This window comes from Embiotoca jacksoni, unplaced genomic scaffold (genome assembly GCF_022577435.1).
Source record: "Embiotoca jacksoni isolate LCO1_2020_lvr unplaced genomic scaffold, fEmbJac1.0.p SCAF_20, whole genome shotgun sequence".
Classification (NCBI taxonomy): Eukaryota; Metazoa; Chordata; class Actinopteri; family Embiotocidae; genus Embiotoca; species Embiotoca jacksoni.
The window spans coordinates 127,272-265,575 of record NW_027185341.1 but is presented as its reverse complement, the minus strand read 5'-3'; the positions used below and the strand labels follow the sequence as shown (position 1 = coordinate 265,575).

The window sequence follows — 138,304 nt, the reverse complement described above, 5'->3', positions numbered from 1 at the left end:
GCACAGCTTAATTCAAACAAAAGCTGATAAGCCAAAGCACACCGACCGTTGAGGGACACTTAAGTCTCAGATGACACAATTTAGAAAGGCAGAGCTACAGGAATTACACACACCTGAGAATTCAGTATGAAGGGAGGGTCTGCATATTGGTTCAACTTCAATATCTCAAAACTACCTTGACTGCAGATAGAAACTAATAATTTCAAGATCACAATGCATTTGTGGGACCTCATATCAAGCATAAGAACATCATACAGTTTGAGCTGCCGCTCTACTACATACTCAGAAATTGCATAAATAAGAAAGAAAATGAACTAGAACAAAAAAAATTATTTAATACAATTACAAATACATTACAAATACGCGTACGCACATGAATCCCCTTTGTGGATAAAATTATTTGGTGTTTACTAAAATATAATGCACTATTGAGTGGCTTTCAAGCTTTAATGTACTGTTCCATATATCTGATGTTTTTCCGTCCACCAGAGGAAATTAATACACCTGTTGGTGGGGAAGTAGAATAAAAAAATAAATTTAAAAAAAACTATAAAAAACACAGACAAGCAGAGGCCGACAGCTTAACAGACATCAAGACATAAAAGTAAGATAACGTTCTACCAAATAATTCCCTGAAAGACAAGAAGACATAACAAATCTCTTTTGGTACTTCAACAACCTTCAAATTCAATTTGAAAAAAAGAAAATGACGTCTTGTTTTATCTTGACCTCCTCAGACTCAGGATGATAAAGCACAGAGAGATTTAAAAAATGTTTGATATTTGTTTTTTCAGATTCAAACAATAAACAAAGTCAATGGAAAATAATCCCCTTTTTTAACAGGACGGCAACCACAATTTAATTTTGCCAATGTAGTCTAAATTCCCTGTGGCAAGTCAAAAGATAAAAGACAAAGAACTTTTGTCCATTTAGCACAAAGTCAGTCCTCCATTAGGATCCACAAAAGTGTATCATCTATTTAATTTCTTAATTTATATATTTTGCTTTTACATTTTGTCTTGACACCTTATATGTTTTATGTAAAGAACTTTGAATTGCCTTTTTGTTAAAATGTGCTTTAAAAATAAGTTTGCCTTGTGAACTCCACCAATAACTTTCATATAACTTCTGTTTACTTTGTCATTTTTTTTACACTTAAATAAAAAGGCCAAATCCATCTACCCCAAATCCTTGCAAATGCTTTTAGATTTCATTACTGCCTGCAAAACAGTCAGTCACTCCATCCTCTGGGACCACCATGAGCATGTGTTTGGCAGTCAGGGACAGGCCTTTAAAATGGTTTGCCTCTTACCTCACAGACAGATCAGCCTTAGTTAAACTTGATGTGTCCTCCTTCTCTGCAGTCATCTCCTGTGGAGTGCCAGACGGCTTCCAGTGTATGCTTCCTTTGGGGTCTATTATCAGAAGATAATTACTTCTACATACTACCTAGCTGTATATCCCACTGGAACCGTTAAAGTTAATTTCCTTCTTCATTGTACTAATAATATAAAATCTTCAAATGGCAAAAAGCGTTCTCTTGCCAGAAGGACATATTCGGCCCAACAGAAAACTCAAACAATGCCTTCAGTCAGTCAATCTTTAATTCTGGGATAAGATTTGACAAATAAAACGACTCAGTTATTAGCACTTCCTTCTTCCATCTTAGATCACTTGCAGAATTAAAATTCCTTGTAGTTACTTAAAAACTCATAAACTGCAGTTCACGCTTTTATTTCCTCTTGGTTTGACTACTGTTATTCTCCCCAACCTGCTGCTGACCTCCCTTTACTGTTTACCAGTGAAGTGCAGAAATGAACTTAAAGTTCCATTCATTTTTAAAGCCCAGCATGGACTGGCACCAGATTACATTTACTGAACTCCTCACCCTCTATTCAACCTCCAGACCCTTCAGATCTGCTGCCCAATCAACCAATGCTGTCCGTCCCACACACCAACTTAAAAACCAAAAAGTGATTGAACATTTTTAGTCATTGGCCCTATATTGTGGAATAGTTTGCTATGAGGAGTTAGATCTTCCCCCTTCATTGAGGTTCCTCCATCCAGTCTAAAGACCCACATTTCTTTAGCGTCTTTATTGTTATCATTAAGACATTGTGGTCCACACTCTGGCTTTTAATTTGCTGTTTGTGTGATGCATCTAATGTTGCAGTTTCATGCAGATTCTCTGCTCTTATTTATTTACTGTGAAATGTCTCTGTTTGAGCAGTGTTCTAAATATTTGTCTTTCTGGAAACCACCTTGGTCACCATTTGCTGTTTTTAAATGTGATTTATAATCAAATTGCTGGAGACGAGAATGTGCTATCTCTGTGAAACTAAAAGAGTCCAGCCACTTCTCTTCGCCAGTAATGAACTTCATCTTGCCATAATAATCATATCACGAGGAAATAAACCCAAGTTAGATGTATTGGCCTGTCAGTCAGTTGTCTAGCACTTTGGTCCAGCTACTGTTGGAACAATGTGAGTTTCCACAAAAATTCATGATTCATAGGTAATAAAGCCTAACCATTTGGCCGACCCACTTCCGTTTGTCCATCACCAACAGTGAGGTTCACATGGGTTCAGGCTACTGACAGGCAGTGGCAGAGTGGCTGTAGATGAGCAGGGAACTGGGAGCAGGTGAAGTGCATGTGGCAGGCAGGAGCCTGAGCACAAAGACAGAAACACTGCAGACTTCTGGTGGGTGGAGAGAGTCATACAAGGAACAACCTAAAAAAAAAAAAAAAATCGCAAAAAGACTGAAGACCTAAACTGTGACAGGTGCACTGACTTTGACAATGACAATAAATTGGGTTCTTTTCTAATTGTCACCCTAAAAGCAGGCCTGTAATTAACAGGAAATGCACAGTTGTAGTATTGTACCCCCAACAGAGATGATATTCCATGTGGATGTTATAGTTATACTTATGGTCAGTTTGCACAGTTTAAGGTTTACCACCTTAAAGGAAATCAAGGATGTACATTTTAGTCACAACATTTATAGTTGTCAGAGGTAAATCAGGGGACTGAAAACCCCTCACAATAAGCAGAGAACACGTCATATGTGTAGCCTACAATGAGGACTCGTGAAATGTTTTACCATGACTGGAAAAATCTGTGTGGCGATATGACCCACTTTCTTAATGCATGTTTTCTGGCAACAGTCACAGCTAAATTTAAAGTATTGTGTGGGTTTTGAATGTTTTGGGCAACTTAAAAGTACACTTCCATCTTGGCCTCTCAGCCTCAGTGACGGCAACGGTGTGACGCCAACCTGCCTTCTTTAGCCCTGTTATTAAAAAAAAAAACGGGTCCATTAAGTTTCCCCTTTGGTGGAGGTTGTAGGGGCTGTTTACATCCTGGGAGTGATACCTGGAGAAAGTATTCAGAGCTGAAATGGACATTTTTCTAGCAAAATAATATTTCTGTTTACAGTTTAAATTCCACTATAGAAAGACACCACAGTTCAAGATAAGACCATACAACACCGTGAACTACATTTTGTCGGTGCTTCCCTCTTCTTTCTTTTAACTTGAACTTTTCAGCAGTGAGATCGTTACTGTAAACTAAAGGAGTTAAATTCTTTCTGCTTTATATATACAAATCCTGTTTAAAAGAAAATAACTGGTTGAGTATGCCTGTACACAGAAGCCATTGTTAGGTTTAGGTTCCTTAGCAACAAAAGCAACACAGAGCATTGAGTTCCAAAGGATTCAAGTAGGAGGCTGTTTTCAGAGGTAATGTGCTGCTTTACTTTTATCCTTTTTCTAAATCCTGATTAATTTATACAAAATAAACAGCTTTCTGGAGTTTGAGGTAAATACAGTTTGAGTTGTCCGTGTTTGTCTTCTTTTTAGGTTTTTGTTTTCAAATGTTGTTTTTATATGTGCGGGCACAACTTTGCAATAGAAAAAGTTTTGAATACTTAGGTATTGGTATTTCTGTCAGATGACTTCATAAAGAGACTTTACTAAAGAGCTTTTCTTTTATTCCTTCAGATTTAAAGAAAACCTGCAACTGTCACGAAGACATGTTGACAGTAAACAGCCCTGACTCCAGGGCCACGACAGGAGAAAGGAGTCGCAGTCAAATTATTCAGCTGCCATTCACCACTGAATTTAACATGCTGCCAAAAAGTAGTCCCCGCTTTGGTGCCTTGAGCCACCACTCGTTCTTCTCCCGGCACAACCCTCATCCACACAGAGTGAGGCATATCCAAGGTGAGCAGGCAGCCACAGCCATCTGGCAAGCAAAATTCATTTTCTTTATTAAACGGATTGTTTAGTTGACTTGACAGTTAAATCTAACCTTGTTACCGTATTTAATCTCACTTAAAATGAATTAATATGTTTTTTCATCTATGCTGTTCAGACATCCGTAGCTGCAGTAAATAAGGAGCACCCTGAAGAAATATATTCAACAAATCACTCTGGTTCCCATATTTGTTCTATAAATTGTTATAAAAATTTTATGCAAGACATTTGGCATTTTATTGGAGATGTGTTTTCCTTCAAACGCTCAATTATCTTTGCACTATATGACAGAAGAATTGTCCATATAGATACAGTATTACTGCTCTATTATGTGGAGCATTGTTAAAAGAAGATAAATATGTTTTTCTGACACTCATTTCTGTTTCCATTCGATGGCAGCTGTTCTTAAAGCTGTATTAATTTGTGCTGTACTCTCACTACTATTTCATTTGATACATACAGTCATTTCTTCATGCATTCATTAAATCTGACTAAGTGAGTGTCAGGGCTATCACAAAATAAAGCCATTTACAAAGTCCTGATTGTCGAAGCCTTTCTTCCTGAGATGACTTATAACTCACCTGTTACCTACCATGTATGAAATATAAGCCCGTGCTTGGGCAGCTAGAAAAGCAATATTTCAAATGAAAGAGAAGACTGCATTATTGGAAGAAAAGTAGACTTCATCCTTGTGGTTCACGTGAAGTTGTTGTCTTTAGTCTCAGCAGGGAATCCATTGACTTTATTTCTTCAGGATACTGCTTTGATTGGACCGCACTTCTGAGGCCCTTTACCTCACATGTGTGCACGGTGAATAATGTACGTTTCTCTCTCCCACAGGACTCAATGGGGGGCCCATTTGCATGGTGACAGATGATTGGTTTGTCACCTCATCATTATTTCCTCATCCACTTCTCAAGAGCCACGTCCTCAGGAAAGCAGCCAAGCCAGCTTTTGCTTTTCCACCTGCTAAATTTCTTTATGGAGCCAGTGGAGATAAAAGCAAATCAGGTATGTTTGCACAAATATAGAAATGGCACGTAAATTTGCTCATACTTTTCTCAAGCTTTTCCTTTCAAAAGGTTTCATTTAGATGAAATAATTTGTGCTTTTTATTTTACAGCACTATTTTCAGAGGCCTGGAGGGATGAACTTAAAGAGCTCGCTGCAAAAGTCTGTCTGTCTTCTCAAGCACAAAAGGACAAAAAAGAAGTATGTTGTCGTATTATGAAATAAATCCAGGGTTTCTTAATGGCACACACTTCACGCTTGGCCGCTTAAAATTTCACTCAAATAGTTAATTTGCATATCATCAGCGGTAAATTAGAAGTTGAATTTTCATGTATCCTATGGCAGCATTTGGGGGGGAAACTGTACAGTCTCACAGGGCCACGAGCATCGCTGTAGATTCTTTGTCTTTAAAAATTTGTATGGTTATCTTCAGTTTCTATTAAGACACTGTGATATTGGGACAATGCCATCATGTCTTAATGTCTTTCAGAACCAACCAGAGGAAGAATTTGTCCGTCGAAAGACTCAATATTCAGCTGACACTGGGAGAATCATCCCTCCATCATCCAGATCTTACCAGCGCCAATCCTTCTCCCAGCACCGGAAGTATCCTCAACCCTTCCAAGATCAAGAACTCACGGTGAAACGCGCCTCTACTGATACTGAGCTCCTCTATACTTGTCAAAAAAGTCTCATTTGGGGTAGTTTGTTGTTGAAATGTGGCACAGCTAGGTCATATTTTGTTCCATAGGGTAAGGGCTTAATCCAAAGGAGAGTTCTCATCTTTGAAATTCTCCAGAATGCACAGCTTCGGGTCAAAGGTTACACTTCATTAGGGCCCGAGCACCAATGGTGCGAAAGCCCTGTTGTTATTTGGGCCCGGCAACTGATGGTGCGAAAGCCCTATTGTTCTTCAAGGAATTATTTTTCTCGTTCCTTATTTTTCTCCGCAAAGAACTGCATTTTTGGCGGCTTTATCATATTCCAAAACTCATGACAGTTGGTACACGCGCGTCTCCCAGCGAATTTTTTTTTTATTTTAGTGGAGGAAAAAAAACGTCATAGTATGACTTTTTTGTGATTTTCTGGATGAAAAAAAGTCACACTATAGTATGACGTTTTGGACGGCATACTATGGTATGACTTTTTCTTCATATTTTAGACAACATACTGTAATCTTAAGTATTTAAAAAAAATTTGGGCCGAAAGAAAACGTCATACTATGGACTTTTGTGAAAAAAAATTTTTCGTGACTTTTTTGGTTGAAGAAAAAGTCATACTGTATATGATGTTTTGGACGCCATACTATGGTATGACTTTTTCTTCATATTTTAGACAACATACTGTAATCGTAAGTATTTTAAGCACAAAAGAAAGTCACAGTATCACAGGCACAATGGTGCAGTGGTTAGTGCAGGTGCCTCTCAGTGAGAAGGTCTTACTTTTGCTTTCTGCTGGAGACATGCACGTCAGGTCCAAAAAATGTCAAATTGTTAAAAATATAAAAAGAAAGTCATATCATCCAAAATGTGAAAAAAAAAAAAAAAAGTCATACTATAGCATGTCGTCCAAAATATGACAAAAAAGTTATACGTATTCCGAAATATGAAAAAAAAAAAATCATACTATAGAATGTCGTCCAAATTTATGAAAATTCATATTTTGGACAACATGCTATTGTGTAATTGTTTTTCCATATTGGGGGAAATTCACCAATTACCTGAATATAAATTAATGTGATTTGCAGGGTAATGTAACGGTCTGCTGCTCTCTTGTCAGGTTTTGGAGCTGCTGTGTCAGATCCTGCAGACAGACTCTTTCTCCACAGTGCAGCAGTGGCTTCTGCTCGCAGGCCAAAGAGGTAAAACCGGTGGGGGTTGGCAGGGACTGCTGCTTAATACTGCTGTAGAAAGTTTTAATTTTGGTGCCAATTACAAAATATAGTTTTTGTTTTTAGTTGAAGAATGAATTAATAACTTCTCCGGTTAACACAGTTTTTAAAAGGTTTTAAATTTGAGCTTTGCTGTTGTGTCATATTCTACCACGTGAACCATTCATCCACTATGTTGTCATTTACATAAATGCCTTTTTAATTGTATTAGCTAATGGCTTGAATAAATTAAGCAGTGAGAAGTCTATAATTATTACTGTAATAATGCCTCTGCTCGTGTTATGTGATGTGGCTGCCCTGCAGAGAAAGACCTGGTGATGGGGATGATCAGTCGAGCTTTGGAGGGTGTCGACCTCGCAGGCCGGAACCAGCAAAACTTTCAGCAGCTCCAGGCTTTTCGTGCATTTCAATCAGGATACGGTCCATCATTCAACCAACCGTCGAGGAACACACAGAGAACGAGGTTGAGGACAACCTCTAAAACTTTCACAAGCTTTTTTTCTCATCAGAATTTTTTTTTTATCCTAATGTGTCTGATATTGTTTATTTACCTCCATAGCTCAAACCAAGTGAATAAAAAATTCAGCGATGACAAACCAGGTAATTTTTCTTCTCTGTGTCGGTATATTTTAGTCTGCTGCTTGTTATTTTAAAAGAACATCTTTTTCTCATTGTTTTATTGCATGCTGGAGTCTTTTTAATGTACGTGTCCTTTATTAATCTGGACATATCTCTACAGCATCACCAGATACACCGTGGTGTGTGTCCTTGGATTAAGTGACAACTCTGCCTGATATAATCGTATATTTTAATCAAGACACTTGTCATTTGTCTTTTTGATGGCACAGGAGGAGTTCCTGAAAGCCCTTTAAATCCATTGTGCAGCTCCTCATACTCTTTTCTCACTAGTGTATTTGTCTCGCTTGATTTGTCTTTGGAGACTTGGTTCTTTGAATTGTTCTCTTTCTTAAAGGCTATCGGCGCATATATAAGTAGATATTCTTATGGAAAAATGAGGAAAAAGAACTAAATAACGTGTGTGTGTTTTTAATAGTCTTGTATTGACACATAACTTTAGCTTTGCAAATAATATTGTTATTTTTTTGGGTGTACATTTTATAATTATGGCACTGCATTTAAAGGACCTGCGACAAGTGTAAAATTATTGCCTTTATATGCGAGTGTAACTTGTATGTTCTTTGCAGAGAGGATCGGAGATGCCGAGGTCTTTGAAGTCCATGCAGGAGCTCAAGACCATCTTCAAGACTCTCCACTTCAGTACAGCGAGAGTACATAGAGTTCTGTAGCTGGAGTACAGTAATTATGGTTTCTTTATTATGACAATTTGTTCCATCCTTAATTGCTCCTATGAGATCTTCTGTTTATGCAGTACCTTCTAGCATATTTAGCATAATAGCTCTGTAGGTGTTTCTTTGAAAAACAAGCCCGACTCTGTGGGTGATGCTGTAGTTGTCAATCAGCTGTCTGAAAGAACAGAGCTTGAAACAGAATAAGGCGACATTTTATAAACTGTTATTTGATGTCAAATAAAAATTAAAACTGGATTGCAGATTTTTTTTTTTTGTGTAACTAAACATTGATTAATGAGGGTTTAAAAAAAAAAAATATATATATATATATATATATATATATTATTTTTTTTACATATTGAACTGGAAATTTGTTAAACTTGTCTCAAAAGTTTGAGTATTTGATCCCTCTTTCTGATTTTATTTCTCAAATAAAACTAGTGACAAAAGAGTTGACATGAATGCATTTAGCAATGCTTGTGATGCAAAATGGAGCTATTGGCCTCCATTGCTAAGGACACCTAAATGTTCAGCAAACCAGATTAGCTTCTCTTCCCTGAAATGGATTGATGGCACCAAAGCCCAAGGGTATACAGTACGTAACATGATTTAATGTAGAGGGTTGGCCTGAGAAGTGATCTTGAATTACATACATAAAGCATTACCAGTATTAGCCTAATTCTGTATAATGGATGGAGTATTTCCTCTTCTCTTTCTGTCCTTTCTATTGATAACACCACTAACAAGAATGAATTACATTTCACATCAGGTTGGATTTAGCCAAACATGATCAAGACTAGACCGACCTTTTAATGCTGCAAGTGACTCAGATTATCCTGCTGCTGCATGCTTTTTTTTTTTAGCAATGTCAATTACACAAAAATATACTATCATCATCGATCAAAATATGAAAGACACTAACACAAAATAATGGATGTTGTGATGTGACTGACATGAGATATCAGGAGTGCCTCGCGTGTAATCTTTAAAAGGCAACAAAGGATGGAAAAGAAGCTGCAGTCGGTTTCTTCTTTCTATAGACTGCTAAGTATTCAGATACTTATGTAAATGTGGCAATACTGCAATGAAAAAAACTCAGCAATATCAGTAAAAGTGTTGCATTTAAAATTCAACATCATCTGCAGAATCTACCAAAGTGTTAGGTAAGTATCATAAATGTCTTTGTGTCTTTTTATTGCTGTGGAGTACCATCATTTTGCACAACCTATTATGGCAACCAGGGTGATGCAATATTAACCCTGGCTGAAGTCACCTCGTATAGCCCCACTTATGGTTTGTTTTCAGATGCTAGTCAACAGTCTCACATCAAAACCCTGCACAATCTTGGTAACAACACTTAATGAAAATATAATGCTGTAAAACTCAAAAAGTCTAAACAGATTTGACATCCCTGGCATCACAGATGCTAGTCTTACTGAATAAGGCTCCCTTGACATGCTTTGTGTGGTATGTTTCACTTATGAGCAGGTAATGGAAAAATTAGATGCGATAGAAAGACGATGTCAAAGTAAGTCTAGCTGCTTCCTTCACCATCTTGAGTGTTTCGAGTGGTTTGGAGCCCGAAGTGACCATATTTGGACGAGATGGGGAAGAGCGACGGGGTGGATCTGACTCGATCTGATCGGGAACCTGAGCACAGAGACTCGAGGAACTTTATACTCCAGCAAGTCGATTCAAACTTAGTAATGTATTTATTGTTAGGTTTTCTAATAAATATTTTTCTCTTGTAAAGTCTGATCTTCTTGTTGGCAGTGAAATTAAGCAGACTTGGGATCATTGGCAAAGGGGAATCAGCATCAATATTTATTTTCATTAATATATATATACATATATAAATGTAGTTCTGTAAATAAAACGTAGGCAAACTGGAGACTAGCTCACAGCATTCTTTCCCACTCTTTACGTAAATATGTAAATTTACCAACAAGGTAGAGCTTCTGTTGGAAGTGCCTTTTTTTTTGTTGAGAATAAACACAGACGGAAAATTACTATAAATGGAGTAGCTGTTTTTTTTCATATCTTTTACAGTTGTTTACATGTTTGTACCCTTGTTTTTTTTTTATATTATCATCTGTTAATCATACATCTCGAATATGAATCTTTCATTCTGACCTGTTGGGTGAGCAACAAATTCTTTTTGAAGTGTAAAATTACAGTTACACAGATTTTCCAAATTTCCCATAATAAAGTAAATATATACAGCAACTAAAATTACCATATTTGTCGCCAAAGAAGTAAACCTAAAGTCAACTCTCGGTTGCGAATAGTTAAGCCATGACATGTTATGTCATGTGTATGACAAGTGCAATATTAAAGCGTTGTGCTGCATTGTCATAAAATGGATTTGAATTGCAGGTATCTTATGTGCTTTATGCATGTTACTCTTCATGCTCCAGAAAGCATTTTGTGTTTTGTTAAGAAAAGCTGAACGGGCAGAACTGTGACAGAAAATGTATTTTTGTGAACCCTGACCTGAACAGAATGCTTTTTAATGACATTTTGTAAATGAAGTGCCCTGACACAGAGCACACACAGTAAAATGAACGCCCATTTTGATGACCCTGTTTACGCTGAGCATCCCAGAGTGTTCAGAGGTCATGTTTCTATCCACAAAAACATCCTAAAGGCTTTCTCCCAGTGGTGTGACCGCAGTTTGGGGTTAGTTGGCCTGGTCAGCAGGTGAAGTTCAGCATTAACGTCATGAAGCCTTCTCACAAGGACACCTGTTGGCTCACAGCGATAAGAGGCAGCTGTTTCTTGCTACGAGGCAGCATTGAGAAGAGAGGGCGGCACTGGGCTCTCAACCAAATATTTTACTGATATAACAGTGACTCCCCCTCACTCACACACAGAAATACACACACATGATTCAGAGACCTCACTCGTGTAACTCATATGAAGCGAGACAGTTGGAGACCCTCCTAAATGAGGTGGAGTTCAAATGAAAAAAAACAAAAAAACATTTTGCCACATTTCAAAGACACACAAGTCAGAGATCGACGCAAAACCCCTGAAAAGAGAGTTAGTCATTCCACAGACAAACTAGAAACAAGAATGAAAAGGAGTTTAACAGAAAAGTTTATTCAGAGACTGATGAATGAATGAATGAATGAATGAATGAATGAATTGCTAAAACACTGTTGTCCCTTGGGTAAATTCTTCCCAACGATAGGGTTTCCAGCAACTACAATGAAAAGGATGCATGAATGAATGAGTTGATAAACCATTATTACATTACATTACATTTCATTTAGCTGACGCTTTTATCCAAAGCGACTTACAATAAGTGTGGATTATTGTGCGGAGATATCAAGACTTGTGAATGAGAGTGAGAGTGAGTGAATGAATTCAGTCACTCGTGAATACAAGTATGATCAGACGGTGATTCAAATACGGTAAACCCATTTTGTCCTCATGCAGTTGTCATTACTCGCATGTTTTGATGTAGCAACAAACTGCTCCCATTAAAAGGAGTAAGGACTAACTGAGGGCTGGATGAATTAATTAATAATTATTGTGTCAAGTGAACAAATCAAATTGTGTCCAGGCCAAAGATAAAAATCTACAAACACATAGTAACGACATGGACGACATACATGGATTTTTCCAAAATATGCCAGCAGAAGTGGGCAAAACGTGCAGCCTGGATGACATCTATGATCTCACTACACAACCTCTCCGGCATCTGATTACCATTTACGAGTGGAAATGAACTTTGCTTGTGCGGTGAGCAGAGCCCTTCCACCACAGCAGGTTTTCTCGTCACGTTATTTTGAAGACTACATGTGTAATGAAGGGGATTATTATTTTTTTTTTTTAATTTTTTTTAAATATATTGACCTGTAAAACCACATGATTGAAAATTCTATATTTTTATTATGGTATGGTGTATTATAATCACTGCAACCCCACATGTGACTCTGGCTGATTAAATCATAATCAAGCCATGCAAATATATTTTGGAGCATTTGCATCTTCATCTTCACATTATCCACTGCAGGTTTATCAGTGTGACTTCGTCCTTACAAAGTGCCTCTAATCTTTACTGTGCTTCAGGGTCTCATTTCAGGGCTCTGACCAAAATGACCTGAAAACACTCCATATTCCCTCTGGTCTCTGGAGATCCACATCCCCGCATTCATCTTGTAATAGTGGGTCTTGCTAAGTAGTGCAAAGGGCTCATAGTAAGAAGTGTCATCTCATTCAGCTGCTGATTATAACCTGCATATTTTATGGTATTTCTTGTGTTTGTTTGCTGTTCCAAGAGGTTTATTCTCAGGTTCAATGTTAATTTCATAGACAGAAGCTTGACGTAATTAATTAAAGTAATTTGTGCACATATCATCAAATCATGAGCATGATTGTGCACAAATTATTCATTTGAGAGCACCAATTATTAAATTATGCAAACAAACAAAAAAACATTCAGCGTAGTAATACAGCTGGATTTACTTTCTATTAATGGAAATGTAACCGTTGAATTTGAATCGTACGCAGAGTACCTCACCTCCACAAGGTCAGTGGCACACCGTAGGTAGACGTTGGGTTTTTGCAGTCAACTGCTCAAAATGCACATTTGAGGATTCATTGAAAATGAATTAATTACCTGAAAGAGGATTGCTTTGATTTGGGCTGTTGTAATACGTGAGAATCTCTAATATTAGAAAATTCTAATCTCCTCTTATTTTATATTCTAAAATTGTGATTTAATGCACAACACAATCAGCTCTTACTGTTGGATTTCCTTCTCTGCCTTACAGCCAACCCTTTTAGATACTGAAACCCTTGTCAAGCATGGCCTTCAGGTTTATAATACAGAACATTTCCTATCTTCTTCTCTGGCTCTTATCTCACTGGCGTGTCCTTCACAGGTCATATAAAGACCCGAGACACACGGTGCTGCTTTGCTGCCTCTGTCGAAGACAGACAACATGCTGCCTGCCGTCGTGAAGCTCTGCTGTGGAATCTCCTACCCACATCTGAGGAGTATGGCAGGTAAACACCTTCAACAATCTGAGAAGTTTCCATTTTATTACTTTCTCCGCAAATGATGCATTCTGGGTAATTCTCCTGAGGTTTTTGTTTAGTTTAGTTTTGATTTTCGTGCAGGACTTCAGCGCACAGCTGTGGCAGTGATAGGCCAGGAGATGACGCACCTGCAGAGATGGGGACAAGTCCTGCACCACATGACACCGCAACCTAGATTCACTTGTAAAGGTAAAATATAATCCGGTTATTGTCATTTGATGTTTTAGACTGTTCTTAAATAACAGGAGTCTTTTGCAGAGCCAAAAGCAGAAGATTTAAAGGCTGGGCCAGCAAAAGAAAATCAGCTATTCTATGTGCAACAAGGTCAAGAAGCAATGAAAAAGGCTCTAAGTATGTTGGAGGACAGAGAAGGATGGAAAAAAGAGATCACAGAGGTAACGTGATTAAATCCGTGTGTCTTCAGTTGCCACCGCCTGAATTTAAGTGGACCTATCACCATTTTATGACTTGTTTGTGTCTCATATTTAGACCAACGGGGATGTGATCTGTAGCAAAGTAATACCAGGGGCCAGTAAGGTTTTCCGGCTGGAGGCGGTATTAGAGGCCAGCGTGGACACGCTCTACGACCTCCTGTTTGTCAGAGTTGAGGAGATGCACCAGTGGAACCCGAGCATACAGCACATCAAAGTGAGCAGCCGACCTTTCAACAATTTACAGGAGGCTAAAGTTGATAATTGGATGTTTCTTCTACTGAGATACTAAAATGTTTAAAAAAAAATACCAGGTCGGGCAGTCCCACTGACAAATACTAATAAATCAGACCAAGATTAAAAACATACCTGACTGACCCAGATACTCAATTAGCACTTTATGGAGATTTAGTTGCCTCCACATTTATTTTTTTCAGCCAATTCATTGATGTTGTCCAACATGTTTGCATCAAGAAATGTACGCGCATATTGTTAGATGTCTCATTAGAGACATTAAGTCACAACTCACGCGCGCAGATGATGTCGTTGTAACACCTGCAGATATTAGCAGATAGCTCGGAGCAGAGACGAGGTTAGGAGGAGCAGTTGATGATGTAAAATTGTTGGCTTATTTATGTAAAAAAAACTGAAAACTATATACAAAAGTTGGTACAAAAATTCCCATGACACACAAGATGTGCTTACAGGTTTCTGAAAAGCAAATGAAAATAACTTTTCAACCCAGTGACGATTTTACTTTTGACTGTCTCACTACAGTTACCTTATTTTCTAAAGTTGGTTTAACCCTATTTGAGTTAAACTTGTTTTCTCAACCTAGGTTCCTTTACATTTTAGTTTAGATATTCCTATCTATTAAGTTGACTTAAATCTGTCTCTCCTACCGAGGCTCAGATGTGTGGCTCTGGGTCCTTAAGGGTGGCTCACCATCTTGTCTCCAGGGTCTCTGGTGTGCAAACACCAAAAAGCTTCTTGTAACCTAAAAACCTCGCCTGTCATATGACATAAGACATATTTTAGTTTAACATCACCTTGCACTTAAATACAGGTCATTTGTAAGTTAACTTTGAGCGCACCCTGTAATGGCGGCGGCATTCAGCGGCAGTTTAACTAACGAGGCTAACGTTGGCTTGCTAATGCCTGATATATACATACAAATACATTCACTTTACACACAGAAAACTAATAAAATACACAACGCAGGATACTTTCCTTCTCACTAAGCTCAGTTACAGACTCTCTCTTCCTCTCTCTCTCTTTCTCTCCCCCTCCTTCGCTCCCCACCCACCCGCCCTCTCCCTTCCTCCCTTTCTCTCTTTCTTGCTACAACACCAAAAGTTAAAGAGGACTAATATTATGGCTGTTAATCTTTATTCTCTTAATATTTAATGTTGTGTTATTTACTTTTCCAGATTACATTTATTATTTGATTAACCTCTAATTTATTTAAGATTTAGGTAAAGGGTATATAGACCTGGGTTACATCATGTCTTTTGCAAACTAAATTTCACTCATTTGTGTCTCTAATTTTAGATTCTGAAACATTTCGGACCAGAAACAATCATCACTCATGAGGTCTCAGCTGAGAAGGCAGGAAATCTGATCGGCCAAAGGGATTTCTTGAGCGTCAGACACAGTTGCAAACAAAAGTCCCGCGTCTATCTCGGAGGAGCAGCGATTCAGCTCGACTCACTCCCACCTCAGGCAGGCTTCGTAAGGTATGGGATTGTCTTCACGCAGCACTGAACAGGCAGTCTTCTTTAGTCATTAATCATCATGTTAAAAATATACAAAACGTTCTCTGACGTTCATCTCATTCATCCAGGTAATGAGAGAAAAAAAAGGAAAAAAACAACAGTAACAACAACAACAACAAAGAAAAGCGATTGTGTTGACTTGCTCTGACATTTAAATTTGACCTGACAGTCTGTGGCTGATTCAGATATTAGAGGCCTTATCGTCAGCTGTCATATTTCATGTGAGCAAAAAATGGCTGATTCTAAACAGATGTCAGAGAATTTTGAACAGAACAACAGAATGAAACAAAAGCACACTTTTGAAGTTGTTGTATATGAGGTGATACATAAGGTTATTTAATGACCACGAAACACAAAGTAAAGCCAAAAGATCATTGGAAGTAACATTCTGTGGTCATAATCCAAAGTATCAGGCAAATTTATATGTTGACATGATGGTGATTAGATCATAGAGACATTTTAGTTTGGACCGATTGAAGGACCAGCAGCCTGACAATTTAAACTTACAGAGCCAAACACAGGAGGTCGAATGGAAATATACAACACGGCGAAGTATGTAATCCATATTAAACCTCGGCTGAATGTTTGGTTACATGTGTGCAGAGCCGAGGATGGACCGACCTGCATCGTCATACAAGCTCTGGATGAGGACTCGACAAAAAGCCGCTTCACGTGGCTTCTCAACATGGATGTGAAGGTAAATTTATGAGTACACTAGTTTTTATTTTGTGGATGAAAATAGGTGAAAAATCTGCATATCGGTATGTATGCAGATATCATTCCAACATATGTGTTTGTTTAATAAATGCAGATGCAGATTTCCTATTGAAATGAACTGTCTCTGAACTCCATCATCTCTGCCAGGCTTTTATCTAGTGAGCAGTGAGTCTCTTAGATTGGCAATTATCTCCCGTGGCGATACACAAACTCAAACAAAACAATACCATGGAGAATGAATCTGTTTCAGGTCTGCAGGTTTCAGTCTACGGCAGACAGTGTAAATTAATTTCTGTGGGGATGCCTGCAAACATGTGTCTCTCAGGTCAGGACCTTCTTTTGAAATTATGTTGGTAAGCGCAGAGCTCCCTGTATATATTCACAGAGGAGCAACACAACAAAACCTTGCGGATGCAAATTACTGTGATATGGAATACACATTTCTGAGATAAGGCATATAACCACAGAATAAAATATACTAATGCTAAATATGCTGGTTACAAAGATAGGGACCCAGAACTCAGGAAGCCGGGGATGGTGAAGGGGGTGAATATGTGCAGATTCATCATTGAAAAATTGAAATGGAGTTTACTGAGGTATGTGTACAGTGTTTATACAAATAAATACTATTATTGAGTATTTAGGTTAAATGGTCTGCACTTACCTTTTTGCCTTAGTGGCCAGTGGGTTCAATTTATAGTTCAGTGTTATAGTTCAGGACACTCGAGCACATGGACAGGAGGAACTGGGGCTTTAACTGACAACCTCATCACGAGGAGTACTATTTAGGCTATAAAAGCAGTCGTGTAGTTTCTTCTGTAGCTTTAGAACGAGCTCTCTTGATATCTGAAAAAAAATCAGGGAGATTATGTCATAGTGATGTCATCTGGGTTTTCTAATTTTGGGCTTGTGGATTCCAATTTTTTTTATCCAAAATGTTGTATTTGGAAGTCTTTCAGAGGATATCAGGGTCTAATATGTTATTTGCTTTGATTAAAAGTTTTAAGTGCAACAATAAATCAACCTCTTTCACTTAAAGTCCCTGTAGTAGCTTTCTCTGGCAATTTGCTTTTTAACTTTGTCAACTGGATCTTATGGTCTTTTGCACCTGATGAAGTTTTCTCCTTGACATGGAGGTAGCTCAGTTTTCAAACTAAAAACTAAGTAAGTGACAACAAAGCCAAGACAATCAGATGTGGTTCAAAGCTTGTAAAAACTGCTACTAAGTGTGGACCTGTTGGAATATTATTATATGACATGACTACTCTCTTAAATCACGTTTTTTTTTCTTCAGCCAACCTTATTCCCATTTTATTAATTGTGCAGCAATGGCACAGCTACCTGTTAGTTACTGTCTCTTTTCACTACCAAGTCTGACAGTGCCACAATTATTTCAACTGTCTAACACAGATACCTTTGATCATTAGGGGTGGCTGCCAAAGTCCATTGTCAATCAGGCTTTACCCCGAGCGCAGCTGGATTTCACCAGACACCTCCGCAGCCGTCTCAGCTTGAGCTGACGGAGTCTGTGTCACATCCACACCACGGCAGACAGCCTGCGATCGCTCACAGAGGAACACGGGAGGTGGAGGTACGGTGACAGCCCGGCAGCTCTGCAAAACACAATCCTTTGAGAGAAGTGAAAAAACGCTGCGCAGAAGAGGTGCCCGGCTTTAAGGTGCTGAAGAGCAGAGCTGGCAGAGACCAGTGCCAGCCTGGTAGAAGGAAGCTGGCTTACAATAGGAATTAATGTCACACTGCTACTCAAACCTCATTCAAATTTCCTGATGAAGAGTCAGCACTTGTCTCTTGATACATGACTTTTTGCAAATGTATGGACAGAGTTAATAAAGTGCTTGAATGTGCCTATTTTTCATCCATCGGTTTATAAATATATCTTTAAGATCACATCAATAGAGACACTACACAACAGCTGTCTCTACTCAAATACACTAAATGTGCATGACTCAAATCAGACTGAACTCATCTGTGATGATGATGATTTTGATGCAGGGACACTCTGAGCAGCTACTTGGATGTTTCTTCCCACGGTTGCACTTGTCAACCACTAGAAAAAGAACTCAAAGTGAAACATAACCTCAGTAAATGAAGGTTAATAGCGGAAAGTGAAATAACAATAACATATGTCCGTTCTTTCAAATGTGTTTTACTTTGTTCACCATACCACTTAAAAATTCAATAAATATTAACATTTAAAGCTTTCATTCACATACGTATATACAAGAACTATACAATAAACATAATGACGTTATGAACCGCAATGCAGGAATGGTATAACAGTATGACCAACCACAGTCTGTAGACTTACAGCTTCACCTGTATTTTCCAATTGCAACTTACAACTTTTCATCACTTGAAATTTACACTATATACATTATCATCTGAAAAATGTACCAGTTACAAAAAAATATCATAATGTGTGTATTTTTTCTGAAATCTCTGTTCTTAAAGCATCAATGGACTGACTTTCACAAAGACAGACAGAGGGCATGCTACAGTGGGGTTGCAAACGGTCATGATTTTTTTTTTTTTTTTTTTTTTTTTTTTTTATTAGTGAGGATAACCACCTGTATGTTAGATTTGAACATCAAAAAAAGAGCACCGGAGTCAGAGAAGCAGTGAAGCTTCCTGCCAGGAGTGATGACAGTGAAGACTCGAGTGTCCCACTGAAATAATCATACACTTAACAAGGGCTTAGTTATAATCAGTTATTAAGCTGATAAATGATTTAAAACATTAAACATTATTTAAAGTAGCATAAAAAAAACCAGTTTGACTTTTCACTGTTTCAGTTCGATGAGGGGATCAATATTGCTCTGCTTTGTTAAGCATGAAGTCTGGAAGCAGAGGAAACATGTATTTAATCCTTTGTTTGGTCTAAAACCTTTGAGATAGTAGTAAAAAAAAAACACAAAAAAAACAATACCATAGAAACCCATAATGACAGCTGAAAAATGTTTGTTTTGTCTGAGCGTTTAAGGTTAGAGTTTAGAGGAACAGCTGTGACGTAACACAGTCTGCTGAAACAGGAAAAGTATGCATGGAGTCGTGTCAGAAATCAACAGGTGGACAGCCAGAACTCCCTCTGTCGGTTCGACTTTAAATAGTATTTAGGCATATTTGTGTACGGGAGAGACATCTTTAAATTGGAGCTATTGTGAAATGGAAACTGTGGCACACAATGAATTAAATAAAATGAGATATGTTAGGGAGAAACATGGGGACAAGAAATATATATTTTTAGAATAATTTAGAATAATTTCTGCAATTCAATAAACCAATTAATGCTTCAGGCTAAAAATAATAAAGAATTTTGTCTTCGAACAGACTTAATTTAAATTGAATGAGTCAATTTTGCAATTTATTAATTGATTCTAACTGGACACTGCCAAGTTCTATAATTATTTTAGTGGCACACTCAAGAACCAATATATGGCACATGCACCTCCAAAACCATGACCTTTGACCTCTCCTCAGGTTCACAATACAAGTTCAATAGTAGTTCTAATGCACTTGAAATAAAAACAGGCTTACATAACTGTACACAGATAAAAACATGAATGTAGCAATGCAGTCATCACATTTTAAACACGTCTTGTAGTCGTTTTAGTTTACAGCACCTTCGTTTTGACATCATTTTTTTTTTTTTTCTTCCGTTTCATATTTGAAGCACAGAGGGCAGAGCGACGCTGCACACACGTCACTCTGGAGTTTTGATGAGGTAACCATCACTGGTCTGGAAAAAGTTCACTGGCATTGAAAAAAAAATCTTAAAGAGAAACTATCTGCAGCAAGACTTTGAGTGAATCAAACACTGCAAAGGTTTGAGACCGTCTCACTGAGCAGCTTGTTCACGACACCGCTCACTGTTCATTTCTGAGCCGACAGGGTTCTGTGACTCGAGTCCCTCTCAGATCCTAAATTGTCCCTTCTTGACCTGGCAGCAACTGGGCCTAAAGTGCTGTTTGGGCTGTGCTCTTTAGAGGCACCTCCACTAGAGTCCGCTGTGGGCCGTGGCGGCCCTGGAGGTAGAAGAGGCCCCGCATCTGAATCTTTCTTCCCAGCGCTGAGGAGAGAGTTGCTGGTGGGATGTTGGGGCAGAGCAGCATCTATCGATGGTGTAGCTTGAGCAGCGGCAGCTGTGGTTGGCACCGGGGGAGAGGGGAGAAGCCGTCGACTGATGGCTTTAGTGGTTTGTGGCGGGGTTTGGGTTGTGGCGACGAGAGGAGCCTTGAGTGAGGCTGGATGAGCAAAAGTGGAGGTCTTCGATTTGGCTAAGGCCACTGGGGTGTTGTGGAAGTCAGGATCATGTATGATGAGGCTTTCCTTCTTGTTGCAAGATTCACAACAAAGCTTATAATATCCAGGAATGGAGCAGTAACGAGCAAGAACCTCCATTTGGCAGAAAATCGATTTATCCCCAAGACATGGCTCATCTAGTAATAACAGGAGAGATGACATCACCGAGAGCCAGACTGAAACAAAAAAACATGTCATATCACAGAGATTGATTTTGAAAAAAAAAATTACACATCAACTTACTTGAAGAGATTTTCTGGACAGGGTTTTCAGGAACCCTTTGGTACACAGCTTCGTCTTTTGTCGTTGAATTTTCCATTGTTTGATCAGTAAGAGAAGACTCAGGCTGTCCTGGAGTTTAAAGCAGAAAAGACAGGAAAATAATTGATCTGAAAAATAAAACAGGAACCAAGAACAGCTCCTGACATGTTCTTCAAACTAATTTTTTCCACTTTTTGCCTCTGCAGGGAAACGTAAATTACTCTTTGAATAGAAAGCAATATTAGAAAAGCTGCAGGAGGGAACCAGTGCAGAGATGTTTTGACACAGGAGCTAAGATATGTTTAATATTTTCCGGAGGGTACTTTGTTCACGTATTTTGGACCGAGACCAGTTTGAACAACTGGTGTGATTAATCAGGCAAATAATGTAGTTAATCACATAAAGTTTATGAAATTGGCAAGGCAACATAATTTTGTCAACAGTTTGGGTCTTTTTCATAATTTTTTTTACAAAGATGACGCAAATAAGTCGATTGTTTGACTGTGAACCTGCAGACATGTTAAATCTGAAATTCCAGCAGTTATAACTGGATAAATTCTGCTCGTTTTTAAGGGGGCAGTTTTAGTATAACCATTTTTCCAGTTTGATTTGACTGCTGATTCTCGTGTGTCAGAAAAACAACAAACACTGCGTGAAATATCCTTTGTAAAATCTACTGCTGGATGGATAAAACAAAATCTCTAGGATGCAGCAGAAGTTAACCCCCCCCACAAGTCAGTCTTTCTGCATCTGTGATGAGAAGTAAAACAAATGTTTCATGCTGAGGCAATTTCCCTACAAAAGCCGGCAGGAAAACAGTCTGGTAAATCAAGACTGTTCCCTCATGACAGGCATGTGGATCTCACCTGGACACGGACTTAGTTTACAAATAAGGACCGTTTCCGGCTTCTCGCCCTCGCACTCTCCGATGGTGTTGTCGCTCGCCTTGCAGACGACCTGCCTTTGCTGAATCCCTTCGCCGCAGCTCACTGAGCACTGCCACACACCCAACACAGACACACATACAAACACACACAGTGAGAATCAAGCTATATTGATATGACTTGGCACATACTGCACCCAAAAGCTCACATTTTCTTTGCTACAACATAACCTGTTATTGTTTCATGTTGAGTTTGCATCAGCATTCACCGACTCTATGTTTCCTCATGTTGTTTCTTGCTGAAAGAAGGCAGTGATCACCAGATTGTACAACTTTCTGAGCTACAAAAACAAATAAGCTGCTGATTCTTAAAAATAAGGAGAAGTAAAATTACAAAGTGGATATGCTGCGTATCCAATTTAATCCAACTGATTTTTGTAATGTCATTTTTTTGTTTTGTTTCTAGAATTCAACATGCATACATATTACATACACAGTAAATCAGCGTAAAATGTGGGTACATTTTATTGTCTTAATTAGTAAATTAGTCCTGACTGACTATAAGACCTGACTTGAGTTGCACAAAATCCCAGTCTAAACCAGTGATTCACTAAATCTGCTTACACTAATAAAATTCAAACCTGCAAAAATAGAACATTTTAGCCGGTTGGAAACAAGCTGCGGACACAACATTAACATGTCATCAGCTTTGAAGTTGATAGCAAACAGGTGCTTATTTAAACATCCAACACTGCATAGAAACATCATCATTCATGAGTCCAAACTAGTAAAGTCCTTTTAAAGTTTTAATCAGTAGCTAGGAAATATCTAAGAATCTGAGAATCTAAGAATAGCAGTAATGAAGTGTTTATAGCAGAATTATAAGCTGTGTTTGGTTATATATTAATTTATGACAAATATAATAATAACAGGTTATGTCACTGTTAAACTGAATTTAAATGTAATTAAAATTGAAAGCGTCAGGCTGGATATGTAGACTAAAACCTCTTGTATTGCTTATATATCAGTTTTATATTATATAAGTTATACATGGGCCAGTATTTAGTAACAATTCATCTCAACATGATAACTTTCAAGTCAAGTCAAGTCAAAGGTTTTAATGTCAATCCACCATATGTACAAGACTACAGAGGGATCGAAATATTGCTTCTCACAGACCCATGGTGTGCAAAATAAAAAGATAAAACAAAACTTCTGGTGCAATTTGTGTAATTCAGTGATATGTAAAACTCCACTTCTACAATGCTAATATATAACATATAACAGGAGATTACGCAGGGATTTCGTCTCACCTGAGACCATGCCCCTGTCCTCCACTGGGCGGGGCACACGGTGTGGTTACAGGCTCTCCTCATCTCTGGACGACTGTCGGTGCAGTGTTTGCTGTGGACGAGCCTGTTGGTGCCGTTGTGGAGCGCCTGCATGCACTGCACCACCCTGGTCTGGTAGCCGAGCTTCCCGCAGGTCTTACTGCAGGGGCTCCACTCTTCCACCACCCATCTGTCAGCACAGCAGTATCTCCCTTAATGTTTGCCATTTCACATGGTAATTCACTGCTAGTTGCTAGTAGCTCTTATATTCTATTAAATTGGCATAAGTCAAGTCATTGTGGACAAATGGAGCAGAAGCCATTATAACTACTACTAATGCAGAGTAGTTCTAATGGCTGCAGGATATAGCTTTGCCATTATTGGCTGTATACTGTATCTGGATATCCATTTGAATATCAGTTGTTAAAGGTGACTTACGTGGGCTGGCTGCACTCTTGGATGTTGCAGCGTTTGCGGATGGGTTTAGGCTTTTTGCTGGTTTCACAGAAGTTACGATGCACCAAACGACTGTCACTCTTCCTCCTGCATCCATATTTTGTGTACTGTATGCCTGAGGGATTACAAACGTGTGCATAATGAATCCACCTGCAAGGTCAAAGGTCATATACAGTATATCTAGTCTACAGTGGGGTAGAAAAGGCTGACACCACACTGAAATATCTATCATATTTTCATGTAAAACTGGAAATATTCAGAAAGTTGGTGGACTTAGTATAATATTTCTATAATATAAGATCAGATATACAAAATGAAAAATAAATATTGACCATTCTACATTATTTCTAGGTGATCATGTTAACTATTATATATATTATTATCATATATATAAATATATATATATATAATTATTATTATTATATCATTGTTTATTGGTTCTATGGCTTCCTCCCACAATCCAAAGACACGTGTTTTAGGTGGACAGATGCTTCTTAATTGGCTGTAGTTGTGAATGGTTGTCTATTTTTACTGGACTTTGAAACGGGACGGGCTCATCATACTTTTCCATATCTTTGCCAGAGTCAATCATCAGTGTAATTTCATGTGATAATTGTCATTACTGATTAGTCTTTATTACTATTCCCCTTTATTGATCTGTTGACCTATTGTTTATTGTATAATGTGGAAGTATTTCAAGTTCCCAGAGAAAGTTGGGCTTTTAAGGTGTGTTTAGTCTGAAAACAGCTAAAATTCAAAAAATATTGGATTTATAATGAAAAAGAGACAAAAGAAACAAATCTTCATATTGGAAAAACTGGCCATAGAAAATGTTTGTCATTTTGATATAACTTATTCACAATGCCACTACAGATCAATAAGAAGTAGGTGACAAAACACCACAAACATCAGAGTAGATTAATCTTAGTTTTGTTTCTGAAAATCCACAAAGTTACAACTTGCAGCTATAATTGCGAATTTTAAAAAGAAATACACACACACTCACTGACCTCCTCCACAAGGTTTGGAGCACTGAGACCAGCTCTTCAGTGCCCACTCATATGTATCCAGCTCAGCAAGAAGCACATTGTTGTTGGTTATAAGCGGTAACAGGTCCTCATGTATAATATACTTATATGTTAAACTAATTTTTACATCTTCTTCTTGAGGAATGACCTGCAACAAAGTGAAGAGAGAGATAAATAGGGCAAATTAGAGCTCAGAAAAAGTTAAAGATGATGATGATCCAGTTGCCGTACCACTTACCAGAACTATGATGCCTTCATGTAGAGGGCCACTTGTTTTAAGTGTCTCCTTCTCACTATCGATGGAATACTCCCACTGTAAACCATTTTCGATGAAGGTCTTTGATTCAGCTTCTTCACTTTTTGCATTAAGGAGGAAGTTTCCAGTGACTTGATTCTTCACAGCTACAATGAGAAAAAGGCAATTTTACACATTTCATGTGGATTCAAGGTTTATTCATTAACAATATCAAGAAAGGAAAAGAGAGCATCTTGCTAAATGCCATGGCCATTCTGATCTGTCCAATTTAGTCCCACAGAGAGCCATTGTAAGCTTGAAAGTCTGAGTCTGCAGCTCCTTGTTATACCTTAGGATATTTTTCAAAGCTCCGGTCTCATTACTTTTCACCCTACTGCTTAACAAAGAGCATGCAGCCTAGATTTAAAGGCTTCATCAATGCATCGTGCTCCACCTTGTTTGCTGTATTAGGCTCAAACTGAAAGTTATTACCATAAGTCACCAGAATAAGCTCCTATAATGTGAGTCATTGCAGGGGCGATTCTACATGTATTGCACTGTACCAATATTTTCCAGTGGTGGAATTAAATAGATGTGAGCCTCCGTGGAAAATAAGGTGTAATTATTTTTGCCTCTCCAGAGGATCCAGACTAAATAAGGTTCTTGCATTGATAGTGTTTGTTAAATTAAGCAAAGGCAAAAAACGAATCCTTCTAATTAATTTCTACTTTGATGAAAATTGTCATTAATAGAAATTGGGGCACAAAATGTGTGGTAATTATTGCATCCTGGCACTGTTTAAGTTTTTAAAGGGATAATCAACTGAAAATTGACGTTTTGAGTATAAATGTGCTATTTAAGCTTGACCGGTATATTTTAAACTACGCCTGCAGTATAATTCACTTCCTCAAAAACAGATTTATACATTCAGTAAAGTAAAATTGCTAAATATGCTAATTTATTACAAGACTACAGCTTGTGACAAAACAGAAGCTATTTTTAGCCGTAAGCTGTTGTTTAAAATATGCTAAACATATGGATCAGTGGCGCAGAAATCCATTGTGGTGCAGGAGTGTGCAGCAAAGTTGCTGTAGATATTCTTCTTTTTGCCTTGTCATTACAGCTGCTACAAATACACTGCTGTCCTTTATGAAGAAGCAAGATTTTAGATTTTAGTGAAGTCCCACTTTAATCTGTTAGCTCTGAAGTTGTTTTTTTTTACCGATGTCAAAGACAGTTAGAGAGTTATCTAATCTTGTATAAACTTGTTTGATTTTGTTTCAGATTAGTGGTAATTTGATCAAATTGTATTAATGTAGGCAATGAAACAACATGTGCTGCACATTTGAAGCAACCAATTGATTAATTCATTGGGCTGCATGTTCAAGAGTCACTTGTACATCTGTATAACGTTGGTTTGCACAACAGAAATCTTTCATAATGTCCTTTAGGGCAAAACAACTCACTGATTCATTTTAACTGTGGGTGTTTTGGGTAAAATTACCTTTCAGACTGTGGAGACTTTTTTCTCTGGTCTGAAGCAATCCATGAAATTATGTAGCTACTTTCACAGGGTGAATCATCCAGCAACTACAGTCTAGATACCTGTATTTTGGCCAGTAATTCTCCTCACAAACCATTTATCTTTTTTCCAACACTCACCTATTATATGAGGAGATGTCTCGTTCTCTTCAATGACTATGTGGCGGGCTCCTATTGGGATGTCGAACATTTTCAGCATGCCTAACAAGACAAAGAGACACATCATGGTTCACCTGGCAGCCTTAAAAAGCGGACATATAATGAGCTGCCAAATATTTTCTGAATCATGTTACTGAGACAGAAAGTTTGCTCCATTTTTTCACAATCAAATGTGGTCAAACACAGGAACCGGGATGAAGATATATCACTGGTTAATGGATGAGCAGTTTTGAGCTGAAATGTCGACATCAATTACAGCACTGGTCTCTCCGTTTAGTTGTTGCTTACCATTCTTTTTGGGGGTCTTGGTGAGTGTCAGCTTCACGGTGCGGCAGTGAGAATTGTCTCCCTCGCACACTCCACATTTGTCCTCTTGTTTGTAAGAGCCAACCTCCTTGTCGCAGCCTACATGCTGTGAGGGATAAGAGCAGATACAGTCAATCAAAACCATCACACTGCTGCATCTGACTTTTATACAGACTTAAATTACTGTGCGGGGCAAATGGTGCCATGGGGGAAACGCAGCACACATCTGGTTTGGATGGTGTCTGGTTAAAGATGAAGCCTGTTGGAAACACCTGGACATAATAGGAGCGTAGCCACAACACTGAGCACCTGTCCTAAAACTTTCAACATTCTGTCCAAGGTGAATAATGACACTAAATAAAAATTTCTGCGTGTGTGTCAGATGAAAGTGCAGAGTTGTGCATTATTTCATTCATAATTTTTACAGTTCAGTCATCAAATATCTGCTTAACTCCTAAGGACACTATTTTCGTCATCAAATTACTCTCTACTAAAGGTTAAAGCAGTGCAGGGAAAATCGCATTTGCAAAGCTCGGCTCAGCTAAAGTAAAAAATTCCTCTGGACTATTTGCTATATGAGGATGCGGATCTCTGGTACAAAACTGGCATCGAAATAAGTGTGGTAATAAAATAATGGCAATTTTAAATCTGATTTATTGTAGTATTGTAGTGTTTACACAGTATAAAATTCTATTTTGAAATGTTTATTTTTAGAGTGACATGTTTATGTTAACATTAGTGCTGAATTTTAAATGATATTTTGGCACGTTTTTGTTGTGTAATTGGCATTTACAAAATGTCAGTATTCTCTGAGATAACGAATGATTATACATGATTAGGGAATTAGAAAAATAAATGATATTTAAAGTCCCCTTCTAAGCAGACATGTGCTTAGTTTGTTGTTACTGCTCTTGGATGTTTGGCCTTCTTAGTGCGGAATAATCTGAATGCAAAGTCTGACACTAAAAGACAATTTTCACATTTCATTTTCATAATTGAGAAAAGGTTTCTCTGCTCATCTTCAATCTGAAGCTGAGATGTAAATGTTCGAGCATGATATTTTGTAACCACTAGCTTGGGTGATGTGATTTAAAAACTTCTGCAAAAACACAAAGATAATGGATTTTTCAGTGAAGTAAAAGACGTGAACAACATTTGTATTTTCATAGCTTTTTCAATAAGTTAAAAGGAGTTGGTGTAATTAGAAGAATTTTGGATGATATTTTCCTTCTGGTAAAAATCCCATTAGACATAAACTAATACTCAAAGGCGTATTTTACGTGTCAAAAAGGTGAGTCCACAGAGTAAACACTTACCAGACACTCTCCTCGAGCGCACACGCTGAAGGGGTCTAAGTAGCTGCATCGTGTCCCATCATGCATCACTTGGTTCATGAACACCACCTCTCCTGTATCCTTTGACTTACAGCTCAGCTCACATTTACGGGCCTCTGAAAACACACAAACACACACTTCGATTCATTCCAGTATCTTCAAGAATCTGACAAAGAAATGAACAGGTCCCAGAGGAATGATAACACCTACGAATGTGCTTGCGCACGGTTGCTCCTGCAAATATCATCAGTCCACTTGCCGCTTTGCATAAAAATGTCAAGCTCTGAAACGGAGAGCCAACTTTGCTTCACTCTTTACAGACTTACCATCTGGGTGCTCATACGGCAGCCAGGTGTGCTTGACGTTTTTGTGGTATTTGTTGCTTCTCTGGATGCACTGCTGAGCACGGAAGTCCTCGTAAGGGCCAGCACACTCCTCCGTGTTGCACATCTGGTAGTCGAAAACAGAGCCGGGGCAGTCGCGACCACCGTAGGCAGGCCTGACCAATGACAAAAAAAACGATGCCTTCCATCATGATATCCCCAAAGATTCACAACTAATCCTTCTTGGTGTAATTCCAGAAAATGAGTTGTAAGTCTATTAAAATTAGGTGGTTGAAACCGGATCCTTCGACATATTTAAAATGTTATGAAATGGAACAAACAGAATATCCGCCAAGACTCCAAAAGCCCAAAGAGGATACAGAAAATAATGTAAGACATGGAGTGACAGCTATAGCCAGCAATTTAATGTAACAAGCGGAAGGGAAAATCCACTTCAAAGATTGAGTTATCACCATCATCTGCAATTTCTTGCAAGTTTTTCCTGCGTTAAGTATTTATTTCTGTTTCCCTGTTGAACCATATTGTGGAACAACAGAGTCCATCAACACTTCAAAATTTGAACGCTTGAGTATTCATACAAACTTTCTGAGTAAATCTAATTTTATCACTGACCTCATCCCAGTTTAAAACTCAAGTCTAACTTCATGAAATAATCACAAGAAGTCCAAAAACAGGAGGAAATGATACATGGATATGTGCTGTCGAATGTAAGTCATAATGCTGCTTCATAATATATCTCTATCACTAGACATCCTTTACAATGTGAACACAATACATAGTGACAAAACCAGCCCTGCTATTCTGGTCTGTAATCACTATTACAGTACCATCATCTGTTGATTGAACATCAAATGAACTATTTTGGCCCTGAATAAGTAGCCGATTTAGTTTCAGTGTGTTCTCTTTTCCTTTTTACGGGCCACCCAGAATTAGTTCCACACTCACGAAGGGTTGTTGCACTGTCTGCTGCGAGAGCGAACTCCACCTCCACAAGTTCTGGAGCAAGAGCCGAACTTTGACCAGGAGCCCCAACTCCCATCGTGGCCCTGAGGCTCCTGGCTGGATCTCCAGATGCAATGGCCCTTGAAGCACCACTGAAAATATGACAAAGGCAGGAGAAAAGACAGCACTAAGAGGCCGAAAGAAAGAAAAGGATGTCTCGACAAATAACAGCTGACGACTATTTTCTCCCCATTTAATTTCTTCAGAGAACTCCACTTTGCAATTATTGTACACGCACCCACACACAATAATTGGAGTGACATTTCTTACTTTTCCGGGTGCACACTCTGTCCCGTCTACCGGAGGTCCTTTTTTGGTTTTACAGAAGTACTGGTTGTCGGGGTGGCTGCACCACAGTTGCTTGCAGGGGTCGTAAGTTCGAAACTAAGAGGAAAACAGCAATTTTAAGCTTAAGCTATTCTTTTTGGAAATAACTATAAAGTAAGTCATGACAGTGAGAAATGAGGTACATGTTGTTGTTTTTTTATTGTTCTTTTAAATCCCATTGTATTTGTGCTGTATTATAATATTACACCGATTTCTTTTCTAATGCTACATTATATATATATATATATTATATATACGTCATGTATATATACGTCATATATATATACGTCATGTTTATTTTGTTTATCACACTGTGTGGCGGACTTACAGCTGTGCACATTTTATAACCAACACCAAAATCAAAGCGGCACTGCTCATCCATTGAATAATTTATCCCAGGGAGCTCAGGAAGTTTGGGCCACTTATGTTCAAAGGGATCATCCAGCAGGCAGTCGTAGGAGCTGAGGAAAAGATGAGAATAATATCTTCATAAATGTGACAATATCATGTTAGATCTTTGGACAGGAGACCGCACGAGAAAAGAAAAAAAAAATCAATAACACACTGAGTTCACACCAACAGCTGTGCAGCCAAGAGAAAATGAGGAATAGTGGAATGGGAGAGGCAGAACGTACTGGATGTATCTATTGAGCTCCTGCTTGCTGCAACGTGACCAGTGATAGCGGTGGAAAGCTGCCTGGACAAGAGGTGCCATGATGCTGCCCATACTGGTCTCATCAGCACAACGATTCCCCTGACCGTCATGCTCCATGCCCAACCTAAAAGGGGGAAGACAAGTATATTTAACAGGAGCGCAAGCAGAGTGAATATGTGTCTTTCCAAGGGTCCACAGATCAACACTAAGTCTTGTCCTGACTATCGATCACGTCCTGAGCACATACATTCTTTCATTTTCTGCTGCTGCTTTCAGTAACGCACGCTACTTACACAAAAACTATTTTAATATAAAAAAGAATTGGTATCGATATTCTGATCCTGGTATTATTTGGAACAAGATAATTTTTTTCTGTTTTTAGACATCTTTAACAACAAACAGCACCAGAAGATTGACCCTATTAAGAATGGAGCCAAATCTTCTCTTCCAACTCCCAGCAATAAAAAGGAAATAAAGAAATTCCATGATTACTTATAATATTCACTTTACATGGGCGCATTTTTTTTTTTTTTTTTTTTAAATAAAAAAATCTTTTGAACGGTAAAATCCCAGAGCACCTTTCAGACAGGCACATCAAGAAATCCTGGCGTTGGTGGAACCTGACCACTGCCAGGATTTTAGCTCCATTGACGCACAGACAAAGCCTCAAAATGATGACCATACTGGCCATTACTGCAGGAGGTACTCATCTATTTCACAAAATGTGGACAGAAAACCACAGGAACATGCTTCAGCTGTTCAGAGACTGATTAAAAAGAAATCCTCAACAGTGCTGCCACCATCTGTCCTTCCTTTATATCATCTTTAGCTCCATGTTGAGACATTGAAGTGAAATACTGTCAACAAGGGGTTACAAAATACCCTGCAGTAACCTGTCTCATCCCTGTTGGAGGTGACAACACAGGAAGGCATCTTTGTTGACAAAATAGTAGAACCAAAAACTAAACATTACCATCACAAATATCCGACCTACAGTGCATAATCTGGATTGCGTTAGTTTAAAATAGGTGAATCTAATAAATTACCAGCTATATGCATGTTCACCATGTAGCTATACATTTATTCGGAGTGTCCTTGGACAAACTGTGTATATAAACAGTTGCCTGCTGTGGCCCATAGTAACACCATGAGAGGGATGACAGTAAATCAAATTAAGCTGCGGGTGGTCAGATCAAAACAACAAATACATACTAAACCCCTCGTTAGAGCCGAGGGGAGCTGCAGAGTCAGGTGATGATTCTCTGCTGGTTCATCACTGTGAGCAATGATGAACTTTCACACACACAAATGTAATCAACAATTGATGGACAGTATTGATCATTGCTACATTAAATCAATGATCCATTGGTTGCTTCAGGAAAATCAATATGTGTTTTCCTTATTGCATATTGATCATTTATTGAATGATACAAACATAACGTGTCTGTGTGCTGAAAGATTAGCACTTATTCATCCATACAGCTTGAATTCTACCTAATCCTGATCAGGGTCATGGAAAGCTGAAGCTTGTTCCGGTGTAAACTGGCCATAAAGGCAGATGATGCAGCAGTGAAGTTGTCTATCAGCCGATCACAGAGCTAAAACCCACCTACTGCAGTGTTCTTTTCATGAGTTTGGACTGAGGACACCAAAGCACACAGACAGGACCCAGCTAGTCATGTCTGGTTTTAACGCGGGTCGACAGCTTTAAGGACATCACAGAAACACTGTGCTGCTCTGATGTATACGTAACAAAACCTATTTCAGGATTACCAAAAATAAATAAGGTCAATTTCTGACAAAGCACGAACAAAAGTTCTCCACACATATCTCAGAAAAGGTTTTGGATTTATGTCATGAATTTATCCATTGTGAAATTCATGCCTCATATGGGGAGGAAATGTTTGAAACTGAATTAGATGATTCAGATGAACAGGTCTAGCTGCTTCTGAAAACGCTGACAAGCCTTCAAATAAGCTGATGAAGAAGATGGAAATCCAATAAAACCCTTTACATCAGTAAAACTGTCCAAAAATACAAATTAATTGTACAACACATCATTTAAACAGGACCTATGAGATGAAGCTTTCTAGGTCAGTAAGTGAAGAAAATATCACATTTTCCTTTAAAAACGTGATTTTACAGAACAAGAGTCAGTCTTGCTAAAGTACTAGAAGTGCACATATTACTTACTGAAGAATAAGATTCTACTATTCAGCGTGGCAATCAGGTATTTTCTGTCTGAATGCTTAATGAAGGATTACTTGCATTTTAGCAGTATTCTTCATTCATATGTCCGAATCTGTTTTGGTGCTTTGTGAAGAATAAAAAAGATTATTGTTAAAGTTACACAATGTCCATTATATCTTGCTCATTATGTTCCATCTATTTTGATATCTAGGTAAGCTCCACTGCAATTATATGAAAAGGACAGTGAGGACAGTGACAGAAAAATGGACACTAGTTTTCTCTGCACTTCAAACAGTAGGAATACTATTTATTTGATTTCTAATGGCAAATAGTCTGAATTTTAAAAAGAGTAAATCACTTTCATCCTGATTTTTGTTAACATTCATTGAAAAGTTGTTCTGTTTCTTACTGCAAGAGGACACTGTTCACCACAGTTTGTTGCAGGGACAGTTTAGCACATTTGCTTCTGGAAATGAAAGACTGTTGTTATTTTTATTTATTTTTTTATTTTTTTAATGAAAGTTTAATTTACATTCTCACTTTTCTTGATTATGTAATCAATACATTTGAATAGTTTTGAACTCTTGGATCCCTCCGCAATTAATTGCGTCATTCTGTGTGGAGGGTTCAGAATATTTGATGGCTGTTTTGACCGATGTTCACATTTGCATTTTATGTTTCTTAGTCAGTCAGTGTGGTGGAAATATTCAGGGTTACGGGCTTAAAAACAAAAACAAAACAGGTACTCAGATCTACCTGGTGACCAAACATTATCGTGTCACTGTTGTCCAGTTTGGCGAGTATGATGCCTTCAGCCTTTGATTTGGTTGTGCTTGATGATTCAAAGGTCTCTCAGCAGAGGCTTGAACCCTTTCCCCTGTTCACTGTTGACCGATAAAGACATTGTTGACATGTTCTCCTGCTCTTTTATGTGATGTGGCAGTCAGCACTTACAGTACCGCATAAGCTTTCAGAGCTTCATTAGAGGAGAAGCAGGCTATTTGAAGCTGCGTATAATTATAACAACAGCTCAATAAATTATTGGATTGGACCTAGCCTGCTACACTGATTTTAAAAAATTAACCAGAGAGCTGCACAGATGTGGAGGTAACTACTTTCACTGATGTACCTTTCATAAAAGACAAGGTTGGGGGTACTGGTAGCTTAATGGTTCAGGCAGATACCACTTACAGTGCATCCGGAAAGTATTCACAGCGCTTCATTTTTTTCCAAATGTTGTTATGTTACAGCCTTATTCCAAAATGGATTAAATAATTTTTTTTCCTCAAAATTCTACAGACAATACCCCATAATGATAACGTGAAAAAAGCTTTTTTTTAATTTTTGCAAATCTATTAATAATATAAATCGAAAAAATTACATGTACATGTATTCACAGCCATGATACTCAAAATTGAGCTCAGGTGCATCCTGTTTCCATTGATCATCCGTGAGATGTTTCTACAACTTGATTGGAGTCCACTTGTGGTAAATTCAGTTGATTGGACATGATTTGGAAAGGCACACATCGTCTATATAAGGTCCAACAGTTGACAGTGCATGTCAGAGCACAAACCAAGCCATGAAGTCCAAGGAATTGTCTGTAGACCTCCGAGACAGGAACGCTGGAGCTCTGTCAGAGTGACCATCGGGTTCTTGGTCACCTCCCTGACTAAGGCCCTTCTCCCCCGGTCGCTCAGTTTGGCCGGGCGGCCAACTCTAGAAAGAGTCCTGGTGGTTCCAAACTTCTTCCATTTACGGATGATGGAGGCCACCGTGCTCATTGGGACCTTCAATACTGCAGAAATGTTTCTGCACCCTTCCCCAGATCTGTGCCTTGATACAATCCTGTCTCGGAGGTCTACAGGATGCACCTGAGCTCAATTTTGAGTGTCATGGCAAAGGCTGTGAATACTTATGTACATGTGATTTTTTTTTTTCGTTTTATATTTTTAATAGATTTGCAAAAATGTCAAAAAAACGTTTTTCACGTTATCATTATGGGGTATTGTGTGTACAATTTTGAGGAACAAAATTAATTTATTCCATTTTGGAATAAGGCTTTAACATAACTGTGGGAAAAGTGAAGCGCTGTGAATACTTTCTGGATGCACTGTAATTATAGGTCAATTTCAGCCTGTGCTGCATGGTTGCATGTCACTTCCCTCTCTCTTACCTGGTTTCCTGTCTACACCCACACTGCCTTTCATAATTTAAAAAAAAAAAAAAAGCAAAAATACCAAAAAACTGCAGTAATAAAAAAACAGGTTGACATTTTGGAAACATGTTTATCCACCTTGATACTACCCTCGTTAATCATACATAAAAAGGAGAGTTGGCACCTGGAGACCAGATGCTTCGTTTTCTAAGACAACAGAGCCTCGTTAAAGTTTGATTATAGACGACAGTTATACACTGCCATGCAAAATTATCAGCTTAATTGAATGCAGTCAGATCCTGCGAGACTCTGCAGGCCCTTTCATCATGATGCCATTACTCACACATGGCCGGTTTCGTGAGCAACCACAAAGGCGGAGGAGAAGCCGTCCTCGTGGTTCAGAGTGCAGCTCCTCAGTGGGTGGCACATCCCCGTCACTGGAGCATAACCTGGGCAACAGAAAAAAAGACCACACAGCCCAAATAATCAAGCACCAGAGTGGAGGTGGTGACATTCTCATGCAGTGCGATAGGGTGGAAAATTTGCTCTCTATGTGGCATTATTGAACTTACATAAAAAGGTCCACACACTGTATATATAAGTAATGATCTCATAGGTTGCATTCAGGCAGTAACACTCGAACTGACTCAAGGTGAGCTAAAGAAATGATGGACCCTCATTCAATGACTGAAAAGTACAAGTAACTGAATCATTATGTTCAAACAAGGTTAACAAAGTGTCATTGATATTCTGTATTCAGAGCCAGATGCAATTCAATGGTATCACAGTACATCTTTAGGCTATGCCAAACAACTAAAATACTGAAGGCTTTATGTCTAAATCTTAAAAGTATCTTTGCTTAATGAATAGCAAGAGAGTTTGATCAAGTGGAGAGAGTGTGAAGGAGACTGAAGCTTCTGTGTCACAGCTTGTGTATGCAACATTGCCTCACTATACCTAAAGAAAATCCCAAAGCACTTTCAGAAGCCCTGTCATCATTACCCAGCAGACACCCGCCCGGCGTCTCACAACATTTTCACACCAGGACCACAAACTTTGAAGCAAAGCACAGACATTAAAACATAACTCGATCAAGAGGTGTGCAGAGATTCAGCTTAGCGCATTTGGTTTGGTTCAGAAGCACGCTCGTTCCGGCCTTCTTTATGGCGGCTCTCAGATAATATTCATGCTTTCTGACCTTCACAAGACCATTTTTTGGCATGCAGGTAAAAAGCAGAAAATGCAGCAGGCAGACAGCTGGTGATAAAGACTCTTGAAAGGCATGTATATAAGGTTATGTTGATGGTGCTGAAAAAGAGAAATATCTGCAGCAAGTTATTTCAGTCATAGCAGAGTGTGGGTTTTTGCTACAGGATGATATTTATGAAGACCAGTTTTTGATCCAGATGATTGATGGGTCTACTCATAGATGACAGCAAAATCGACGCATTAAGGCTGCAAGTGAGATAGCAAAACATGAAAGCATTTGTCGAGCAAAACTGTTTATCTGAAAGGCAGATAAAAGGAGTTCAGGAGAATGCAGATTGCATTCCCATGATGAGGCCGTTTGGAGCTTTGCACATGGAAGCGAAAAGGTGCATGAGCAGCTATGATCATAAGTGTGTTTTTCTACTGTTGATGTCAAGAGTGAGGAGAGGGTTGGTCTCTGTCATCTGGTTGATAAACTCAAACACTGAAACATTCTGCCTGGGAAATCCTTCAGCAGTTCACAAACACTAGAAATCCTTCACAGGATTGGGTTGTTTGTAAATGTGGCTCATTAGCTCATTAGCACTTAATGATACAGTGAGACTTTTTGCATCTCCATTTGTACCATGAACTCATTCTATTTACCAAACAGCCCCAATATCTGTATTTGAACATAGAACCTACCATCTCACAGCTAAACTTTGACAAGAAAGTGTGATGTCTGCTCGTGACCCTGGGACACAGCACAGGGTCCAGTCCAGCACAGTGCAAGTTGCCATAGAAGCTGGGCTTGTTATGAACACAACACAACTGCAGCTATGGTAACATCCGGAGGTGCAACAAGCAAACCAGGTAGCCTTGGGCCGTCCTCTAAATATGACACATGTGCTTTAAAAGTCAAAAATATACACAGGTCAATACAAGATATTGAGCTTGTGCACAGAGGATGTTTGTTCATTCTGGACCCAGTTTCTCAGGAAGTTTGGCTGCTCACTTCAATTTTTTTTTTTGAAGGGCTGAAAAGAAGAAATACAAGGTGAGAAAAATGCTAAACTGAGAACAGCATGTATAGCACAAAACTCCTCACGACTGCATACATGTATAGTTGGATCGAGAATATTCTACTGATTATTCAGTTTTGTTCATTCGAAACTTTTCTTCATACACAAACTTAACAAAACTAAAAATACATTTCTTGTTTTTTCTCTACATGCCAAAAACCTTCTTCAACTTTAGCAATCTCAATTGAAATTTTTTCCAGGGTGGCACCAATGTCAAGTCAGCAAGGTATTGGAAAGATATTTAGTAGTTATTTTCCTGTGAGGTTGCCGACGGCAGACTTGGGTCCGTGACCTCTGCTGCGGCACCCACTTTTAAGTTTCCATCGACCTTACCTGGGCAAGACTTGAAGCCAACCCCTTTGTGAATGGAAGCAGATATCAGCACTCAGTCTGCACAGGCCTCGATCGAGAAAAATACAGTACCTTGCATACCTGCGGGACCAAAATCTTGCCTTGTGAGGAAGATGGCATGGTCGTGGTACTCGGCGTGGTCGGGGTCACGGCGCTGCTGCGTGTTGGCCCATCGGCACACCTGCTCAAGGCTGCGAGATGGGTTGCCACGCTCGATCAGGCTTATGGACTGCAAAATGACAAGCACCAGAGGCAAAGTTTTAATAAACAGTGAATAAATTAGTAGCGTCTCACCTCATCAATCCCCTCTACAGGGCACCGTGTCACCATTACACTTTCTCTTCAGGTATGCATGAACTGAGAAAGTTGCAGGGAGGGAAGGTTTGCACAGCCAAAAATGACATCTATCTTATATTGTACCACCTGTACAATATAAGATGTACACATCAGCTTTACCGCATGAGAGTGGGGCTAATAGGCTGAATGATGATAAGTGAAACAGTCCAGATTTCTGTGTATATAACTTCAATTCCTAAAAGACCTAGAGAGCAGATATTGTGTGCCCTGAAATGTGCCAGATTTACACTGTTAACATAAAAAACAGTCGTGTGTATGTTTTCCTCAAATTGGCATGGAGCGTCAGAATTGGTATGACTGCTGGCAGATAATATCCAGGTGGGAACTGAACTAGAAGCAATGAGAAAAATAAGTGGAAATTGAGAAATGTGTGTTTCAATTTGACAACAGAACTCATTCATGAATGAAATAGTGGGGCAATTCAGAGCGACCCTGATTGTACACGGAGCGTGTGAGGCCAAGAGAAATTAAGGCACCTAGGAGGAACTGGAAAAAACATGACTTTTGTTCATGTGCTTGAAGCAGGGTTGGTGACATAATCAACATGTTTGAGCTCATCTAATTGGCGCTTTCTAAACAGCATCTCTCAGCTTTGGCAACCAGATAAAGAAGCAAAGCAAAAGCAAAATGCCCAGCCTCCCAGCAACATGTGTCAGACATGTAGATTAAAAGGCATTTGAGGACAGGTAGCATGTGCGTACAGCAAGAAACTCACTGGTGTCTGTTGCCGTGCATGTATATTGTACATCATTAGCATTTTTCTGCAGCCTGCTAACAACCAAATACATCAAAGGTGACATTAAACGGCAGCATGTGAACAGGAAAACAAACTAAAGATACATACAATTTAATAACACTACAAATACTGTAAAGGGCTGAACTTCAATTACCAGCAAACCAACAATGATGGATTTCTCTGCTTTTCTTCAGTATTACAATATATTACTTACTCTTCATGCTCCCACATTACAATCAGGAATGAGAACGAATGTGTTTACAGTACTTACTATAGGTGAAGCGGCATCTAAGTCTTTCATAACATTATGTAAGCCACATGGGACTATTTCAGAATATCTATGCTCTGCATTATCCAGTATAATAGATCTATAATTCATCTGTTACATGAACAGACTATCACTGCCTACAGAGCTAATGTGTTGTATTAATTATTTCGTGCTGTCACAACCATGTGCTATGAAATATGTAATTTTTATGATGCAATGTTTACTTCTCTCCAATTTCATTTTACAGTTCTTTGGCACTGAGATTGAATACATTTCAGCCTTTGTGTTAGCTGTTTTTGCTGCTGTTTTGGGATGGGGGTGGGCGTTAAGATAGTTGCACTTCCTTGTAAATCAAACAGTAAGGGATTGACACTACCTGAGGCATAATCAAATTACACTTGACAAGTCATCTAACCAGAACGGTCGGATGAAGCCTGTTGGCTGAAACATTGACATAAACCACTGTTTTGTTTTTGTTTTTAACTGAATGCCTATTCAAAAAAACCCTCATGACCCATCCCGAGTAGAAATGGCCAAGAAATCATCTTTCTCTAGAAGAAATCTGGCTACATAGCTTTACTGAAACCGGGTTGTTAAAGCTATCTGTTCACAGGTTACTTTGGTGCATGTACACACACACTGATGGAGTGACATTTAAGGAATTACCCTTATTTGTTTTGATTGCCCAGAATCAGATGAGAGGATCAATATCACGTGATATCTGAACACTAAATATGTCAATTAGTCTCTCAAAGCAGAAAAACTGGAAATGGGGGAAACCACTATAACGGCTCTGTCCAAAGATAACAAAACCAGTCCAGCAGCCCCTCTAAAGCAGAACATCGAAGATCTTGTTTGTTTAATCTCTACAAAAAATGACAGTGACAGATGAGGTTTCGGTGAAGTGGAGTGTTACTGAATCCTGTTTCAGACCACAACAATACTTTGACCCTCATTCAATACACTGACATCTTTTTCATTAGAGGGTGATGAATTGTTTGTAGCTACTGTACTTCTATTTTATTTTCAGACATAGTAAAGAGCTCAATCTTTCTTATTTTCATTCCAGATGAAATTGAATTCAATATTAATTAAATACACTTCCACTTCCTGTAGGCAGTAATTAAAATGTAATACTGTACATAGATTTAAATCACTCTATTCTTATAAATCAGCAGGGCAGACTACGCAGGGAATAAAACAATCTCTGGTTTTAAACCAGTTGAGCACTAATTGTGTTTGTCTCAGTAGCCGTTTTAAAATATAATTGCACGTTGAGAAATGAGCAACAGTGTGACATAGCTCACCTGCCGGTACCCGACCATTATCATGCGGACGAGGACAATGTTGATGTTGGTGCCCAAAGATTCGTCGTGATAGATTTCATCAACCTAAAATAGGAAATGAACAGCATCTGTCAGCGAGAATGAAAAAGTACACTGAGCATGTAATAAAGGTTATTGGAAAACACCTTATAATACTGAGCAGAACACACACAGGCCAATAACAGTCAAGCACATGGCTGTCCTTAAGACAGAGCAATGAAATAAACACAGTGCAGTCGAAGTCTGTGGGAAGGAAAGTACATTTTCGATGCAAGCTAAAATTAGAGTAGGCAGGACTTTCAAGAGACCATGACAAAAGAAAATTGGAGGTCTTTAGGTTCTTTATGGCTCCAGGAGGTTCCAAGAGATACAGTGCTGAGTAATTAATAGCCATTTATCAGTAAGTAGGTACCGACAAGGACTAAAAGATGTTAATTATTGCTGCTTCAACTATGGAAATCCCTCAGGCCCTCAGGTGAGAAAAAAAAGGAGTGGAGTTTGTTTGCCTGAGTGTCATTATGTAAGCGCGCACGGTGTTTACCTCGTCGGTTCCTGTGTGAGGGTTTATTCTGAGAGTAATCAAAGGCACATAAACACAACTTTCGCTCTGTTGCTGCTCCTGGAGGTGCAGCTTTCTATCCTGTTTAGGGAACATCTTTGAAGCTTTTAAGAAAAGATAAATAATGTTTTTAATTATTTGTGCGACAAAGGTAAAAAGTTTATATTAAAGTTAATATCGAGTCCATTAATTCACCTCTCACTTGAGAATCAGTCTGCTTTATCAAAATCTGCTAAACCAAGAAGAAAACATTTGTTTGACACCAGCATTGTTCATCAGCATAAAACCTCTTGATTGTGCCGCTATACCACTTCTATGTTTTATTTCTGAGGTGCAGCGAACCAGCAGAGAGCACTTCAGCCATGAGGATCTATTTTTTTTCCAGCTTGGAATCGTGATGAAATATTTTTTTAAGACTGGCAACCGTCCAATGAAACACATTATGCAATGGCAAAGAAGGCTGACCCAGAAATGTGTGGATTGCTGTTTGGCTTTATAAGAATGCTGTGGTATGTAGATACATAACCCAGGGTCGAACTCGGAAGCCCAATTTCCATTTAAGTGTGTTGTATTTTCATCAAATGTTCTCTACATGTCGGCACTCACTCAGGGCCCCTGTGAAGGTAATCAGCCGCCTTGCTTTGCGGTTAATGAATAAAGTTCATAGGAGAATATTGGGTAGATATTTATTTTTCCATATATCAGTTAAGGAGTTGAGGCATGCAGTCGCAATAAAGACGATGTAATTCAGCTTCAAAAAGCACCCCTCACATTTCTCCATGTGACTTCTAAAGTTGTTCCTGACTGGTAATATATGGTTTACAACTGGCATTTTAAGGCCTGTGGGTTGAGACTGCCTGTGAGTGATTCATATATTTATATGTTGTGATACAAGCTTTCAAAATAATTTATCATCATTTCCTTTCTTTCAGCATGTCAGATGAGTTACTCCTGCAACTTCCAACAAGTTTACCAAAATCACAAAAGTATATAGTTTTTCCTCGCTGCTCAATAAAGTACCAAACTGCTGTAGTGAAGAAATTTCCCCTCGGGGATTAATAAAGTGAATAAAATTAAAAAAAAAAAAAAAAACTGAGACAATATGACAGCAGGGGAAGTTGTAAATCAGTGTTCACCATTCATATTAACGGTTACAATTTTCAACAATATTACCCAGAGATTGCTTCAGGTAATCTTATCTCAAATATATAACTGTTCCTAGACCCTCTTAGATCAGATTGTTAGTTAAAATGGATCCCACCCACAATACATTTATAATGCCATTCAGCCCACTGCTCGAGAAGGAAGATCCGCTGTGAGTTGTTATACTGACAGAACAACCTTTTTCCTTCAATGTACTTTTATATAAAACTGCTGCTCAAAAGAATGATATATGCTATATAGGGAAACCATGGGTTGACTTATTAAGTTGATAACCAGCTTTGTGACCCTGAGCTTGATGCAAAATTTCATGCGCGCCCTCCTATCAAATCCATGGAGAAATCACTGTGTGGCCGGACCGGTGCTCAATAAAACATGTGTAACTCAGGTGTTGATGTTGAGCAAGCGACAAAACTTGGAAATCTTACTCACAAAAGTTATAGCTTTCCCTTGGTTTGTGAACTTCACAGTACTATTTACCACTCACATGGAAGAGGAGCAGTCTTGAAACTTTTTCATCAACCCTTGTAAAACAACTGTCTGTGGTTTTGAGGAAGTTACACACTGAAACTATTTCTTGGCTCTGCCAGTGACTGTCCAGGTGTTTCGCTCTGAGCCCTATCTTATGTTCCATGTTTCACTCCTGCCTCCTGTATCTCCCTATTTACTGACCTGACAGATGTCCTCTGACCTAAATCATCCTCCCAGTCACCTGTGTGCTGTCTGCAGAACTGAAACACTATTGAAAATTATCTGTGCCCAATTTCCAATCAACTCCCATGTATACCCCACTTCCACTCCATGCAAAACTGCAAAGTTTATAAGAGCCCTGAGGTGAAGCCGATGTTTTCATTAATGCTACAGCAGATCAGCTGTCGTAAAAATAACCAGTCAACATGAAAGATAGTATATGAGTATACAAAGCAGCAGAATTACAGGGGCCAGTCATCCATATGGGCAAGACGATGCATAAAAAAAGAACTACAGTGCAATTCGATAGCACAGCATTTCCATGGCTATAATTGTTATTGCAGGAACTTTCTTTTATTCAAATTTTGTTTCATTTAGAAATCTCTCTTTACAATCTTGTTTCAAAAAAAGTGTAAATTGTAAATAATAACAGAATATGATGATTTGCACATCATGTAAACCTTTATTTAATTGATAATAGAACAAGGACAATGTTTTAAAAGTTGAAACTGAGAAAAAAATATATGTTCATTTTTAATTTGATGGCAGCAACACATTTAAAAAAAAAAAAAAGTTGGGTAATGCAAAAAAAAAAACCTCCCTGGTGAAACATCTCATAACTAATTAGGTTAACTGGTAAGAGATCAGTACCACGACTGAGTATAAAAAGAGTCTCTCAGCAGTGAAGATGGGGAGAGGTTCACCACTCTGTGAAAGACTGCGTTTGCCAATAGTGCAACAATTTAAGAATAATGTTTCTCAACATAAAGTAGCAAAGAATTTGGGGATTTCATTATCTATGGTTCAGATTCAGAGAATCCGGGTTAATCTGTGTTCGCAAGGGACAAGGCAGAAAACCAATATCGGATGGCCATGATTTTTGGGCCCTTCGGAGGCACTGTATTAAAAAATAGACCCAATTCTGTAGTGGAAATCATTGTATGGGCTCAGAAACATTTCCGAAAATCATCATCTGTGAACAGTTCATCGCTGCATCCACAAATGCTGGTTAAATCTAACAAACAAAGAAAAAAACCACATGATCCAGAAACCCTGTCTCCTTCTCTGGACCCAGGCAAAGGAAATCATGGACGTCGCCTTCTCCGGGCTAAAGTGGAAAGGGACCATTTAGTTTGTTATCAGTGCAAAATATGAAAAAGGACAGAGTGGGACAACATTTCACTTTTAAAACTCCAGCAACTGGTCTCCTCAGTTCCTAAACATTTACAGAGTGTTGTTAAAAGAAGAGGTGATGCAACACAGTGGTAAACATGACCCTCTTCCAACTTTTTGGAATTGTGTTGCCAACACCAAATTTTAAATAAGCATTTATCCCCCCCCCCCCCCCCCCCAAAAAAAAAAAAAAAAAAAAAAATCAAATTTCTCAGTCTCAACATTTGATATGTTGTCTTTGTCCTATTTTTTTTTATTTCATATGGGTTTACATGATGTGTATATCATCACAATCTGTTTTTATGTACATTTTACACAGCGTCCCAACTTTTTTTTTTTTTACCAGTTTTAGTGTCACTTTTATTGATATGATCAGTGATCCGAATCTCAAAATGAGAGGCATCACAAGTTCTCTCTGGTTCTTTCAGTATTTTGCCCTTTTGCAGACTTTTAGAAGACAGAAATATCCAGACAATATGGCAAACAGAATAACAGACAGCTACTGCTTTGCTGAAATGCCAAAAAGTGAGTGTTGGTTAGCTTTCTCTGGGTAAAGATTTATGACTGCAGAACAAAAGTTCTGTCACTGAAGAAAGGCTATCTTGGTGGAGGTCCAAATTTACTCTGGGACGCAGGGTTACACCCAAGGCATTTAAGCAAATATTCCATTCACAGAAGCCTATTCAGGTCAATATATGCTGTAGAGAACCCTTGAGTGACCCCAAATTCTCCCAGATTTGTTACAATCTCAAATTCCTTGACTGGTCTATACTGACCTATATGTGTTTATGCTGGACCCAAAACAGAGAAACTGTTGAAAAATGAGGGCAGCATCAAAAAAATAGTATCATAAAGGTTCCATGACAGCATTTATAAATATTGAAATTGAATTTTTTTTTTTCTTCATGGACTCCGTTCTATGCATTGAACTTTAAAAAAAAATACACAACGTTCCGGTGATCCCAGCTGAGGGATGGGCCAACCCCACGTATATACTGGGATAATTACAAAGCCAGGAGGAGCACACAGGACTGAAACGGGACTCTTGTGGCTGAAAATGAGAATAGCAGCTGTGGGCTACAAGCGCGAGGTGTCTCTGGCTTGTGTACAGCATCACATTGACATGGACAAAACCTGGTCCCTGGTCAAACAACACGGCCATTGTGCAGCAGGCACCTCAGCAGTCACCTTGGCTTTGCGCAGACAGGATGTTCAGTAATCAATCCCTCAGGGAGAGTTTCTCCAGGTGGTACTACACATTCTGCAGCCACGGAGTAGGGATTCAGAGGGATTTGAATGGGCAGAGCTCTTTCAGACACAGCAAGCCTGTGGCTTACGAGTGGAACTAAAGAGTTTTGACCCTCACTTATCCAAACAGCGCTTTTCTTTCTCAAAGTTTCACATTAACCTCATCAAATTTTACTCAGCATGAGGGTACTTTTTAACTTGATTTCAATTAATAGCTCAGTCCATTCTAACTCTAAGGACTTCCTTAAATTCACTTCTCCTGCCAGTGATCTGAAATACTCTTAAGTACTTATCAGAGAGCACTAGACACCAAAGTCTGACAATCATAATGTTCTTTCACAGCCACTTTACAGTAAAATCAGCCAAAGCCATTAAAAGTCAGACATTTCTCTCTGCTGAAGGCATTTGGGAACAAAATGTGAATATAATATCCTAATTAAACAAACACATCATTCCATGAAAGCAGTTTGGCACTGCAAGCGGACCTCTGGCGCTGGTTTCCATGACTGCCCCGTACAGCTCCCAGTCAACTTTCTAATTGGTCTAGTGCAGCTAATCAGACCACCATGCATGGTCCAAATGGTAACTGTTACAGAGTGAAACCAGCACCCTGTGAAAATCTGACTTGGGGGATTTGGTCCCAGTAAGTAGATTATGGTGGTAGGAGCTGGTGGAACCCATAATGAATGAGCTGAGAGTTTCTTTTTTTTTTTCCCTCTCTCATCGGTAATCCATCAACAGTAAAAGAAAGTGGGGGACTGGGGACAAGTGTTGCAGGGTCTGATGTCAAACAGGACATCAGACACTGCCCAGACAAAGAAAGGAAAATGTAATCAACAATATCATCAAACTCAGCAGTGTTCATGTCAAAAAAGGATATTTCTAGGGCCACAACAATTATTTTAAGTATTTAATTGGCTATGTTAAACTATTTTGGTCATCAGTCATTTTAGAGGAAAATGTCAAAAAATTACTTTTTTAATCTTCCCAGTTATTAATTTGGGGGCTTTTGGTCTGTTGGTGAGACAGCGCTGAGTGCACTGGACCCATTTGACAACTTTAGCATTATCTCTGCAGATGATGTAAATATGACCCATTACACAGGCCTTCTCTTCCTCAGTAAAGTTAAGTTTGTCTATTACCACATAATGTTGAGATTCAGTAAGTTGTTTTATCATTTTTTTGTAATCTTTTTCCATTTTGTTGCAGTATCCTTTGTTTTATTTTGTTGTTCTGACACCTGCGTCCTGATGAAAGACTGATTCTGACTAAAAACAAAGAAATTTAAAGACACCACTTTTTGCCTTTAAAAATCTGTGATGTTGGTATTTTTTTTTTTTTTATCATTCCTTAAAATCCTGAATACTATTAAATATCAAGCAATCTGCAAGTTAACTTAAACTGAAAATCATCTTTGGTTGCAGCCCTACATATTTCATGTTGAGAATTTGCATAAACTAGCAGCAGGTGGAGAGAATCTGAGAAGCTATTTGTGCAAGAATAGACTTACTATGTTCATGAGCGTGAGAACATAATTCTGCACATGCTCCTTGCCGTGGAAGCGCACAACCGAGTCATCCACAGCCAGCAGCACCTCGATGTTGTAGTCGTCTTTCTTCGCATGTCTCCTCTTGCGCTCCGACTCAGACAGTTTATGTTCGACAAGATCCAGAGCCGCGGGGAGGTCTGCGATCCCAATGTCTGCCACTGCAAAATATGACCAGGACATAAACAGGTCAATGCGCAGACTGCGGGAATCTGCTGCATGCATGATATCTCCTCTGTTATATCAGCCTCGGTGAAATATTACATGGCTGTGTCAAACCCGAAACACAAAATGTCTTTAAGTCTCAGGATGAGAAGCTGGAATCCTTGGGGATTATTGACTGACAGGTCTGAGGACTCTGTATTTTGTAAGGCACTCCATCTTTCATCAAGCTCTCCCTTTGGACTAAATTGCTGGCCGGCAGAATCAGAAGACATCTCCTTTTTGCTGCCCCGCTTGCAGACTCAACATGATATTTGTATTCATGTCATGAATCCCACCTGAGTCATACAGCGCCATGTCCAAACAACATTCATGCATGGCGTAAAGCTTGTGTGATATTTATTCATGTTATCTATCTGTTGCTATATTTTAATGTATCAGAACTGAAACACTATTGAAAATTAGACTGCATGAACTAGATTTTACTGTTTCAGACCATGGCCTAAACTGTGAGATGCACAAGGTGAACAGTTGAAGAGGGCACGCACAACAGAAATAGCCTATTTGAAACATTGAAGCATCACAAAAGTGTAGCATGTTGTTCTGAAATGGGGATAATTGCAATCTTTTTGAATAAGACTCAAGCCTGCCAGATACAAATGGAGACGTGACATAATCTCATATATATATAGCAGAAAATCAAATCCATAAACCATGGTATTTTACAAAAATACAATACAGACAAAGAGAATGTAATTGCAGTGTTTTGCAAACCTCGTTTTAAGACCTATCTCGTTGAAAATCTCCTGAGAAGCAATTTATTTCAGATAAATACAAATATAAAACAGATAAATGCTTAACATCTGACGACTCATTTGCACCGGTTGCAATAAAGTAAATTATGATAAATGTGTTCAACAACTGCAAAAGATGCATACAGCATCTCAATAATGTGAGTTGATGACTGAAGGTATTTACAGTATTTAAAGTACAGAAACAGCAATACAAAAGATTAAAAAAATTTAAATAAATTCAATACTATTCAAGGACTCTACAGGAGAATCGAGCCTGTTAAGATAAAAGAATGAAAGCAATACATTCCTTGACAAGAAAAAAAAAGAAAAAAAAAGAAAAGGAGGCTTAAAACAGGTGAATGAGTTGATTAAAATTGTTCCTGCAGATGTATGACCTAGAGAGTTACAGAGTAAAATGAAAAGACCAATGAGGTTTTACACCTACAGACCCCGGAGAAATTGAGTAACTTGTAGTGAGAGGCTCCCACCAGATGCTCAAGCTATTGTTGCAGCAAGAAACGAATAGTGAAGGAATTCATGATGGAGTTGGGTCGTTTGACTGTGAAGGAAAGGTCACTTCCTTTTCTGGCTCCCTCACACTCCCCGGTCCCCAGTACTACCACTGGAGCCCAGCATTCCTCATTTTACCGGCTGGTTTAGTGAAAAAAGTTTTAGCTTCTTGAAGGCAAATAATGTTTTATTGAAGTACATTTTTTACCTTTACGCTGTTTTTCATTAAGTATGTTAATCAGTCAGCTGGCAATTACAGTGAATATCAAGACTGCAATCATTCTTGTCAATGTGACATTGTTGTTGTGTTTTAATTAAAGGCTGGGATTTATTGTTTGCAGACCTTAAAAAGTGACGCTGATGTGGTATCCTCTAGTGGACTGATGGTTGTATTACACCTTTGATCTCTACACCAGGGTGGCTAGCACTTTTTTATTTTCAGCAGGGTTGGGTTTTAATTCTCTGTGGGGTTTTTTAAATGAGTTTCTTTAAACATTAAACATAGAGATTTGATCTGATATTAATAAACTACATGTTGATTAGCTCCGCTTTTCAAAAAATATTTGCATTATTAAAAGCAGGAAAACAAGTCTTGCAGAGTGGCAGAGAGGAGGGGCGTGTCGATGTCTTGTTTGATTGACAGCAGCCGGCAGGCTGCAACGCCAGTGTTTCACGGGAGACAAAACGGGAGACAGAGTGAACAAACTTACTCTGCCGCGTTAAGTCATGTTCAGACAGTGTGCTGTTAGCGGTACTGAAGTGTAAGGAGCAGACTAGCATCTGACTGTACAGAAGCTTCAGTTGCAGGTACACTTACTCTACAAGCTGTCTATTATGCTGCAGATGAGCAGCTAATTAGCTATCCAGCGTGCAAACTGATGTTACCAGTGCACTTTTACCAAGTTACAACGGGCTGAGGTGCAGGACAAGGAGTGTGTTCATGCTTGTAAGAATGTGAAACAGAAAGGGAGACTTCAGTAGGAAACTAATGTGGGCTGTTAGTTCTGTTTGTCAGTCTGTAACTCTTGTGGTGTGTCTGACTCAGCGTGACCACCTGCTCTGCTGGTGATGTAACTGCTTTATGCGAGATCTGATCGGCTGAATTAAATCCAGACAAATGCCTGATCTGACTAACTGAATGTAAAATGTTGTTTATTGATTGAAGCTTTAATGAAGACTGAGTTCATGCAATAAGGAAGAGCTGCTTGTGTTGGGTTTTTTTTCGGCCTTTCGCAGGGATTTTGGCATTTGAATGCCAGGGCTCGTCTCCCCACGAGCAAATGGTCCACCAAAACAAGTTACCTCCTTAACTATGTCTTACAAGGGCACAATAGCTGCATCCTGAGTTTAGCACCGCCCAAGACGATTGTATTTCTTTAAACAAATCACAAACAACCCAGAATGTTTCAGGTCCATACCAACATTTACTTGTGTAGTAATATCAAAACTGTTTGCCAGTTGAGACTTGGTGTTAAGGTGGTTTAAGGAGTCTGCTAATACATTTTTCATGTCGTTCAGAAATGAATGAAACCCAATGGCTGCTTTAAAATGACAGGAAAAATATATTCAAATCTCTAATGTAACAAACGGGCTAAAACATGGCAAACCCTTCGGCCTTTAATTAAGTTGAGCAAAAGCTTTTGTGTAATATTGATATATTCATGATGGTACTATGTATTTATTCTCTGTTCTGTTTATTATATGCTTCTGTGTATACTTCACATGTTGGTGAGCCTCAGGACAATAATGTTGTATTACTCTTTCATATAGTACCATAGAGCTACTATGAAGCAGCCGTGCACTCATTCACAGGCCCTTACTCACCCATGCACACAGTCACAACACTCAAACCCACATGTGCTTTTTGTTTCCACTGACATCACGCTCCTTCCCCTCGCCTACCTTCATTGTGGAGGTCCTCCCTGTGCTGGCCTGTCTCCCGCTTGATGGCTGATCTGCGGTACACCACGTGGACACGCCCTTTCACTTCCACATCCTGTTGGCCCTTCTCAAGGGGTTCAATGAAAAACTCTCCATTATCAGTCCGGATCAGGCCTGCCTGGAAAAAGAGGGTTTAAAATTAGTGCACCATTCCCCCTTACATGGAAAGTAATTCCACTGGAGCCAGTAATTATAGTGTGCCTGATCAATTGGAAGATTCAGTGACAGGCTGGATATGTGGAGTGACGCAGGTAGACACAATTTGAGGCCATTCTAGCCCTTCACAGAGATTCATTGAGTGCCACTTTGGACGAGATGATGAGTAGTGATGTCTCAATCGAACCATAGGTTTCCATCTGCGCGAGGAACATTGTTGGAGCAGTAAGCTTGAGCACACCGTGGTGGAAGTATAGACCATTCTTTCACCCCTGGCATTTCTTTTAGAAGCAGTGAATTATGGGTTTGAAAATGGTCAGGGCTGGCTCTTCCGAGGTGAATTTCTCCCTTACTGACTGTTAAATGTCCGTATGTCAGAGTGTCAGGTATAGAAAGAAGACACTGCTCTCTGATTCAGTGAGACGGCAATCATAGCCTGACATTTACGGTTGATTTGCATATCTACAATGAGTGTTACTACACTGGTAATATTTTCTTTCCACCACAATTCGCAAAAATCATAAATCCCCCAAAAACACAGAAATATTTTCGTAACTATTTAAACAGCATAATAGTTTCTGGTTTGATATGTTAAACCGCATGTGACTGTAACAAAGAAGGAGAAAGGCTTATTTTTCCAGATAGATAACTCAGAACCAAAGCAATGTTTATATTTCCATAAAAACAAAATTCTCCATATTTTAGGTCTTCTTTGTTGAATGTAACTAAAAGTAAATATTTAAGCAGCTATGGACAGTATAGTTGAAGGTCTTGATGTAAAATAAATGTGTGCTGTGTTCCTGGGAGGCGCTGGTTGGTGGGTTACCAAAACACGTCAGTTAGTTTATTACACCTATTAGGTAAAGTTGCACCATAGATCACTGGATCTTTGGTTATACATTGGATTTAATTTGTGTTTTGGGAAATGACAGAGGTTGTTTCATGGAAAACGCTTAAAGGTTGGGACTTTTACTTCTGTTACATTCAAGCCCTTCCCAAACAAGTTCACACAATGGTGATTAAGCATATTACTGCAGGATAAATGTCTGTATTTCACAGTTTACAGAGTTTTTAAATCTGGTGTCTGGTGAGACATTCCCGTGCTGGTTATGGCAAACTACATGGCAAAAATAAATCCAATATGCACTTGCCTTTCACTCTGCACCAACTGCTCAGGGAAATATCTGTCTAAGCTGCAAAAGCCTCTACTATGTACAAAGGCTAGTTTCTAATTTTGTCTGTCTGCATATCAGGGCTGAGAATGTGGTGTACAGTGAGTTTTACCAGAATACTCCTGTCTGCTGCAGCTGAGTGACCCGAAACAGTAAAATTTGAGGCCCGAAAACTAAAAACGTTGAAAAATGCTATCAAGCTTTGCAGAGCAGAGATAAACTGCAGTCCAATGATATGTCTCTGAAATTGAGGTCATTACGAGTGACAACTTTCACATACAAGTTGTCATGTGATCAATTGTTAATATAACAATATTGATTATAGTTACAGCAGCATTTTACGTGCCTCATCTAAGTTCAAACAGAATCCATTCAAGCACTGTGTTTAGTGTAGGCTATACTTTAGCAGTGCTCAGAAGCCAATACAAAATAACTGTATTTATACACGTAAAAAAAAGAAGACAATAGATTGGAAAAGTCACACTTTAGTTGAGGTTAGACAGCTGATTTGATTTTTTAAAAAGCCATCAGACATACAGGGTACACAACTGAAAAAGCCGCTGAAAAGCCTCCTGTCTAAATCTGCTGTAACACTTTGTCCTGCACTGTTACACAAAAGGTGATGTCCAACAAAATATATGGTTGACTACATATAACACACTGTATCTCTCTTTTTTTCTGCTGTCCATCCATTGCTGCATGTAAACCATGTTGGGTGACAGGAGGACAAACACTAACCATCAGAGGGTGGGCATGCCTCAGACAGATCACCTGTTTATACCAGGACAGACAAACATTTCACATTCACACCAGTAATTAGAGTTAATCTAATCTGTACACATCTGTGAGAGGACAGTCAAAAGACTGACAGGACGAACCTCACGAAGACAAATAAAAGTCCCATGTTTTTCAAATGCTTTTCTAATTCTGGTTATTTTTGTTACAAATGTAGTTATGGGGCGGGGAGGTGGACAACATGTGTGACACTGCAACATAATTTGTTCAAATCCATCCAGAGAACATTGTTTGCTCATGTTTCCTGTCACACTCTGCTGTTGCTGCTTTCAATAAAGGCAAGAGAACAAAAAGACAAAAACAACACCAAACTGAACATGTTTCTAGACATCAGGAAAAAGAGCATGGTCAAATGTGAAGGAAAAGTAGTGTAGGATCTTCCAGCAAAATAAACAAAACCAATATGACACATTCCTTCTGTGTGCCATCTTGTTTTTATTAAGCTTAATTAGCATTAACTGCAGAGTCTGAATACACCGCATTTCTTATATTCCTACTCTTCACTGAGAGAAATAAAACTGTCCAGCCTGTCATTACCCTCATGAAGAAGGCACACCAACAAGATCTTGGCAAGAACATGTGTATTTACAGCTGCAAAAAGAAATCTAAATACAGTGCAGCAAATAGAACAGTGTGTCTAAAAAAAAAATCAAAAGAATCTTCTCCAAATCCTGAGCATGCTGTCACTTGGGACCAACTATAAAAACACAATGAACTTAAGCGTGGACATGTGACAGTAAGGGCACAGAGGAGTGAAAGAATCTCTCCAGCCCCTGACCAGGAAATGCCAAGTAAGACATGCTCCAATACTTCCTCTGTGGTCTCTTATTTCAGCAGTGGGTGGAAAGTGAAGTCGGGTCTGTGAGGGGGAGCGAGCAGCAGCAGCATCTGGAAGGGCCTACGGAGTAACCAAATGTAAACATATGTAAACTCTATGGTAAAGTCTAGACTAGGCAAGGACGTGTCAGCAGTGGGGAGGGGACACAAAGTTATACTCGTGTCAAAGGGTCTGTATTCATTTCTGTATTATTAATGGATTCATCTGACTGAAAATTACATTTAGATCAATTAAAACCATGTTTTTAGAGCTGAGAATGAATTGGTTATTTAACATAACATTCATCCTTGAATATATTTCATCAAGGCAAATTTCTAAATATTTGCTAATTCTAGGCTCTTAGATTTAAGTATTACCTTTTTCTTCTGTCTCCTATTACTGCAAGTTGATTATCTTTGCGTCGTGGACAGTGGAGCAATACGGATATTTTTTTTTTTTTTTTAACAACTTCATCTTTTATGGTGTTTATTGGATTAAGATTTTTATTTTATTTTATTTTTTTTTAGGATAATAATATTATTCTACAAATATTAGTATTAAAATGATCCTATTTGCTATAATATTCTTATCGCTACACATTCCAGAAAGTCAAAAAATATTATATTGTGTTTAGCCCCAACGAGCTTCCTGACAGGTTGCACACAACCCAAAACAAACAGTTGAAGATGCCAAAGACTTCTGTTATTAAGTCGGAGCTTCAATAATTTAGATACGGACAGTTGTTCAGTAAGTGAACTCTATTTATCGTTGAATCTTGAAACGTGTTACCTCACTCACCAGTGAAAATTACACACAAGAGTCTCACCCGTGTCCTAAATCTCCTCTAATAGAGTCATAAACAGTCAAAACCCAAGCTTATGCTGTTGTTTTGGGATCTTCTCATCACACTTTACACCAACTGAACTGGTGACAAATTCATTATTGGAAGTTACTGATTGTGGGAAAAAAAAAAAAGGTGATTTGTTTAGTGATGGTTGATGGAGAGGGTTTTTACACATGCTATTCTCATATTAATAAAATTCATAGTTTTCAAAATTTGTATCTTTGATAATATAATACAAAGAGAGCTCATCCAGTTCAGTGGAGGTGAAGTGATTATTGTGTTCATCAGGCTGCTTCACATGATGTATTTGTGCACACCTGTGAGATAATAATGAGCCTTACAGTGCTCATTGGGGGAAACAATTTACATTAGAGTGTGGTACAGCTAGTTCTTGCTGCCTCTGCACTGAAAAAGCATTTTAAGTTGAGGCAGAGAGGCATCCAGCTGTGTCACTGACACCATACAAAAAAGGCAAAGATAGCTGACCCTTAAAGCTCACCAGTGCACTAAATTCCACACTTCGGTAAGAGCAACTTTGAAGGTAGATATTTACTGTATGTAATTTCAGAGTTACTCCTTCCGCTCTGCAAAAGCTGTAGGAGTCGGTCACCTGCTCAGTGCAGCAAACACACCACAGCAGGAGAACAAATGGGGTGACGGCTGGTGAAGTCAGGGCACAGTGAAGAGGAAAAAAAACAATGAATCCACCACAAGTGAACAACAGGTAGCACAAGTAACTACCCTGCCAGTGTGCATGTGATTGAAATGTAGTTGTTGCAATTGCATCTTCACTACAAAGAGAACAGAACATTTCTGCTGCCGTCTTTACTGTCTGCAGATACTGTAATAATTTCAGGCTGCATACTGCCTCCAGCAACAGAGAGCCACAGTAAAAAGGGGTTCTGGGTTCTGTTCCAGACGCAAGAAAACCTCATGCAAAATCCCAATGACTATGCCAACATACAGCATTGTACGGCGCCTTTCTCAGCATTATTTCGGGTGACTCACTTAATATGTCTTGATAAGAATGGTAATGTTTTAAGAAACTATCAATTATCTATTTATTTCTTTGCAGCCTGAAACGCAGACCATTTTCTACCATTAAAAGAGATGGGAATAAAAACAGGATCTTGAAAAGGAAGTGAGACATCTCTCCAATCCCCAGTAAAAAACAAAACATCGCTGCAGAAATCACAGCCTGGGTTGTTTTTCTTTACGGTACTCACTATCATTATGTGTGAATGGAGACGTGTAAGTGTCACACTGAAGAAACATCACAATACGTTACTGGTATTTTACATTATCTACTGGGATAATCTGATGGATGCATCCCTTGTGACATGACAAACGAACACAACCTAAAAATGGAACCAGTGCCTCAGGCTATGGGTGCTTCAGAAGTAACATGCGAGGAAATCAAAGTCCAGCCATCATTCCAGGAGCTCAACCTGTAATTTGTGGCAGATTGTTTGGAAACATGTAATTTTGATTCCAGGCACGCTCTTTGATGATTCACAAACACGACACAAGAGACTTTTTAAGGTAATCCATAGTCAACCTTTGAGATCAAGGTTTTCACTCTTAATTCTGTGAGGTCAAGATTCATAATCGAAAGGAAGAAATGAGACCTTTGCAAGACACTGGCAGCATCTGACGTGTCAGTGATGCTGGATTAAAGCTTTTGTGGCGAAACTGGTGAAGATCAATAAGCCAGAGAGTAAATTATGGCTCAGTGGTGCTGGACTCAGCAGAGTCGCAGGTTTGAAATAATTGTATGAGACAGGCTGTGGGAGCAGAGGATTACTACTTGATTCCTTTTGATCAGCTTTCACATCTCACTGTGCTCGGCCACAAAGGGCATGCAAAGCTGGAGCTCAAGATGAGGACAATAAAGAGAAAATTGGGCTTGTCGTCATCAACACTTGTCTGCATGCATGCTTAATGTTTTTGCACTACGCCTTCTTCTTCTGCTGCTAGAATTACCACTGCGTCTAGTATTCAAGTAGAAGAAGTAGTATTAGTATAATATAGTAAAAGAAGATCATTTAGTTGTGGTAGTAGTCTGTAGTGGTAGAAGCAGTAGCAGTTGGAGCAATGATACACTAATAAATATTAGTAGTAGTGGTATGTATGTGTGTGTGTGTGTGTGTGTGTGTGTGTGTGTGTGTGTGTGTGTGTGTGTGTGTGTGTGTGTGTGTGTGTGTCCTCTATCGCGGTGTGTTTGAATGAAAACCTGTATTGACAGACAATCTGTAACTGCTGCAAATAAGGATTAAAGAGAGAGGGAATAAATCACATTACTGGCTGAGATGTTGGGCTTCCACTGACGGAGCTCTTAATTTAGTGACTTCACCTCCGTGCCAGCAGAGTACTGGAACACCAGAGGATCCTGGAATACTGGACTGGTACCAGCTCAGTACAGAATTCCTGCAAACATTCATGAATAGAACAATTTATGCAAGCATTTTCCATCTCCAATGAATGGAAAACTATGCCCCCACCAACCCCCCCCCCCCAAAAAAAAAAAAAAAAAAAAAAACCAACTGACTTTTGTACTGTTGCTAGGTGGCTCTCTCTCTTTTTAACTGGTGGACACAGAAATAGCGCTCTTCCTGCTGCTGTTATCTAGCACTCGTGTTTCCATCACACATGTAATTCAATCAGCCCGTCATCTGTGCTAATTCCCAACACATGAGCACCACCAGTATAATCATAGCGATCACTCATCGCTCCACAACAATAGTCCATACTTGTCTCGAGCGCACAGCTGTTGCATTCAAGCAGGAGTCACAGTCAGAGGAAGATATCACAGACGCTGAGCCGTTGATCAATCAAACATAAACTATACTAAAATGAAAGTTGAGGTCTGTTATAGAACACCTAGTCATTTTGCATTCCCTTTCGTCAGAACCCAATATGAGAATCTGGTGGCGCTGTGACGCCAAATATATCCAACTGATGCCAGGTTAATATGCAGCGTTACTGTATGCATGGTTTATCTGTCATGAGCTTGGAATGCTATAAATCTCGCACGTCCAGGCACAGGGCAAGAGACCAAGTTGGCGTAATCTGTTAGTGGGAGTCGTCTCGGTGGGATCAGCCTCACTGCACAGGACACAAAGCTTATCACTGAAATTCACTTGAATTCAAAAGAATAAAATAATTGAAAACCTTAAAGGCCTCTTCCGACTTTACCTTGAATAGGAAGCACTTTAGTAGCACTTAAAATGGCACTTACTTATAGCACTTTGAAGTTTGGCTTTCTTAAAGAAAATTGTTCTTTCTTGTTTGTTGTTGTTCTGAATTTGTACCCTCATGGTTGAAATGCACTTATTGTAAGTCGCTTTGGATAAAAGCGTCAGCTAAATGAAATGTAATGTAGTGTAATGTAAAAAGGCGAAGAGTTGTGATCATTTATGCCGTGTTTTTTCCACATACAAGCATGTTGTTTCCCTAAATGTATATTCTACAGAATTTTGCTTGTTACCCATAATGGAACCATTTCAAGCTTCTTTTGAAGATTGAGTGCTGGTGGTACGTCAAGACGTACAACGCATCTCAAAGACTTGGCCCGCATTTGATGATCAGTGAATGATTCACGTTCTTTCAAACTTTGTCCTTTCATCAGACATGATCTCCTCTGTGTCCTTCTACATCAAGCAGACATGTCAGACTAAATAAGTTGCCTGCAAGCTTTCTGTGAAACTTCAAATGCTCCTCAAACACCCCTGCATGCACAGACAGGTTCATGTTTATGTTGGCTTTGATGCAAGGAAACACATGGACAATATTCCAAAGACTGCAAGCCTTTAAAGGATAAGTTCAAAATCGCAAGAAAAAAAATCTTTTCCCTCATGCATTGAGAGGACCATGCAGATAACTTTGGTTTGGCTTGCAGAGTCTCAGACTTCTGCCGCCACCACAGGACAATAAAGGTGAATGCTGTGTCGTTTGTGGAGCTCCAAGCTTTGAAACCTTACATTTCGTAAAAGTCATCAAGAGCACCTTTCCACACTAAAAAAAAAAAGTCCCAGAAAACACACAGATATCCATATCAGCTATTTAATGATTCATTTTTCTATTAAAGGTAAAAGAAATTAAGAGTGTTCACAAAGAGTATGTTTGTTTGAAATCTGGTTGAATCATCCAATGAAACTTTACATTTCTGACATGACACACACAACTCTGAGGCTGCAATAAGAGGACACAAATCCCCAGAAATACCAGATTACGTTTGCTTTAGAAGAGGAACGTGCTGAAGTTTTATCTACAAACGCTCAAAGATCAGACTTAGACTTTATGTTTTATTGAAATCCTTCCTGTCATGAAGGAGGTTGCTGTGACAAAATGGATTTCTTAACTGGTTCGGGAAGTTGGACTGGTCATTGATCAACTGTCTCATTTCATCAATATTGTTGTTGGTTCCTTTCTGTCCCTACAAATTGGAGCACCAAATGACCCCAACATAATTGATTCAGGCCGTGTCCCACAATGAAAGCCTTTGCATTTGCAGCATTACAAACTCAATGAGCTGAGTGTCTGTGGTGTCATTCTTGGAAAAAAAAAACTCAAGTGGCGCACATCTAATGGTGCGTTGTCCGTCATCCAGCAGTGGTTGTTTCGGCAGAGAGGCTAGGTGGAGCCAACGCAACAGGATGGGCTCAGCTGCCGACTGACGTCACACAGGCGAGCCTTTCTGTATCTCTGAGAAGTCAAAAAAATATAGCTGCAATTACTGCTTACTGTCATAAGTACGAAACACAGACCTTCGAGATTGTAGCTTTGATTACCCATAACATAGCAATAGTGACATATAACACTGATTCATTTCACAGTATTATTGGGCTATGTTATGAGACTGAATAAGCGAGCACAACAAAGTCTATTGTAAAAATGCTTGCAGAAGTTTTGAGAACAGAAGCTAGCAGAAGAAAATCGAACAGACCAAATACTCCCCAAATTCTGCAGGCTTTTAAGCTTGCAAAATAAAAGATTGCAAAACAGACGCTAACAAAACGACAGCTACCTGACTATGAGCAGTAAAATAAATACCCACAGAACAAAAACGTGCAAAAACAGAAGCTACCGCAACATAACTAGTTGAAAAAAGGTGAAAGAACAAAGACTAACTGAACAGAAGCTAGCAAGCTAACAAGGTCTTGCAGATCAGAAGATCGTAAAACAGAATCGAACGCAACAACTCATAGAACAGAGACAGTGTTTCCTGCACAGATTTTACTTGTGCGCGCTTCCCAGTTGTATGAACAGACAGTGATTATATTTGGTGACCTTTCATAGTATTTTTTTTAAAACACCTTGACAACATAAACGATCAGTAGGCAGTGTCCCCTCGCTCTACTGATCCCGTTCCTGAAAACAACCTCAGCTACGCTCTCTCCTCTAAGCTGCATGAGTCTCCGCATGCACATTTCTCACACATCATGCCACCCACCACCACAATCTTTCAGAAACAGCAAAAACCTAGTAGAACACAAGCTAACGCAAAAAAATGGTGCTGGAATCCCTCCTCTGACTATCGCTCATAATTTCCAACCATTGCCGCTTTCTGCATCAGGCTTTGTTTAAAGACTTCCATCTCTGGTGCTCTCAGATTTTTAACATATTAATAAAAACCTTTTTATCATGTTCGTAGGTGAATACGGCTTTGTGCTATTGGACCAGTGCGTCACTTGTAGCCTTGAGTCACTAAAGGACACACAGTCGCCTTTCAGGAAATTACATTGTGATTAGAGAACACAGCATGGCATTGTTCACACACCACTCACTGATATTACATTAAGAAAGAAGACACAATTCTATCTTTCATGACTAGTTTTCTTAGTTTTAGCATTGTTTGTGATGTTAATATTGTAAAATTATAAGATTAGTAAAGTGCAGTGGCAAAAGTCAACAGTCGTCTATTGTTTCTTTGTGTTGTGTTGATGTAACATGAATAGCTCGGCTGTCCTAAAAAACATGCCAAGTAGAAGAGAGATGACGTAAAGGAAAGCATTAAATGCTGCCATAAATCAATGAAACAAGTTTTCTCACTTGAAGCATTAAAATGTGTGATCATGTATAAAAGAACTCACTGGTGAAAAAGTGTGTGTATCAGTCTCATTTGGGGGATCTTAAAACCTCCTGATTCACAAGGTTATCTTCGCTCCCACTCCACACGTGTTATTTATGTCAGAACAGTTCAGGGAGCTGCTTTTAAAAAGCTCAGGAGTACCCTCGACTTGGTCAACCTGCCAATTCAAATGTCACATGGCTGTTTGGAGATTCACATCTTTCAATTTGCTCTACTGCAAATATCCATTAGTGGCTCAGCTCCCATTACTCTGCTTTTATCACACACACAACACAGTTTTAAAGCCCATGATGACACTAAGTAACTGCGATAGAGCAGAATAAGGAATAGCGTGGTGGAATGGAGGAGGGCACATACTGTTGTGGAAGAAAAGAAAAGTCTCCTGAGATTTTAGGCTTTGGTTTTGAATTGGTTTTACTCTGATCGACTGTCATCAGTGAAACAACGACAAAACTAAGGATGCTTCGAGTCAGTTTTACTGTCATTTGATTGTTTCTGTATTTGATGAATGAAAATGTTTGCCTTTATGCTTTTATGCTCCAAATGTTGGGTTTGGGTTGAGCTCTGTTCATTGGGATCTGATTCCAGGTTGGCAAAATGCGTAGCTATACGAAGCTCCAAGGTCGTCAAAGTCTCTTACGGAGTTTCATTCTCTGCTCTTTGCTAATAAAGAAAAAATTTGCAGGTTTCAGATTTTCAGCCACCGTTAGCTGCCTCTTTTCATCACAACCGAAGTCACTCGTTGTAGTTAATCAACATCAATTAATTAAAGCTTCGCTCAATAGTCTTACACCAATAGTGGATTTAAATACTACATGTATTTTGACAGGGGTCACCCACTTAGCTACAGTTCCCCCTAGCTCTATGAGGCATGGGTTTAAGTAGCAAATCAGGATGCTATGTATAATCTAATTTCTACTCAGCTATTGATTAACTGTCTGAAAGAAACAAGAAAGAGTTTAATTATGCCTATACAATTTTTATTTCAGAGCCCTTTCCCATGCTTGATGCTTGAGCACTTGCCTGCTCTTTCATTGGTCAGACCCGCTCTGTTCTAGTCCAATCATTAGCTGCCTGATGAGCCCATGATCAGTGGAAGAGCATCCCTGCACTCAAACTGCCCCATGCATCTGCTAGTGTAGGAGATGTTTTGGAGTACTGAGCATACAGATGGGCAGCATAAAAGTTATGTTGCATTTTTGTATTTCTGTGGCACAGTGAAACCTAGTCATTCAGAATCTATGCTGACTGACAGAAGCCTCTCAACAAAGAGCCAAACTACAAACTGTGAGCCACCTTTCAAGACAACTGCACGGGGGTGAGCGTCTGATCCTCAAAAGATAGATTTCAGACAGAGTAGTGCTTTAATTCATGTCTTGTGTAAGGATATGATGCATGCAGGACTTTCTGAATGGCAAGCAGTGACATGGTGACAATGAATAGGAATGCATCAGACTAGTGTTTCAGGTGTGCATTGGGGACTTACCAGTCCATCACAATTGCTGATAGCCACAGAGGCCTCCGGCATGTCACTCACATCCCCAGTGAAAACACAGTCCCCGTGGATACGCTCCTTGGCCTTTTCCTCAAAGTCCTCTTGCCATTCCACAAAAGCCCGCGGGGCCACCAGCCTCCTGTTGGCCCTCAGGCGGAGGTGCAGTTCCTTCCCAAACACAGTGACATTGAAAAACAAGTGCTGAGCTGAGGCAGAGGTGACTGAGGGCATCTCAGGGGCACTGCGGGCCACCCTTCTTCTGCTGCCAAAGGCTGAGACAGCATCAGTAGCAGTGGCAGCAGCAGCAGCAGCAGCAGCACCTTTACTTCCACTTCCAGCAGAGACCACGTGAGAAATGTACCGGCCATGGGAGTCTGTGCTGAATGGCACGATAAGACCATATTCACTTAACTTTCCAGAGAGTTTTTCTGATGGGACAGATAGTGTCAAGTAAGAATCACATTCACAGACCTATGCCAAGTTTCTATGGAAAAACACTACAAAGAAATGTATGCGTACAAAGTCAACATTTATATTTATATTTATATAAAGCACACAGAGGTAGCCTATCTCAGCCTGGATATTCTGTTTATGAAACAGGGACACTCGAATATAGACTATACTATGGATACCCACAGTGTAAAAGCAGTAATACCCTGTATTGATTTGGTTCACCCAGAACACTAAGGCTGTCAGGCTTATTATATAGACCTATCAATAAAAAATAGGCTTTAAAATGTTATCATTATTCACAAACTTTTAAACTTAAGAGTGTCTGTTTCTCTACACAGTAAAAAATGCACAGCAAAAAAAAAAAAGAAAATACATTGATTACTCACCTTGTGTTTCTGCAGCGAAAATATGATCCAAAAATACTTGACTGAGTGAAAAGCACATCAATAAATACATACAATCCATAGCGAGGGCTATAGTGAGCTGCCACTTCAGCGCTAACTTTTCCTTTCTGTTGTAAACTTGCAGAGTCCTTCCTCCTGGAAAAAAAAGCACAAATGCAGGAGAAAAGTCCTCAGAGTTGAGCTGCAGCGAAGCAGCCGGGCATTTCTGAGCGTTCCCTCTCTAGACGCCAAACTGACGGATATTCACAAGTTGTTTCCAATCTTTTGGCCTGCGCTGAACTGCATAGACCAAGACTGCCCCATCCATTTAGGGAGCTAAGGGGGGGATATCTGGGGTGCTGATGACGACAACTCCCCCGGTAAAAACCGGGACGGTTTGAAGAAGTGGCCCGTTTTTTTTTTTGTTTTTTTTTCCTTCTTCTTCTTCTCTTCCTCCCTCAGATAACTTTTAAAAAGGCAGGGGACCAAGTTAACGCACGCCTACGCCGAGAAAAAAAAAAAAAAAAAAAAAAAAAAAAAAAAAAAACTCGGAAGGGTTCAGATAAAGTGTGCAGAGACAGAGTGTCCCGGTGGTGAAACATCTGCCGTCCAGTCGTGCACCATTACGCACCAGTTGTTCGGCTGCGTAACTTACAACTGCTCAACTTGAAGCCACTACCAGCCAACAGTAGGAGCGCCTTCTCTCCACTATACAACCACATAACTAAAAAAAAGAAAAAGAAAAGAAGCTGGACTTTATATCATCATATTAAGTACAAAAAAAAAGAAGGCTACCTCCACAGGACATATCCAGTCTTAAAATCTATCGCTTTTACTTGCCACATGTAAGATAATAATGTTTTTCGCTATGTTTACACTAGTCCACAAACACATGTTCGTGACAACATGCCCATAAATCAAGGAAGGCGCTGGACCCATGCTTCAGATCCCACACGTGCACCCAGTGACAAAAAAATCCACACTATACTGCCAAATCATACAATAAATATAAAATATAAAAATTACAACAACAAAAAATACTACAGAATATAGAAAATAAATAGAGAATGGAAGAGTAGATTATACCAAAGGCAGATATACTTTTGCTACACTGAAGAAAAGTTAAAGATTAAAGGAAAAATTTAAAAAAATTTTCCTACCTTAAAATTCTGCTCATGCACGCACAGTTTTAAACTGCTGCAATTGATCATCATGTCGTTTAATGCATAATGCACAATAAACAGCCAAATAGTAAACAGTAAATTTACATATCTTTACATATCCTAAAAATATAGTGTGCAAGAGTGTGTTGACGCTTTTTTTTTTTTTTTAAAGTCAAGCATATCACTTGCTAGATGAGTAATATCAGATTTAAGAACATATTTTCCATATCTGCAAAATGCAATTCTAGTATCAGTAAAGAATACATTGCATTCTCTGATTTAATGACCTCCTGCTGTTTGTATCTAAAATGTCATAATCTGGGCTAATCCTGCAGATGTCACTGTGAGCATATGTTCCATTTGCAAAAAGGGAACAAATCTAGCGCCATCATTAGAGGATTAGGATGTGTGAAAACTGTACAGTAGATTTCATCAGTGGAATGACAGCCTGTTAAAACTTTGGAGGACTGCTCAGGCAAAACTGGGATTTTTTTTTTGGCCCATGGCTCACCCTGCTGGAGTCCAGACTTAGTCAGACATGACCACGCTAAGACTGAACCAACAACTGTGGAATCTTTCTCAAAAGGAAGAGAAGGGGGTTGGGCTGAAATGAGTTTTCTCTTCCAGGTAGTTTTGGAGAAAAAAGGTGTCTAGACTGGACATTCTTTTCCCTGTGCAGTTCCTCAACTGTGTCTGGGCCCCAGATATGAACGTGGTGCTTATATAGTCTCACTCTGTGGCTAATTAGCTCAACGCTCCCAGGACGGTCAATGTAGAGCAGGTGTGGATTTTGAGCAGTCATCCCCCCCCAAGGCAGCAGTGAGAGGATTGGATGGTGATCCAGAGTTGTGCATTAATAAGCAATGGAAACTAACCGCAGCATTAAGAGATGGAAACCATTAACTGCCTTGTGAGAAGTTTTATGCTGTTTTTCCATCCACACTGTTTGGACATTTGTTTTTTTTTCATGTGTGTCCAAAAGCCAGGATGACATTCCACAATATAGCATAGTATTCAATTAGAAGCCTTGTTTTTTCCCCTCTGAAATGAATAGCTCCACTCACAGTCTGTGGTTAAATCCACACACCAGAACAATTTTCTACTACAGAACACTCTGTCCTTCACAACAGGAATGGAAGAGCAAAACTTTAGCACACTTTTGTCCCAAACCAAATCCAACTCTCGAGTATTTTAATTATAGTACACGGATATTCATGAGAAAGATTGCCCTTCTCAGAAATGTAATTTATCGAACTATAAACACTCCACAGAGTCTAAAATGTACTTAAAATCTGAATCAGACATGCTTAATAGAAGCTGGTCCAGTTTGTGCGGGTGGAGCTGCAAAGAATCAAGCTCCTTCCACTGTGTTTCCAGCAGTGGGAAGAAGTTACAGCACACAGTGTGGAACTGTGGATGCCTTAGTGTGTGCTGTAATGTGGTCTAGCCATGCCAGCGTGCTGAGAAAATATGTGACTTTTCATCTCTGAGATGCAGGGAGATGCAAAGCAGCTGCTAGTCTGCCCAGCAGCTTGGGGGAAGAGCAGCGTCTGCAGCGTGTGGACGGAGGAAACTGGGACAGAAAAGGTTTAAAATGAGCAGATAAAACAGATGAGTTTCACTTGACCTTGCTTAAGAAAATTGGATTAGTCTGGGAGTCTTTTCTACACGTGCAGCTCCAGCAGTGCTCCTATGTGTCCCTATATTTGCGTCAAAGTTTGTCTGTCCCATTAGTTTTCAGCTCATCTCCGAGAGATTTGAAGAAACAGTTTTCAATTCAATGCGGTGAGAAGTTAAAGGAATAGGAGTTAACACTCGTACATAGCACTTTGGTCAAAACTGTGAAGCATCTTCTAATCTGACGCACCAATCCTCAATTCAACATACCTTGTGGCTCCACTTAAGGACTGTTGTTAAGCTGCATAACAAGATAACAATCTCTAATATATTTAAATATTAACCTTTATCCACTTAATCAGTGGCTCTTGTTCAATCGGATATATTCCAACAGATCACACAGGGGTAGAAATGAGCATTGAGAAGAACTTTATCTTTTCAACCTGTATTTTTTTTTATTCTGCCAGCAGAGACTTTTCATTACCTTGCTCAGTGGGATGTGTAATACCTGGTCTATCAGGGATTGTATATTATTGCTTGTGGCAAGTGAGGGCCGAGACGTGTGTTTGCCAGTGGAGATTTAAGAGCATCCTTTCAAAGATCTTTAACGTCTTGTGAAAATGTATCAAATCCCTGACAGGGCAGGGAGCTCACTTGAGTTTCTGAGGTGTTTGTAATTCTGCCTTTATTCACACAAGAACAATCAAAGAGGATGGCGATGCACCCATGCACCCCTTACAACAGCACCATGCCTCCTGTCCTGAGCAGCTCTCTCATCTGCAGCGGGAAGCTTTTCACATGAAGTTCATTACATCCCCTCTCGCTGCTCACCTCTCAATGCTGCTCTTTGTCCGCCGTAATCTCTGGATCCTTCAGAACCACTAGCTTGAGTTTCACATTGGGGAGTATCTCAATGAGTTTGGAAAGGATTTCAAAGGCGAGGGGCCGCTATATCATCCAAGCATGGTCCTCATGTCCTGGGCTTATCTTGACCTGGAGTCAAGTTGGCCACATGCTGCAACTGAATAGCCCTTCTCCACATCCGCATGTTGTTTTAACCGATTTGTCTCTGTTGGTATAGAGAAATTCAGAAAACAGACACAGTGCCCGATGGAAGCGTAATGGCAAATGTACCCAATAAATTGCAGTGCCTCTAAGAAAGAGGGATAAATGAGCTCATAAAGTAAGATGATGTAAAAGGGAAACAAGTGTAACAAACTATAAAGAAAGTGTTTCAATCTGGACCACTTAGTTTCCATTTACAATAATCCAGGATAGGCTGTGGTGTGATAAAATCCTAACAACTTCCGTGCTCCCAAAGATAAGCCTGCTATGCACTTACAAGACGGGAAGTGATCTGGGATATCAGCCTTTCAAAGCAGGCCAGCGAAGCCAAGTGCGCTTCACTGATGTGCCGGCCGGTGGCTTTTAATCCTCACACAACCCTCCATTCTTGAGAGTGACCATATTTTTTTTTTTTTTTTTTAATTAAGACTTTACCTGTCCACATCAAAAGGCAACTCAGATTAGTCTTTTGATCTGCCTAAGCTCTTTATTACTGTGTATGGAATATGTTAAGATTTCATCCCAACAATGAATCATCTGTTTTCTGTAAATGTATGCTGCTCGATGCTCATAACCTGCTCTGCTCTCCGAGGTTGGCACCGGCACAAGACAAAGAGGCCGCGCGGATATACGAGAGGGCTCTTTGCGGTGCATATCTGGAGCAAAAGATGATGCCGAGATAAGGAGGAGAATAGAAAGGAAGCCGAGGAGGGAAGAGACAATCGTTTGGCTCCATCGCAGAATCGGAAACTTCAATAAAACAGCACAGCAAAGAGAGTTGTGCGCAAAATATGTATGGGTCAGAAAATCCTCCCACACACCAAATCCAAATCCTTGACACAGATGGCTCGGTTTTATTTTTCTCTTCATAAAAAGCAACAGTGAAATGATACCAAAAACAGACAGGCAGTTAAATCTATTTGAATTATTTATTTTAGCCTCCAAAAAGAAATAGACGGCACATAAAGTGAATAAAAGCTAACACATTGCTTCTATGTAAAAAAAAAACAAAAAAACATTAAGAGCATCGCTAAGACATTAGGGTGTTATTACCACCTGCACATGTGCGTGCTTGTATTATGCAATATCACGAGGATGAAATTCAGTCAAACATAAAAAATATTTTTCAATATTCAGTCCATTTTCAATCATCGTAATCCTTTTGCTCACTTAAGAGCATCAAAACATTTGGACCCTGTATAATTGATTCAGACTGACAGAAAGGAACAAACAGGAATGAGAGGCATCTGGAGGGAGGGTTTTTCTTATTTTTCTGGCTTATCTTTCTGGTTTTAAGGCAGGATTCATAGTTAAAGCACATTTTAAGTTAAAACTTACTTTGCAACTAAATATATGTTAGCAAATTAAAGAGCAACAATATACTCGAAATGTTAGGACCTCAAACAAATACTGTACAGCCAAGTTATTTGACAAACGTAGGCACGCTTAACAATGATTATGTGTTCAGGGAAAACATTGCTGTAATTATCGCCCTGTTTGAATGACAATGCAATTATATCGTATTATTCCGAAGTGTGAATCATGCAGCTTTTGTTTCCTTCCCCTGATGTCACCAACATGAGGTGCAGTTATGTAAGGGTATATTTAACCCTCATCAATTGATACCAATTGGTTTTTGTTCCAAGTTCTACATACAAGTGTTTGCAGGCATTGCTGATTTGAACTATATATGTTTACAGTCAAAGGTATAATTTGACTCCCGCTGACAGACTGGTGACGTTACAGAAAGTGTTTACTGGCAGGGGTCATGAAATCTGTGCCAGCCACTCATAAAAAAGGGAAAAACTTCACTTGTTTTAAATCAAAATCTGTGCACAGCTCTTCGGGAGGATGACTCTGCAGCTCCCTACTCATGTCTGCTTGAAGCTAACAGCTACATCAGCTGCTACTACACTCAAATTGTAGCACGAACTTTCAGCGAGGCGAGTGGCATTGTTTGAAAGTCAGATCAGGTGAAACCTGGCACCGACGTTTCTGACTATTAAATAGGGGGTTATAATCACGCATCTGTCACAAATGTATGGGCTTAGTAGGGGCCTGCTGAACCTGCTGGTAGGTTCAGGAGGCTGTCATCACCCATTTATGTCATGGCTCCAAACTTCAGACTGGGCAAACTGCAACTTGTAGTAGACAAGTTGCTTTGCAAGTTACATTTATTGCAACCTCTAGTGGCCGTAATAATTATTACAGGAGTTAAGGAGAAAGTAAGGTTATGTAATATAAAGAGTGACAAAGTCCACGTAGGGATGAGGTCAGGTGTGGCTGGATGGTTCCCACACAGGTTTTTCACTCAGGCGACCGCTGTTCCTGTCCCGTGGGAAAACAAAAGTTTGAACTTAAATGTATCATTTAAGTTAATTAATGTACGTAATTTGCGCAATTTACATCACAGAACTTCCGCAAATGACATACTTTGTTTCGCCAAAACCATGATCTTATTGTAAATGTAACCAAATTAGTTTTGATGCCTAAATGCAGCAAAACTGTGACTGTGTTGCAGGGTTAGCAACGTTTATTATTGTTACCATGACAACACAGGTCCAGTACGCCTGCAGCTGCTACTGTCCAACGGTCATAAATAACAGCCTACTGAACCGAGCCTACTAGTTGGTTCAGTAGGCCTCAACTCGCCCATACGTTTGGGACACAAGTGTGATGATAACCGCCAATTCAATAATGTACGTGCAGAATAGACATTATAAAATGTCTCCGGGTTGGTGACGTTGCTTCCTTAACGTGATGTGATGATTTAGGAGGAATTTAAAATAATTGCAGTAAAAAAACAAAAAATTTTAAGCATTGGTGCAATGCTGCTTAAAAATGGCAAATGCAAAGACACATAAACAGCTTCAAAGTACAATGTAACAGAACAATTCCTGACATGTTAGTACCTGTATCATGTAATTAAATGTAAAAAATAAACAGGTACAACGGAGGGACACATTACTGCCATTACGCTGCAGCAAAAGAAACTCTGACCAACAGCATCTCGCGCGACACTCCTCTCAAAATCATCCACTCGGATGAATTTTCTCACAAAAAAAAAAAAAATCAAGGACACATTAACATTTAAATAACAACAGCTTTCATATGTACACGGGGACTTTTCTCAAAAAAAACCTTGAGTTAACAAATGGGCAGCCGCTAAGCTGAGAAGAAAAGGTCACGACTCGAGAAAAATATCAGGTCACACAACAGCAAATAGTTGTGACATGCAAATTGTTGGCTGACAACACAGTGGAATTTGCTTCTTTCCTCCATAACATTTAACTCTTGTTGTGCTCCAACAGAAGTTTTAAAAGGCTCTCAAGTGAGGACATTTTTCTTTTAAACCATGAACTGAAAAAACTTATTATTAGTACTTCTGTATCTACCGTTGATTAAAAAAAAAAAAAAGGGCAAGGAAAAGGCACAAACCTCAACTTCTAATACAGAAGCAACATTTTGCTAAAGCGTAATAATAAAACAGCTACAAAATGTTAACATTGCCAGTGAGTATGAAAAAAAAGAAAGAAGCAGTAACACAAACAACAGATGACATGAAAATATACATAACAGGGTTAAATATAGAAGGCATAATAATGTTACTGTAAATGTCTTTCATTCTGAAAAGCACAGTACTGTTTTGGTGCGCTCACACTGATCCTCTCTCAGATGAACTCCCCTCGGAAAGGAAGTGACTGAATGTTTTGCTGTTGCCAGCGGCAGCGCAGCCTGGCCAGCGGCGTGTCCCTCGGGTTTTCAAACTCAGAGAAGCCCAGCTGGTTGAGGATGTCATAAACTCCGGCTCGGGCAGCCACCTACCACAGAAACACACAAAATGTTAATGAACAGGCAACACAGCCAGCCAGGCATTTCTTTTTATTTGTCCATCATGACCACACAAACACACCGACTGTCACTTTTTTTTTTTTTTTTGGAGGGAAAGCATGTTATCTGGCAGTTTTCTACATGTGCAGCTGTTAAATTGGAACAATAGGCATCTACTGCGGTTTTGGAAACAACAGGAAGTGGTCGAACAAGAATTCAGAGGTTTCGCTTCAGTAAAAATATCAACACCATGAAGTAAAAATGATTCAAACACTGAAAAAAAAGTTGTGTCAACTGTTCACAGTACTTTTGGTTTGTAATGTCCTTATTTGCCTGAGGGGGAGCTTTTAAAAGCCTGAAAAAATAACTGATGATGTCATAGTTACATCATCAGGTCAAGCGTTTGTTTTGGCAACTGATTGATGCGACCCACATCACATGGTAGTCAATGCAGAGTTGCCAGTTGAAGTTTCAAAATTAACCTATAGTCTACACCAGGGGTGGCCAACCAGTCAGAGACTAAGAGCCACATTTTTTACTGTGTTACCGCAAAGAGCCACATCATACACATGGGCACACATGAACATCACCCCATCCCTTCCTCACACACACACACACACACACACACACACACACACACACACACACACACACACACACACACACACACACACCTCTGCTCAGCCAGATTTATTGTAAATGTCACACACCAACATGATAATGACAGAAATTGACTCCTACAGTACTAAGACCACAGGCCAGTCATTTTCAACAATGAACATTGTGTGCACTGTCTCACACACACACAACCAAGTCCACAAACAAAAATATAATAATTTACAATAGCGTTTTTCTTTTACTATGCATGTTGCTTAGTGGGACTTCTGGCATTCCTTGCCTTGAACAATCTTCTTCAAATCTGGCTTGTATTCCGTTGTTGCCACTTGAAGCAATTCTTCCACATGGGTGTCAGTCAGAACAGATCGATGCTTTGATTTCAGGTGTTTCAGGGTAGAAAACACAGACTCATTCACAGATCCGATCATGGCCGGCGCTCCATCCGTGGCTATTGCGGTTAGTTTCGGTGTGGGCAGATTTGCTTTCGCAAATGCAGCCATCATTGTTTCTTTCTTCATATTTTCGTTTTGCTGTGCATTTTTTTCCTGCCATTTTGAGAGTGAACTGGACACAAATTGTTTACTCAGATGATCTTGCCCCTACTGGGAAACTTTGCGGTATTTTCATCTCACGCACATGCGTGTTTGACGAAAATACCGTATTGAACTCAAGCGAAGCGAACACGCACATTAAAAACAACACAAACACGACCTCCAAGAGACTTACAACTGAATGTACTATTCTGTATATCCCAATTTTTTTGGAGGGGTAATCCTGTCCTACCTCTCTGTCTAAAGTATTTGCAAAATCAATAAAAAGATTTTAAAAGAAAAAAACAAAACACAAACTTCGATATGAACGTAAGAGCCGCATGAAACCAGGCAAAGAGCCGCATGCGGCTCGGGAGCCGCGGGTTGGCCAGGCCTGGTCTACACCCATTAAGATGCAATGACTGAAAACAATCCTCAGTGGAGTTCGGTCAGACCGCAGACTGTTTATAAAAGTGAACGTAGCTTCCGGATCAGAAAAAAAGGGTCAGTGCAAAGTACGTTAAACTGCAATACTAACGAGGGCCACTAGGGGTTGGCTCCGAAAAAGTTCTGGCTCCATAGACTCCCATTAAACTTCTCTCATATAATACAAAGTCAATACATTTTTTCCACAAATCATTATGGTGTCTTTTTATAGACTCCCTCCTTCTTATTAGTTTTCTGGTGATCATCCTGAAAATAACCCCATCATTAATTAGATATTAGGCCTCAAAAAGCGCTGTATTTGGGGTGTGTCTCCAAAAATAGCAAGATGGCAACAGCCATAATCCGAACTCAAGGTTTCATAACGGCCGTTCACAAACCAGTGGGTGATGTCATGGTTGGTCGCTGCTCGGGTCAGACCCATGTATTCACGCAGTGAGTGTTGTACTGGTAATACCAGGCTAGAATCTCAGAAACTGTTGAGTCTTCTGGTGTGGAAATGATTCACTTTAAATTTCTTCCTGATTATTATACAATCAGTGAAAATGATATCATCCTGACTCCAGGACATTCATATGAACGGTTTCTGAGCTGCCATTTGCACTGATTGAACCTGATGACGAGTGTGCCTCAGCATGTTGCTCCTACTACACAACATTCATGAGCCATTTAAGGAGCAGCTGTGGCTCAGTAGACAAAGGAGGTCGTCTATTAATCACAGGGATGGTGGGTCAATCCCCGTCTCTTCCTGTCCATATGTTGAAGTATCCTGACACTAAACCCCTGTTTCTCTAAATGGTTAGCAAGAAAGCCACTGGCCTCACTGCCACCAGTGTGTGAATAAATTGGTAAATCAAAAGCACCTTTGTGAAATATTTTGGATAAAAGCATTACGTTAGAAAAAAAAGAATCCATTTGAAGGAAATTTGAATGATTTCATAGTAAAATGTTTACCACTGATTATTCCTGATTATTGCTAGTGAACTTGAAGTACCAACTACCTCTCTAAGGTAAAGTAATGGAGCAGCCTTGTAATACCACCATGGAAACAATGTAAGTACCTCCGTTTTTCTGTCTCTGAATCGCCACTGAATGAATAAGGACAGAGAGGAAGATGGAGAGATTTGCCTCAAGAGAGTTCAGTGTTCGTGTTAAGCAGCAGGTCACGCTGACTCATGGTCTGCTCTGGCTGTCAAACACCATAGGACTGATGGGAAACACCATGGACAACCAGAAACATCTGTCCATAAAGCCAAACAATACAAACAAATACAAAAAAAGAAAAAGAAAAGAGCTGTCACCAACTTCCCAGCAAAAACTTTTGAATACCCAATTAGAAGTGCCACAGCTTGTCCAGTTTACTCTGCATGAGAGGCTTCAATTCTCTGTGCTGGACTGCAACATTGAACCACTACATAATTTTTTTTTTTTTTTTTTTTTTTTTTAAAGAGTATATAATCAACTATGGAAGTCAAATCATGAGAAAGAGTCTCTCAAATGCATTTATTTCTATTGAACCATGTATCGATTTTCACATCACAGTCTCTTTGAATGCTTGTGTGCCCCACAAATGGGCTGAAATCTTTTTGAGTTATCTCTAGCTGGTGCTTCAACCGAGTCCTGTATCGATGCCAAGCTGAGGATATATAATGTGCAGGTCTGTAAGACTAAAAGATGTTCAGGAAATGACTCAGTGGAGGTAACGTGGCCTAAAACACTTTGCCAAGTTAACCTCTCTCCTCTCTCCAGAGTTTGCAGCCTCCTCGTCTGCCTTAGGAGAGGAAGAAATGTATAAAGACCGGGGTGAATGAGGGCATCACTTGTGGGATTCATACGTTGCACTTTCATACTTTACAAAAACGAAAAATATGATTGTGGTTATATTCTTGAGGCTGTGAGGTAATCCTGTAAATGCTGCTCAGGATACTTTTTAAAAATGCGCTGTCAGGTTAAAGGCTGAGGAAGACATACTGGAACAATGAACAGGAATATTAGTATCAAGCTATCCCTTTCACTAACAATGATTATAGCTTTGCTGGCCAGCTTTGTGCAGAAATAAACACAGGCACCGCAGAGTGTGGTCTGGATTATCTACTTGCTGACCGTGCAAAATCGAATCTTACAATAGATATCATGTAACATTAAACTTTTGCTTTGTACAGTCGACACTAGCTCGAACTTTAAAACCTCTACACGGTCTTCTAAGTTGTCTCACGATGAAGAAGTGATCATGCAGCTTCTACTGTCCTGTCTTAATGCAGCATTTTATGAAAAAAAATGCATGCAATCATGTATCTTTCAGTACATCCATGTTTGTGTTTGATGCTGCTGTTCAAGCCCTGAGGTGGGAACAAATGACTTCGTGCAGCGGAACCATTAGTCAGTGTGAGTGTGACTCCCAGGAGAAGCTATGGGTAACCTGACTCATCCTCTCCAAAGCCCGGCTGTCTAAATAGAGGGGGTGTGAAAAATCGTGTTAAACAGACCCAAAAGATGATGATGGGGATGGAGAATAACTCCATGCAATCTCTGTGGAGCCAGAGCGGAGGGTGTTGACATCCTGTTGACTTTATTTTCCTCCAACACTGTTCAAGAGACACCCCATAAAATTAAAAAAAAAAAAAAAAATCGATCCTTTGTGTATCCACTGAGGCAGTTTGCGCCGTCACAGTGGATGCCAGCTGCAGTCGGGTGGGATTCACAGATGTTAAAAGCAGAATGGAAGTTTGGATTTCAATGCTGACCGGGCAAAAAAAACAAAACAAGTATCTAAAGAAGTTTCTCACAAGACTACAAAATTAACTTCAACTCCAAACCAGAAAGAGTATTTACCTCTTTGGATCAATGACTCTAAATCCTACTATTCTGCCTCTTTGCAGTCCTGCCCTCTGAAGTCAGCCTTTCAAAATTTAAAGCGAGAAATGTTTTGAACATACAAACCATCTGGGTCCACAGTGAAAGTGATTATGCTGCAAAAAGGATCTTTGACATGTTTGTATGGATGTTTTGAGAAACTCTGACAACTCATTTTCAGTTAGATATTCCTTTCAACCCTCTGAACCCATAGTGAACTTTTTCCACAGTAACCACCACCAACCACATGCACACAAAGCTTCTTTTTTTTTTTCTTTTTTTTTTTTTTGCAGATGAGTCAGCCAAGTGTGGGACAGTTAGCTTACTGTCTCCATAAAATTTAACTTACAGTCGACATGCATTTTAGCAGCTCTGGGAGGGTGTAATTAGAAACAGAAGTGCTTTGAGATAGGGCTGGGTGATATAATTTAAAAGCAATGTCATGATTCATTGTAACAATCATTTTTCAAATGGTAAATGGACTTTAACAACTTTTCTAACATAACAGACAAGAAGCTTCCCAATTTTTCCCTACAATTAAAAGTAAACATTTTATAAATATATATACAACCTCTAGTGGCCCTCGGTGGTATTGCAGCTTAAGGCTTTTCCTCATCGGCCTCATTTTCTGATTCTGAAGCTACATCCACTTCTATATATAGTCTACGGTTCAGACCCCTGGTCTGCATTTGCTGAAACAAAAAATAAAAATGCATGACCGTTTCACATCTCTTGTTACTTAGAATTACCTAAAATGATTAAATACTGCAGGCCTTTGCATTTCCTAACAATGGTACCTACGAAGTAGGATAGGGTTTGCTAATGCTACTTTATACGCTAAAACTATATAATGGACTGCTGAACAATTTGAAAGATGATCCTACTGTTTTTGTTCCATTTTGACCGGTTATAAAAGAAGCTAAAAAAATCAATTTGTTGCAATTTCTGCATGTAAAATTAAAATGGAAATCTTGCAACATCTACATTTCTCATTGCTTCCCTGGGGGCTGCTGTGCTGAAAATAATAGCTGAAGAGAAATGAATGTGGCACAGCTCAAGATTACATCTGCATCTCTTTGAAAAACAAAGTCATGAACAAACGAAAACAGATCTGATCTTTGGGGCTGAATCGCAGCATCCCACTCTCTTTGTTGACCTTAAATGGCCTTGAAGACGTTGCTATGTGGTGACAAGCTTCCTGGGTGACAGTGAGCAGGGCTGTTGAACAGATATCTTTCATGCTGCGCTGAAGAGATCACAAACGCCAATACTCATTAGGTGGCTGGAGCGGTGGAGGGAAGGGAGGGGGGGGGCAGGGCAGCGTCGGAGGCGCTGGTCTTTCCCACAGTCGGCTATCTCAAAGGCTGCACATACCAGGCCGCTGCAGAGGGACAGGGAGGCCTCTGTGCCACACATCAAAACAGCTGGAGTGACTGATAGGGTACCTCTCCTGCAGGCATCTGTGGTATGCACTGTACACAAGTCCTGCCATTGTGTAAAGGCCCGCGTTTTGGATTAGCAAACATGTATTTCAATTCCAATAACTCCTGTGATGTTTTCTGCTCTGATCTCACTACATGGACATGAGGCAACATGGGCTAATGACGCTCGGGACAATATTTGTCCAGTGTGCATACAATGTGGTTGTAAGAGCTATTTATTTCTGTAAATTCTTTTAGGGGACTTTTAGATGTTTTGATTCTTATCCATAATGCTTCACCTTCAGGGAAGCATCTCCTTGGTCAAATTCATTCTGCATCATGACAACAACCTCAAACGCGCAGCCATGGAGGGTGCATAAAGAATCCAGCAACGCAGTGCGCGTTTGAGGTTGTTGTCATGATGCAGAATGAATTTGACCAAGGAGATGCTTCACCTGAAGGTGAGAGCATTATGGATAAGAATCAAAACATCTAAAAGTCCCCTAAAAGAATTTACAGAAATAAATAGTATGTACACAGAGGCATAAAGGCCAAAAATATCCCGAGACTCCATATCAGCTGGAACAGGCTGCTGTCTTGCATGACTGAGAACACCGTGGCCCTGCTTTTACTGGCCGTAGTAATCAAATTAGTCCACACACATACACACATGCATACAGCAGGACAGACTGTAAGGCTCAGAGCTGGCAGGTTGTGTAACCATGGCTTCAAAAGCAGGACCACTGATGGCGCTGACTCCCGAACGCAGCCCCTGGCGACACGGTTTGTCATTAACGATCCTGCCACGGTCACTGGTGATTGGCTAATGATTGTGCCCTGGGGCTGTTTGGGTCAGATTGGTTGGACCATTGCCAGATTCTGCTGCAACTGGGCCAGTAAACAAACCGCAATACTGATGGTGGTGGTGGTGGAGGAATTCATCAGGGTTATTACTTTTCTGCACAATATTTGCTGTTTGACTGTTTTTCAGAAACAAATATTTTTGATTAAGTGATCTTTGAACAGAGGACACAGGGCAAAAAAGATTACTTCTTTCACAGCTGCAGCTGACATCTGACATCTTTGTTGTCCTTTCTATGAATCTCTCTTTGGATCAGAAATCAATCAGACTGAAATTATCTTTCAGATGACACCTAATCGTACCCTTGTCGGCAAAGAGAACGGTTTCAACAGCAACCGTCTCCCCTCAGAGTCGAAGTGGTTCGGCTCAATATCAAACGTTTTATATGTACAGTGTAACAAAGGGACATGGCTGTAATAAGTGACAGAATTGACTGTAATTGCAATTAAGGCGGCATCTTTCTCTGGGTTACACGTAGTGTGTGACGGGTGAGCAGTGGGAGGTGCAGTGCAAAAAGACCACAGCTCAATCAAACAAATCTAAACATTTTCTTTGGTGCATTTGCAATTTCTCCATGCACCTGAAACTTGACCAGAAAGTGAACATCAAAGTTTGTGTCAAATTTTTGGGGAACACGAAGAAGTAGCAGGGAAACCCAATCTGGCGAGTATGGGTGTTGGGCAGCAACGACTGTGCTGCAGCGGATGTGAAACTTTCACTTGGTGTGTGCTGTGAGAGGGCACGTCGTCATGTCGGAGAACCCAAGTGTCACCACGCCACAGTTCATGTTGTTCGCACCGAATATTTTCCCTCAGACGCATCAGAACATCTTGTCACCTTGTATTTTGAAACTGATACAGGAAGTTTGTATAAATGTGTAACACAGTAATTTTAATCGCGCAAATCATTGAGGTGAAAGCACACAATTGCTTTGAATTGTTAAACAGCAATTTCTTGAACACAGCGGAGAGTATAGATTGTATACAGCCTGTATTCACACAAGGAGACTGTGTGAATACAGTCGAACACAAGAAAGAAAAGTAATACAGATATTTAAAGTGAAAGCTTTTTTTTTTTCTTTTTTTTTTTTAAATGGTGTGAATTTTGTATGGGGAAAAAAGCTTTAGCACAAACAATGATTTTTAATAACCTTTTCACGCTTGATGGTTTAATGGCCTTTTCACACTTGACAGTTTCTAGTATGGCTACTGTAAGTAAAACTGCTCCCATGCAGAGCTCAGACCAGATGTTGTTGTTCACAGGTATACATTTTTAGTAGGAAGAGAGGAAGACTAAAAGCAGCAAAAACAAAGAGATACCTTAAGTATATGATTAAATAAATTGATGACTTTTTGATATAATGTTATAATGATTTAATGTGTTTTTCTATTGCCTGCTTTCAGAGTGTGCCTGTCCTCTTTGAGCATTCCTGTATTTTCTCATGGCATAACTGGGCCATTAGAGTCACCCTGATGCACCACATATATTTGCTATTCATAACAGGAAGAATATGCCTCAATTGACCGCGCATATTTCTGTGACAATTGTTTTCACAGCTATTGTTCCAGTCTATTTTGGAATTCTGCGTTTTTTCTTTGAGTTAAATCCACCTCTATAAGGACAAAGAAGGACAAGTTTTTCATTGAGCGATTTCCAAAACATCCCAGGACCCCTTGGGCGTGTTTCTCCAGACCGTCTGCTCGCAAATAAGAATAGAAACTGGCTGTGAAGTTGCAGGCTGAAGTCCACAAATGAGAAAGGCTTGTTTGGAATCTCCATTTGCCATAAATAGAGTGTCTGAGACTTGTGATAAAATCAATCAAACGAATAAAGTTCTTTCCTGTGGTTTCTGTGGTAAAAAAAATCTGCTTCCTTAATTTAGAAAATCTTTGCAGTAAACTCCGAGATTGTGCTGAGCATACTGCAAAGCTGGCATAAAAACAAGACGGCTAATACCTTTAATTAAAACCAAATGCATAATAATGTAAATGAAACCATATAATGCATATTCACAGCATGTAATAATATTTAAAATTCCTTCTGTGGGCTGCGGCATTAAATGATCACAGTGAAATGTGTTTTTGTCAACCTGCCAAACTGCTTACGTTTTTACCGCCATGTGATTTTAACATACATACATTTTAATTGCAGTGTGTGCTTGAGCGAGTGTGTGTTGTGTACCACTTACAGACTACTCATTTGTTTGGAATGCACATAAATTCTCCACTTTACTGTACGGGCGCAGCTGGCCAAACGATTAATAATATGAAGTTCAGCGTGAGAAGAACGAGGTCCCAATAGAACCAGAACTAGCTTTTAAATTCCTGGAGGAAAACCCAAATGAAACTCAGTTCATGCACATTGTGAGCTCGTTACCAGAGGGTAGAAAAGGAAAAAAAAACTGTTGCTCATTTGCTTCTTTCTGCTTTTTGTCTGCCAAGCATGAGTAAATAAAGGTGAGAACAGCTCCAGTATCAAAGACCACCAGCAGACCTTTTCACCCTTCTCCGCTGTCTGAAGGCACCGCATGACTTATTCAATACAGCACACATCCAGCATTCATGTGGTGAGGCTGGCAGGGCTTTTCTGATATTTTTCTATCGAGCTTGATATCAAACAACGCCTCTTCTGTTAAACTACTTATTGATTTGCTTATTTTGTTTCTTTGTCCACCTTATTTATAAAAAAAAAAAAAAAAAAAAAAAAAAAAAACCTACTTTTTCTGTCGTTAATTTATTAGCTCTGGTGTCACAAGAAGCAATTCAACTGCATTGACAATATATGAAATGCTTCTCTATTTAAGTCTGTGAGACCGATTAGAGACGAGTAGAGAAGAGTAGAGAACGGTGGAAGCGGGGAAGAGATCCTTTACCTGTTCCATCCAGAGAGTGAAGGACCGCTGCCACGAGTCCTTCTTCTCTAGATGCAGGTAAGTGTTGTAGAGGATGAGGTAAATGTAGCGCTCCAGGTACTGCAGGCTCTTCAGCAGCAGCTGCTGGCACTCCTTCTCTGTCTTACCGCTTTTGATCTAAAAAAAAAAAAAAAAAAAAAAAAAAAAAAGAGGTAAACGAAAGTCTATTGGTTTATAAAGTAGGCATAGGACATTGTTTAATTGCCGTCTGTGTGTACGCTGTGTTCACATAATGTTGAGATTTCTTGACATTTGACCTGCCTTGACGGAGGCACACTGTCTAAATGTCTTTACCTCTGCTCAACATTGGAGATCATTGAATGCCCTCAACTTCAAATTTATGCGTTTGTGTTGAGCATGTCACATCAAAATTGAACATTTTGCAGATAAACAAACATTTATATAAATTATATAAATCTAACTGAAATAATAATAATTTTAAAATTAAAAAAAAAAAAAAAAAACAGGTCCAGCATAACGAAGGTAATGACAAGAACAGTTTGAGTGATTCATTGTTTAACTTTTTTCAGGTTACATCACAATATCCTTCCTGCACTGTTTCTCCTATACTCCCCCATCTCAATGACAGCCTGCACGAACATTATTTCCGCACAGTGCCAACACAACATTGTTTATCTTCGTCTCCCTCAGGCCATCAGCTCCACCAACAGACACTGTATGTCCTCTAAAGCACAAGCACAGCAGCTAATACAATTTGTGAGGTTTACATCAACAGCTTTGACTAATCTGATTACAATTCACACCCACACACAAAATCCAAGATGGAACAACCATGTTACCAAAAATGTCCTGCTATTTCTTTTTTTAGGAAAGTTTTAAAAAGCAAATAACCACAGTAAATTAGTCCATAAATAGAAAAAGTAAAAAGCTGTCGGTTTCCATTATTCTCATGCCAAAACCAATGGAGACAAGGGAATAGCAAACTTTCCGAAAAATAAATTTAGCATCTAAAACATGTAACATCCTCTTTGGATCTAACGGAATAAACATCAGTCTTGTTGAGTAGTTTAAATCTTTGACATTTAAACTATATGGGTTATCAAAGTTTATCTGAGCAGAAACAGCGAGCTCCATGCTTCTGTCGGGACAAATTCAAGCTGTGTGATATGGCTGATAAACTAGCTCCACAGGCACATCATCCTCCTTCTATCATATCCGTTCATCTTGTCTCCACTTTTATCTCCTGAAGAAACCCTTTTTTTAGACGGCAGTTGTGACATTTGGTGACAGTTTTGAACCAAATTCGTTCCAAACAAAGAATATCACCCACAGTACCACCTACTATTCACAATAACTGTTTACTTCCCGTGCTTCATCAGACTGTTTAACTCCACCGTTTCAAAATAAACACTATAGTTAAATGGACATTCTTGTGATAATTAGTTGCAAAACTATCGGTCAGCAATGCTAAAACAGTGCAATTATCAAAAGTATGACCTGCTCCTGTAATTCCCTTGACTACTATTCAACAGACAAGATAATAGTACTTTCACAGAACCACAGAGCAAAAAATATCTTCAAGCCACAAGTGAATTAGTGTGGCTTCAGCTAATCCTCCTCCTAAAACCCTTGAGGCAATTGTCAAATAAATACATCAAAAACAAGAAACCTTACAGTTAAAGACAGGCATGACAAGCAAATAGTGTTTTGCTTCATTGCTACGTTCTGCATTACATAGCACTCCTCGCAAAGTAAGGTTAATAATTGGTTGGTCTTCGATTACAGGGTGAGCGCAGCACCGAGGTGAATGCAGACACACTTTCATCAGCGCGTCAACTCGGTGTCAAGATGTTTTCCCTTTTTTTGTCTCCCCCCCCTGAATGCTTACAGTTTTGAGTACTTCCAGGCACAAAGTGTCAGGGCCTGCCATCCATCTGTGTGGCGGACTGAGAGGTGTGTACTGGATTGGATAACATGTCAGTTGGGGTTAAGAGAAAGCAACTGCGGGTACAAGGTGTCGTATAGCTCAATGAGCTGTCAGCAGTTTCTCAGACACTTTCTCACAGCAAATTGTTCTGCATTATAATAAGAATTCTGACTGCTGGTAGTTGTTTTTAGATTGAAGAAACAAAGTTAAAGGGTTATCTGTCCACAGTTTGCAGCAAAGGCATTTTGGGAGCCTCAGAATAATGAAAGTTTACAAAGTAGGTGGGCTAGGACTCAGGGTATTTTGAAATGTGCACTGTGCACCATAATACAATCATTTCAGAGTTGAATGACGCAGCAGAGAGAGAGGTGGGATGAATGGGGTTTCCTGTCCATTCCCAAACAGCTGCGGTTGGATCCCAGTTTTCCAAGCCTCTGCTGCAGTGGAAGAGAAACTACACCTAGGCAAATAATGGACAGGCTGTCTGTTGTCTATCAACTTTCTCAAGGCACAGAGGAAGAAAGATAGAAAACACACACCGCACCTTTTCTGATCTCCTTATCGAAGGTCAAACTGACTACAGTGTCAGGGCAGGTGAACACTGGTGAACCCGATCACCTTGTGCACCCTGCACCCCCAGGGGGCTTTCAGCATTTCATCTCTTGTAGCCTGAAAAAATTAAGTGCCAAAGCCTGGCAGCTATCACTGCACCAGCCGCCGAGCTCACACACCCTAACACACACACACACACACACACACACACACACACACACACACACACACACACACACACACGCACACACACGCACACGCACACACACGCACACGCACACACACGCACACACGCACACACGCACGTGAGAGAGATCAGTTTGCAAAGATTACATAATTCACACCTCCACAATCTCCTGAACTCTACTTCTGTGGCTGCCAGACTTCTGTCTGTCTACATAGCCTGGGCCACATGTGTGGTCAAGCGGCCTCTTGTGCGCTTTCAGAAATTCCTGCAGAAAACAATGTTGGGGAAGATGTGGTGAAGAAAAGAGAGTAAATCTCTTCCATTCCATTTAAAGGAGACGGCTTTGAAAGCTTTGGATTTTTGTACATACAATTTTTTTGTTCCACGTCTCTGGATTTTTCTTTAAACTATTTCTTTATTGCTTTATTGAGATGAAAATCAAAGAGTTGTGGTTCATGTCATTTTCTATCTTTTCAAGATAAAGATGAAAAGTTTCTACTGAGCTGCTGAAATAGAAGGTAGGGGGGAAAAAAGTGAAAAATAACGCAGCCTCTCATCTCGCCTTGCCTTTAAGAACAAAGGAGGTGACCGTACAGTCCTGGCTCACCATCAAAGGTGAAAGCTATGATTCAGGCAGCCTCTGAGGTGCGATAATTAACATCCTCAGCTCTCCTCAGCCTGGAGGTCAAAAGCAAGGCTGACCAAACACATACCATTGTTGAGAGAGTCCAAGAACACGAGTTGGCTGAGCAGACCTCTGAGCAAGGACAATGTGAAAGTGAGAAAAGTGGTGAAGAAATGTTATCACTGCACAAACTCTCATTGACAGCAGAGACAGCTTTCTGTTAAAAAAAACAACAACAACAACAACAACAACAACGTATCTACCTCTCTTCAACGCAAGCCCTGCAGATTAGAAATGTTTTTTCAGTTTATGTGATGTTAATTTTAGAGTTGGGAAGGTTGTGAAAACATACAATATGCAGGATACTGTGTCAGTAAACCAACATACATCAACCTGCTTATTTTTTTGCATATCATCGTTGGCCTATGGCAAATCAAACTGGCCTGCAAATATCCAAACAATGTTTTTGCCAGAGCAACTTTCATTCCTGGGGTGTGAAATTTAAATTTATATGAAAGAATAGTTCAACAACAAGTAGTTAAGATTGATACCGTGCTTGTATCCATCTTCCCAATATGAAGCTGGAGCCCAGCCAGTGACAGTTAGCTCTTCCGTAGCTGATGCTACACCGTTTCAGAAAATTTCATGAAAATCAGTCAGGTAGTTTTTCTGCTGACAAACAGGCAAACGAACAAACGCCATCGAAAACGTAACCACCTCGGCAGGGGTAATGATGCATTTCCTTGTTACTTGACTTAGTTGTATTGCTTAATACACATTTTTATGAATTGTAAGTAAGTGATGAGGAAAAAAAAACCTGAAAAAGAGACATAAAAAAGAAAAAGAGGGAAGGAGACATAGAGATGCTTCTTTAAATACACATTATTCAGGAAAAAAAAATACTGTACATGACAGCATGGGGGTGTGCTCTCATTAGACTCACCCAAGTCCAGCCACGAATCATCTATTACCACATCTAAATGAGCTGTAAACTTGCATTCAAAATACCGTAAGACAAAAAAAATGTCATTAAACCTCAAAACTAAAGTGGAAACGTAGCTAATGAGGACAGACGCTCTGCTTCGAAAACGTAACACTGCCACATTCAGTCACATTTTAGGATGAGAAGTCTCAAAGTGGCAAATTGTTTGTATAACAGAATCTGACATAAAAAAAAAGAAAAGAAAAAGTATCATGACACTCAGACTCGTAAAAGTGGATTAAGTGGTTCATAAAAATAATCCCTGCATTAGAGTGCATATTTATTTGAGTCACATCAATATGGAACTAATCAGACTCATGATGAAGTGAACTTCATCGGATTTAAGCTTCATTTTTTTTCTCCCTTGTTAACTTGATCCTTTTTGATAGCATAAGTGCTGCAGGCAGCTTCACTTCTATGCAACAGTCTCTTTCCATGAAACTAAACTGATTTTTTTTTTTTTGGCATTGTACAAAGACAAATGTACTTTGCAGAAAAGAAAAAAAATACGCTTGATACGTGTTTGTGTAAGATTTAATACAGCCCCTGTAAACTGAATTTAAAAAAAACAAAGGTTGAAACAAACACGTCAGACTGGGTTCAGACAGAAGTTCGCAATAATCCCCGGATAAGCGTCGCAGCCTGCAGGTGTAGGTGTATTAAAGATAAACACCACCCACTTATGAATTATACTGGCTGACCTGTGTGCATTGCTCGTGTAAACAGGGATAGCGTGTGTCAAAAAGTTTGGTATAAAAGAGTTCCACATGTTGAGCAACTCCATGTTCTTTATAAAGGGTTGACAGGGCTCACTGAGTGTTTGAAACTCGAACATCTCGGTCAAGGTCTAGATTCCATAACTGCAAAGACGAGGCAAAAACGATGAGTTCTAATTACACTTTAAATGGCGTGATGACTATTGATTTATCACACCACTGTCAGTCTGACATACCTGACATTTAGTTCCCCAGGGTGTTTGAAGGCATTTGTAATTTCAGTCCATCTCTCGTGCACAGGCCAGTTTGAAATATTGCATATTAATGTCTCAAAATAAAAAAGGCCGTGACAGAAACAAAAGGCAGTTTCAAAAAGATTTGCACTGCCAAGACTGGAGGGTTGGACAAGTCACTAGATTGTATATCTCACTGCGAGAGCCCAATTACAGCCCTGAACACACTGAAATAACCACTTAGCCATAAGCATAGATGTAGTGCTGCCGGAGCGCACTGGACCAACACAGCGGCATTTATTTCTCCAAGTGAGGAAATAAAATGTTCTTGTTTGTCTCAGTGCAGTGAGAAAAAAAAAGAGAGCCATTAAACCAAATTGACATTTAAGGTATATTGATTGATTCATGACCAAGTCGAAGTCTTGTTTGGATCAGCAACCCTTAGCCTTGTTGAAGTTAAAGCATTACGATTAATACAAACTCAACACTTCCTGTATCACTTTATAATTAAAAGCCCTCCGTCTTGTCAGATTTCAGTCAAAACATGTTCCTGCTATTACACTTTGTTCTGAGTCTTGTAAACATTGCAGGATTATATTGTTGAATTAAATAAATTAAAGCTAATAACCTACGTTGGCTACATTATTGACTATTATACGGTTTATCATATTATAGCCTCAACAGTGCTTACCCAACCTAAGTCACAACTTAACAGTGCACACACCTGTGTGTGTACGCATTACTGGTGCACTCCGGTGCTTCAACAAATAGCACTACACCCCTGGCCATCAGCCTCTGTAGTACTATAGCTAGAATGGTCCATTGTCCGTAGTTTTTGCGGTGTGTCTGGCACCACAGGCTCTAATCTACTCTCCCTGGCAGCCTTTTAAGCCATCTGAGCATGTTGAATCAGAGGCGGAGGCAGTAATTAAAGAGAGGTGAATTAATACATGAATGAAGAAAACAAAGACACCCACTGGTTTAAAAACAGTATGCTAGTTTGTGGTCTTTCCTCAAAGGTTGGGGCATTTTGTTTTTTGTTTCTGGTTTCCAACTACATATGAAATAAAATTAAAAAAAATGTAACTCGTGTTGCCATGACTGCATGTAAAAATAAAACGGTTAAGCAACACACAATGACACTGGTGTATAATTGATCTTTGTTTGAGTTGTGTTTGTGACTAGAAGATGTTGTCGATTGAGAGTCAAGGACAAAAACAAACAAAACAAAAACTTCTGACTGTGTAAAGGCCAGAAAAAGTCAGAAAAAGTGTTGCTTTTTCAGTAAACAATGATAAAAGAGAAAATGTTAAGCCTTGCAGATTTGTACTTTAAATGAAAAAAAAACAAAAAGTCAAGTATATATTTTAATTAAAGTAATCCTACTGGTATTTCTCAACAATCACTGATACCTCATCCATAAGGAAAAGTGATATGGACCTATTGGAGGGAGCACAAAGTTGAATCCCTGTATGCCAGACAAGTGTTGAGGGTCAGCCTTCCTGTGAGCTCATGTGGGTGAAGACTGAACTGAAATGCATATAATGGGGAGGTCCGTCTGTTTGACATATGGTGCCAATTACCAGCTGATGGGGTTGCAGAGGTAAAAAGGCCAATCCATATTGGCCCTTCCCACACCGGCTTGCACAAACAGCCATTCATCAGATTCTACAAGAACGCCTCTCACCCAAATCCTAAACCAAACTTCAACTTGTCTAGAGTGGACAGGCAGCCTACACATGGCTCCTTGACTCAATATACTGACATCTCAAAGTCAAGTATACATGCTGATTTTCAGGGAGGTTCATTAAGTGGACCCAAATCAGGGCCTGAGAGCAATTTAACTGAAGTAGTTGCCAAAGAGTTTATAACTGAAATGAAACCGGGACAGCGTACTGAATATTTAGCCTTAACAGTGCTTTAAGAGGAAACTTCAATGTTTTTTTGGCATTTATACGGTCATTTAATCATAGAAGTAGATACAGACAGGAAATACAGGGAGAGAGTAGGGGGATGACATGCAACCCAGGTCCAGCTGGCCAGGAGTTGAACCGTGGATGTTGCCGTTATGTGGAATGCACCATAACCATTAGGCTACGTGGGTGCCCAAAACGAGACTGCTTGTTCATATGGACACACAAGTGTAAAAACACAGTAACACGTATACATAAAATGCGTTGCGAAAGGCTCTCATTCTCACTAAGATGCATTACTCTGGCCTTTCCTTGGATGCCGCTACGTCGTGACTTTACGTCTAAGATTTTATCAGTCAGCTGTGTGAGTACAGCATCGACTGTCTAAGCAAGTAAAAAAATTTGTTAAATTGCACGTTTTAAAGCTACTGAAGCTTAACCTGATTTGGCATTTGCCTTTAGCAAGTTATAATATTTTGATATGAACTTAATATACAAACTATTAATAAACGAATTATATTAAACTAGAATTACCTCCATTGGTTTTATGCAAGTGGATTCTAAACATGATACACACAATAAAAAGATTCGATCAAACATTCACCAGGTTTCTTCCATTTTGATTGAGAAACCCCTTGACATAAATATGTCTTTTATAAAATGCTCTCGTCTTTCATGCATCTTCAAATGGACAAAATTTTCAGTATTTTGCACATTAATGGGGATTGTTGGGTTTCTCTTAATAATGCTATAAGGTTATATTGTAAAGACTTTACCATCTAAACTACCCTGAGATGACTTGGGATTTGGCTCCATTAATAAATTGAACTGAATTGAAATTAATTATCTCAAATTTTTTTATCAGACTTAGTTGAATCCCAGAATTTACTTGTAAAGGAAAAGTAAGCGAAGAGAGAGTAAACATCACTCTTTTTTGTTTTTACTTCTTTAAAATCGTGCGCTATAATTGAATTGTGCTTCTGTCTACCTTTCACTAGAAAAATGAAATATACAGTACAACCCATATCCCATCCCAATGTGTTCAAACATCAGATGCTTGAATGTGTGCAAGTATATGAGCATATTACTTATATAGTCCTCCAGGTTACATCAACATAACTAGCAAAAGTATGTTGGGTTTTTTTGCATGCACGGAAATTTTTCTGGCCATCCACCCACCCACCCAGTCTGCTGCCTGCCAGGTTGGCCAGTAGCAAAGCAATCAAAGTTATACATCATCTGGCTTCAAGTTGCAGAACTGATCTTTATGGATGAAGATGGTGCCCAAAACTCCTTTTTTAAAGGAGCAGAGAAGCAGTGGAGCAGCCAGTGGGAGGAGGAGACCAGGATGCCTTTATGTTAATGGTTTCTACAGATTCCAATCCTCTGTCTTTTTCCAGTCGCTCAGTCACACCAGGCTGATTAAATCATGAAGTCGAGGTTGAGGTGAATGTTAGGGGCAAGCGGTGTCAATCGGCTGTATATAGATACAGCAGATCCAACTAGCCAAGCGCTTGAAAACTACTCACAAGCCTTGCGTTAAAATAAATATTTAACAGGTAGAGTCACATTGAAGTTTGGCTATCTTGAAGAAAATTTTACTTTCTTAATTGTTGTTGTTCTGAATTTGTACCCTCATGGTTGAAATGCACTTATTGTAAGTCGCTTTGGATAAAAACGTCAGCTAAATGAAATGTAATATAATATAATGTAGATGAAACAATGAAACAACACAGAAATACACCTTAAAATGTACCAGAAACATGGAGAACTAAAGAAGGAATGGTGTCAATAAATGGTCAACAGGGTTTTGATCTAAAAAAGCCAATTTCTGAGACAAATAAACAAGCAGAAATACATGGCATGTCTGGTCAGCAGAGATTAGAAAAGCCACAGAAGGAGACAGGGCTCATCAATTTAGCCTACACAGAGACTGGAATATCTGCCCACATTAACCGCACGCATTATGGTACATTCTGTACGTGCACATGCCTGGCAACACGGCACATGGAGACTCCCACAATGAATCAATCATTTACCGAGCTATCAAAATATCTTGTGCATGCAAACCCAACACGAAGGCATGAAAATGGTATGTCGCTGAGCAACAACTAATCAGACTTTTATAATTTCCAAACCCAATGGAGTTCTAAACAAATTTGTACTCTCGACAACAAATTACTTTCTGTATCGATGCTGGTGGGTAATGAGGACCAAATGTATTGTGGTGTACTTGATGGTAGACATTGTGTGTGTGTGTGTGTGTGTGTGTGTGTGTGTGTGTGTGTGTGTGTGTGTGTGTGTGTGTGTGTGTGTGTGTGTGTGTGTGTGTGTGTGTTTGTGTGTGCGTGCGTGTACAGCAAAGTAGCTGTGAAGGCAATGTTGTTTGGTGACCACACAACAGTGTGGTAAAACACTTTGGTCCAGTGGGAGATTTTTGAATAACTATGAATGTTTTCCCATGAAACCTAGTAGAGATATTCATAGAGCCCAGTGGGAAAGACCAGTGGGTGATTCTTCTTAGTGCCACCAACAGGTCAAAATGTCCACACTGTCATTCTAAACTAATCACCAAATAGCCACCAGAACAGCTTGAAGCCAAGTCTGACATGTACTAAGAGGGCCTCCAAAGTGATCATATTTTTAATTTACACTGGCAATGACATATTTTTGGCAACTGGGGTTAGATAAAAACGCAACACTGAAATACAGTATTGTTATGGAAATACAACAGCGATTTCTATTTTTATTTTTATTTTTTGCTACATATAATTTGCATACAACAGAGAGCATCACTCCTCCTGTTCTGCAACCTGCCTGGAGCTCTGGTGGCCTGATGAGATCTTACACCTTCCAATAGCTGCTATAAGTTCAGGTGGAACTCCCAAGTTTTTTTTCAGCACAGAATTTAACTGGATTGAAGTTTATTTGTATTCAGATTAATATGGTTTTGCAAAGGTTGGCCGGAACAAGAGCCACTGTTCGCTGATTTGTGTTGGCTACCAGTTAGCTACCTAAGTCTCTTGTCTTGATGTTGTTTCCCCCCTATGAGTTTAAGGCCATTGTTATTGCTACAAGATCTTAAATGTCCTAATGCTAAATATTTGGCAGCCTCTCACTCCAGTACAGCAGCAGAGTGCACTACAGTTGCATAAGCTGCAGGATCGGCAAGCACAAAGTGGGCTACTGAAAAACCAGCATACCGCTATTAGGCTAATAGAAAGTAAACTTTAGTTTTATGTACAGTTTTATGTAGAAGTGGAGTGAATTATATACATCTCATCCATTTTTGTGCCAATCTTTCTTCTGGCTCTGACACAGAAGACACTGTGCCTATTCTTAATCCTACCAATAAAGCCGTGATTGGCTCGACTGTTTTTCCAACCAGGGAGACCGCTGCCAATGAACACAAGACCAGATGTATTTGAAAATCAGAGATGTGGGCGGCAAATCTGATGTCTGGCAACTCTGGTACCACCCTCGTGCAAATGTTAAAATTGTTTGCCATGTTATTCATATGGCTCTTAAAACAAGTTGAGAATATAATGATTTGTACATGCCAGAAAACAAAATCATTCAAGACGGAAGCTGTTGGTGTGGGTACAGACTTTCAGTCAATATATTTCTTTATATTCAGTCCCATGAAATGCCAGTGAAACGGTGAGTGATAGAAACAGCAATCCATGGGTTTATCCACCGGAAGAGTTTAGAGTTTAAATGCCATCATTTGTAAAACGTTTCTCAATATGAAAATCGCTTCCAAGAATGAAACAAGGCAAAAAGAAGCCACACTGTTCATGATTGTGAGCTCTCTGTCAGAATGAACGATCTCTTCGACAGGCAATGTCTGAATTGTTGGCTCGATGGGAGCAGTTATGGCATCGTTAACGCGGGAATCATCTGTTGCACAACTGTCCTCACGTATGAAACACGGCTTCCCCACTGGGGCATTGTGAAAGTGTAATTCCAGGAGCAGCTCAACCCAGTCACGTCTTCTGCATATCCCACATGGTTGGCATTTCAGTCACTTCACCATTGAGATTGTGTTCCCGATTTGTTCAGTGCCGGTGCTGTAGCTAGCTAGTGTGAAAGCTTAGACAAAAAGGTGGACCTTTTTCTGGTAAATTGATTAGGGACTTAGCAGGACCTGACAGACACCATGACCTCAGCTACTGGGAGCATGCTTCAACACTCTTGCATGGCTTTGGAGGCAGTTATTCCTGGTCTTTTGGCCTGGGGCAATGACAGGTTTAGTGTGTGGGGGGAGGAAATGGCAACCCTTCCATAGAGTGCCCAGCCAGGTCTGAAGCACTGTCCTAGGGCCAATGGTTCAGAGGGGGTGGCGGGTGGGGGTTGGAGGGGAATGGCAGGAGGGTCAGGGCAAAGGGCAGGCCAGGGCAGTTCAGTTATTTAGGGTAAAAGGGGGATAGACTAGGAGGTGAAACATAACAATTTCCAAAGCAGTCAGCATGTAGAAAGCGAGACAGGGCATGAGAGAGAGTTCAATGAACACACAACATACCTGCAGTCTCAGGTAGTGGTGGCACGATCACAAAGGAAAAATAAAACAGAGATTTGCTTCTTATACGTCTAATTAATGAACATGCAAGGTCTTCATACACTAATCAAGAACAACCACGATGTACAACAACTGATTTTAGATGTATGCTCTGCAGTGCAGGAATATAATTAAAAACTTTTACATCAGTACTTTTTTAGTGCAGATAAGCTTTGTAGGGGTGAAAGTGACCTTTGACCACAACATTTTAAGCAGTTCATCCTCAAGCCCAAGTGAACATTTATGCCAAAGTTGAAGAAATTCCCTCCAGGCATTCCCGGGATTTTGTGCTCACAAGAATGGGACGGATGCGCATAAATCACATCAGCAGCATCAGTGTTACAGGTGAAAGCAGCCCTCTGGTGTGAATGGTATACATTAATGGGCACATTAAACGCTCAATGCATCATTTAAAGTCATTTATTTTAAAAAGTGTTGCCACAGCTGTACACGAGTAGCTGCGAATAACTCAACAAACACCTCCCCCAGACATGCTTTATCACACTGCCACACACACACACACACACACACACACACACACACACACACACACACACACACACACACACACACACACACACACACACACACACATCACAACTGCCTACTCTCTAAACTGATTGTCTGCACAGAGACAGTTATGCAAATGAAATTACTTGTTTCCATCTGAGCAGGTGTAACCAGCAGAACCAGCAGACGTGGATATGGAAGGCTGAGAATTATGAATGAATAAAAACAACAACCTCTGACTCTCGCTCACTTTGTGTTGGATCTAAATAGGAGCTTCTTTTCAGAAGCTGAGCCAACACGCACTTGAGGCCAGAAGAAGAAGAACTTGTCTCTGGCTCAGGTAGGCTCATTTTCCTGCCAATATTTCCCTGAGACATTACCAACACCTTGTAATTGGCCCACTTGTGTCAAGTACTCATCCTAATTGAGAGGAAAACTGTTTACACATAGATCCTTAGGAGATCGGTGATACAGAAGTGTATTGCAGCAAATTATTCATTCCATAACAGAGACTGCTGTGAGTGCCTCTGATTTGCCCACCTGACTACTTTTTCTTCGTCATTCTTCAGTTTCTTTCTTTTCTAATCCTTTGTATTTCTTTCTTAGTAAAATCAATCCCGCTGGCTGCGCTCCCTTCGTCCCCCCTTCAACTGCTGTGAACTTGCAGCGATTAGCCCCAGTTGCTCCCTCTTTGTCTCTCCTAAAGACATCGACTACCTTTCCTCAAGAAAACCTGCTCTGAAAATATTTTTCCAACGCCCCGTCCAAACCATGAGGGCCTTTCTTTGGACGCACAAGCAGCATGATTTGTCGTTCATTCACTCTCGCTCCCTGCGTTTCAGTTTTCTCGCCACCTGGGTGAAAAACTATAAATTTTTTGACAAAAGGTGATACAGGGGGAAAAAAATCCCCCAAAAACATCACTGAAACTCTGGTCCAATAAAAAGTATTACGAGTTGGGTTTTTGAGATTGTCAGATTTGATAATATCCATTTCTGCAACTCTGCTCACTTTGCTCTCTGTAAGCTGCTTGGACATCATAAATTAGACAAGGCTATGCGTCCCAAAAGGTAACACTATGCATGCTCAAGCTAACTGATGTACTGGAAAGAGAGAAATAGATGCTGAAATAGGGTACTGGCATAAAAAGTACAGATCATTTTTGATATTTTTTTGCTAAGATTCTCCGCTCCCCTCCGAATATTTCCGAATCATTATTTATTCTGCCTAGATATCATACTCAATATGAAATACCAGTGAACACCACAAATCTCCACGAAGAGAAACAATGACTTTAAAGTAAACGCCAAAGTGCACAGATTGCTTGAGACAAATTTCGACTTCAAACCAAACCGAGGAAAGAACACTGCAGCTGATTCCTGTGGGGGAGACAGAGGAGGAGGAGGAGATAGAGGAAGGTAACCTCTGCGCTGTGTTGGCCCTGACATTAGAGGATGTATCTGCAGCGTGGGGTCACGCCTGGTCTGCAGTAGGGATTTGCAGGCCCTTCAAGAAGAACCCACCCACCCCCCTCCCGTCTTTCCCAGGCCCCTCTGGGAGCTGGCAGACGGTTTGAGTCCCAGTGTAAATATATTTTTTTCTCTATCAAAGACACATTTTCCAACCACCGTCAAAAAGGGAGGAGGGGTGTTCTGGAGGGGGAGAGAAAAGGGAGAGAGAGATGGGGGTGAAATTTTTCCCCTTTTTCTCCTCCCTCCCCTCTCATCTGCTGCTGCCTGCTGGTTCGAGCAACATCTGGCACTGTTTATCACCTGGCCTGCTGGTTCAGGGAGGAGGGGGAGAGCTGGAACGGGAACACAGTGCCAACCTGAGGTCCTCTATAGCAGGTCTAAAAGTTAATTCTGATTCATAACTATTTGTTTTTCTGTTGTTTTGGCCTTCATTTCTACTAGTTATGATAACACTGGACGATAACCAAGTAATTCCAGAAATCTGAAAACACGGCAACAGGCAAAAAGGAAAAGTTAGCACAACCACTAGATCAAATACATTAGTTTGAATTTTAAAAATGTCAAACTTTAATGGATGTTTACAACAGTTTGGGTAGTAATGTCTCTTTTCCCGCCTGAATAAGCCAGCTAACTTTGTCATTTGTTTCAAATTTGCATGATTGTCTGACTGCCTGTGTTTCTTCCCTTGAGAAACATCTTTAACTGCTGCTCACACAGGCACAAAGGTGTGTGGTAGAGTTTTCTTATAAAAAAGGCAAAAGTTCCCTTCACACCTATAGCGTGCATCCCTGTGGTCTACCAAACAAGCTGAACACAGTTCCTTTGTTGTCACACAAAGCCAACTTTATTTTGAATGTTCTGAATCCTGCATTGTGTACATTCATGTTTAATTGCTTGCAGTCTTTTTCACTACCTTCATATTCGTATTATGCCGCCAGCATCCTCATGGATGTGCAATATATAACCAAAGTAGGCACCCACGTGAAAAAATATTGCTCCATGGCAACAATAGTGGTCCAAAATTCCAAAGTGTACCTTTAATTCATACCAATGGGAATGATGGCCACAACTAGGAAAACAAGATCTAGTTGTTATTTGTGATCTAGGACGGAGAACTTTCACCACACATTTTTACACAGAAACTTGTTTGTTAAGTTGAAAATGCAATCATCATACCAATTACCCCACTGATTAGAAAGTGAGTTGATACAGAGCCTTTTTCTTGGAGCCTGACATCAGAAAGTGACAGGCGGGGAGAGAATATACGCAAAAGACAGAGTTCATAGGACAATGAGGCCCATTGATACGGTGGAGACAGGACCGGGTGCCTCCAACGTGCTGAGAACGGCTGACGGTGCACAGAGGCACCACGATTAGTCTGCATTACAAATGGCTAAAACAGAGCTGTAGTTCTGCACAGGCCACAGCATAAAGAGAAACCTTGAAGCCCCACTACAAACTACTTTTGTTCTCTTGCCTTTTTGATGAAACACAATGTCCGCATTGTTGTGAACACCTTTCAAAAGGTGGAGTTGCAACGGCTTCCAATCCACTTTTCCCAATCCAAAGACTACAAATACTTCACTATCTTCTCTGTTTCTCCTAACCTGCGTTTCGTCCTTGAAGTAAAAGCATATTTATCAAAGGAAAATTATATACATGTAGCAAAGAACAAAATTGACCCTGATGTGATAGGCTATTTAACACCGTCGACCATGAATAGCACAAAATAATATAACTTCAACAAATCAGGCCTCAAAGTCCCACAAGCAATCATTTCTGTTCCTGCATTTTTTTCCCCCCCTTTAACTCTTTTCCATTAAGGAATTCCATTGAGTTTTACAGATAAGTTATGTTGCACCAGGATCAATCTCCTCACTCTGCACCTCGTGCCTACAGAGGAGTGACTCCCTCTCATTCATGACTCTGGGATCCAAACTGGAGCTGTAAAAACTAGCTCTTGACGCCATCTATGGGGCTTGATATGAAAACGCAGCTAAAATGACTAACATGCTGCTTATGTGTCAGCATGAAGAAGACTGAGTAAGCAGTATTTGCTTATTTTTCTTGTTTGATTAAACCTCATGAGAGAGAATACTTTTTTTTTTTTTTAAACTCACCAACTGAGCACAAATTTGTTATTAATTTTCAATATATATTCAATACAGTTTAGAAAAATCGAATTGGTACCATTGATTTGCAAAGATCCTTAATTCCATCTCCAGGCATAAATACAATTCTCTACCCTGAACTTAAACTGGACCTAAATCTAAGTTACATCCCTCTATTACTGTTGTCAATGTTGCCAGAGTGTGAACTTTCACCAGCTTAAGAAGCTATATACAGTATTTCAAGTAGGAGGATGTCCATTACCTGATTGGTTAAGAAATATTTAATGGACATGTGGTGTACCTGTCTGTATGTGCAGATGATGATCTCTCTCAGATGGTAGTGCATGGGGGTCATGGTCTCACTGACAGAGTCCAGGGCCATGTCCACCTCCCTCTTCATCCTATGGCCATCAGGGAGCAGACGCACCAGCTGCATCACGACCTGGAAAGCAGAAACCACAGACACTCGTCATCAAGTAAATTTACCGCCTTATTCTGTTTTATAATCTAAAGTACTTTGAATTTTCAGTGTGAAATGTTATATGATGATATTCTTGCACAGGTTTATGGCAAAAATATCATCTGGCATCATCATACACCAAAATACACACTGTTGGAATGAAACAAATACTATGATAACTGATTAAAGTAGTAGTAAAAATACCAACAGCATTCTGTGCAGCATTCAGGTTCATTGTCAGGATGACTGCCTTATCAGTCCTGACCTAATTGAAACATTGGTGCGAATGTGTCAGCATGTTGATTGCCAGTGTTGACCTCGCGGAAATAGTGCTGTAGTTTTACGTAACAAATGCTGATGGAAATGTTCCCTGTGTGGCAGTCAGGTGTGTGGCAGTTTACTAAACCTTGTTGGTTGCCCCACTGCAGCTGGTTTACTTCAGATACCAATAACACCACAAAGAAGGAGAAGAAGAAGAAGAAGGAGGAGGCTGAGAGGGAGGAAGCCAAACAGCAGAGAGCCGCTCAAGCCTGCAGGCAGAGTCCTGGTTACTTATTCAATGTGTGTGTCTGGAAGAAAACACGATCTGTGCCAGTGTGCATCAAACTTCTAGACGTCTTCTTTGTTTTGAGGAAAGTCACACTCCATGATCCACAAGACAAAAGTGATGCCTGCAATCACTCTCAAATTTCCTGACATGCATTGTAATTAACAACTGAAACTATGTTATCATAGTCATTTATGCTTCCTGATCCTTTAAATTGTTTGTTTACATCAATAATATTTCAAAATACTTGAGCTGCAACTATTAGGTCATTACTTGATTGACAGAAAATTAATCACCAACTACTTTAATCATTGATTAATTGTTTTGAGTCATTTTTAGTGAAACAAAATGGCCAAATTATCTGGAGCTTCTTAAATGTGAATATTTTACGGTTCCTTTATTTTCTAAACATGCTTCATAAACCTTGGCAGTAACTACCAGAAGATTATCTAACACTATGTAAAACCAGGAGCTTTTGTACATGGCACAGAGGATTATCTAACACTACACCAGTTCCTGCATCAAGTCATGCCTCAGACCTCACAAGCCATAGCAACACCTTCTTTGGCAGATAAGGCAACAGGGATGGCAACATCACGCGTCCTTCAGAGGCTGAATTGGAAGCAGACAAGGTTTCCGTGGTGACCACAGTGTGTATCCCAGAAACTCCGGTGGCTGCTCTGCTGTGATTGGCATGCAGTATTGTGCGCCTGCAGCGTGTGGCCTCTTTGTGTGCTGAGGACACGGCCAGCAGGTTCCAACCACTGATTCATTGTCAGTAGTCTGAATCAAGAAAAACACCCAGCGGCTCCCATTCACAGCAACTATTCAGATCAGAGGAGAAAAGCTTTGGCATCTGGCTGTGTTGGTCCACAGCTTTGGATCACAGGTGCAGACTGAGTTTAGACGAATTAAAAAAGGGTTGTGCAGTACCCGTTTAACGTAGAACAGTATAGGATGTATTGTTTGTTTGGATGAACCAGCGATGTGATTTATCAAAGATCACAGTGAAGATCTGGATTTGTTTTACTTATCAAACCTCTATTTTATTCATTATCCACAGAAGAGGAGCAGCCACCAATCAGGTCTAAGTATTAGCAGTGATCTTTAAGTTCCTTTAAATTGCTAAACATCATGATGAAAGATAACCCAGAAACTGTTGATGGGTCACAGTTGGTTAACACATCAATAAGCAAGCACTTCAAAATGTCCTTATGCTTAAAACTACCGTTTACAAATACACTACAGAGTGCTATGGTGCATTAAACACAATGTAAGTGTTTTACACAGTACACCTTAGAAATGCCTTTTGGTTTGATGGGATTGTGAAAATAGATCATAATTAAGTTTTTAGTATATTTAACAAACTAATTAATCAACAAAACAATTTAAATACATTTTCAGTCAATTACCTAATCAAGTATTGAACAAATAGTTGCGGGTTGTAACCTGTGTTAGAATAAATAAACTGTTGCTGATGAACTTCTCTTCAGTTTTCTTTATCCATGAACAGCAGTTTGCTTGATTGCGTTTCTGAGTTGATGTAAAATCATGTTCATTATACTTAAACAGACATTGCATAATGTTAACGTGTGTATACAAGCTCCAAGCATCAGCTGAGTACATACCTCAAACTCTCCTTTTGTGTACTTGGCATCAGGAACACTCACAATCTCATCATCAGCAAACTCTGGAAAACCCTGCAGAGAAATGTCATATTTTTAGTTTAAATGTTATTATAAACCTCCGGCTTTAATGAATGTGCAGAAAACAGGAGGCTGCTTCTTACGTTAAAGTGCCAGCAAGTTAGAACAGCGACAATCATGGCGGTCGTGGTCCTGCCTTTACCATTGGAGCAACTATAAACAAAGGCTGAGTGGGAATCCTCAGCCAAGGCACTCTTCATGGCCTCCAACAGCTTATCAAAATCCTAAGAAGTACACACACACACACACACACACACACACACACACACACACACACACACAGTTCATGTACAAATACACAAAAACTCTACCATAATATCTCTTTGTTTGAAAATATAACAATAAATCACATTTTATCATGTTCCTAACTTTAATTTCATGCAGAATGATTATGATATTTTACATATTAAAAGGAAATAAATAGAAACATTAAATCAATCCCAAAAAAACAATTTTCAACTTGAAAAATGTAAGAAAAAATTTCAATATAAGCATTAATTAAAAAAGTAAAATAATAATAAGATGTCCTTATTATTGTGAGGTGGTAAAACTCAGTATGACAGTAACAATCTTAACCACAAGAGGGAGCACAAGGTTTAATCACTGTCTGCTCCAAATCATTACAAGCAGCTATTTAAGGAGCCAGATGCTGTTTCTGCACCTCACACCTGCATGTTTGTACAGACTCGTGTGTGTGTGTGTGCATGCATGCGTGCGTGCGTGCGCAGTCCTTCACATCATTACCTCCTCCGTGGGCGCGCTGCAGTCTGGCAGAGGGATGCGTTTGTACACGAGGCCCTGGTGGGAGCTTTTGTGCAGGTTGAAGATCTCCTGAACTGTCAGGCAGCTTTTGAACATCTTCATCTGTTTCTCCTGCTCCAGTATCACCTCCAGCCACTTCTGAGCTCGCAGAATTTCCTCCTTCAGGGACGTCTCCAATTTCTACAGGCCAGGGGAGGATATGGAAGCACTTTGACTACAGCCATTTGATCTTGAACAAATTCTTCCAGGCACTCTTGAATATTTATCTGACTGAAACAGCGCAGAGAAGCATTACAAAGCATCATTTTTTTCCCTGTACCTCTAACAAATGTGGGTCCGACGATGGGATAGAGATGTGCTGGTCCAGACACGAGGGTTCCCTCAAGGCAAAAATCTGGCCATTTCCTTCTAACACCAACTCCTCCTGCAGGTTGACCCACAACACGTGGCTGTGCTTCCTCTTTTCATCCGTCAGATGGGCTAAAACAACTCCGGTAGCCTGTACACAGTAAAGACGATTAGGGCAAGGAGGAAGTCCAGCTTGAACATCCTGAGGTGGGCGTGTGGTTCCTTACAAAATAATCATGAGTCAGTCTTCAGAGGCTATTTGTACTCATGAATATTCCTGGCTGCATCAATGCATATTGACGATTTAATTACAAAATTGTCAGTTTATGTGAAAATAACATTCTCTATGAGTCAATCATTATACTAAAGATTACAAAAGAGTGTATCTCCTGCTCTTTCTCTTCTTTCTGGATGCACCTGATTCATAAGTCTAGAATAAACCCAATTACTGCTTTCATTTTGTTGCCCGTCTCTCTAAATGGCAGCGCTTAAAATAAACAATCAGTAAAAATCTTGAATCCCCTTTTTAATCCTTCAAGATTACGTTCTCGTTTTATGTGATTCATAACAGATACATAAGATAGTGTCCATGTTAGTCAGATGAAAGTGGAGGGACTGGGCTGCACCTCTGATGTTGGCTGAGACATTCCGTAAACAGGCATCTTGGGCACTCGTCTGAAGTTGACCGCCTTCATTTCCTTCATTGTGCTGAGCACGTCAGGAGCCAAGTACTCATCAGCAACCTGTGCAGATACACGTGGTTATACATCACTCATAACCTGGAATATGAAGTGTATTTTAAGATGCAGATGATTACAGATAGTGATGATGTAGGTGGAATATGTGGTGGGTGGTCAGTCCAGCACCTTGAAAGGTTGCATTCGTGTGAGTGTGTGTGTGAATAGATAAGGCAGCAGCAAATTGTAAAGAGCTTTGAATGAGAGCGCAACATAAATGCAGTCATTTATCATTTACATATATTGTGTGAGAAAATGATGACAGATTTGAGATATCTTAAAGAAATAATAGGCATCATATAGCGAGCTCTATCACTATAAAAGCAACGGAAGCTCCATTTGCATGCATGAAGACTGAAAAATATGTTTGGATCCTGCATGACACTGAATGTAATCAGCACTATCATGGTTTTCAATTCACATGACAGCAACAGATATAATCAAAATTCAAGGAGCCACAACAAGAGAGGGAAAAAAAATACGGACAAAAAAAAAGAAAGAAAGAATTGTCTAAAATTGTGTGAGAGCGCCTCATTTCCTCACCAGGACGCGAGCTCCTCTGGTGACCAGCTCGGCCGGAGCTGAAAGCTCTGACAGATCCATGCAGGCCAACAATCTGTACAGCCAAGTGTGGCAGCACATCCACTGGCTAAAGTTAGACACAAAGGCGAGAGGATACTGCAAAACACAACACAGAGCAACAACTTAAGATTGTTTTCATGGCATTAATTAAGACATTTACACTTAGAATTTTTTTTTTTTTTTTTTTTTACCTGTTCATGAAGGTATGCATTAAATACAATCAAGTAGAAGTAACGCTCCAAGCTCTGCATGGTTCTGTTTAGAAAGTACTCTTTGGTACTGTTTCCCTAAGAGACAAACAAAAAGCTTCATTATCATCCGTTCAGAGTGGCAGCCTCTGTAGAGTGTTTCATTTCTTTTGAAAAGCACCTCAGCTACACTTGTGATTAAGATCCCGCTGATTTTAATAAAAAGAAAAAAAGAATCAACTGCTCCAATCCTCCATCAGCTTGAGGACCCTCAGTGATAAGGACATTTAATGCATAATCAACATTATCCTTTGATTGCGGTCTGACTCTTACTTTATTTAGCTGCTGGAAATCATGAGCCATTTATGGCACAAGGGACTGCCTTTAAAAAATACATAAAAAATACAAAATTTAAAAAAAAGGATTATCACCAACCTGAATTTGATAATCTTTTCCGATCCCTTCCAGCTTATTTTTGTTCTCATATATTGCTTCTTTTATGTTGTGCATTTCTGAACACAGTTTAATGGCCTGGTCAACCTGTCAGGAAAAAAAAGACAATCACCATGTGCAAATTTGACGTGTTTTAAGAAACAAAATAAAATACTCTGCTTCATACTTCATGTCTCACTTTTTTTTTCCCCACTAAAGGTTTCACATATGCTACATTTATAATTTACTGTACAATTGTTCTTTAATGTATTTTTGTTTGTTTGTTTTAGATTATGGAAACCATCATAACAGCTTTGTTTTACCTCCTCTATGACCTGCTGTCCATTAGGCAGCTTGTTGATCAGAGACTGGATGACCTTGAATAGTGGTCTGGGCTCTGAAGCAGCTGCCTCAGCCCTACAAAACAAAGCAAATATATTACTGTACCTCACAATAAATCATAGCATCATTAGACATGCATGACTTAAAAACAAATACACAGTAATGTCATTCTCAGTTTTCTGAGTTCTTACTGTGGTGGCAGTTGTGAATCCCCCTTGAGGCGATTCATGACTAGTGTGCCCAGGATCATGGCTAGGTTGGTGCGGCCGACGCCCACCTGGCAGCTAAAGAGCAGAGCAGGCAGCTGCCGGGACGCATCGTGGCCCAGAGACAAGCTGGGGCTCTCCTGGAAAGCAGGAGCACATAGGTGGAGATAGTTACAGTGATGGTAGACTGTAAAAGAGAAATGCTATCATATCACTGAAGGGAGAATGACATGATGTTAACATAACAGTGCAAAAGATGAAACTATCCACTGGTTTTGGTGACAAATGAGGTCAAATCTGATTAAATCTGGCTTTTTGTGAAAAAAGCAAATTTTTCACAGTCAAATACAGACATTGAGATGCTCTCCAGACACATTTTGCACAGTTTTACCCTCGAGCCTTCAGATTAATGATTATTAGCGTTATCATTTTAGAAATATCTGAACAAAGAGGCAGACTGAAAAGACAGAATGGCAGTTAAGCTCAGATAATAACACTGTTAAAAGAAAAAAAAACTAAAAAAAAAAAAGGAGCCACTTTCCGACCAACGGGAACTGGACCGGCTGCTGCAAATCAGTCCAAAAAAGGGCAAAACTGAGATGAAAAGAACATCCTGTGAGTGAAGGGCAGGACGGAAACCAGACAGAGCGGATGACCAAAGAGCGGACATGAAGTGAGTACAAACTGCCTATCACACGCATTCGTGATTGATTGCACAGACAGGACATATTCATAAGGCTTTATGTGGATTATAAATTTCTTTTTCTTTTTTTTTTAAATAGTGTGACCTTCTCACTACCTCCATGAAAAAGTCCAGATGCTCTCCAATAATATTCCAGCCATTAATAACTTTAATGGCACGTTAAAACAACACAAAAATGAGAAAACGCAGAACCAAAACAAAGGCCTATTTTATTGGTGGACATTTATACATTTGAGCTCACCCTGAGTATATTAACAAATGCGTCAAAGTCTTCCTCCAATGGTGCTCCTTCCGTTGGTAGTGGTAATCTGTAGTACCTGCAACACAACAGATTGTTACCCAGACCTGAACCTGCACCTATGTTGTGTCAACATTGCCTTTAAGTAGGTCACAGCATACTGCATAAAAACATCTGACCATAAAACGTGACTGCTGAGCTCCCTCATGTCGGGTTTACTAATCTCAGATAGAAAGTATGCCTCCCTCCACAATCCGCCAGAAATGATGGGAAAGATCAGAATCATGGGATCATTGTTGTACCCTAAAAAACCCATCCGCTGCAATTTGAAACTACCTATGGTCAAACATTCTTCTGCTTTCCTTTACTATAAAACATCAAGATTCCCTGGGAAGAATACATTTTCTTGCCGTAAGCAGCTCATGACTCAATAAGGCAGACTACGCTGATCTGATTGCAAGCAGGATGCTGCAATCGTTCGTTTTCACAAACCCTTTTCTTCCAAAAAAAAGCAGGGAAACCAGCCTGTGCACAAACAAGTGCCACTATTTATAACCTCGCCTGCATATTCAGCAGCAGGCGGACACACGCTGCTGCGACTTACTCTCGTGCGCGAGCGGAGGAGCTGAGGGCTAACGAAAGAACAATGTAAGCAACCTGTAGGTCGGCATAGTGAACATCGGCCTCTTGTAGACCTCTTCGGTCACGTGGATGTCCTCCTCACACGTGATACAAATCTTCTGTGGCTCATCTTTGAAGTACTCAATGTCGTTGTAGACGTAGAAGACGTTTTCGTTGAGCTTGGCAAAGTCATGCAACTGTGGAGGATGGAAGAAAGGAAGGCTTTAAAAAAATAAATAAACTTGCTTTTGTCACACGTACATGCTGCAGTCTAAATGTTGGTCACCTCCTTCCTGATGGTGAGCTCCAGGCTCTCCGCCATCTCCTCCTTTTCCAGGCCGTGAAGGTTCTCGTGGAGGTTTTCCTTCCTCCTGGGGGTGTACGGCACAAAGTCGTCATCCTTGTGCAGGAAAACCACCGGCTCCTCTCTTACACAGAAGAATATAATCTCCTGTTTGCAGAAGCACAGCAAGATAGGCATCAAATAACAGATTTTGATTTATGTAAATGGTTGCTGCTATTCTACCAGCATCCAAGAGTAACTGGAAACAATCTCTCATGACATGCAGCACATGAGTTGGAGTTTAAAGAGGCCTGATGTATAATTTTGTCAATTTCATTTCAAATTACGGTCGGTTTCTAGCTGCTGTAAGCGGAGGGATTCATTTTCCACTGGTACACATGACCACAACTTTCTGTTTGCTCAGTTCTACGATTCAGCCACAGCCTCCACCGAGCACTTGACTCCTCAAATATTTACTGACAACAGGGAGAGAAAGAGGCCGGGCCGAGCTGCACAGGCACCATCGCAGGAAAATAAGATCCATCAGAGAACCGAGCAGCCATTTATATCAACTTAAGAGTGACGGTCTGCAAGTCTGCCTGGACAGAAGTGTGTGAAAGAAAACAACCCTGACCTCTTGTCCTTGTGCCTGGAGCCTCTGGAGAACCTGTTTGAAGCCATTCAGGCTAGGCTGACCCATCCCATACAGCGGGTAGGATCCCTTCACTTGGCGGAAGTTGGGCGCCCCGTAGCTTCCCGTGGTGTTGAGGACATCTGCCTTGCTGTACACATCCTGGACCATGAAGTACTCCCCCTGGAAAGAAATACAACTTTAATGTGAATTTGACTGAAAGCATGACTCACTGGAAATTTAAGCTTTTGCATTCTTTTATTCCGGTTTTTAGTTCTACAATCATGCTGAAACACCAAAACAATCAGACAATGGCTAAATCTCTTCCTCTTCCTCTTCTTTCTGTTTGCAAATAACAAAACTGATACAGTCTGGTTATTCTGTTGACTCAACAGGCTAAATCTTTGCTCCGTCACCTCCAAATTCAATCAAGCGGTTTCCTGCAGTGACCCTGAGGACCCGATGCACGGCAACGTCCGAAAACACATCCAAATAGACAAAACACAAATGAGGAAAACTACCCGACAACACACGCACGTAGCATTTAGATGTTTTTTGATAATCTGAGAAGGACCTGTAGCAGTGAAACAGTGATTTCACCTTCGAGTAGCATTAGGTGCATCATGGATGCAGCAAAATATATTTTTTCTTTGATATTTACTGAATGATAGAGCAAAATTTATATTATTGCCACTAAGGGTTCTTTGTGTGCCAGTTTCCCTCAAAAGGAAAATGATTAATGTCATAGAGCAGTGCTAAAATGTTTGGAGAGAGTCTAACACTCTTTCAGCACCCTTTGTGGTTTTGGTATGATAGTCAGGGAAAGAATAACAGTACATACTGTGTTTTTTTTAAACTAAGAAATGTCTTCATTGCCCACAAAACTGCCTAAACAGATGTGATAAGGGTCTTTCAACAATTTAAATGCTCACAAAACCTGTTTGATCAGCTACATTTGCATTCACAGACTATGTGATCACAAAGGTAGAAACATAAAGTTGGCTCCTGACATTGCAGATACACAACACCAGTCAGTCTGCACTTTAATGTGACACTTTTGGGGGAAACATCTGCTGAGCGTGGATAGATGGTCAAAACAAAGAGGAAAAGATTCATAATTTTTTTACAGATATGTTCTTGAGTGAAAATACTATCTACATCTGGCTTAGCACAGACAAGACACTGCATGTCTGAACTACTGCAGCAGAGGTGACAGAGCAGATCAAAGCCTTGATAAGAGGGTGACAACAGTGCTGTTTCAATGGCTGCCCTTCATCATAAAACAGTGCATGACAATGCTCCTCCACCATTCAGCAATTTGGACACGTGAATGTGAAAAGAGCAGACGTGAAGACGGGCGACACGGTTCCACAACTTTCTGTAGAAAGCTGCATGTTGTCCTCACCTGCACCAGGTAGTGCTCGGGCATGGCGTCTGATATCCGGCCGACTTTGTAGTTGGTCTTGAGGATGTCATCGTGAATCTGAAATTCCTGTCTGCAGTTATATCTGCAACACAAAACACAACAGAAGGTCTGGATGGTAAAGACAGGGCGATTCAATTATCAGATGCTATTTGCCGGGCCAAGATGAACAAAAGAGATGATAACGGGGGCAAACACATCGGCTGGAGGGTGGGGGATGTCACCGCAGTGATCAAAAAGGCTTAACACCCAATTGTGAGAACACAGATTCGGGTAGGGACTTACGTGATGACGACGGGTGCAACTTTGTTGGTGATAATGGACTTTGCCTTGTTGTTGTGGATGTTGACTGTCTGGAAGGGGCTCATGCTAAGAGACTGCCTGCTGTCGGCCATCCCGTTGCCATGGACACTCTCAAGCGGCGACGCTACAGAAACAGGCTGTGGTGCGGCGCTGGCAGTTGTACCCATGCTCCACAAGCTGCTGTGAATCACATCACAGCGGACTCAGAAACAGGAAGCAAACAAACTCACACACAAAAAAAAAAAGACGGGCACACAGTGGCAACACTGACAGGAGCCTCTATTGTGGGGGTGGAAACTTACAAATGTATTTAAGGTGTGAAAAGATGCTCGGCAACAGTCTCACACTTCAGCCATGAAATGACTGAAAAATAGAATGTCTTTGTTACCAACATTCTATAAATACAATATGAATACATATAGAGGCTCCACAAAATGATCACAATACAACATTTTTATGATTTTAAACATTTTGCTATATTACAATAACATACAAAATAATGTATTACCTTAGTTTAACTGCAAATTATGTCGCCAAAGGAAATCTTTGAAAACCTTATTGTATAAAATATGTTGACAGTCTGTTAATCTCACTTCTGTCAAAGCAGCAAAACGGGATTATCAAGCAGACACTGAACAACACGGTCATTAAAAACTGTGAATTTATTTATTCCTTTATATATTAAAACATCTATACTGGTGTCTGTGTATCAATACAATATTGCCGTGCTATGCTGTGTTGACCTCATCCCTTCACCCCTACTATGCCAGCAGCTTGGCTCTAGAGTTGGTAACGTCGATCAACCAACCACTTAAATGCAGACTTTTGCACTGTCATGAAATTTGGTGCAGACATTCATGGTATCCAGAGGATGAAACAATCCTCTGATTTTTAATCTGACACCGCCATGAGGTTATTTGGCTCTAAGCTTAAAGTGATTTGGCAGAAATTCTTTTACAGTCATTAATGGTTCCCAAAACATTCACGATCACGATAAAAGTTAAATGTGAAGATCGATACCACTTTCATTTCTGAACACTAAATATGAAGCGAAAGCCAGCAGCGGATTAGTTTAGCTGAGCATAAGGACCGGAAACATTATTTGTAAACACATTTTTTTGTAAGGATTTCACAAAGATAGTGTTAATTAGTGACCCCTAGAGGTGCTGAAGGCAAATTTTACTATTAACTAGAGACAGGCGGATCGGCTGTTAGTTGTAGCTTCATGTTTGTTTGGGTGGCATTGATCTTGTCATATAATTCTCAGCAAGGAGAACAAGTATTTTCCCGACATATTTTCTACTTTATATTGCAGTTGTATCATTTTTGCATGGAAAACATTTATGTTGAGGTTAACAAAGCAGCGTGAAAGCACAGATGCCTTTATTTTTGACAGGGTGCCAAATCCAAAATTTATAAACATAATTTTATTTCCCTATGCATTTGCATTACTTTTACACGACTCCCTCCATTACTTCCATAACATAGCAGAAAAATCCCCCTGCACCTACAACAGTTTTTTTTCTTTTGAGAGAAATAGAGCAGCCGGTGATTAATGAAATCCCCCCCCCTCTTCTGAGCACTCAAATTAACAATCACCCTTAATTCCAGATCTCCGTGATTTCATCATGATCGTAGTGGTAGGAGATTACAGTCAAGTGTCACAGCATTAAAAAATTTGCCATACAACTTGTTACAAAGCACTCAGACCCCCATGAGAGCCAACCACAGGTCTCAAGCAAACCTCCTCCCCTCTGAATAAACAGTGAGCTTTCCAGGGAGCTCTGCAGATAAACAAACGAGCCCTCTGACAAGCAAGCAGTCGGGAGCGGCACTGCTCCGACACATCACCTCTAACATGTAGCTGGTCGGGACAAACTGCAGCACCAGGGCACACAAACAGAGAAAGACAGAAAAATATACAAGTCCTACGAAAAACCACAAACAATACACAGAAAAAGAACACAGCAAGTCCCCAAACACAAACTTACAGATACGCATACTGTGACACTGGAGCTGCAAAGTGTTGACCAAGAGCTGAGAATGATTCCAACATCAAAATCTACTCGGTGTGTTTTGCCGCCTGAGCTCAAAGCACCTGTGTGTGATCTCCGGCTTTGAATAGAGAGGACTCTCATTGTTCAGACAGACTGTGGAGAGAGAGAAGTGCAGGGTGAGTCACAGCCACTCTCCTCTTTGTTGCGTCTGGAGGTGAGTGGGTAGGTCAACCTTGTACTCAGAGACCTTTTGATTCAGCAGAGATTCTCTTCTCACAATCACAGCGGGTGAGACAATGCAACGATGTGTTATGTTGCCTGTTGGCATGATTAATAAAACACAGACACACAGTTTAAAATGTTTTCTGTGGCTTCAATAATTGCGTGATTTTTCAAAAATATACTGTCAAATCACTGCAGCGTAAAAGGAGTGAAAAGTAAAGAGAGGCAGAATCTCTACCCAAGTTCCATAAAAGGAAGCTAAGTTTTCAAGAATACTGTGCTCCAGCTGCCCAAATCTATTCGAGTCCCCGCCACATACCAAAAGCATCTCTGTTGCCATAATTGTAGCCACCACAAGAGAAATAACACAAAAAAAAAACTCCACAGTGTAAGAATCCACTAAAATCTGACATCTTACGAATGAGATGAGGAGCGCTCTGTACTTCCAGATCCTTTTCTTTTCTGCTTGTGCTCCGCCATGGTCTGAAAGGAGTGTGAGAACTTGGCATCACATCCAAAAAAGAAAATCGTCCTCTTTTGAATCCCCTCACCCACCCACAGTCGGTGGGAAACACCCCTCGCGGGAGCTCAAGAGTGCCCGGCTGCTTGGCATTCAGCAAAAAACTTCAGAAGCTCTACTTTTCGGGCAGCATCCTCCGGGTGCTCGTCCTACCTCCTGTCTGATACTGGGGAGTGGATTCGTGCAAGAGGCTCGAGCCTCTACGGAGGGGACCAGGGGGAAGTAGTGGTACATCTGGCTGCCAGATGGCTAAAGTTCAGCTCCCTTTCACGGGGACAGGCTATGCACAAAGACGACACACGTAACTCTTGTACTGTACGGCGAGCAGAACAAAGGAACACGCTGATAACCCAAATAATCAATCGCCAAGAAATTCATCTGTCTGTCAATCTAATTTGTGATGGCATTTTGTTCAAGATATAAAAATGTAAGCTTCCATAAAAATGTAGCGCAAATTTGAACTACATTTCCAAAAGAATCTGCAGAAAAAGTTGAAAGTTTCTTACCTTAAAGTGTACATTTGTTGGAGCTTTATTTCTAATCAAAATTCTAATAATTGAAGGCTGCTGTATACTATGCAGACTGTGCAGCCCTTTAAGGCAGATCTGAAATGTGTGATTTCAGCTCACAGACGTAAGTCAATAATGATGATGATAGTGAACGGTGGCAAAACAATGTACACCTAGGTATATGAGACATGACAGATTTAAGAGGCCCTCAGTCTCCTTGACTTCCGACGTAAAACAGTCTTGTGTTGTGCATTCCTCACAGCAAAGAGTATTAACATACATCGCAAACCCCTTTTCCATCCCTGTCACTTTAAGGACATTTAATCAGTAGGTTTTCCTTTACCCGCCACCACAGTCATGCATGATAATATGCATGTTCCCATGTGGCGCAGTGGAAGGCAATAAAACACTGACAAGAGATTCTCCCGTTATCCTCATCCACACAGTAGAACTTCCTAAATCTTATCCCATGTGGTGTTGTGGTTACTTGTAAAAGATTGGAGTGTTAGATGAGGCTACCTGATACTTCCTGATGCAACTTTTACAGGCCTCCAAAGGAAATGTGACATTGCTAAGCTTTCTGACAGAAAGCGGTACATCAGAAACCCTCCCCTGTCTTACCTTACAGCCTGTCAGCTCTGCTGCGACACCATGGCGCGCACACTTTGATACGGAAGTTGCTGCAACACATAAGAGCAGCTCTTCAGTGGCACTGATTTCAGCATGGGCAGGCCCAGTTTAGCGGGCAGGCAGCCGGGGCGGAGGCCTGAGTAGAAATAGCCCTCAGTCATAAACATCCTCCTGGAGAGCCAATCAAGGCAACTCATCAGAGAGGCTGTTTATCCCACACATCGACTGCAGTAGTGCCGCACTGCTCGGGAGGCCAATAAAACAGCTAGACAAACTCAGAGCTCCTCACAACAATGCAAAAAAGTAAAGAAAAAAAGATGACCTTTATTTCATCTTGGTGTGTCTGTGTATAACACTGGCAGCCAAGCTGTTAACAGCTGGTCAAAGTGAGCCAACGGCACTAATATTTAAATATACCGATGGCACAGTCAGAGTAAAACCATGGAAACTGGAACCTCATGCCAGCCTACCAGCGCTGCTTCATTCAGGCCTGCCCCATTTAAATTCAGCCGGTGTCCCAACTTTGCTGTAGCAACGTCTTCAGACAAAAGGGTCTGAGTGCAGACAGGAAGGAGCTTGCAGCTGCAGGATGCATCTGTTGGTGGCCCCGAGGAAGGATGCAGAGCACTCTTCATTCACAAGAGATGCAGGGGTTCGAGAGAGATGGGTATCATTTTGTAGCGCAGAGGCGATCTTTCAACGCGGCTTCCGATACCGAGGTTGAGAAGAGAGCCGCGAGCGTGGCAGCGAAAACCACAAAATATTCAATGCAATCTGTTTGTTTGGCGACATTACTCATCTAATTCAAGGACCCTTGCCATTTCTGGTCTCCACGGAGGCCACTTGTTCAGTCTGACAATGTCTGAAAGCCTGAAGAGACCACAACCCCAGAAAATGAGAGAATTAGATGACATCAACATGAGCTGACGATTCATGAAGTTACAGGTTTACATATCTAACACAGCACCACATTGACCAGTGCATTTTGTCTGGAAATGTGTCAACAATATACACAAGAATGGCTTTATTATAAATAGTCTTATGACTATGACACAATGTCCCACAGTCTCTCACTCATAATAGAATACTAGATCAACAAACCCATTGAATACAACCCCCCCACCCCCCAAGCAGAGGAAGTGTGAGCGCACCTTGACAGGAAATGCTTAGTTGTACTCTCTGAAACTTCCTCCCTGCAGCTGTACACATATTTCACCAATGAGGTTAAGGGTTACATGCAGGCGTGATTCCACAGGACATTGCTAGTTCCTGAGCTGAATATCAGTTCCGAGCAGAAATCAGCTCAGTGCTTCCTCTGCAAGAAAAATCTTTTTTGTTTTCCTTCAACTGTTCCAAAAGCCTCATTGTCAATTTGTGTCAACGGACAGCTCTGGTGTTTGGTTTTGTCCAAAATAAAAAATAAAAAATGAAAAAAAAAAATCAACTGTGCTAAAAAGGAAGCCGTGTGATGCATTGTTTAAGGATGCAATTTTCCAATCTGATTTAACTATGCGAGATAGCTTTTGCACTGCAAGACAGATGGTCCAGGTTGACAAACAATAAACTGAAAGACATTGTTTTTCTAGTAAAAGATGTGAACCACTGGGACTTCTTGCAAAAGCAAACTATGCTCCTGCAGTGATGCGACATAAATCACATGAACAACCTTTAGCCTTGTACATTTTTGCTTTCATCACAGCTTGACACTAAGCTGCTAAAAAGGGTGCGCAGATTCTATTTTTAAAACCCTGCCTGTAATTTATTTCATTTCAAGATAGCAATTTTATCCCCCTATGATTTCAAGGCTGCAGCAGTGTGGCTTTCATTTTTCTCTAAACCCCAGTGTCTGACCACAATAGGCTGCCAGGCCAACTGACAACATTTTCATTTGTCACACCCTTCAAACATGTTGTTTGCATGCTTCCTTTTGCCTTGCCACTCAAGACTGAAGGGAGGACGTGCCAACAAATCCTGACTTAGCAGCAGCATTGTCCAAGTTGGTGCCGGAATCATGTCAAACAGGCGATGGTCCTCTGCTAAAGGGACGAGAACTGATAAACACTTCAGAGGAGAGCCCAGGCATCACATGCCATGAAGAATGTAATCCATGTAGCTATGTTAGCATCAGAAATGACTTGTATTGTCAAATAATGTGATAAGAAAAGGAGAATCTCTCTGGAAATGGTGATTTTAAGTGTTCTATGACTGGGAGTGTTCTATGTGTGTTTTATATTCTATGACAGATGAAGAGAAATTGTACAGTTCGAGAGGGTTGCACAGTTCATTCATTTCAACCTGAGGTGAAATCACACCATGCATCTGAAATTATATTTAGACAACAATGTGTGCCATTTCCTTTTCTATCCTTCAGAGCCATACCAATGACATGTCGAGCTACCACGAGCCTCCAGCAGGAGTCAAGTATCAACACAGAGAACGTAAAAGTACCACAACTATACCTGACATTCAGCTGTTCAGTCCATCTGAAAGGTGCTCGAATCTCAGTGGAAACGCAGTTACAACACAGAAAATAGTGGGTTTTCAAAATGACAGCCCTCCGGCAGGCGACCGGTCTCAGTCAGACATCCTCGCTGGCATCTCTCTGTCTGATCTGTGAGGCAATCTGTCTCTGCTTGCTGATCAAACTACAGCAGGCGGCAGTCTCGCATTATTAATGTGTCCTCATAAAGCGAGTCAATGAACGTGTCCTTCAGCGAGGACAGATCCCAGACAGCAACTCAGCAGGAGAAGGCAGAAGGGGGGAGGAGGAGGAGAGGGCTTTAGATGAGTGAAGGCATGCTTCCTTGCTTTTTTTGTGTGACTTTTTTGTATGCGTCCCCTGTGCATGAGGTGCAAGGCTGCTCGCTCATGCCAAGATTTGTGTGTGTCTGTGAAACTCTGTGTGTGTGTGTGTGTGTGTGTGTGTGTGTGTGTGTGTGTGTGTGTGTGTGTGTGTGTGTGTGTGTGTGGAGATGTGTAAAGAGGATGCGGAGGCGGACCCAGAGAAGCTTACTCATCATCCACTTCACTATCCAATCACTACCAGAGCCTCCTGGCAAGTCACAGTACACCTTCCACACATGGCAGGCGCTTTAACAACAGTATCAAACACATAAATTAAACCTTCACTTCTTAAATGAATTACAATCGGCTGCAGCAGTTAACCCTCACCGACATGGTGTCGTGTAGACCTGCCAGGAGGCTGACGGTCGCTAACAACTGCACACAGATGACATCACGTAAGCCTAATTCACTACGATGCTCTAATTACTCCATTCATTAGCGGTTAACACGTGCCATGAAGGTAAATAGGCTTACAGCTGGGCAAACACTTCGATTTAAGCTCGAGGCTCAGCTGCAAACGGCTGCGAACTTTACCTCTCGCAGTCATAACCCTGAGGTCATAGCAGTTCTTCATGCTGAATAAGGCGAGAACACTGCTGCAACGGAATGCAGTGACAAAGAAATCATAATTCTGCGCAGCATATTCATTACCTGTTGCAGCTAAGACTCCAGATGACAAACAAAACACCAAACAACACCAGCTTATCTTCTGAGTGGCTCCCTGTGAGAATATTTTCTTACAGAACTGTGTCTAATTAACAATCCGTCACAAGATAATATCCACATTTAGCTTTTTTTTTTGCAAAAGTGGTGAGTGGTTTTCCAGATATGGCTGTAAAATCTGCTGCTGCCACACCTGTTCCTTCCTTCCTGCAGCAGCATGGCCCAAGACTCTGAAGTTCTTGCAACACCACGAAATGTGAAACAACCCCACCCCAGCCACCCACCTCAGAACATGAATGAATCAATACGGGAAGTCATAAACATGATTTCTGGGGAGATTTTTTTGGAGATTAAAACCAAATATAAAGCATAATTTAATTGGATGTCACTAAAAATACAGAATTTAAATGAAATAAAGAGCCAAAAAGCAACAAAATGACACATCTAGGTACAGAATCTAACCCTTCACTCAGTCTTTTTTTGTTTTTGTTTAATGGCAATAAAACAGCATAATTTGGAATCGGAGGATATTCTGTGACAGATTCAAGAAAAACATCCTCTACTTAATGTCTTCAGTGGAAAATGAGTATACGGCTAATATCACCTGACCTGTCCAAAAACCTTCCCAGATCCGGTGTCTGTCTAAGCCCCCAAAAAGCCAATTTACTAAAAGCTGTGTGACAGCAAAAGGGAAGGAGGAAATCATAAAGGAAAATATTTAAACTGCACTCAAGGTTCAGCTCCCAGAAGCATGATACAACATCACAGCTTCCACATTTTCATAGTCCTACATTTTTCTCACAGAACGGGGAGGCTGCTGCCAAATCAAACTTTTTCCTCTATCAATTATTGTCAAGTTAAAAATCAGCAACACAAAGCTCCTGGATGGATGAGGAGGGGCATTTTGGGGAAGTATAATACCCTCTTCAAATATGACACCTTGTGGTAAAAGTTATCTATTGCACTCAGGCTTTTCCACATGACTTCTACTCCCTGGGACACAGATGGCCATTGTATTATGACAACCCTTTCAATCCAAAACAGGTGTTTGTACAGTAACTTGGCACAAATTAATAGAAAGGCTGCAAATGTAGGTCAAAAGAAACACTTTCAATAAGCAGCTCCGGGTTTTAGCAGTTACACTTGTCTCTTAAACCTAACTAAACCCCTGTTATGAGCTCCAAATTCCCAGCCTATATCTCTACTACTGATGTAGTTTAGAATAAAGCTATAGCTATGACATCATGTCACAACAGAAACCCTTTTAGGCCACTCCTGGGGGGGAGTCAAGTTTTTGTTCAGAGTCTCTTATCAAGATAAACTAGGAATAACAAGCTCAGTCATTTATCATCCAGGTCTTCACTCACTGAGGAGTTTTGTGCTCTCACTCTTGATTACTTGTGATAGTCAGGGTTTGTTTTGGGCTCTCAGTTATCAAGAGCCAGTTTCAGTCTTCCCCTCCAGATGTGAGGTAAAGCGATATGCACAGAGGAGACCGATCCCAGCTGGACGGGCCAAATTCAACAAAAGCCGGGGGCGACAATACAATACATCAAAGGGCATCGTGTTCTTTGTCTTACTCCGCAAAAGAGACTTCACATTACACGTGATGGCAAGATTGAACATGTCTTTGTACATTTCATCAATGGTCATTTTAAATATGGGCATTTAGGACAATGAACAAATCCTTTTGTGATGTCATAACATATTTAAAAAGGTACAATTTAATAACTCTAAAATGCATTAAACATGGGGAAAATAATGTACTTCCACTGCATTTAAAAAACATTTTAAGCAAAAATATAATTTCTTTCAACCTTTGATCTGATGATAACATATCGTATGTTGGTGATTACAGTACATTTGAGCACGGAACTCAAAACACTTTTACTATTGGAAAGAAAATTGTCAAGAATCCATGTTCTACTTTTCCAAAGTTAACAACTATTAGTGTTTTCTTCCTTGAAAATGAACTATTTTACTCAACGTCATTGTATTTGATCAATATAGGGATTGGGTTATAGAAAACACATTTAGACCACTAGATTGCATTTTTGTAATCAACATTATCTTTGTATGAAAATATGTTTGTGCAGTCTGTTCTGTTTTCTGAGAGCTACCACATCACAAAATACACTTAAATAGTGCCCATCGAATACTCAAGCAATGGGACTCAAATGTGCCCACAGCACTTTGATTATCCAACATTTTACTTATTCAATGTACTGTAACTTTAAAGCAGTCAAAAGTTTGTGGCATCTATTGAAGCTGCACATCACAGACGATGTGATAGGATTTTGTATATAACGAAATTAAAAGAATACACTGACATTTATTTAAATGAAATATGTTTGATCATTAATGAGCCGAAACTGGAGATCACGGTTTGCCCAGCTTTTAATTTTGCATCCCTGCCCTGTGGCCACATCGCTAGATGCACAATACAGTGCAAGCATGGAGAGTGGGGGCTGCCAAGCACATGTATGCCCCACCAACCACACAAGCACTTTGCATCATTCAAATATCCTTCAGAGCACTAAGTCTTCTTAGTGCAAATCCAAGGTGTAATTTTTTTTTTAAGAGGTATTGAGAATCTGGTGGACTCTCGGCATCCAAAAACGCCACGAGTGTCAGCTTTTGGGCTGCCGCGGTTCGTGCAACAAGAGCCGTAAACTTTAAAGCGACTCACCATTTCAGCACACGGCGGGTGAAAAAGCGTCTGGCCCCGAAGAAAACATGTTTACGGTGGTTGGTTTGTCCGGTGAGGGGGAACTGGCCGAGGTTGCACCGCTTTCTGTTTATAGCAATAGAGAGGAAAAAACATTCATTGATTTTTGTTGTTGTTGTTGTTGTTGTCCTTTCTGGGGAAATTTACGAGGAAAAGGATTTCGCTGTGAATAAAGGCGGCTAGCGCATGCGCAGTCTGCGGTCGGCCACAGATGCTCCCTGCAAGTCTTCGTAACCAAAATATGAACATCCAAACTTGGTATACTTTTTAATACTTTAATACTTTTTAAAAGTTTGTATATCCTAAAAGCCAATTTAAAATAAAATAATCTTTTAATGTTTTTATGTAAGTATTGTTAATTAAAGCTTAAATAGGACCCTCATAGGAGTAGATATAACCCAAAACACAAGAGAATGGTTAACACAATCAATCCTGCCCACTGCAATAAGACTGTACAATAACTCACCTCTGGCAAAATCCATCACACAACAATAACACCGTTGTCTGTTGTCTGTTTTTCTTGGTTGTTTAAATATTTTTTTTTAAATATATTAAAAAAACAACAACTTTGCACTATTGTTTAGTTGGTTTTAATTTAATTATTCTATTTTATTTTATTCTATTTTATTGTATATACTGTGCATTTTTATATTTAATATTTGTTACTGTTATTTTATTTCTTTTCTGTATCTATAAATGCTGCTGTAGTGAAAAAAATTCACCTTGAAGATTTATAAAGTAACTATCTATCTATCTATCTATCTAAAAATTGTACTATGACCAAAAAGAAGATGTAAAGCTCCAAATAAACAGTATGAACATTTTATATCCGGAAGTTAAATGTGAAAGAGAGCTAAAGCGCGCCGTTTCCTGTTTACTGGGCCTGGTAATGTGTCTAAGGTCAAAATAAATTTTTCATTGACTATCTATTTTATCTCAAATTTTGTCTTTTATTTGCATACAAGGTAATCTGTTGTATGATTATTAACTATGTGCACATCTTCCTAACAGCATGGTTATATAACAGGTGTTTTGTTTTTTTTAATTCACAGAAGTCATTCTATGCTAGAAATGTCATTTCCAACCATGGTAATATTGACTACAGAGGGATTTTTCTGACATGTGTTTAATGTTAATGATTGCATTGTTTCATTAGTCTGTGTCTGATAGTCCATTTCGGACAGTATTTAATAGACTATATTACGCTATGGGAAAGCCTAACAATTAGTGTAAACCAAATAGCTGAGACAATAGCTGAATCAGGCTGGAGAAGCCCAAAGAGCATGAGGCAAACAAAACATTGCACTCATTACCAACTGAATGGATGATGAGCTGTCAGGTAACAAGTCTTGAGTACTCATGTCAATTTCCTTTAATGTTCTCAGCTACTTGTTAAACAAGAAAGGGGGTGGGTGAGGGTATATAAGACACCCATAAGCTCCCAGTAAAGGGATTTCTCATTCGACGGCCTGCAGCATGCACTTATTGGGAGCTCAGGGTGTTGTGCTGCGAGCATCTCTGCTGGTGCTGCTGGTTCAGGGGACTCCCAAGTCCAGAGATGGAGCTTACATGAGGACGCCCCACCATTTTCCTCTCATGGACCGATCAACCGGGTATCAGCTGCCAACCTATATGATGAACCTTTACAGGAACTTTAGGGCCAACTTTTCCAGGCCAATGGATTCTATGGAGCAAGATGCCGCAAAGCAGGCAGACACTGTGAAGAGCATGTTGGCTAAAAGTAAGATCTGGTTCATTGTTTTACAAAAATATGTTTGATTTTTTTTTTTTTTTTTTTTTTTTTTTTTTGGTGTTTTGAATAAGCAGGGAGGTCATGATGATGTGAAATTTACAAACTAGAGAGAGAAAGCCATATTTGTAGCTGTGGTCAGAATCAGATCTCTCTTCTACCATTTAAAGACCCTGATAGAGGTTAGGTTTTTTTTGGCTCAAGTGTTGCCCTATCAACACTGAGTGCCAGACGACCTCAGAGGGCTGCAATCCACATCCCGCTCAGGGGGTGAATAACCATGCAAGGATCAGCCTGAAAAGGCCGGTTTCTGTCTAATTCTCAAAGCAAACCTCTTTCTTTTTAAATAGGTGATGTTGATTAGGTACCTCGCCAGACATCCCCCTATACAAATCTCTTGTTAAATCAAATCAACAACTTCCCTTAGTTCTTTTTCACACTTGGTCTGATTAGATTAGAGCCTGGGATTTAACTGTGGCACAAGCAGCCAACACAGGACAACCCTCTCTGCTGCTGAATTCAATTTCACCTCGCTGCTAGGTGCTAGGAGTCACTACCTATTTGTTTGACTGAGGATATGCAGAAGCCAGGAGAGACAGAGGCATGTTAAATGATTGGTTTCGGGTTGGTGTTTGCTTTGAGTGGATTAATAGTGAGGATGGTTTGCACTTTTGATCAAGAGTCAAACTCAATCGGCCAGAGCACCGCACAATACAAAAGTTAAATGTTTGAAAGGCTTTAATCTTTTAGATTAACTGGAACCACACCTGTTCATTGCATCACAATGGTCCTCATTAAAGATGTGGGCACAGCACAGGTTCAACAATGATTGGATTGGATTTCTGAAGCCTTTCAAGCACCTGTAATCATTAATCATTAAATTGAAATCATCAAAGGGAATTATATTCTAAAATGCATCATCTTCAACTAATATACTCTGTGTTCATTTATGGAGGCATAGCTCAATATCAGCTGACACAATATATATATGTATATGTATATATAAATATTTTTTTTTTACAGCAATACCACCATATATTGGAGGACAATTCTCTATCATGGTGTAATTAAATTTTAAATTCATCTAGGCAATCTTTTACAGCATGGATTAAATATTGACAGTTTTGGCTAATTTGGCTAATTAACTTAAATATAGCGTTTCACAAGTAAAATACATTTTTGTACAATATTTCCAATCATGTTACTTCTTTTTCTTTTACATGTGCTCACTGGCACATTAGCTTATGTGTGCGCGTGTGTGTGTGTGTGTGTGTGTGTGTGTGTGTGTGTGTGTGTGTGTGTGTGTGTGTGTGTGTGTGTGTGTCAGTCATACACTTGTCATGATTTATACATTGACCCTGATTTTGGCATAATGCCCAGTAATAAGCTGTGTGATATAATATGCACTCTAATTGCGCCAATTCCTCTTGTTTTTTTACCAAATCAGGTTTGACATACGGAAAGAAGCGCTGGGTGGCGACCTTTGACCTCCATGCCCTGCTGACTGACAAGCAGATCCAGGCAGTAGAGCTGAGAATCAGGCTTCCTCGGACACAGAATGCTTCCGACATCCATGTGGAGGTGTATCACCAACACGGCCAGGAACAGCAGCTGGTGGGGCATCTCACCGAGTCATCAGTGGTCTCTTCGACGCAGAACTGGAGAGTGTTCAACGTGACAAGTTCTCTCTTGAACTGGCTCACGCCAAAATTAACATCGAGATATCGAGACAAAAGACTGTCAAGAAGAAGGAAAGGAGTAAAGAAAAAGAGAGCCCTGACTTTTCCTGATCTCCCTCTTCATCTGGTGAGATCGAGAAGGGAGCAAAACGTGAGCGACCACGCCTTGCTGGTCATCTTCTCCGACACAGGGTCTGATGAAAACTCAAAGGCTAAAGCCAGCTTACTCTATACAGCTGAAAAATCCAAGTTCTTGTCCCCTGCTGAAATCAAAAGGGCCTACGGGCCAAAGAGGCGCAGGAGCAAACGGGGCCAGACAGAACAAACAGCGAAGAGCCCACAGGTGTCTAAGGATTTCTGTCGCAGAGTGGACCTGCATATCAACTTTAATCAAATAGGTTGGGGGTCCTGGATCATCTTTCCTAAAAGATATGAGGCCTACCGCTGTGAGGGTTCCTGCCCTGATCCCCTGGGAGAAGACCTAAATCCAACCAATCATGCTTTCATGCAAGTGAGTTTTGCATCCTTTCTATCGGTGTAAAACCCAACAAGGTAATAATCAATAATAAAAAATTTAAAAAGTCGGCTGCAATGATTACTTCCCACTTGTGATGCTTTAATTTGTCATTACCTGGTAGAAAAAATAATATCATGGAGTTTTGGACTGTTGATCGAATAAAAATTTAAAAAAATCAATTTTAAATTGACGTGGAAAGCATAAGTGGAATTTTAACCATTTCCTGACACTTAAAGAACAAAATTGTTCATATTTTAATATTAATAGTTCTTCTCACAAAATACTTTAACTTGAAATAATTCAACTGAAAAACATCTTGCCATCTCACCACCTTTTTTTTTTCAGAAATATGTAATTTTCATAAATGGTGTTTTTTCTTTCTTTCTTTCTTTTTTTCCCCAGAGTCTACTGAGACACTATCACCCTGACAGAGTGGCGTCACCCTGCTGTGCCCCAACCAAAATGAGCCCATTGAGCATGCTGTACTATGAGAACGGAGAAATGCTCCTCCGACACCACGAAGACATGATTGTGGATGAGTGTGGCTGTCAGTGACGGCGACAACGACCACCTGTACAGCAGCATGAAAACGCTGCGCGGAAGCAAGTGATTTCTGGAAAAGAAAAGAAAAGAAAAGAAAAGAAAAGAAAAGAAAAGAAAAGAAAAGAAAAGAAAAGAAAAGAAAAGAAAAGAAAAGAAAAGAAAAGAAAAGAAAAGAAAAGAAAAGAAAACACTTAAGGAAAAAAGCTCTTTGATCTTTGTCGCTGTACACTGTAAGATTTGATCTGATCTATGTGCAGGGACATGACTTTATTTGTGATGTGGGCTCTGGTTTGTGAGGAGAACATTGTTATTTTTAAGATGTGCTGAAATATAAACTGAATAATAGCATTCAGCTATTGTCATAAGCTAATGTACATGTTTCCTACCCTTAATTTAACTGTTTACTACGTGTAAAAATGATATGGCAATGTTGTTGTACATTCCAGTACTTTTTTTTTTTATTGTATATTTATTGTGGATATTAAACAAATGTATTTATGTATATTTTACATGCTGACTATGTGTTTTGTTAGGCAATCTACAGCTTTCTCTGAGCTATTTGGTTTGGTTTATATGGTCATAAGACAATACAGACCCATCCTAATTGCAAACTACGCAACACACAATACATGTCCGTGTTCAGATCACCTGGAACTACTGTGTGTGTGTGTGTGTGTGTGTGTGTGTGTGTGTGTGTGTGTGTGTTACAAAAGAACTGACCCAGAAAAAGTGGTGGACTTTTCTAGTTTTAGAGTGTTTCAGTCATCTGCATTGAGTCATAGGTAAATTAAAAGCTTTGTGTAGGAGAGGAATATCCAGCAAATACTGTAAAGTGGCGGTAAATTCTAACAATGCTAAACTAAGTTCTATTCTTCAGAGGCCAGAGAGTTCATTGTATTTAAATCCTTTGAAAAATACACTGACTAACCAGGAATTTGCCAGCGTCCTGACCATGGCAGCAGTCAAACCGAGACTAGTTGACCAGGATTCAAGAGGTAAGACACCGTTTAACTTCCTCGGCCAAATATGGAAAAGGTCTTTTAATAGATATCAAACCTGGACCAAAGCAATCAAAAGCTAATAAGCAGAAACTGTTTTGGTAATAGATACACAAGTTTTTTTTAAATCAGAAATGCCAAAAATTTGATGGTTTCAGCTTCTACAAATGTGATATATAGCAGCTTTTGTTTATCTTGAACTTATATGAATTGTTTTCTTTGGTATTTGGATCTTGAGCTTTGACAAATCATAATTTGTATTTTTCACCGTTTAAAAAAAAAAATAATATATATATATATATATATATATATATTTTTTTTTTTTTTTTTTATTGATTAATCGTCAGTTTCAGCCAGTGGGTTACAAAAACAAAACATATCGATACGCAGTACTGGCACTACTGTATCTTCATGTGAAATCATTCTTATTTTTACTTAACATGTGAAGTTATAACGCTTTTTTTCCACCGCTGGTTTCACCTCCTTTGTAACTTCAGTTGCGCAACTTTAACGCGCAGCATTGACGCTCATGAATCTTCCCAGTTCGCCGTTAATTTGGAGGCTAACTGCCGCTAAACAACCACAACGGATTTTACAGTTCGTTTACTTTTTTATGTTCACACGAGGTGTTGTTAATAGTTCTTATTTTGAAGTGTTCAGGTGAACCGGGCTAAAAAATAAATTAAAAAAAAATACACCCTCGCCAAATTTGACTATGGTTGAGCGACTCGCGTTGCTGACGTTAGCGAACACGAACAGCTGTCGGCCTCTGTAACACGAGCTGGCTCCTTTAGTTTGGGTAAGTGCGGCGTGGCTTTAATAAAAAAAAAAAAAATAATAATAAAAAAAACACTAATGAAATGATGTGTATCCGCAGACCAAACCGGGTGGCATTTATTTATTTAAAACAAAAAAAAAGGGGGGAGAGATGTGATTTTCAATAGTTACCAAGGTCCGGCGGTGCCAAGTCCTGTCGCGTTGGTTCAAACCAGAAGCAGACGGTAACAACCGTGAACGTAATGTCGAAGAAGCCTTCTGGTGTTTTGACTGTTTCTATCCAGAGGAAATCACCACGTTTTGATAACTGACGAGACAAAGTTTTAATTCAGCAATTCTGGAAATCAGCGAGTTGTAGAGCAATTTGTGGTCCTTCTGATCTGAAAGCTTAAAGCTTAAAACTTCCCAACATGTGTGGGGTCTGACTTTACTACACGTGACCGGTTATTAGTATCTATTCACGATTTGAGGGATTTACTTCGTTTTGTCCAATTTTAGGACATTTAATTTAATGTGTCGTGTAAAAAAAAAATCTCAATGTAAGCTTGTATTGGATACTTATTCAATTGTGCCTGGAAATTGTACTCATAAGTGCCTGTACCAACATTTGAACTGTTGCAGAGTCAATTTGTACAGTATCAGCTCCTCCAGTTGGATCCTATCCTTAAAAATGTAGACTGGATTATCCCGCAGACCAAGCTGCAGTCTTAACATGTAATGCTCCAACCAACATATATTACGTTTATTGTCACGGAGGACTAAAAGAACCAGAAGATATTTATATTTATGAAGCCGTAAACTGAGATTTTTTTTATTTTTTTTTGCATTTTCACGTTAAAGCAAAATAGAACTCAATGATTATTCATTTTCTGTTAACTATTAATTAATGAACTAATTGGTTGCAGCTCTTGCAGACAGTATAACCAAAAAAAAACACAGGAGGAAATACCTTAATCCTGACCATACTAGTCAGTGTGGTATGAAGTTTAAAACAAACCAAAAAAAAACAAACACTTAGGTGCAATGTATCACCCAAACAGGGAGCATATCCCTTTTAAACAAATGACTACATAATAGTATTCAGTGCTAAAGTGCAAATGTGTAAAAAAAAAAAAAAAAAAAAAAAAATTTCATGTTTTTAACAACACAAGTTCCAGCAAGCTTTGCTGAGAAGTCATCTTAAAAAGTGCATTTTTAGTGGGAAGCTCATTGTGGAGGCAGCACACAGAACAGCCTTGACAGAGAGTATATAGTTAGCCACTGTAATTATTATTTGACCGTTTTATAGTTTATATGAAAAGTGTGTCGAAGTGTAATGTTGCGTTACCTCCCCCAGGAACAGCTACTGCAGAAAAATGGGCGAGGCAGTTGCAAATGTGGCCCGGAGGATTAATGCTACGGTAGAGGAAGGCAAAGATAGTTTGGGTAAGATTGCCTTCACACATCTTTGTCTATGTCACGCACTCGATCTTTCTACAGTTTCAGAGCATGTGAATTTGTGATTTGTTGCCATCTCAGATTAGAGCAGCAGGTGGCGACAGTGGTTTAAATTTGATTGCTTTAGTACCCTTAACATGAAATCCCAAAGTGTTATTTATGGGTATTCAACATTTTCCCTGCTGTGTTCTTCTTCTCCACAGACCTGTCAGACTGCAAGCTCATTTCTTTCCCAGACGGTGTGTTCAGGGTCCTGAGGAGTGTTGCAGAAAACATCCGCGTTATCACGTTGGCCGACAATGAGATAAAGGCCCTTTCTAGCAAGTTCTTCTCAACTTTCACTCAGCTCAGAGGTAGCGGATAACACACCACACAGCTGTCTAATTCATGAACTCAGCGTGAAAGAAAGAAAAAAAAAAAAAAGATTGTGTTGATGTATGCTGTTCACCTCATGAATGTTGACAGGATGCCTTCGTGCTGTGTTGGAAGAACAAACGAGCGACCCCTCCATTTACTCATGTCTTGAAATAACTTGCAGAATTGAACCTGAAAGGCAATGTTCTCACTAAACTGCCCGACGCCGTGGGAGAAATGGAGCATTTGACCAGCATCAATCTGGCTAATAACAGCTTCTCTACCTTTCCTGCTAAGCTGACTGAGATAGCCACACTGGAGAAGATTGACCTGGAGGAAAACAGCATCACTGGTAATAAAATCCATCCATTTTGTCCAAATGAATGAGTTGGAGATTTATACATGACTTGGTTTGGGCTCATTCCTGGTCTTTTTAAATCTTGCCCAACAGAAATACCCTTGGAGAAGCTGTCTGCCATGCCGTCGCTGAAGTGGGTGAATGTGAAGTCGAACCCTTTGAACTCTAACACACTGTCTGCCCTGGAATCTCCCCACAAATTTGACATTTTATCAACAGCGTAGTCAGAAAAACATGTCATAATACAACCTATTTCAACTGCATGCTGCGTGCCTTTAATTACTTAAGCTGGATGCCTTCGTGTGCTTAGGAGGTGAGAAAAAAAAAATACTTGAAGAAATCACAAGGCCGTGATTAAAGATGGCACGCTCTGAGTTTTCAATCCTGCTGGCAGCACCACCCTGTGGCTTCTATTTTGGGACATGAAATCAGTTATTCTTGATGCACCATTTGACATCGTTTTCTCTGAAAGGAAATTTCTAAAGGCTTATTTATTACTTTTGATATTTTAATAAACTAAGGATTATAACCTGAAAACTACACAGCCTTGTGTCATTTTTCACCTGGTGACAGATTCATCTCCAAGACTGTAGGAGGAATTTTGGTACTTGCCACATAAGTACAATAAGTTCAATCACACCTTTGTACACAAGACTACCATTTATTATAATTTTTTGATTGTTTACAATAAAATAATAAACTAGAAATAATTAAATTAATTATTTACCGACATTATTTTCTCAAATAGAGGGGATTTTTTGTTTGATCTGAAATGAGGGTCTAAGATCAGCAGGTGTTGCATGCTGCACCAATTATATAAACCTCAGAGGCAAACGTGTGATAGTGGGTTCACTCGACTGGTGGATTACACCTAAAAATTATTCAAGCAGCTGTTCCTTTTGTAGTACATTCTTCACCTTCAGGCTCCTTTACAACAGAACAAAATGCTTCAGAGTATTCACCACAGTGACTTGATTTAGGGGACAGTGAAAGTACAGTTAACAGCATTAATGCCTGTCAAGCTCTTAAACCTTTCATTCGTAGCAGCTTTAAATGACAGAAACTTAAGTACACCAGAGTGATTAAAAGTATTTTTATACTCAGGCTTTTCAGAAATTCTTTAAATAGCAACATGGCTGAGTCTGGATCACCTCCTTTAATGTTTGAGCTCCCAGTTTTTAACCTTTGTGGTATATTAACACAGAAAACCAAGAAAATGGAGGTGGGCAAGGAACTCGCTGGTGATCAAATTATTTCGTCACCTTTTTCACACACACACAAAAAAAAAACACTACATGTGAGGGTAGGATGCCAAAACACATGTAACATCTACAAGCCAGCCAGTGTCCCGAGAGGAATATTTAACATGGTGATAAGCTAACAGGGTCATAGGGTGGCTTTTCTGCTTACACTGCATCGTGTTGGCCGCGGAATCACTGGGCTTTAATTGGCAATATGACTGAGAAACACTACAGATGTTTTCAAATGTTTCAATATGGATATAGACATATGGCCCTATGGCAGCACGCATTGAATTTTTTTTTAGCAGGAGACATTTTTCTATGAATTTGTGTTCTAGCTACACAAAATGCAGTATAAGTAAATAGCTGCTTATGTCACAGTTGGACAAGAAGAAAGAACCCAAGTTCATGACACTGCGGCAGGTTGTGAAGCAAATGGTGAACTTCACCTCATTCAAAGACAAGGCAGGCTCCAAAGCCGTCTGGCTAAAAATAGATAAAAGAAGCCACGCAGACCAACTCACATAGGGCCATAGGATCTGGCATCGTCCCTTTAGCCCTAAACCAGCACCAGAACTAAACCCCGACAGATAGAAATGAAACCGAAAAAACAGGACTACTGGACCCATCAAAATAAAGAAGAAGAAACAACAAAACGTCTCTAAATCATTCTGTCACACAACACAAACTGCTACTGTGGCAAGAGGGTGGAGGGTGGAAGAGAGCCATCTGCACCTGCCACCTGTTTTATGGGTTTCTACTCAATCAGATCAAACCAGATACAGCTGTGGGGGGGGTCTGATTGGCTGAGTGGCTGCAGGTGAGCAGATTGGGGAACTGGGAGGAGGTGAGAAAGAGTGCAAGGGCAAAAAAAAGTAGGCTAAGTAAAAGGAAAACTGAAACGAATGCATTTATTTGTAGTCTATAATAATGCAAAAAGCCAATTACATAAACTTTTCAATTACCTAAATGCACTAAAGTCAAAGTTATTTATGACCAGACTACTTCATTTGACATAAAAAGCCCCCCCAAAAAAGTAATGTGAAAACACACAGACATATTTTGAAATTATATTTGGTCTCACTGTTATTCAGCAAATGCCATAAAATGATACCGATTTTTAAAACTAATGGTTTCTATACATGTTGTAAAAATAGGTCCATAAGTAAGTTTTCAAACAGTTACAGTGAAATCTAAGAGTCAAGAGGTCACAACATGAGGCAGTAAATCCCGCCTCGTTAATTGGTTTACTGCTAACACGTCAGCTCCATCTGTTTTTGTCTGAAAAGAGCTCTCGAGAGCTACAGCTTAGACGAGAGAAAAGGAAAAACAAATCACTTCCCACGCAAACAAGGTCAACATTTCACATCCATGCTGCAGAACGCATGTGGCATGACAAAGGGGAACTAGATGTTGATTACTATCCTGAGCAATGTTTATTCTTGTCGGCCACAGAAGAAAAAAAAAAAAAAAAAAAAGGACTTGACTTCAGTATGGAACACGTAGAAGCCAGCGTGGCTCCGTAGCAGCCCTGTTGTCACATGCAGGCCGTTGTCAGGTTGCTAAACCTGGACTTAAAGCAGTGCGCATGCCTGCTCCTCCGCCTCAATGACTGCCTCTCAGTCAGGAGCTCCTTAGTCCCGCTGAATTAGTGCACAGACCACAGAGGGAGAGTTTCATACCAGCAACAGACATGAGCTTTACCATTGAGGAGAGGGGCAGGCCCAACACCCAGGACTACCGGGTGTTTTTCAGTAAGCACACCTCTTTCTATGAACTAGTTTGTGTGTTGGTGGGGAATAATCCATTCGTGGCTTGTATTCATAATGTTGTATTTGCTTGAATGATTTCTATCTTTCTACTGAAATAGCAGCGCTGGCAAGTAGATGTAAAGCTTAATGGAGATACATTTTTAGTCCTTTCTAAATGAGAGCAAAAAAAAAACAAAAAAAAAAATTCATTTTTCTTTTGTTTTCATAGAAAACTCTGATGGTACATACATCTCTCCATTTCATGATATACCCATCTATGCAAATGAATCAGAGGTGAGCGTCATGTGCGTCTGTTGTCTGTTTGGATCTGTTTGTCTTGGGGAAAAGGACTAGAGCCAAACTTTGCTTTTCCGTTCTTCTGTTATTCAATTTTGTGCCTTTTTTTTTTTTTTTTAACAATTCATGTCCAATTATGTACCCTGATATAAACGTGTAACTGCTGTGTTGGATTGGGCCTTTTTATAGAAAATTATATCACTTCCCCCCTCTTAGGACAGCTGTGGCTGGAAGTGTTATGTTTTTGGGCTTTCCATCCATTTGTACCTTTGTGTGTCCATCCATCCCAGGTTTGTGAACGTAATATTTCAAGAATGCCCAGAAGGAATTTCTTCAGATTTGGCACAAACATTCACTTGGATTTAAGGATGAACTGATCAGATTTTGGTGGTCAAAGCTATACTGTGACCTCACTTCTGTCACATCTGTCTTCCCCATTCTTGTGAATACAATATGCAGGAACACTTTGAGAGAATGTCTTTAAAATAGGCCCAAACGTACACTTGGACCAAAGGATAAAACCTAAAAAATGTTGGTGGTCAGAGGTCACTGTGGCCTCACATCTGTCCCTTTATTGTGAATGTGACATCTCAGCAACGCTTTAAGGAAATGTCTTTAAATTTGGTACAAATGTTATCTTAGACTCTCGGATGAACTGCAAAGATTTTGGTAGTCAAAGTTCACTGTTATCTCAAGTCTGTTCCATTCTTGTGAACATGATGCCACAAACACAGCGGAGCTTGCGACTATAGTACAATGGTGGGCTGATGTTATTTCCTATTTTTCCATGTGCAATAATCTGCGTGCTTAACTCAGCCTTAGTTCAAGCTTGAACTTTCCTGTACCAAGAAATTGGTACAGTATTGGGTCTTTACAAAAACAGCTTCACAGCAGAGGGTAAAGTGTGTCAAAAATTGTTTTCAAAACATAAATGAACAGCTCTCATCCTTCCATTTGTAGAGTGCTGTGTTGGTAATACATCATTTATCTTTTCCTGTTACACTTCTCCAAATGGATTTCTATTTTTTAAGCACAGTATAAAAGCTTTGGATTTTTGTTTTGTTTATGATATTTGTTATGTACGTATATTTGATAAGTTTCAGAGTACTTCTCAAAACAGGAAAATTTAGGAGAATTGATTGTGCTGTACTTCTTCTTATTTTGCAGAACATTTTTCATGCTGTTGTGGAAGTTCCAAGATGGACAAATGCAAAGATGGAGGTATAATTTTGCACATTGGAATAACCACATTATAAATCAGTGCTTCCATCTGTTCTTAGTTTTGTGCTTTAACGCCTCTGTTTCACAGATTGCCACCAAAGATCCTCTCAATCCACTGAAACAAGATTTGAAGAAGGGGAATCTTCGTTATGTAGCGAATGTGTTTCCCCACAAAGGTTATATCTGGAATTACGGAGCTATTCCACAGGCAAGTCCTGATCAGATTACATGTATTGAAACAACAGAAGACCAGAATATTTCTCTGTTCGGTGAAACATACTCTGCCTTTTGACAGACATGGGAAGACCCCAACCACAAAGACAGTGACACAGGATGCTGTGGAGACAATGATCCAATTGATATATGTGATATAGGATATAAGGTACTGGAACAACACTGACTATGACTTATTTAAGTCGACTTGTTTGTTTGCAGCCTTTTCAAAATTATGTCTTTAAATCTCAGGTGTGCTCTCGAGGAGAAATAATCAAAGTGAAGGTGTTGGGAACTCTGGCTTTGATCGATGAGGGTGAAACAGACTGGAAGGTCATTGTGATCAATATTGAGGACCCTGAAGCTGGCGACTTTAATGGTAAGAATAAACTGCAAAGTTGGCTTGTGCTGCTGGAAAATGTACAGTGGTTAAACATGGCATTTTGAATGAAGAGGTTTGACATAGTGTTGACTGGTTTCAGATATTGATGATGTGAGGCGGCTTAAGCCCGGATATCTGGAGGCGACTTTTGATTGGTTCAAAAGATACAAAGTCCCAGATGGGAAACCTGAAAACCAGTTTGCTTTCAATGGAGAGTTCAAGGACAGGGTAAATCTTGCATTATTTCATTCTGTGTTGTTTAACTTAATTTAGTATATTATTATACTGATATAACAGTTTTATGTCTGCACCTGATCAGTCCAATAATTTATGTTAATTTAATAAAGCATTTTCAGTAGGAAAATTATACATAAAATGTTCAATTGCCTGTACTTGTCTGTCGATCATATTTCCTGTCGATCATATTTCCTTTATTTATTTCCTGGTATTTTGACACTTTCTTGGATAATGGAAATGTGCAATTTTTTGTGTGATTTCCAGGACTTTGCTATTGAAACAGTGAAGAGCACTCATGAGTTTTGGAAGGCACTGACTTCTAAAAAAACAGACGCTGGCGAGTTAAACTGGTGAGCAATTGAGAATTCATCCAGAGCTCCTTTCCTGTGTGACAGGATATATGACAAATGCTAATGTAGTATTTCCTGCCATAACATTCTTTAGACAGTTATCACAGTTGAGCACTGTGGATAAGTTGACAGAGCGTTGGCATGAGCCTGGTTATCTGCTAAATATATTTTGTTAATAGACTGTAAAATGCCTTCGACGACAGATGAAACAGTCACATTGTAAATATAAGTACTTTCTTGAATAAGAAGGGCATCTGTATTGTCATAATATCGATCTATTGTAGGCTAATCTGTTTTATTTTTTAAAAAGAATCTCTCCCTTTCTTTCTACAATCAGCATGAACACCAGTGTCTCAGACAGTCCGTTTTGCTGCTCGTCTGGGGATGCAGAGGCCGTGGTTAAATCTGTAAGTCCATTTTTCTTTTCAAATCCATGTTAGCAGCTTGAAAGTAGGCTATATGATCATCCCTTCCTCAATGAGGGTATAGATGATAATCTGGCAACACACAAGCCCGCAGACAAAAGGAGAGCAATAGCTGAAGACGAAGAAATCCTAAAGCTGTTTTCTTTCTTTCCACTCTGATTCCCATGGCAACATGAGTGTACTGGTTTTTAGATCAAACAGAAACATCATGTCTTTTATAAAAAAAAATATTTAATGAGTTTGAACTATCTCAGCATGTGTATTCCTCATGAAATTCAAAGACCATTTGTTGAGATGAAATTTAACGATTTCCCAAACTCTTACAGGCGTGTGCTTTTGGAGCTGAAGATCCCATTCCCAGTTCCGGTAGGTTTTTGTACATGTATTTGTTTTATTAATGCAAAGTTGCTACTCTACGGAAGTCACTTTTCATATGTCAAATAATGTTTTTTTTTTCAGTTGACAAATGGTTCTACTATGAGTAGTACGAAGGCACACCCTAGGCACTGACATGAAAATGCAAATATTTCCTCCGTCATTCCTTCTTTGGTCCTGATTTCAGCAGCGCTTGAACTGAGCAGAATGGATGTATATTTCATATTTTGTGTCATTTGCTTGCTTCTTTGTTCACACATTGATGGGTGATGTTGCTGTTGTTTTTGTTATTGTCAAAACTGCTGGCTGTGTGATTGTTTCTGATTCATACAATATGAAACACTCTCAATCTCTTTCATCATTTATTTTACCGGACGATAGTCCTTAATTTCAAGTTTGACCGAACACTATAATAAACCTCACTAAATCCCAGTGTTGTGTGTATTGTATTGATTTTCTTACCACTATTACATACAGTCATTATCATGTAGACCTGTGCTTACCTGCATAATATGGATCTGAAGTTGTGACCTGCTGAAAGACAGAACTCCCCTTTTTGGAAAATAGCCTTACGTTCATTTCTGTACAGACTTCCATCCAATAATTCATGTTTGGCATACACGAAACTGCACTACTACCTATTGGCGGTGGGAATAAATTATGCATTTAGTGTTCCTGAAATACCATAGCTATTTAACAATAAAAATGACTGGTTATTAAAGTCTTTAGCTGGAAGTGAAAAAGCCCCATGGGATGTTTTTGCATGCTGGACTTAAACCAAAAGCTCCCTGAAGCACTGCAGGCCTTTACAATGTGGTCAGAAGCCATAGCTACAATTTAAAAGGTGTTCTTATGCAGAAATTACAATGACTTCCTAATTGGACACGACTTCATTATAAGGGTAAAATCAGTGCTTTATAGTGAAAGACATTTCTTTCACTTTACTGGTGGGCAAAAGGTGGCAGATATGGAAGAAGTAAAATCTCAAGTAAAAGCCCCAGTACAATACTGTAGAAATATTCCTTTGAAAGTAAAAGTCCTGTATTAAAAAGCCTACCCAAGTAAAAATACAGAGGTACTATCAATAAAATATCAAAAGTACTTGACATATATATTACATAATCGTATTCTTAATATTAATTGATAAATGCTAATTGTACTAATATACTGTATATAGTGAAGTGTGCGCATAATGACTTCTGGGATTGATCTGTACATTTGAAAGTGGAAATTTCAAGGTCAATATTAGCCAGTCCAATCTGTATTTTAAAAGCTAATCATGTTCTGTTCTTTTATTGTAAAATCTTACAGATGTCAAATAAATGTAGAGTAAAAATACGATGATTTTTCCACCGAAATGCAATGTGACAGAAGTATAAAATAAGAAAAAGGTAATATAATCAAATTTAGAATACTTGCATTTTTGAAAGTAGTCTTTCTGTTCTGCTTAAGTCGTTTATAAGAGCTTTTATTCACAGTCATTCATCACTCATGATTCATTTATTCCAATGGGTGCTCCTTCTAAATACCACGCTTTACAGGAGGGTTTACGTTTCACTTACTGCCAGAAGGTCAAAAGGGGGCGCTGATGCAAAACACACGATCTGGCGGGCGCCCAAGTTCTGAAACACGAAGAAGAAGAAGAGGCCTTCTGATTGACTGTTTCCAAGGAGACCACCGACACTACGGAGAGCTGGGCTGGTGGTCGGTGCTGTAGGTAAGGGAGCTCAACTCAGAGGCTCATTATTTCGGAACCAGTGACATACAAAGGCATATTCTGCTATTAGCGCACCTCGACAATGAGTTCGATCGCGGTCGTTTGTTTGTTAAACGTTGCAGTGACCCGCACGATGTCCAAAAACAACAACAACAACAAAAAAAATCGAGAAAGAGCCAGAGCTTGTCAGCTGACATGGGAAAGCTAACTGGCTAACCAGCGTAATAAAGCTAACCATTAATTATGTCGCTTTAAATAGGACACAAGACTCACGGAAATACGCTTAAATAACGCCAGCAATGCTTCGTTTGAGTGTCAGAACATCCCGCTGTTGGCGGCTGTTATTGTCATTTCACTGCCGTTTCAAATAAAATAACAAACAGCAGAAAGGGGCGATATTCAGAAAATGTCGTTGAATCTAATAATAAAAAATAATTTTTTTTTACTGGACCTGTTGCGGCCTTTAAGCTGGATTCATTATCACTGCTAAAGTTGGATTTAAATGACCTGTTAGTCTTTGTGATCATTTTTATTTAAAATAGCCGGTCGCCACCTGCTAAACATGCGTGTGGACTTATTACGTCACAGATATCTTGTCCCAGGAAGACTTTGCTGTATGAATGTTGATCCAATTTATGTCGAAGTAATTGCAGATTTTTATTTATTTTTTTAATTCTTTTTGATTGAACATAATGCAGAAAAAGATGTAAGGGGTATTTATAATTGTTAAAGTCCCTGTTAAGTACCTTTGCCACAAATGTCAAAAGTGTTTGATAATATTTAAGCGATCACTGCAAAGAAAAAAAATATATATATAAAAAAAGTTTATATACACAGTATATTTATAAAGAATATCATCCTATATATGTCGATATTTTTTTTTTTAATTTTTTTTTTTGGTACTTTCTAATATTGATATTTTGCCCCAAAAAAATCCAGAATTGGTTGAGCCCTGTTCAATACATCATCACAAACTTTGCCCTTTGCAAGGCACGTTTATGTTTCTGGTCATTTGTTGCCGTATCATGTAGTAAAATGTCCCTTTTCTTGTTTCAGGCAGACGCCATCAAGATGTCATTTTTATTTGACTGGATCTACCGGGGGTTTAGTAGTGTTTTACAGTTCCTCGGTGAGCTCTCTCTGCTGTTCTGCAATAATTTAACAGTAACAGAAAAGGATTCGAATCCTAAGCTTGGTGTGCATTGTTAAATTATGGACATATATGGATATGTATAAGTACTGCAGAGTTATGGATGTGAGACAGACCGCAGTAATCTATATTCATGATGCAGCGGAATAAAAATGTATTACCATTCTTCCTTTTGTGATCCCCTTCAGGTCTGTACAAAAAATCTGGGAAGCTGGTGTTCCTCGGCCTCGACAATGCCGGCAAAACGACGCTCCTACACATGCTGAAAGATGACCGACTTGGCCAGCACGTGCCAACGCTGCATCCGAGTAAGGAGCGACTTAGAGAGCGGTGTGCCTTACTGGGTTGATGTGACTGTGTAGTTTCTCCTTGTGTATGTTGGGGCTTTAGTTTATAGTGTACCTCGTGTTGCTGTCGGGTGATGCAATACTTATTCGCAAAATATTACGATAGCATTGCGTCTTGATTAATCCTGTGATTTCCGGCCTCGTTCTCGCTGTCGAACAATCACGGGCGTAAAAAGCAATTTTACTTCCTTTCTCTCAAAGCCTCGGAGGAGCTGTCGATCGGCGGCATGACGTTTACTACATTTGATCTGGGAGGACATGTACAAGGTGAGATCTGACTCCATCTCGCACACTAGAATTAGTTGTAATCGTTTTGTGGTGTGCCGCAACAGATTTTTGGCAAAATATCACATCCTACACATCATGTGTAAGACGGATAAATGCTTCCAAGGGTTATTCGCCATGAGATTTAAACTGTAGATTGTCTTGGTACCACCTCAACACTGCGGATGTGTTGTCCATTATCAGACCAGCGAGGGGAGAAACTGGTTAACTAGATCATAAAAATACAGTTTCTTGCAAAGTTGAAGATTAATCTTTTTTTTTTTTTTTTTTTCAACTTCCTTCGTGTCGTCTTTACTGTCCGCCATCTCTACTGTAATCAGACAAATGTGAGAAAACAAGGCAAATCACAGTTCTCCTGGCTGCCACATGGTGTCTCTGTCTGTCCCAGCATGCTGATCTCTTGTTCTAATGGGTATTTAATATTTTCAGTGGGTGCTAATCATCGCTGATGGAGCTTCTGAGCCCGTTATATTGTACAGAGTTAAAAAACAAAAAAAACCCTCAAATTTAAAGGTAGGATGTACTGGTAATGCCAGTGCTGCTGAAGACGTACTTGAAGAAATATAATACTAACCCACTGTAGTGTCACCTCGAAGTATTACAGCATCTAAATCTCTTTGTGAAACTGCAAACGCATATTTGCCTTGTGCAGCCAATATAAAATCCAAATGTCCACATGTGTTGTCTGATTAGATTTATAGATTAGACAATTAACACGTGTTGTCAGTGTTATTTGTTCACGGAGTTGGTGACTCGACAGTATCTCCAACCACATTCAACCACACTCACAGGTCTAATTAGCCAGATTAACTGAATTCATCTGTCTCCGTGTGTATTACTGCAAGTACAACCACTATATCTCAATATTAAAGACTGATTATTATTGTACACGGAGCCGGTAAAGGACCCAAAACATTTCACACGTTCATAGTTAAACTGCTGCATTACAAGCTGAAAGCCAATTTTGCCGTGACGCTGAATGGCTGCAGGGACAGCTAATTCACAAACTGTTCATCTTTTGTCCACAGCTCGAAGAGTTTGGAAGAATTACCTGCCGGCTGTGAACGGAGTCGTCTTTCTGGTAGACTGTGCGGATCACGACAGACTCACCGAATCCAAGGCCGAACTCGATGTAAGATTAAACATCGCCGTTGCAAGCTCTTCTTTTATCACTCGCCTGTCTGTCTGTTCAACAGTGAAGTAATGATGACGCTGCTGCTCTTGTAATTTTTGTAGGCTCTTCTAGGAGACGAGACCATAGTCAATGTACCGGTGCTGGTGCTGGGTAATAAAATTGACCGTGCTGAGGCCATCAGCGAAGGAGGACTGAGAGGAGCTTTGGCTCTTGATTGTCAAGTCACTGGAAAGGTAGGCGTGTCGTGGTGACTGGCCTCTTAATTGACAAGACGCGATGTGTGTGCACGTTGACCGTCGTCCTCATTCGCCCTTCTCGTTATCGACAGGGAAACGTCTCTTCGAAGGAGCTGAACGTTCGCCCGCTGGAGATTTTCATGTGCAGCGTGTTGAAAAAACAAGGCTACGGGGAAGGTTTCAGATGGTTATCGCAGTACATCGACTGACGCGCGGGACACCGGGGTAACCCGGAGGGATTTAACTGACGCGTTTAAATGAAACACGACAAAGAGTCTGTCCCTTCGTCAGCGTCAGCCAGCCCGAACTTCAAGTCACATTACTGAGAGCCTCCCCCCTTTGAATTCTTAACTTCCTCTATGCAAAAGTGGTTCATGATGAACTTTCCTAAACGTGGTGTTAATGTAAGAGTTGCATGGCATGTTAATTAGGTTACATCATACCTGATTACAATACATGAGCAGCCATACATTATGCAAGATTGTAGATATGTGCGCTTCAGTGTTGCATTCATTATTCGTTAATAGACCAGGCGCTTTGATTTATTAGTAAGCGAGTGATGAAATGTAAGGTGATTGTGGTGAGATGCTCGCTGCCTGTCTGACTTTGACTTAAGAGGGTCTAGTTTAGATTTTAAAACAATTAAGTAGACAAATAAGTAAATACAGAGGATACATTTTGGTTCATTAATCTGATGATATGCAGTCTCTGCCTTCAAAGCATGAAGCCAAAGATGTTCGCTAATGACTTAGGGATTAGCAGCGAGAGAGATTGGACTTCAACAAAAGACATCCTTCCCTGCTGAGCTCGGAGCAAAAATAATATCAAATCCCCTTCTCAAACCAAAGAAGGAGAAAAGACAAATAGGGGGCGAAGATGACGGCGTAAACCGAGTCAAAATCAACAGCTCGCTTGATGAGTGCGCTGTGATTAATGTGCTGCTCACTGTCAGTGTCTTGATAAAATTGGCTTGTTTATTTTTGTTCCACGAATCTCATCATAACCTAGATGCGTTAAACACTCGAGTTGAAGGCAGCTAATTGGAAATGTGTTAGTAGGACTGAAAAAAAGTCTTTTTGACTTTTGGGATGTTCGGTGCGTCATTGAAAGATAAAATGTTCACACAGGACTGCCGTGGTTTTACTCTCATTTAAAATGTCCGAAAGCAATAAAGCAGAATAACCAGCTGCACGGTAGCAGAGACAACCTTATTCCACTGCATCCAAGAGTAGGAAAGATCATGTAGTTCTGAGTGTGTTTACTGAAACCAGTTCATCTTGTCGACTAACTCATCCTGCATAAATTACAGCGTTTCATCCCTCTGCTTGGTATTAATTATGGTCTTACATGAGTCAAGCATGGATTACGGTCCAGTTTGAAGAGAGACTGAAAGGTTCTTTTGTTTTCATTATTTATTCCTTTGTTCTTAAGAGTTCAAAGAGTTGATATATAATGAGCACTAACAAGGTTGAAGTGCTGCAGATATAGCACTTTTTGACTGTCTGAAAAGATACGAGAGTGCACTTACAAACGTTAAAACGCTAAACTGCACAATTAATGTTCCAGGCTTATCCTGTGTACTTAAACATTTTTCAAGTCCTTGCAAGTTTAACATGCGTAGACTTTCTGTGTAAATTTGTATCCTCATTTTGAGAAGCTGAAAACAGACCATCAGGAAGAGAAGCACGTGATCTTTGTACCGGATTGACTGTTTTCTGCATCCCTTGTTTACAGGTTAACATTTAGAGTATTAAGTTTGTAACACGTGCAGGAATATTTGTGTTGAAGATAAAAAAAAATATATACATATATATGAAAACAGATTTAATACAGGGATGTGTTTGTTGAAATGTTGTGTGCATGTAAACAAACAGCTTTTCCTCTGAACAGTCGCTGAACTCCTGTAAATTATGTATAATACAGATGTAAATGCTTGTACAGTAACTGCCCTTGAGCTGACACTCTAAAAGCACCAGAGTTATTTATAACTGTATATTACTTGAATTCATATTTTCGGCAATTACATGTGGAAATTGTCAACATCCACGCAGAAAATTAGTATATATCTGGTCTATTTAATAAGTGGTGAAAATGTAATAAAACAAGACTTTTATAGATCTAATCAGACATGTCCTTTTTTTATATTCTCTATTCAGACCAAATTAGAAAAAAAAAATGAACGCTTTTACTTTCCCCAAAGGTTTACAGAAACTGTGCTAAGGTGGTATTTTAAGCACATTATTTTTGTAGGCTTGTCACACGAGATAATTAACTTCTTCAGCAGAAGATCCAGACATCACAGGTGGAAAGTGAGCAGTATCACCTCCTTTTCTACTGTGGCTGGAGAAGCCTCTTCCTTTGTAGTGACCCCGTCTGTTGTGGCGTCCCTCAGAGCTCCATCTTGGGTCTCTTACTAGTTTCTTTCTAAAACGAACTATTTATTACAAAGGCTATGAAGACTATTCACCCCATTATACATATTTCTTTTCATACTTAATTATTTTACAACATAGAATCACAGTCCGATTCTTTTGTACTTCAATGTTATTGTAAAAACAAATTGCTCCAAATGAAA

The 138,304-nt window shown here is 39.7% G+C and overlaps 8 protein-coding genes across 20 annotated transcripts; 6 read left to right on the top strand and 2 right to left on the bottom strand.

Annotated features, from left to right (window-relative positions):
- The first annotated feature begins 3,711 nt into the window (after positions 1–3,711).
- tbata (thymus, brain and testes associated) lies at positions 3,712–8,716 on the top strand. Its single transcript, XM_069156298.1, has 9 exons — positions 3,712–3,739; positions 4,001–4,222; positions 5,096–5,266; positions 5,379–5,467; positions 5,757–5,906; positions 7,046–7,127; positions 7,461–7,620; positions 7,717–7,757; positions 8,363–8,716. Exons 2-9 carry the CDS (start codon positions 4,033–4,035, stop codon positions 8,452–8,454), a joined length of 975 nt encoding a protein of 324 aa, XP_069012399.1. The 5' UTR covers positions 3,712–3,739; positions 4,001–4,032; the 3' UTR covers positions 8,455–8,716.
- Positions 8,717–13,419: 4,703 nt separating this feature from the next.
- star2 (steroidogenic acute regulatory protein 2) lies at positions 13,420–17,959 on the top strand. The gene is made up of 7 exons (XM_069156276.1): positions 13,420–13,483; positions 13,598–13,705; positions 13,775–13,911; positions 14,006–14,164; positions 15,499–15,683; positions 16,326–16,419; positions 17,867–17,959. Exons 1-7 carry the CDS (start codon positions 13,420–13,422, stop codon positions 17,957–17,959), a joined length of 840 nt encoding a protein of 279 aa, XP_069012377.1.
- Positions 17,960–18,594: 635 nt separating this feature from the next.
- LOC138201877 (A disintegrin and metalloproteinase with thrombospondin motifs 14) lies at positions 18,595–62,724 on the bottom strand. Of its 2 annotated transcripts, none has more exons than XM_069155400.1 (22): positions 62,271–62,724; positions 61,423–61,859; positions 50,023–50,179; positions 46,619–46,815; positions 40,260–40,343; positions 37,664–37,820; positions 35,314–35,419; positions 30,603–30,746; positions 30,296–30,428; positions 29,911–30,024; positions 29,584–29,732; positions 28,621–28,793; positions 28,277–28,410; positions 26,943–27,066; positions 26,616–26,696; positions 24,957–25,120; positions 24,701–24,866; positions 23,673–23,805; positions 23,217–23,424; positions 21,887–22,016; positions 21,003–21,110; positions 18,595–20,896 (listed from the first exon to the last, which is right to left on the bottom strand). In XM_069155400.1, exons 1-22 carry the CDS (start codon positions 62,347–62,349, stop codon positions 20,331–20,333), a joined length of 3,744 nt encoding a protein of 1,247 aa, XP_069011501.1. In that variant the 5' UTR covers positions 62,350–62,724; the 3' UTR covers positions 18,595–20,330. The 2 variants fall into 2 exon arrangements, with proteins under 2 accessions (XP_069011501.1, XP_069011502.1); XM_069155401.1 differs by having other exon boundaries at positions 37,673–37,820.
- Positions 62,725–67,027: 4,303 nt separating this feature from the next.
- pald1a (phosphatase domain containing paladin 1a) lies at positions 67,028–116,054 on the bottom strand. Of its 10 annotated transcripts, none has more exons than XM_069155393.1 (20): positions 115,916–116,054; positions 105,824–106,021; positions 105,521–105,623; positions 104,119–104,298; positions 103,488–103,652; positions 103,238–103,398; positions 102,584–102,659; positions 101,625–101,779; positions 101,415–101,508; positions 101,095–101,199; positions 100,663–100,758; positions 100,433–100,567; positions 99,779–99,895; positions 99,124–99,303; positions 98,787–98,984; positions 98,126–98,266; positions 97,965–98,036; positions 95,631–95,771; positions 79,544–79,699; positions 67,028–69,933 (listed from the first exon to the last, which is right to left on the bottom strand). In XM_069155393.1, exons 2-20 carry the CDS (start codon positions 106,006–106,008, stop codon positions 69,784–69,786), a joined length of 2,610 nt encoding a protein of 869 aa, XP_069011494.1. In that variant the 5' UTR covers positions 106,009–106,021; positions 115,916–116,054; the 3' UTR covers positions 67,028–69,783. The 10 variants fall into 10 exon arrangements, with proteins under 10 accessions (XP_069011494.1, XP_069011499.1, XP_069011497.1 ...); XM_069155398.1 differs by having other exon boundaries at positions 105,824–106,018; XM_069155396.1 differs by lacking the exon at positions 115,916–116,054 and adding an exon at positions 113,215–113,236.
- Positions 116,055–117,430: 1,376 nt separating this feature from the next.
- Positions 117,431–120,455, top strand: ndr2 (nodal-related 2). Its single transcript, XM_069156297.1, has 3 exons — positions 117,431–117,695; positions 119,152–119,894; positions 120,303–120,455. Exons 1-3 carry the CDS (start codon positions 117,431–117,433, stop codon positions 120,453–120,455), a joined length of 1,161 nt encoding a protein of 386 aa, XP_069012398.1.
- A 1,521-nt stretch (positions 120,456–121,976) lies between these two features.
- On the top strand, positions 121,977–124,907 carry lrrc20 (leucine rich repeat containing 20). Of its 2 annotated transcripts, none has more exons than XM_069156295.1 (5): positions 121,977–122,240; positions 123,555–123,643; positions 123,859–124,008; positions 124,194–124,361; positions 124,461–124,907. In XM_069156295.1, exons 2-5 carry the CDS (start codon positions 123,574–123,576, stop codon positions 124,589–124,591), a joined length of 519 nt encoding a protein of 172 aa, XP_069012396.1. In that variant the 5' UTR covers positions 121,977–122,240; positions 123,555–123,573; the 3' UTR covers positions 124,592–124,907. The 2 variants fall into 2 exon arrangements, with proteins under 2 accessions (XP_069012396.1, XP_069012397.1); XM_069156296.1 differs by lacking the exon at positions 121,977–122,240 and adding an exon at positions 122,296–122,442.
- A 2,353-nt stretch (positions 124,908–127,260) lies between these two features.
- Positions 127,261–131,284, top strand: ppa1a (inorganic pyrophosphatase 1a). Its single transcript, XM_069156294.1, has 11 exons — positions 127,261–127,362; positions 127,589–127,653; positions 128,824–128,877; positions 128,966–129,085; positions 129,173–129,259; positions 129,343–129,469; positions 129,573–129,700; positions 129,974–130,059; positions 130,397–130,466; positions 130,811–130,850; positions 130,944–131,284. Exons 1-11 carry the CDS (start codon positions 127,302–127,304, stop codon positions 130,967–130,969), a joined length of 864 nt encoding a protein of 287 aa, XP_069012395.1. The 5' UTR covers positions 127,261–127,301; the 3' UTR covers positions 130,970–131,284.
- Positions 131,285–132,530: 1,246 nt separating this feature from the next.
- sar1aa (secretion associated, Ras related GTPase 1Aa) lies at positions 132,531–137,851 on the top strand. 2 transcript variants are annotated; one of them, XM_069155387.1, is made up of 7 exons: positions 132,531–132,576; positions 133,633–133,705; positions 133,915–134,034; positions 134,275–134,340; positions 135,387–135,490; positions 135,595–135,726; positions 135,822–137,851. In XM_069155387.1, the coding sequence occupies exons 2-7, from the start codon at positions 133,648–133,650 to the stop codon at positions 135,936–135,938; spliced, it is 597 nt and encodes a 198-aa protein (XP_069011488.1). In that variant the 5' UTR covers positions 132,531–132,576; positions 133,633–133,647; the 3' UTR covers positions 135,939–137,851. The 2 variants fall into 2 exon arrangements, with proteins under 2 accessions (XP_069011488.1, XP_069011489.1); XM_069155388.1 differs by having other exon boundaries at positions 132,566–132,576; positions 133,637–133,705.
- Positions 137,852–138,304: the final 453 nt, after the last annotated feature.

What these genes read in the sequence shown, in the direction of transcription:
- ndr2 (XM_069156297.1), top strand. Translation starts at nt 117,431, where the DNA reads ATGCACTTATTGGGAGCTCAGGGTGTTGTGCTGCGAGCATCTCTGCTG. An exon ending in GAAGAGCATGTTGGCTAAAA is followed by an intron (nt 117,696 to 119,151) that starts GTAAGATCTGGT and finishes TTACCAAATCAG; the next exon opens with GTTTGACATACGGAAAGAAG. An exon ending in CCAATCATGCTTTCATGCAA is followed by an intron (nt 119,895 to 120,302) that starts GTGAGTTTTGCA and finishes TTTTTTCCCCAG; the next exon opens with AGTCTACTGAGACACTATCA.
- pald1a (XM_069155389.1), bottom strand. Translation starts at nt 108,540, where the DNA reads ATGGCGGAGCACAAGCAGAAAAGAAAAGGATCTGGAAGTACAGAGCGC. An exon ending in AGCTCACCATCAGGAAGGAG is followed by an intron (nt 103,399 to 103,487) that starts GTGACCAACATT and finishes CATCCTCCACAG; the next exon opens with TTGCATGACTTTGCCAAGCT. An exon ending in ACACAAAAGGAGAGTTTGAG is followed by an intron (nt 95,772 to 97,964) that starts GTATGTACTCAG and finishes TCTGCTTTCCAG; the next exon opens with GTCGTGATGCAGCTGGTGCG.
- LOC138201877 (XM_069155400.1), bottom strand. Translation starts at nt 62,349, where the DNA reads ATGGATTGTATGTATTTATTGATGTGCTTTTCACTCAGTCAAGTATTT. An exon ending in CAGAGTGTGCACCCGGAAAA is followed by an intron (nt 29,733 to 29,910) that starts GTAAGAAATGTC and finishes TCATATTTTCAG; the next exon opens with TGGTGCTTCAAGGGCCATTG. An exon ending in GCGCTCGAGGAGAGTGTCTG is followed by an intron (nt 27,067 to 28,276) that starts GTAAGTGTTTAC and finishes TATCCCTCACAG; the next exon opens with CATGTAGGCTGCGACAAGGA.
- tbata (XM_069156298.1), top strand. Translation starts at nt 4,033, where the DNA reads ATGTTGACAGTAAACAGCCCTGACTCCAGGGCCACGACAGGAGAAAGG. An exon ending in TGGAGATAAAAGCAAATCAG is followed by an intron (nt 5,267 to 5,378) that starts GTATGTTTGCAC and finishes TTTATTTTACAG; the next exon opens with CACTATTTTCAGAGGCCTGG. An exon ending in CACAAAAGGACAAAAAAGAA is followed by an intron (nt 5,468 to 5,756) that starts GTATGTTGTCGT and finishes AATGTCTTTCAG; the next exon opens with AACCAACCAGAGGAAGAATT.
- ppa1a (XM_069156294.1), top strand. Translation starts at nt 127,302, where the DNA reads ATGAGCTTTACCATTGAGGAGAGGGGCAGGCCCAACACCCAGGACTAC. An exon ending in ATGGAGAGTTCAAGGACAGG is followed by an intron (nt 129,701 to 129,973) that starts GTAAATCTTGCA and finishes TGTGATTTCCAG; the next exon opens with GACTTTGCTATTGAAACAGT. An exon ending in AGATCCCATTCCCAGTTCCG is followed by an intron (nt 130,851 to 130,943) that starts GTAGGTTTTTGT and finishes TTTTTTTTTCAG; the next exon opens with TTGACAAATGGTTCTACTAT.
- sar1aa (XM_069155387.1), top strand. Translation starts at nt 133,648, where the DNA reads ATGTCATTTTTATTTGACTGGATCTACCGGGGGTTTAGTAGTGTTTTA. An exon ending in CGTGCCAACGCTGCATCCGA is followed by an intron (nt 134,035 to 134,274) that starts GTAAGGAGCGAC and finishes TTTCTCTCAAAG; the next exon opens with CCTCGGAGGAGCTGTCGATC. An exon ending in TCTGGGAGGACATGTACAAG is followed by an intron (nt 134,341 to 135,386) that starts GTGAGATCTGAC and finishes TTTTGTCCACAG; the next exon opens with CTCGAAGAGTTTGGAAGAAT.
- lrrc20 (XM_069156295.1), top strand. Translation starts at nt 123,574, where the DNA reads ATGGGCGAGGCAGTTGCAAATGTGGCCCGGAGGATTAATGCTACGGTA. An exon ending in GGAAGGCAAAGATAGTTTGG is followed by an intron (nt 123,644 to 123,858) that starts GTAAGATTGCCT and finishes TCTTCTCCACAG; the next exon opens with ACCTGTCAGACTGCAAGCTC. An exon ending in GGAGGAAAACAGCATCACTG is followed by an intron (nt 124,362 to 124,460) that starts GTAATAAAATCC and finishes CTTGCCCAACAG; the next exon opens with AAATACCCTTGGAGAAGCTG.
- star2 (XM_069156276.1), top strand. Translation starts at nt 13,420, where the DNA reads ATGCTGCCTGCCGTCGTGAAGCTCTGCTGTGGAATCTCCTACCCACAT. An exon ending in ACATCTGAGGAGTATGGCAG is followed by an intron (nt 13,484 to 13,597) that starts GTAAACACCTTC and finishes ATTTTCGTGCAG; the next exon opens with GACTTCAGCGCACAGCTGTG. An exon ending in GGAAAAAAGAGATCACAGAG is followed by an intron (nt 13,912 to 14,005) that starts GTAACGTGATTA and finishes TCTCATATTTAG; the next exon opens with ACCAACGGGGATGTGATCTG.